The sequence below is a fragment of the Agelaius phoeniceus genome, chromosome 26 (assembly GCF_051311805.1).
Source record: "Agelaius phoeniceus isolate bAgePho1 chromosome 26, bAgePho1.hap1, whole genome shotgun sequence".
In the NCBI taxonomy this organism is placed as follows: domain Eukaryota; kingdom Metazoa; phylum Chordata; class Aves; order Passeriformes; family Icteridae; genus Agelaius; species Agelaius phoeniceus.
In genome coordinates, this window is record NC_135290.1 from 2840646 (window position 1) to 2973948 (window position 133303).

Consider the following 133303-nt stretch of genomic DNA (forward strand, 5'->3'; position numbering starts at 1 on the left):
TAACGAGCCCAGGTACCTCCGAGTGCTGATTGCCAGGGCCAGCTCTGCCTTTGCCATGCCTCTTCCAAGTCCTTTTATTTCCCTTTCAGTTCTCATGCTAATTCTGCGTGCAACTCGTATCAATTCTTCCCTTCCATCCCTCCTCTTGCTGCTGCTTTGCATTTAGCTGGGGGTCATTCTCCTGCCTCGGGAGGAATCTGCTCCTCAGGCATCTCAAATAAGACAAGATGTGGTTGTTCCTGCCCCAGCAGCGCTGCCAGGGGGCAGAAACTGAGCTGTGGTGATCCAGGGTGGGGAAGGTTGCTGGATAGTGCTGGGAGCAGTGGTGTGGAATTATGCATATTGCTCTAGCTGAGGTTCTGAGGTTTTCTCAGTAGTCCATGGGGTTTATGACATGAGCAATTACCTTTCTGACCCTTTGGAAGCCTATTTAAGATTTCCAGTGGTGTTTGTTGTCTGTGCATGTGTCCAAGTGCATGTTTCCTCCACTGCCTCAAGTGAGCTCAGCTGAGGTGAAGTGGCTGGAGTTGTGTGCTCCAGTGTCTCCTTCCTCCCCGTGGGAGGCTGTGGTGTGGGAATTGTGGAGAGTTCAAGGCAATAAAAGTGCCCTGTGGGGGCAGAGGTTTGTGTGGGGCTCTGAGTTGCTCAGGGCACTGTGGTGCCACTGAACCACAGCCAGGCAGGAAGGTCAAAGCACAGGGAATGGGGTCAGTAACCCCGTGCTGTGAAACCAAAAATGCTGTGAAACCAAAACCAGGTTCTGGGCCTCCATGCCTGTGTCAGAGGAGAGGGGATTATCAGGAGGATGGCATAGAAACTGTGCAGCCAGGGCTGCAGGTGGGAGTGCTTGGATCTGCTGCTGGTGTAGGTTGGGTGTATTGGGAGGAAAATGGAGTCTGAGGAGGGGAGGAAATTAATCTAGTCCCACCTCTACTGCTTGGACCCAAGGGGAGAGCCTGAAGCATGTTCTTCATGAGGTTTCCAGGCCTGGCTGCAGCCCCGTGCACTGCAGGGGATGTGCCCAGGCCAGCACAGATGTTCAGGGCCCTTCTGAAACACCTGCAGTGTGCAGAGCCCCCTGTGCAGCAGCTGCCACCCTCTCCCTCCCCCTGGCACCCCTGAAATGCAGGGAAAGAGCCTCTTACACTGCAGATTCCTCTGATGCTGCCCACTGAGTCCCACAAGGGCTGGAAGGAGATGTTCCCATGGTCTCAGAGAAGAAACATCCTGGCTTGTGCTCCGAGGAGCTCGTTAGTGTCTGTTCCTGTAACTCATCTCAAACATTCTTAGGATTTGCTAATTTAGCCTATTTTTAGACAGACACCCTGCTCTAAAGACTCTGTTGTCCCTGAGCCCCCCCATGTCAACTGCTCACCCACAAAGAGGGGAGGGGAAACTTCTCCTGCTGTGCTGGGACCTCTCTTGGAAAGGAAGACCAGGCTCTGTGCTGCTCTTGTACCCGGAGAAGCTCTTGCCAGAGGGGAAAGAGCTGTCCCAGGAGAGGAAAAGGCTGTAAGGCAGTGGGAGGGGGAGCTGCTGGAGCAGCGATTTCAACATTCCTGACAGCCCGCCTCCTCCAAAAGCCTGGAGACCCTTCCAGAAGTCTGAAGTGTTGCTAAACAAGCAGCATCTTGGGAGGGGGGAGGCAGGGGGGTCACTGGAGGTGGGTGGCTCCTGCTGGGGATGCTCTCGGCTTGCACTGGAGGGTTTCTCACTGCCCCACCAAATTCCTGCTCTGGCACTGCTCATGTGGATGCTGCCCCACGGTGCAGCTCCAGGGGCTGGGGAAGATACCGAGATGGTGGCTGGGATTTCACAGACGCTCCTTTTCCTTGCTGCTGAGGCTCCTAATCGCTCGTGTCTGAGAGAGGGAGGAGGCTTTGACAAACTCCCCCTCGGGCAGCCCCTCCTCGGGGCACCAGGTGCTGGAACCCCCCGGAGCTGGGCTATATTAATATCTGCCATGTGATACCGTGGCTCTCCCTGCTCTGCAGGGAAAACACAGCACAACCATGGGAACTTTCTTCCTCAGCCCCCTCAGCACGCCCCTCTAATCCAGGCAAGTCGCCCGCAGCCCTCGCAGCGATTAAACCGCGTGTAATGAGCTCTGGAAATCCTGGGTGTCCCAGCAGTTCCCTCTGCCCTTCCTGGCCAGGGGATGTGTTACAGCCTTGTCATCGGGAGGCTCCCAGGGCTCACGTTGCAAGGAAAAACAACCAGCCTTGGCAGCTGGCTGAGCTGTTTTGGGGTCTGCACAGACAGGGAGCGAGGCCGTGTCCCGGCTCGGATGTCTGAGCTCCAAATAACCGCGCTGGGACACCCAGCCCGCAGCTGCCGGCGATGCTGCGGGGCAGCGCTGCCAGCTCTGCCCTCTCCCCGGTGCCCAGAGCGGGGCTGGGGGGTTCCTGCAGAGGAAAGAGGAGGGACTTTGCTCTGTGAGCATCCCCGCGCTCGGCCCGTGGCGGGGCTGAGCCGTGCCCGGCGGCTTTGGGAAGGGCGGGCGGTGATCGGGGTGTGCCCGCACAGCCCTGGCCCCGGGGCACCCGATCCTGGCAGCCGCGCCCAGCAGTGCCCTGCAGCCCCCCCAAATACAGCATCGCACCTCCTGCAGCCCCCCCAAACCCAGCACCCCACCCCCTGCCCCACCTGGGTGCTCCAGTCCCAGTCTGACACCCCCAGCCCAGCTCATTTTCCTACCTCAGGGGTGCCTGCCAAGAACTGGGGTTACTGGGCTGAGCTGCAGCTCCAGGTCCCTCACTGAGGACATTTCTAAGAGTGTCCATCTGCCTGTGAAATCTGTGACTTGTCACCTTCGGCTTAGATGGAGTTCTGTTCCACAGTCTGCTTCCAGTAGCAGAAGTTCTGCCATTTCCAGTCTGGTTGTGTTTGTGCCATATTTCCATCTCTTTCTGTGCTAGCCTTGAGACAACAGAGCTCCTTCCCTGGAATTTCCATGCAGCCAGTGGATCTCCCAGGCCTGGCTGAACCAGCCAGTCTGGGTATGGCTGCACTGCTGGGGTTCCCTCTGATTCTGCCCCAGAATCAGGGCATGGCTCATGGCATGGTGTGGTACAGGCTCCTACCTGTGCCCGTGCCTGGCCTCTCTTCCCTGCCCAGCCCTTGCCATTCCCTGTGGCTCTGGGGAGGTCCTGATCTCTGTGGGCAGCACTTGCCCACAGCTGGTGGCCAGCAGCCACCCTGTGATTCCTCCTTCACCTCAGCCCTTCCCCTTTGCTTCTCCAAGCACAAAACCCCACAGCCAAGGCTCAAAATTCCTCTGAGGAGCTTGGGAGACCTCTCACTTCAACCGGGAGAAGGGAAGGGAGGAGAAATGAGGTTTGGAGGCTAATTCTGGCAGCATCACACTTGAGAAAGATCAAAAACTCAGGGCAGGAGTACAAGAAAGGAGGGAAGCTGTTGCGTGCATGCTCCTGGAGGCCCCGACAGCCCTGGTTCATGCATCCTGCACGTTATTTCTGTACCTACTTAAATTAAAACCAGCCTTGTCTTGTGGATGCTGACTGGAGCCAGGCAGTTCTGCTCCCCAGGGGAGAATCCAATTTTCACTCCATCTCGCTTGTGTTTTTGACCTGGAATGACTCTGCTTTTTATATTTAACAAACGCTCCCTCCGAGCCTGGTACCACGCTGCGCTTCTCACGCAGAGCTGGCACTGCTGTGGCACACGGTGCCCCATGCCAGGAGACCTTGGGTGGTTACCCAAGGTGGGCATCTGCTTACCTGGGCTCTGACCTGCACCCCCTGGCAGAGCTGTGCTGTCACTCCTGAGGTGGCAAAAACTTTGCGGGCAGAGCCCTGGCATGGCCAGCTAGGAAAGGGGGAAAGGGGGCTGGGTGCCAGCCTGCTCCTGCACCCACTGTGCCCTGGGGCTGGGCTCTGGGAATGCCAAGGAAGAGCCAGGGGCTGGTGCTGGGCTCTGGGAATGCCAAGGAGGAACCAGGGGCTGGTGCTGGGCTCTGGGAATGCCAAGGAGGAGCCAGGGGCTGGTGCTGGGCTCTGGGAATGCCAAGAAGGAGCCAGGGGCTGGTGCTGGGCTCTGGGAATGCCAAGGAAGAGCCAGGGGCTGGCGCTGGCCATGGCACAGGCAGCAGGGAGAGCACCGTGGGCTGTCCCCAGAGGAGGGACCCCGCTACCTGCAGCCCCCACCCAGCTGCCCCCCAGGTTCTGGCAGATCCCTTCCCAGCTGGTTCTCCACAGGGATAACCAACTCCAGACTCAGTCCATCCCCTCTGGGAACTGTGGCAGACCTGGCTGCAACAGCACAGCCCCAAATTCCCAGAGGTTCCCACCTCTAGGAATAATTAGCAACAATTCAGAGCTGTCTAATTCAGGCTCCAGAGGTGCTTCCCTTCCTGCAGCACGGCCCTGCTCCCACTCCTGGGACTGGAAGCTCTCAGAGGCTCAGGAGACACGGCGGGGGCCGGGCTGACAGCGAGGTGAATGGGGTTGAGGTATTTATTCACTCCTGCAGCTCTCGGAAGCCCTGGAGAGGCTTTACCTGCCCCGACTCGCCCGGGGCCGGGTGCTGACAGCAGCAGCGGCGATGTTTTGCTTCGAATTCCCTACATTTGATGAGCGCGGGTGTCTCTCTAGCAAGATATGGGGCTTCTCCGGGGTTATATAACTCAGCCAGGGCAGAGCTGCCCTGTTTGGAGCCGTCCCCCGTTCCGGCTCTCGACACCTGGCAGGGTAATTAGTCACTGATTACGGGCGGTGACGCAGGGCACCAGCCCAGCTCCTGCCCGCGCCCACGGGGCTGAGGGATTGCCTGGGAGCAATGTGTCTGCTTCCTAATCCTGTGACTCCATCGTTAATCAGCCCGGGATAAGAGAGTAAATAAGTCTGTCATTGGAGGCTGGTGCAGGGCAGGACAAATATTTTACTAAGTGTAAAATGACCGTGCTCACAGGGGTCTGAGGATGAGGGAAGAGATGAGGATCTGACTCCACGTTCCAGAAGGCTTGTTTTATTATTTTATGATATAGATTATATTAAAACTATACTAAAAGAATAGAAGGAAGGATTTCATCAGAAGGCTGGCTAAGAATAGAATAGGAAGGAATGATAACAAAGGCAGGTCACTTTGATTGGCCATTAATTAGAAACAACTAACATGGGCTAATCAAAGACCCACCTGTTGCATTCCACAGCAGCAGATAATCATTGCTTACATTTTGTTCTTGAGACCTCTCAGCTTTTCAGTAAGAAAAATCCTAAGGAAGGGATTTTTCATAAAAGATGTCTGTGACAGTGTACCCCTCTGTTTGTGAGTGTCACACACCAGATCTGCACAGGATGTGGAGAGGGAGCCCTGAGCTGGGGCATCAACTCCTGCCAGCAAAGCTTTGGCTCTGGAATTCTGCATCCCCCATGGTCCCTAGCAGGGCTGCCCTCCCCAGGGGCCAGAGAGGATGGTGTGGTGCTGACACAGGGACTGTGCTGGGCCTGGATGTCCCCAGCACAGAGATCTGGGCTGGCACAGTGGGCACAGAGGGGTGCAGGGTTATTGTCCTCATCCCAAGGCAGAGGGACAGCTCCTGCCCAGCAGCAGGGGAGCAGCAGATGGGGGAACCCCACTTGATTGCTGATGCAGCAAGACAACTTCCCCACCTCTAAACAGCATCCTAAGACCCTTTTTCCCAGACCTCTGAGGGAAGCCAACCTCATTCCATAAGGGTTTATAATGGGGAATAAAAAACCACTTTCTGCTTAAAGCAAAGTATTCAAAGCCTATCTGCAGTGAGAGTCCTCAAGCAGCACCACCACTGAGGCAGCAGCCACGTCCACAGGCCTCCAGACTTGTGTTGTACCAGGAAAATGAAATCCTGGATTAGCTGTACACCCTCTTGCAGGACACTGCCCTGGCAGGCAGCTCCAGCTCTCTGCCCCACAGGGCTCCAGCCTTGCTGGCTCCTGGGGGTCAGGCTCCCATGAGAAGGCTGCTAGAGCCTTCATTTCATTCTTAATCCAGAAAAATAAGCAAATAAAAGCAGGATTCCATTTTAGGCCTCTGTATCCTGAAAAGCTGCTGCCAACGAGCCTCTCATGTGCTTGCCCGGCTGCACTGTGGCGCTGGGAGCAGAGGCTGGAGGGGCTGGAAAAGCAGCACAGGGGGACTTGATTTCATATGAGCTGAATTCCAGCTTTCACTCCAGTGGAAAAGTCCATAAAAACGGGGATTTGGAGTCTGCTCCTGCCCGGGGCATGCCTGTGTAACCACTCCTCTCTGCATTCCTCAGATTCCTATTCCGCTGGAGACTGGATTGGAGACGGGGTCTGAGGTCCCTGCTGGAGGGAGCAGAAGGAGAAGGAGGAGGTTTCCCTTGGCCTCTGAGCTGTGAAAGCGGAAAACCAAAGCATGTCACAGGTCATAGAATCCCACGTGCTGCGTGTTGGGCAGACTGTGTGCATTTCCTCACCAGAGGAAAGCAAGAGCCTGCACCCAGCTGGGTACCCCAGGCTGCCGGGCAAGTACGTCTACTACTCCACAGAGAGCTGGACTAAGCCCCCCTCCATGGTGCACCCCAAGGCTCACCTGCTCCCCAGGTGTGGAGCCCAGCCCCTGCCAGAGCATGTGGCTGCCCGCACGCAGGGGAAGGACGAGCAGAATTCCTCCTTGGAGAGACCCCCTGCACCGAGCCAGCCTAAGGAGGAAGAGAACAACAGCACGGACCCTGAGGACCAGCCAATGTCTCCCTCTCTGGATATAACCATAGAGACTCTCAACAAGATGATCCTAGAGATTGATCCCACCTTCCAGCCACTGCCGTGCAGGCCAGTGAGGGCTGCAGGCCAGCCTGCTGCTCAGGGTGACGCTGCAGCCACCAAGAAGCAGGAGCAGGAGGCAATAGGTGAGGCAAAGGCAGCACTCGGGTCACCAAAGCTCCCATCTGGTGAAAATCAGAGCCTGGTTGGGCACACATCTGTCCCCTGGACCCACACAAGGTCCTGTGCTCCTGGGGAGGCTGGAAATGGGCACCAGGGACATTCCCTGCTGTCCCCCAGAGGATCAGTGTCCTGACATCAGGGCTCCATATTAAGGAGCAGCAGTTGTGTATCCAAGCTCTGCCTGACCCCGGTGCTTCCACAGCCCTTCTCTGATCACTGTTGATGTATCTCATGTCCAGGCAGCTCAAAGGGGTCCAGAAAGGAACAGGGAAAACAGCTTTTGGTTCTACCTGATGTTCATTTCCCTGTGTTTGAAGAAAACAATTCTCATTACAAATGGGACTTGCAGCTGTTGGAAAACTTCTAATCCCAGCTGTCACCACCAGTGACGGGCTCTGGGTGCCCAGTGAGGACCCTGCTCCCCTCAAGGGCAGCAGAACCTTTCCCAGGGTCACACTTGACCTGTGGGAGCACATGGGTTTGCAGCCAGATTTCCAGAGCCCTGGGCTAAGGTATCGGGTGTTGCACAACCATCCCATTTAAGTGTTCCCAACCCTTGTGCCAGGGCTTGTGCACTCCCTGGGCAGCATACCTGGCATAGGCAAGGCACCAGCAGCACATACCAGCCCTGTCTCTGCTCACAGTGCCTTATGTGACCCCTTGTGCAACTCTTCCCTGTCATCCCTGCAGCCCAAACTCTCATTTTTTATTCCTGCCTGGGCTCTCCTGCTCATTTTGGGTGTTCAACACCCTGTGCATGGGGCAGCCCCAGCACATGGGGAGCTGACACTGCTGACAGGACAGGTTCAGGATGGTTCAGGTGCCTCAAGCCTCACTGCTTCCCAAAAGCTTTACTGCCCATCCTTGCCTTTACACACGGAAATACCTCAGCAATCAGTCCCCAAGCTTCTTTCCACAGCAAAGTCAAATGTGAGGATGTTAAAGACAGAAAAAAAAAAAATTCTCCCTGAGCCCTCATGCAAACATAAGGAGAAGGATGAGGTGGGTGTGAGGGTGCTGGCGCTGCAGCAAGGCAGCAGCACTGCAGGAGCCAGGCAGTTCCAGAGCAGACAGTGTCTGCTTCCTGCTGGGATGGACAGGGTGGCCTTGCAGATAAAATACTGTGCCAAAGTGCAGATCCAGCTCTGGCTGCTCACTGCCTGACCCATTCCACTGCTCAGGGGCTGGAGCCCCAAGCAGCTCCAGAGGTAACGTGCGAATGGTCTGGAGAATCTAGAACTGAACATCTGGAAAGCTGGCCACGAGTTCAGTGGGGAAAGCCTCACTCCAGCTTTCATTTTCTCTTAACAGCTCTTGGTTTTTTTACACAAACTTCCTCCCATAGTGCAGTGTTCACTCACCTGCTCCTGCTCCAGCCCTGCAACCTGTGCCCTGGTGTGAGGGTGGCAGGGACTGAGGGTGCCCAAGAGAGGTGAGAGGGGCCTGTTCTTGTCTTTTTTAGTGGAGAACATGAGGAAGCTTTAGACATGGCACTCAGTCTTGATGGGCCCCTTCCAGCTCAGCACAATCTATGAAATGCTGCAGCAACAGGAGGCACTTTCATGAGAGGCTCTGTTCCCTCTGGATCCTCCTAGATCCTAGAGGAGAAAGGAGATCTCAGACCTCGGCTTGCGTGACATCTGGGCTCCGTGTTTGTGGCACTTTTGCCACTCCTTGATGCTGGAAAACTTGCCAAGGTCTTGAGCAAATATTTGAGGTTTAACCACAGGTGATAAGAGGAGCAAAGGCAGAGAAGTAGGAGGTAAAAGGCCTCCTGAGCCTGGTGTGCAGACTCTTGTCAGTTCTTTAAAGAACAATTAAAATCCCCATTTCTTTCTCATTTTGGGGAGATATTGACAAACATAATCTGGCCAGCTCACTGCAAGGGTTTGAGCACTGGTGCCAGGGCACATGGACACAGAGCTGCCCCCAGGCTGGGCACTGGAGGAGCTGCTGCTGGCAACAGGGCTGTGAAGGGGCAAGGCTCTGGCTCTGGCTCTGTTCTGCCCTGATCCAGCTGTGTCCCCACTGGGGACCAGCCCTCCTGGCACACCCAGTGCCTCCTTGGCTGTGTTTATCCAATTTTCTGCTTGGATTGGCACAAAGGAGCTCAGGGAATCACTTCTGTACAGCCCTGTGCTTTTCCTGCTCATCCAGCTCCCTGCCCCAGAGTTCAGGTTGATGCTGTGAGCTGCTAACACAGCAGGTCCATCAGGACCTGTCACACCACGGGCAGGGAGCTCAGGGCTGTCAGAGCAGTTTGTCTTTGCTGCAGCAAAAAGGATTTTCCCTCTCTGAGAAACACCTTTGAGAAGGGGAACTTTGCTGAACTCCATGGCAGGGCAAGAAGCAGGAGCTGAAAGCGAAGCTGGGCACGTCCAGGCTGGAAGGGAGGTGCACACCTCTGGCTCTGGAGTGATTAAGTGATTAACCACAGGAGCAGCTCCCCTGGGATGGGATGAATCTGCCATCGCTGCAAGCACTCAAATCAAGTCTGAGTTGCTAAAAGGGCTCTTCCAGCTCAGCCAGAAATGCTGGCTTTATCCAAGGAAGCCTGGATTTGATGTGCACCAGGCGCTCCTGGTGCTGGCTGTGAGGTTCCACTGATGCTGTTGGACAGGAGATGCTGTCAGGTGCGTTCCTGTGTCACTAATGGCAAGTGGAGGGGCTGGCTCTGAGCAGAAAGAATCCCAGAGCAGGACACAGGCACAGAGACTGCTCCAGAGACATCTGTGCAGGGTGGGAGAAAGGAGGAGGGAGCAGCCAGCCCCTGCCAGGTCTGTGCTTGCTGCCAGCAGGGCTGGTGCTGTACACCAGGATGTTGTATCTGCCCCTGTGCCACATGGATTTGTCACTGCCTCACTGGCCCAGCTGTACCTGGGGCCAGGTGACATCCCCTCTGCCCAGGGTGTGCAGGGCCACCCTCTGAACCTGACGTCACCCCGGGGGGAGCAGCCAGGTGTTTTTCTCTTGAGTCAGGTACAAACAGAGCAGCTGCTGGAGGGAACACCCTCCTCTGGCTGCAGGTCTCAGCAGGCCCTGGCTGGGTAATGCTGGCGAGGGGGGTCTGAGCAGCCAGACGTGACCGCTCCCCTTCCCTGGGAGCCTGCCAGCACTGAAGGCATCGCTTCACCTTGGGCTCTGTGAGGAATCAGCCCCCACAGGGTCTCAACACGCTGCTGGACCCCCAGCCCTGCAGAGGGGGAGCCAAAATTCCCAGCAGGAAGAACAGACACATGTTCCTCACAGAGCTTTGCACACACCAGACCCTTCATGAGCTCCTCTCTCTCTCTCTCTCTGCAGACATCAAGTACATAGAGCTGACACCAGGCAGAGCCACGGGGCCTGACCTGCCACAGGGCTCCCCCAGCCCTTCAGGCACCCCCTTCTCCAGGTCCCCTCAGACCAACAGCTTCCTGCCCCAAAAAGGGCCACTGGGAGGCAAATACAGCTCCGGTGACAGCGTGGTTTTCTCCAGCCCACCCGGACCCCCGAGTCCCCAGCCAGCCACGCTGAGCTGCAGCAAAGCATCCGAGAGCAGCAGCGCTCCCTGGCAGTGCCTGGCAGGACACACGGACACAGCCTCCTGCAGCCCCGGGGCCCTCAGCAGCTCCCCAGGTGTTGAGAACCTGCTGAAGCCCGTGCAGGTGCTGAGGGCCCGGCAGAGGGGCAGCTGGGTGTCCCAGCTCTCCACCAGCCCTGGCTCTGACACCAGCTACATCCTGGGCAGGTAAATGCCACCTGTGCCCGCTGGAAGGGCCACAGGGCAGTCCCTCATTCCTTGGGCTGGCAGATGATGCCCTGCAGGGTTGGTGCAGTGGCTGGCAGGGTTTCTGTGTGTGAACAACCCCCTGATCTGTGCTCTGTCTCCCTCCTGCAGCAGCACCCACTCGCTCCACAACGACGACTCCGATGCTTCGGCCGCTGCCTCCCTGTCCCCCTCCAGCTCCCTGGGCAGCCCCTGCTCCCCTTCCTCAGGCATCGTGGCTCACCCCAGGGAGGCTTTTGGCCAGAGCTCCCCCCAGCCCCGGGCAGGGAGCTCCCCCAGCACCTCCTTGGCCCAGAAGGGCCAGGCCAGCAGCTGCCCCCCCTCCATCCTCACCTCGGCCGCCGACATCCCAGTGCTGCTGGTGAACGGGTGCCTGGAACAAGGAGATGGACCCCCCCAGCTGGCCAGAGCCCCCCCAAGTTCTGCCAAACAGCCCCCCCTGGCCAGCTGCAGCCCGGCCTCGAGGCTCGGGGGCCTGAACAACGCGCAGTCAGCACCCACCCTCAGCTGCCTCTCAGACAGTGAGTCACGGGCAGGGTGGGGAGCAGTGCACAGCCCAAAACTGCTGGGAAATGGGGGGCAAACCCCATTTTCCTTCTGCTTTAGCTGCTTATATTCCCTCTGCTTATAGACACAAAGGATGAGAGGTGCTTGCTGTGTTTCCCCGTGGTCCGGGTGGTCTCCAGGCTGAGGGTGGTGACCCAGGATTAGGCACAGCTTTCTGCCCACCGGTGTCCTGGGACGTGGGCTCAGCAGCCAGGAATGCTCTGCTCCCTCCAGGAGATGCAGATGCACCTATTTATAGCACCTGAGAATGAGAAACATCATTCTGTGCTGTGCTGTCCTGTTTGCAGACCCAGAGCGGGTTGGGAGGAGGGGCTGGGGTTCCCGTTGGCTCTGAGGACACCAAAAGGTACCAGGGTTCACAAGGTCCCTCATTCAAGGGCAGACACTGGGGCTATTGTTCTCTGGAGGAGATGAGCAGAGGCAGCTCTCAGGGCAGAGGGTTTTAATTGGAATCTTTATGGGAATAGCAAGAGGGTCAGATCCTGGTGTAAATCCCATGGTCCAGGGGATTGTGCAGGGCTGGGCAGGCTGGCACTGCCAGGGGATTCCATGTGACCCTCTCTGCACTACATCACAGCCTGCCAAGAGAGATAATTACATGGAGAACGAGCTATTCTGAGGAGTGGGGAGGAAAGGATTCAAAAGGATTGAAAAGCCTTCAGCCCTGGCCACCCTGAGAGGGAAATGTCTTTACTGGGCTCTGCCACCTGGGGAAGTCCTTCAGGTTCCTGCTGGCCTTGACACCCTGTGGTCTCTTGCAGGTCCCCTGAAGGCTGGGCAGCCCACCATGAAGTTTGTGATGGACACATCCAAATTCTGGTTCAAGCCAAGCATCAGCAGGGACCGAGGTGAGGCAGGAAAGGCTCTGTGGGTGTGACCCCACCTCGGGCTCTGGCCTGTCCCCAGAGCTCCCCAGTGTCCCTGTGGGGACTCAGTGGGGGCAAATCGAATCCTGCTGGGGGCTGATGGGTGTGGAGGGACCCTCTCAAGGGTTGTGTCATGGCCCCTCTGTGTCCTCCAAGCCCAGCAAAGCTTCTCCTGCCTGTCACACAGCATGGCCTGGGCAGGGTCTGAGTGTCCTGGGGACTGCAGGGACCCGTGGGACCCAGCCAGGGCCCTGCAGGGACGCTGCAGTTGGTGGCACACCAGGGATGTGCGTGTCCTTGGCACATGCTCCAGAGCTTTTCCTGCTGCTGCCAAGGAGGGACTCCCTGCAGAGCAGCAGGGCACAGGGCAGGGAGTTCCCACCTGTTGTGTTTGGCTGAGCCCCTGCCTGTGCTCTGACAGCAATCCAGCTGCTGAGGAACAAGGAGCCGGGCACGTTCCTGGTGAGGGACAGCACCTCCTTCCGGGGCTCCTTCGGGCTGGCCATGAAGGTTCCTGGCTCTCCCTCGGGCAGCCAGACAGGTAAGGGGGTGCATGGGGGGGGCTGCTTCAAGGGTTTAAACTGAAATTACTCAGAATAAACCCACAGAGAAGCCAACCACTCTGGTTTGTGGCAGAGAGCCTCTGTGTGTCCGCTTCTCACAGGGGCTGGCACCATGATGGTGGCACAAAGCAGCTCCAGTGATGCCCTGGGACAGGACTCTGGGGTGGCCAGGGGTGACACAGTGGCACTGGGGCCGCTGCTGATGCTGATTGCGGTTCCTCTTGCAGGTGAGGAGAGCAGTGACCTCGTCCGGCACTTCCTCATCGAGTCCTCCACCAAAGGGGTTCACCTGAAGGGCGCCAGCGAGGAGCTGTACTTTGGTAAGGATGGTGCTGTGCCCACAGCAGCCCTGGCAGCCCCAGGAGCTGTTCCCAAAGCCCCTGGAAGCACCAGCCAGGACCAGGTGAATGTGCTGCACACCTGCCAGCACAGGAACCCCCCAGCCCCAGGTCCTGCCTGCCCTTTCCGTGCCTCCAAAGCAGGAACGTGATCTCCCTACGGGGACGCTGTTTCAGGCCTGTGGGTGGGGGGCTCCAGGCAGCAGCCCCCCCAAACTCACAATTCTGATTGCAGGGAGCCTCTCTGCCTTTGTGTACCAGCACTCCATCACCCCTCTGGCCCTGCCCTGCAAGCTCAGCATCCCCACCCGAGGTAGGAGATGCAGCAGGAGGGAGGCTCTGGGCGGCCCCTCCCGCTGCTCCGGGGAGGTGGGCGAGGTCCTGGCGTGGGGAGGGGTCTGAGCCCCGCTCCGGGTGCCTGCGAGGGGCCGCTCCCCTGGCTGCAGGTGGAGCAGGGACCTGCAGAGCTGACCTGGGGACGGGAGGGCGGTGGCTCCTTCCCGCTGGGGGCAAGGGAAGTGGGAGTGGGAGATCAGAGGTGAATGGAGAGGGAAATGAAGCACAATTAAGTTAATTACTGCTCTAAACCCTTGCAATTAGAGTGGTCCTGTGCCTTTGAGCCTCTTGCGAGATAAGGAAAGGCCAAAGAGGTGACGAGCTCAGCCTGGCTGTGGCATCACTCCTGCTTGTCCTTTGTGCAGATCTCGCTGATGGAGAGGACAGCCCTGACTGTGCTCCTGAACCTGCCCTGTCCCTGGCCAGGAAAACTGCAGGTGAGGACAGGAGCCAGCTGCTGGCCCTGGGGACAGCCTTGGGCACGCTGTGACAGCAGCAGGAGTGAGCACTGGTGGGACATCCCCCTCCAGCTTCCCATGGGGCTGGAGATAGCTGCAGTAAAATGAATTTTACTGAATTTTTACTGCAGGATTTCTGCAGATTTTTCCCTGGGTTGCAAGGAAACCTGATATTTTTAAGGAAGGGAAACTTTGAGTCCTCAAGTTGCTTGAAAACACAGCTCTTGAGGTCATGAGGCTGATAAAAGACCCCCGGGTTCCACGGTTTTAAAGAGTTCCTGATTTTTGAGCCTCTCTCCTGATGGGCTTCAATGGGGGTGGAACAGCTGGAGCTTTAGGAGAGGGATGGGCAGCCAGGGGCTGGTGAAATTCCCTTACAGGGCACGTGTGGGAAAGACAGAGCAGGATGGGGAAGGGTCTGTGCACCTCAGCCTGGGTGAGCTCCAGGTGAAAGCAAAGAATGAAGGGCAGGAGACCACACGGACGGGTCACAACGCAGGCTGGGGAGCTGGAGACTGCTTTGTTTTGCTGGAAATTCTGAAAAATCAGTTGGCAGGCTGGAAAGTTTAGTTTGACCCAGAACAGCCCTTTAAACAGCTCAATCAGCCTGAAATGTCATGTTTTAGGTTGGCTGTCAGCCCTTCGTTAGCTTGGGGTATTTCTGCTTTTCATTAAAGGAAATATGTAATAAACAGAAAAAAAAAAACCCAGCAAATGTGACATTTAGAAACGGGAAATTAAATACTTTGACTTTTACAACAATTAGTGCAAAGAATTAAAGCAAACCAAACTAAATTAGTGAAGAATTTCTGAGTCACCAAATCTTTTAATTTTCATCAAAACAAACCTGACCCGGGTCCATGTGAGGGATCTGCAGGATGACCCCTGGGACCCAGCCCTGCCTCTGGCCCGGGTCACATCCGTGCTGAGCTGTGCTGTCCTTGCAGTGTGCAACGTCCTGTACCTCAACTCAGTGAACGTGGAGACGCTGACAGGAGCCCCAGCCATCCTGAAGGGCATCTCCTGCACCTTGGAGCTGGAGACACTGCCCACCCCAACCCTGGTGCACTTCAGGGTGGCGGAGCAGGGCGTCACGCTGACCGACGTCCAGAGGAAGTAAGAGCTTGGATGGGCCAAAGGAGGGGGGTTCATGGAGAGGCAGCTCCCTCCTCACTGCCCAGCCTCAGGAAAACCTGTCCTGGTTGGACAAATCCATGTCACCACCCAGGGATGGGTGTGGCCCTTTAGCAAGGGATGCTGTGTTTGGTGGCATGGCAGGGAACCAGCTGCACTCAGGGTTGGGGTTTTGGGATGCCTTGAGAGCCTCAGTCTTCCACAAGCACAACAGGATTTGAAAATTCGTGTCCTTTCCCAGGCCCTTCCCTTTCCTAACGATCCCCTCTCCTCTTCCAGGGTGTTTTTCAGACGACACTACCCCTTGGCTGCCATCAGGTTCTGTGGGATGGACCCTGAGAACAGAAAGTGAGTTTTGGGCAGCCATGCCTGTCAGAACCACCCACCACTGCTGTGCTCCCTTCCCTGTGGTTCCCAGTGCCTCTGCACCACTTCAGATCCCAAATCCCATAAAACTGCCCTGGGCACACCGTGCTGGGGTGGATCTAAACACAACCCTTGGCTTTGCAGCTGATGGAATGAGTTAAACATCAGCCTCTGAGCAACTCCCATTCTGTTCTTCCCCCAGGTGGCAGAAGTACTGCAAGTCCTCCAGGTAAGAGCAGGGACTGCTCTTCTCAATGCTGCTGCTTTGGGAAGTGGCTGCATTGCAGAGCAGAAAAGAACGAGCTCAAAAATGAGGAGGGGATGTGATAGAAGTTACCATGGTGGCAGGATGAGGCGTGGGACTGATGGGTGAAGCTTTTAGGGGGGGTTGCTCTGTAGGTTTGGATGAGAGGTTTGGCTGAGCCCAGTTTTCCACATCCCCTCATGCAGAACCCCTCATCCAAATCCCACAGCCTTCCCAGGGACTTGTGCTGGGTTCAGGAAGTGAGTTTATATCTGGCTCTACCTTGTGCTCAAGAATCTTTTCACAGCTGGGGAAGCCTTGCCAAAAATGCTCCTCCCGGCTGCTTGGCTTCCAAGGAAACGTGATTGGGGAGCGGGCCAAGGTGGAATTGCTGGAACTGGGATTTGGCTTTGTGGCTGGGCTGGTTTCAGCCTATTCCTTCAGATTCCTGGATGCAAACTGAATAAGCCTCTTTTCTTTCACAAAGAATCTTTGGGTTCGTGGCCAAAAGCCAGACAGACTCGGAGAACCTCTGTCACCTGTTTGCAGAGTACGACACCGTGCAGCCAGTGTCCCCTGTCATCGACCTGCTCCGCCAGCTCCTGCCCAGCCCGTAGGGACACAGCCCTGGGACACTCAGGGCCAGCAGCTGCCCACACACTGCTGAGCTTCTCCTGCTCCCCTTCTCCTGCTTCTGGGTTGCATTTTGGCAACAGCACGTATTTTGAAATTTTTTGTTATGCACCACCGCATCAGGAGCCTCAGCTAAAGACTTTCAGCTCTGGTGGGATGAGATGCCCCTCCAAGCCTCTCCATGGGGCACTGGCTGCCCTGGGAGAGGGATGGGAGCTGTGCTCTCAATGGAACCACTGCCCCTCAACTGGACTATCTGCTTTGAAGGACCACAATGCTCTGGCTGGGGTTTCCACCAGCCATGATATTCCCTGTTCTTGAGGTGTCTGGGCTGGGGGAGGTCTTGGAGCTGAACTGAGCTGGGGACTCAGCCCTGACACCCCAGTGCTGCAGGGAGGGAAAATCTGGGGGAGGAATCGCCCCCTGAGCAGCACAAAGAGGCAGCTTTGCAAATCAAAGTGTATAAAATGACTAAGTCCTGCTGGAAACCTGCTTCCCTCGAGGAGCAAGCAGCATCCACAGGCAGGAATTGACAGAGCAGCGCATTTTTCCTGGTGCTGGGAAATTCTCCTGCCCTTTTACGCAGTGCAGGGTTGCGGGCGGGGCTCGACCTCCCAGCATTGGAGAGAGCTGGGAAATAAATGGTGACATTTCCATGACAGTGAAACATCATCGGGTTTTTGGAAATGACTTGCCTGAATTTGGGCCGGATTCTCAGATGACGTAAATTGGCAGGGCCTCGAGGAAGACGGTGCTGCCATGATCTGCAGCAGCTGAAGGGTCAGCTCGTGCTGTAGCTCAGAGCAGAAAGCAGCTCTGAGGCCACCACGCTCCTCTCTACCTTATTTCTCATTTGGTGCCTCTGCTTTGGTTTAATTTTGGCCCCCATGTTAACAAACCCTCGCAGGGGTGTTTTCAACAAAGCCATAGAATATTTTTCAACAACACCACGAGGATGGCAGCAATGGAGACACTTGCTCTGCTCCAGAGCAGCTGAACAGATGCACACAGGGCAGAGTCCCTGTGCTCCAGTCAGGCTGTAGAAGGGGTCCAGCTATGGCCTCTCTTGGCAATGACCAGAACAGATATTGGGGTCACTGCAGGGGGAGCACATGGGGCACCAGAAGGAGACAGCAGCAGCTTTGTCCCCCCAGCCCCTCTGCCCTGAGCTCTGCTCAGCCTCAACCCAGCACTGCAGGGTGGGCCTGGGAGCTGGTGCCCAAGGGATCCAGATGCCTCTGCTCTCCCCATCATGCTGCAGGAACCAAGGGGCTGCAGCTCCCCAAGGTCACAGGCAGTTTGGGCTGTGGGTCCTGAGCCCTGAGACCCTGGGGCAGTCCCAGGACCCCCAGAGCAGGACTCTGTTGTTATCATTTTGCTGGTCAGGACCAGCAACTGGGAATGGGGACGGGCAAAGGCTTTGGCTCCTCATGGTGCTTTGGGGGGTTGTGGTGCCCCACCGAGCCCAGCCAGCCCTGGTAGCCACCAGCACAGGGCCAGGGCATGGGACTGGGCTCCAGGAGGCCCATCTGCCGTGCCAGCAGATTTCTGGGCTGTCTGTATTGGCTGCAGCCCATCCCGGTGCTGTTTGCACAACGCCAGCACCGCCCGCAGCCCGGCTCCGGTAACCAGAGCACCCAGCTGGCCACCCCAGCCACCCCAGGAGCCACCAAACACGGACTCAGCGACCTCCTGAGCCATGACCCTGGGCAGAACTGGCGGCAGACACTGGGGCAGAGCCGAGCCGTGACCGGGAAGTGCGCGGCTGTCGCAATTCCTGTGCCTGGGCATCTCCCGCCTGCATCCTGACACCTTCCCCAAACACCGAGCGGGGCTGGAGGTGCCCGGTGCGCCCTGGCACCAGCAGGAACCTGCTCATGGTGCCTCGGGCTGCAGCACTGCCTGGCCACGAGCCCATGTCCCTGGAGCAGCCGGTGCCTGTCCCTGTGTGCCCCTGAACTTTGAAGCCGGTCCAGGGTCCCCTCCCCAGGCTGGCGCCGTTGCCGCTGCTCGGTGGCGCTGCGTGGGGCGACAGTGACAATCCTCGCAGTGGCACCGGTGGAGACACTGAGCCGGGAGTCATGAGGAAGCAAGAAATTATTTGTTTCTCACCCCATCCCTGCTCAGGGAAGTTCTTCCTGAGGCTCGTGGGCTCCTGGGTTTGCAGGGCTGCTGAACCCCAAACCCAGAGCAGGTCCCTGGGCAGAGGTGGTGACCAGAGCCTGTCCCCACACCAGTGGGACCCCACAGCCCCCTCGTTCCTGCTCTGCCTCCCTCCCCTCCCATAATTTAAAACCATAAAAGATAAAACACACTGGACAGAAACACATCAAATAACGGGAAATTAAATACAGTAATTACCTTTTTTGAGGATACAAAGGTTCAAGTGTACTGCAAAAGGTCGGTGCTACACGGGAATCTGATGGGACGGGCTTGGCCTGGGAGGGACGGACAGGGACCCCTTGGGCTCCAGGGGACACGCTGGGGGTGAGGGACACTGGTACATGGTGGTGTGTAAATACAGCCCTAAACTACAGGAGAGACGCTACGAGACGCTGGAGCCCTCGGAGCGGGACACAGAATGTGCCCTGGGGCATTGCCAGGAGCCCCCAGACCAGGAAAGGCCCTGCTGGACCCGCCCTGGTGCAGACGGGGAGTGGCCGAGGCCACCAGGCTGACACTGTCACTGCACTGTGTCCTGCTGTGGTGCTGCCACAGGGGACTGGCACTGGGACTGGCACTGGGACTGGCACTGGGACTGGCCCCGGGAGTCCCTTCCTTGGTGCGGGGGCTCTGAGGGGTGGCAGGGACAGGGACCCCCCTCCCACCAAGGACCATCCTGGTAAATGGACTCAGTTTAGAAGCTGTGTGTGAGCAGGGCCACGGGCAGCCAGGGCAGGCAGGGATCTGGCAGGCACAGGGCAGGCAGGGATCAGGAGGGCAGAGGGTGTTTCACTAAAACTGAAACGCTTCGTTCCCATCGGGGGGCCTCGGACAGGACAAATCCACATGGAAAACCAAAACCGACCACTGAGGCCATGATGGAGCCAGAGGGTGGGTCAGGAGGGGATTGGGGAAGTCCCCTCTGTCTTTAGCACACTTTCCATGGCATTTTTATGTGAAAAATTTCCATCCCAGAAGAAAAACCAGGTACAAAACCAGTGACAATTTCTCAGCTGAGAACATTGTGCTGGTGAAATCAGATCCCATCACGGAGACATTCCAGAATCCATCCCAGTTTTGTCACATTGGCCAAGAAGAGAAGACAGGAGCCATCACTGCAGTGCCCCAGTCCCTGGGGATGGAGAATTCCAGCCTTGGGGCCACACAGTCACTTATCAAATCCCACCAACAACATTTTTTAAATACTAAAAAATTTGGGGAAGAAAGAAAAAACTCAAACCAAAAGAAGCTCTTCCCCCTGGGATGTGTTTCCTGGGCATCCCTCACCCCTCCACCTTCCCTTCAATGCTGCTTGCCTGGGGATCCCGACCCCCTCACCCCAGGAGGGAGGAGGGGGAGACAGGATGGATGAGAGGCTTTGTCCCTGCACAGGGAGTGGGATGGGGCTGGGCCATGGGGAGGAGGACCTGGGCTGGGGGGCTGGGGGGCTGCAGCAGGGTGGGGGAAGGTCTCTTATTGCTCTGAGTGGCCACACTGCCCTTCACACACACACACACTCGGGGTGGGATGCAGGCAGGGGGGTCTCTCCAGGCCCCCCAGTCCTTGCCTGGGCAGCCTCTCGCCACCAGGGAGGGCAAGATGAGGCACTTCTGCTGCTGCCCCTGCAGAGGTGTGGCATGGAGGGCACTGAGCCGCAAATGCGCTGCTGCCACCGCGCCCCCCGAGCTGCCAGGTGTCCGAGGTTACCTGCGGGGCCAGGCTGAACACCGGGGGCACCACGGGGCAGCAGCAGCAGCAGCAGCATCAGGGGTGCCCCCCACCCACTCCACCCAGGCAGCCCGGGCAGCATCATCCAAGCCGTGTCCGTGCGGGATGGAGGCGCGGCCGGCGCTCGCCGGGGTGGATCCCTGGCGGTGGCTGTAGTGGTCATGGCGGTGCCGCGGGCGCGGAGCGCGGCGCCATCCCAGGCGCATCCCGGGCTCCCCCGGCACTGCTCAGCAGTCACGTCCCCTCTCCTTCTCTCTCCTGGGCAGCCCCGGCGGGGGTCCTGGCCCTGCACGGCGCGGGGCCACCGCGGTCACGCTCACATGCTGTCGGCCAGCTGGTGACAGTCCAAGTCCCCCTTCAGCTCCAGGAAGCCCGGCAGCTTCACCCCCGTCTTGCGGTCCACGCACCAGCACTTGCCCCGCTGCCCGTCCAGCGCCGGGTGACACTGTGGGGATGGCTTTGGTCATAAACTGTGGGGATGGCTTCGGTCAAGGACACCCAGCCTGGACCCCACGGGCTGCCTGGCAACCCAACCAGGAGCTCTCTTTGGGGCTTTACCACCCCCATCCCACCTGGGGTTTTTGGAAAGGGCCCCCAGCACCCAAAGGGTGATTCCCACCAAAGCCAGGAGCCAGGCAGGCTCTGCCATGCCTTGTCACTGTCCCCTCCATCCACGCCCCCCTCCCAGTCTCACCTTGGCTCTACAACATGCCCCTCCCAGCCCCCTGTGACGGGTCAGAGCCCATCCTACCTGCTTGGGGTGGAAGTTGCCGTTGCGGTCGCAGTTGGGGATGGGGATGACGTAGAGATCCTCGTGCGTGCGGGTCTGCGAGGCCGCCAGCCGCTCCAGCGCCCGGTGCAGCTCACTCTGGCACGAGCCCTGTGCCTGGGCAAAGGGAAGGCTGAGCTGGCTGCAGGGCTGGCACATGCTCCAGGCCCTGAGCCACAGGACCCTGACCCTGGAGCACCCTCCCTGCCCTCCCCAGCCCTCCTGGGGCTCACCATGACCCGCGTGTCCTCGCGGTGGTGAGGGCTCCCGCTGCTGCGCATCTTGTTGCCGTTGTTGACCCTCTTGGCCTGCTGCTTCTGCAGGCACTTGCGGTCGTGGATGCTGCAGGGGCTGAAGCTGTTGTTGGGGTGGTCGATCTCCTCCTTCTCTGCAGAGACACAGACCAAGGGGGCTCAGTGCCACAGAGCCCCCACGGTGTCCCAGTGTCCACAGTGCCACTTGCACCCTGAGGAACAACATGCAGTGGCTTCTGGCAGGTGCCACATCACTGTCTCTGGTCCCTACAAGTGTCACTCACAGCCCTGGGTCCATCCTGCCCCTTCCACTGCACTGGGCTGGGCTCCTTGCAGCACTGGGAAAGACTCCTGGGAGTTTTTCCTACTCATTAGCCACAGCTAACAACTTCTTGCCGTGTGTCTGTTATTGTAGGGTCACAAATGCCCGCTGCAAGTGCTGGGCAGTGGCTCCAGTGTGCTGGGTCTGGCTGTGCCCTTGCCAGCCACACCCCACCAGGTGCTCACCCACAGCTCTGGAGCTACAGGCTTGGAAGCTGAGACACGAACAGTGAGCTCCAGGACACCTCAGCGCCTCCCAAAATCTGCCTGTAGGAGCTGCAGTGGCAGTGGAGGCACCGGGGTGGAGCTGAGCCCCCGCCAGGCCCGGGGCGGCACCGGGCGCCACGGCCGGGAGTGGAGCCGTGCTCTGCTGCGGGGAACGGCCCTCGCCAAGACATGAAAGAAGAAATTCCTGGAATAAGAAAGTTAATCTCCCGCGGGGCCGATCCCAAAAGGCGGCACTTGGCATCCCCGCCTGCGCCAGGAGCGCAGCCAAGCTGCCGGCCCAGATGTTGGCAGCTGGACAGAGCGTCATGAGACGAGTGCTCAGCGTGACTTTAGCTTTTTAAAAAGCTGCCGGTTCCTCTGGTTTGGGGCCCGTGAAGACTCTGTGGAGGGGGAACACCCCAAGAACCAGGGTTCTTCCTGTGCTCAGAGCTGCGTCAGGCACAGCCCAGGGAGTGTTTTGCCCCCCAGTCCACCTGGGCTGTACAGGGAAGTGGCTGAGGTTATCATGGGGTTGGGCTTAAACAAATCAATATTGCAGCTGGCAGCAGGGAACACCTTCCAAACAGGCAGGGGGTGGTCACTGTCAAGGGTCACACCCAGGGGCTCACAGTGCCAGCACAGGGGCTGTTGGGTGACACCCGGCGCTGGCCCTTCCCACAGGCAGGCAGAGGGCTTAGAGCCACAGCTTCCTGCCCACTGTATCCCCACGGCATCCCGGTCCTGATCTCCCACCAGCACCTCTTGCCTCGGTCCCTGCAGTGCAGGGCTCCTGGCCCAGTTCCTGGGGGCCCGGTTAAAGTCCAGAGCGAAGCCCCAATCAAAGCCCCCTCCCTCGTGGGTGTTATTTGCTTTTTGCTTAATCTGTCCATTTTTTTTTTCCAGGAAATAGCTCATGCCCTTGAAATTTGAAACACGAACCCAAAGCCTCCAGGACCCTGCACAGAGCAGTGCCAGCGCCAGCCCCCGGCGGCACCAACCACGAGGCTGTGGCGCAATGGGGGCGCTGGTGGCAGAGCCCCGCCGGGAGCTCGGTGACTCTGGCAAGGATGCTCCTCCCCTGTATCCCTGTGGGGATACACACAGCAAGAGCTGGGCAGATTTGGCACCCGTGGGGGACCACCGTGCCGAAGTTCCTGCACCTCCATGCGCTGCTCCCACGCCGTGGAAAGGCAGCACCGGGAGGCAGCGGCGCTGCCCCCGCAGGGGAAGCCCTCACCGGTGGCCGGCACAGCCAAACCCCCTTCTTCCCCCCGCCAGCCGCCTCCAGAGCATCAAATCTCCCGGCTTAAATAAAACCAGATGCCAATAACATTTTCATAAGGTCACATGAAACGCCGGTGCCTCCGGGCAGCGAGGCGGCTCCTGACAGCGCTCGCTCGGGACCCGCGGTCCCCGGCTCTCACGGCAGCTTCAGCATCCCTCCCTCCCTGCCCTTGGGGTTACTGTCCCCCTGCTAAGTGACACACAGCAGCTCAGGGGACCTCTCGCCTCCCTGGAAATCCGAAAACTCACCCTCAGCACAAAGACTCGGGAAAAGCAACGCGTGTGGAGCCCAGAGCTGCCACACCCCACACTGCCCTGATGCCACCCAGTCTGCCGCTTCTGCATGGGCACCACCACCCTGGAGGCATGGAGGGTAGGGGGGTCCCGATTTGGCCAAGGAAAGCCTCTCTGGTCACTGCGGTGCCAAGAGGATGGGAGCGGGGGCTGACCTCGCTGGACACATAAACCAACCGCCTGTCCCGGGAGGAGGAGGAGGAGGATTCCTGCCGGCCTGTGGACAGGGCACACAAACGAGTCATTCAGCATCGCCTTCAATTAACGGGAGCTGCAAATGAGGTTGGTCACGTGCCGAGTCTGTGATTCACAGCGCTGAGCCCGAGGGAGCGGGAAGGGCTCCGGCTCCACCGCGCGGATCCCGTGGGAGCAGAGCCTGGGGCAGCCAGCAAAGCCCTGCGACCTCGCGTGTGTGTCCTTGGGGACAGACAAGTGTCACTGACCCCCACAGCTCCAGCCCCGCTCCCCCCTGTGCCACCAGCCCCAGCACCAAGGACCTCATATGCCTCAAAGGGCACAAGGGACATCCACATGTGTGTGGCCAGTGTGGCACAAGCCACAGTGAGCCCCAGCACCCTCCATGTCCCTTTCCAGCGCCCCCAGTGTCACCTGTGGGTGGTCCTGGCAGGACTGTGGCAGTGCTGGCTCTTGGCTTCCTGGGCTCTGGACTTGGCAGGCGCCAGCACTGGGAGGGCCGTGCTCTTTGTGCCAAGTGCTGGTTCTGGCAGAACGTGGGGAGCCAGGGATGGGGGTGGCAGAGGTGCAGACACAGGCACCTACTGCCCATTGGCCTGGGATGCCAGCTGGGAGCTTGGCCCGTCCCCATGCCGTGCTCAAACACGGCTGAGCACCTCCCACCTCAGTGCCCAATGTGGGACCGAGGGAGGGGAGGTCAGGATGCAGCAGAGGGAGTGAGGAATGCAGGTGCAGGTGATTCCCCAGAGGGACCAGAACCTTGCCAGGAGCAGCACCCAGCCTGGAGAAACCCAAGTGTTGGTGAGCCCCCAGCCCAGGGGACAGCTGGGACATGGCTGAGCCTTGCCTGGCAGAACCCAGCCTGTCCTCCCTGCCTGTGCACTGTCCAGCCATGGCTCAGCCACCACCATTCCTCCCTGTGAGTGCACACAGAAAGGAAACAGGATCTGTCCCAGCTTACAGAGACCACACGGGATGAACGCAGCTCCCATGGGTCAGGTTTTCCCAGACATAATCATTTACCCAACACTAAATCACTCATCGTGTGTGCTGGGGAATATGTCCTCACCTCCTCCTGGCTGCCACACATGGGCTCAGCCACCACCACCCGCCAGCTGTGACAGAAACACGGGGCTGGCACCTTCTGGAGCCGGCCCTGCACAGGGTTCTGGCTGAGGAGTGGGATCCCAAAGCCAGCCATGAGCTGGCAGGGCCAGGGTCCAGCACGAGGTGCCCAGACCTGCTCGAGTAAGGTGAGCAGCCACTGCTCCCTCACCTCCTGAGAGTCACATCCTGTGGGTGCCACAGGTCCCGGCTGAGCAGAGAGGCTCTTCCTGGCTGTGGAGCCGGGAGCCATGTCCGACTGCTCACAAAGCCCAGCCCCCTGATCCCAGCCTCTTCCCTGGAATGCGGAGCCCCCCGGCCAGAGCCCCCAGACAAAATGTTTACTGTACGAGTTAACCGCTTCCCAGCCGCCGGCACCGCTCAGCCCCGCGGGCACAGCCGGGGGCACCTGCTCCGTACAGCCCTGCCCCTCAACGGGCACTTAATTCCCTTCTGCTGGTCCCCAGGGGCATCAGAGACACCAGCCATGCCAGGGTGCCCTCGCTGTGCCAGGCAGGGCTGTGTGGGAGCCTGCAGCCCCCAGCCCCACGCTCCCACCATGCCTGGGATGTACCACTGGGACAGCATCGATTTCTGTGGGTGTCCTGCCCACATCCTGTCCGGGACACAGGGGCTCCTGCTGCCCTCTGGCCCATCCTGCTGCCTGTGAGGCTGCTGGCTAGCACGGTGCCCGGCGGGCGACCCGGCTGCCATAGCCACCCACCCATCCCCAGCCAAGCCAAAACACCGCGGGAAGGAAGGGAAAAAATGCAAGGCTGTTTCCTAAAGGCTCTGGGAAAAAATGTTGCATTACACGGGGCACGGCCAAAACCAACAGGGCTTGGCAGCACGGCGCAGCCCCGGGCCAGGGAGCCCAGACAGCTCCTGCAGGATGTGGGATGAGGACAGACAGGCAGGACAGGGGGGCTCTGAGCACTCCCAGCCAGCTCCTGTCCCAGCAGGGGTGGCCAGAGGGGCCTATCCATGAATGGCACTCATCACAACGGAGCTGCCATGGATCAGACATGCAAGGAGGGAGTGGAAGTGGGATCCAGCCCCCTGGATGGGCAGGGACAAACATTGCTCCAGTCCCTTCTGCCCCTCAAGGAGCTCTAAGTGACCCCACGTGGGGACCCAGGGTCAGGCCAGATGTGGATTGTTCTGGGCTGATACTCCCCAGCTTCAGGGGACATGGTCCTGGTCACAGCCTGCAGGATGGGAAAGGGGAACCACCAATGGACCAGGTCCCCACTCTGATTCCCTGGAAGCAGCTTTATTGCCATGGTGTGACCTGCACAGCTCTGGGGTGGCTTCCCACTGCTGGCTTCCCTCTCAGATCCCAAATCCTGCCCAAGCACCAGGGGTCACCACCACCACCTGCAAGGCAGACAGAGCACACGGGCAGCAGCTCCTCCAGCCTAGCAGGGCAGACACAGCTCACACACAGCTCCCAGCTGGCCCTGCCTGGAGGGAAGCAGGTGCCCCCTGCCCTCTTTCCTGTTTCCCCCCAGGAAAACAGGGGGGAAACAGATCTGGTGCAGCCAGACCTGCCAGCAGCATCCCAGAGGTCACAGAGCAACAGGAGCTTCCCTGGCAGCTGGGATGTGTCCCCAAGGGCTGCAGGTGCTTGCAGGACACTGTCCCACTGTCCCATGGTCCAGGGCCACATTGCAGCCAGGGCACAGCAGGTGAAGGTTCACCTCTCCAGCACATGTGGTGCCAGTGGCTGTGACACTGCTGTGCCCTCGGTGGGTAAGGATGGCACAAATGTGAGCCACTTGTGCCAGGTCTCCTGCAGCCTGCCTCTGCTCCTTCCCTGGAACATGCTCCCTGCATTCCCATCCTGTGCTGTCCCATCCCATCCTGCCTCTCAGAGTCATGGAATTGTTTGGGCTGGAAGGGACCTTAAAGACCACCCAGTTCTACCCTCCTGCCGTGGGCAGGGACACTTTCAACCAGATGAGGTTGATCCAAACCTCATCCCACCTGGCCTTGAACACTTCCAGGAATGGGGCACCCAGAAATATTCTGGGCAACCTGTGCCAGAGCCTCACCACCCTCACAGGGAGGAATCTCCTCCTAACATCTAATCTAAATCTTCCCTTTTTAGTTTAAAATCCTTCCCCTTGCCCTGTCACAATCTATCCGTGTAAAAGTCACTCCTCATCATTTTTCTCAGCTCCCTCTAAGTATGGGAAGGTCCCTGATGAGTCCACAGCTCTTGCCGAGTGAGCAGGGAGTGGGTTGGTGCCAACAGGGGTCATGCCACTGCCCCTGCGAGGGACAAGGACCCCCAGGCACCCACCCAGGGTACCCACCCTGGGCACCCACCCTCTGCCGCCCCTCCGCCGCCTCACCTGGGGGCTGGAGGCTCTCCTGGATGGCCTCGACGTCGGCCAGGTCTGTGCAGATGCCCTGGCCGTGCATGAGGGTGCGGAGGGGCCGGGGCTCGCCGCGGGGGGGGTAGCAGCGCAGCCCCGCTCCGCAGCGCGCGGTGTAGACGCCGCAGGCGGTGCCGCGGGGCAGCGCGCAGGTCGCGCAGCACCCGCAGCCCGGCTCCCGCACCAGCTCCGCGCAGCCCTGCGGAGCCTTGCACCGCGCCAGCCGCTCCTCCGAGCACGGCGGGCACTGGATCGCCTCCTCGCCGCTGCCCGGCCGCGCCGCCGCCGCCAGCAGCGCCAGCACCACCGGCAGCACCGGCAGCCCCAGCGGCAGCCCCGGCCCCGGGCGCATGGCGGCCCCGCTCCGGCCCCGCTCCGCGGCGCTCGGCTGGCGGCGGGCGCGGGGCGGCGGCGGCGGCTTTATGCGGCTTTATGCGGCCCCTGGCCACACCTCCCGCCGCCGCCACCGGGGCCACCGGCGGGGCCGCCCCCGTCGCCACCGGGAACCCACCGGGCAGCGACGCTCCCCCCGGCGGCGGCCACACCGGCACCGGCACCGCCGGTGGCTTCAGCGGCCAGGCCACCGGCGGGGCAGCCCCGAGCAGCGCCGAGAGCCGGCCCGGAGCCCTCGGCCCCGCGGCGCCCACCCGAACCACCCGCCTCCTCCACCCCGCTCAGTCCCGAGAGCAACCGGGATGAACGGGGGTCACACCGTGCGGGGCTGCAGCGCGGGGAACGCGGCCAAGACCCCCGGGGTGGGCTCCGGGCTCCGGGTGTGGGGGGTCCCGGAGGGAGGAGAAGTGCTGCTGATAACGGAGCATCTCGCACGGCTCGGCCTCGGAGTGTCCGGGACGGCCCAGGGCGGCCCCGCCGGGCCCCCGAGCCCACCTGGCCCCGGTCCCGCAGCCCCCCGCGCCCCCCGCCCCGCACAGCCCGGGATAGGTTGAAGGCTGCCGGCACCTAGTGGCTACTCGGGAAAAGCGGGAGCGGGCGGAAGCCCCGGCTGCCTCCTGGGACCCCGGCCCCGCCAGTCCCCGCTGCACCGGGCGAGGGCGGGAACCCAGAGACGCGGGGAGCAGCCCCTGTGCCCGCGGGACAGTGCCCGAGCATCACCCGGGGCTGGTGACCCCCGAGCTGCGCCCTGGGGCATCGCAGTCAAAATCGGGTTTGGGACAACTGGGGGGACCTGTCTGGATGTGGGGAGGGGGGCGTGGGCACAGCACGGGGGTCTTGGATGTGGCAGGGGGGCCCTGGTGTGGGGGTCAGTGCAGTGGGTGGGACCAGAGGAGCAGAGCTGCCTGTCATACAGGCTGAGAAGCCCAAACTCACCTCATGGGTGAGTACATCCAGTGCTCAAAGTGGCATTTTGAGGCTTGAGTGACAGCACTGGTGGCATTGCCACCAGGGCTCTCAAGACCAGCTTCTCTCTCCCGTGCAGGTGAGTTGGGCATCAGCAAGTGCAGGCAAAGACAGGGGCAAGCAGGGTCTGTGTCCCCCACACCCTCCAGCCCCAGGCCCCACAAAGTATCCTCACACAGCACCACTCTGAGCCCCTGCCCTGCCTGGCACTGCTGCACAGTGGCCCTGACTCGGGGCAGAGGCACCAGCCTTGACTCAGTGTCCCAGCAGAGACCAAACCCAAACAGGTGCCCAGTCCTGCTCAGGCTGTGGCACCTTATCAGGCCCTGGCAGCACTGAGTGCCCGCCAGGGAGACTGTTGTGTCTGCAGGCAGTGGGGGCACGCAGGGGAGGACAGTGTTCCCTCACCTCTGCCCAGACACTGCTCCTCCAAGTCCCTGTCCCAGCACCATCCCAGCACCATCCTGTAAAACTGAGTGGGGCTGGGCTGGTGCCCCCCACACTTGTGCTGCCCCCACCCAACACAGCTCTGAGTCCATGCAGGGGCTCAGTGCTGGTGTTTGATGCTCAGGTCCTTGCCTGGGACAGCCCCATGCCCCCAGTCCTTGATGGGGGCTCTTTGGGACTCCTGAGGCTGTGGGGGCCCAAACTGGCTGCAGCTCCTCAGCCACACACCCAGCAGGGTCTGGAGCTGCCACAGCCCTGGGGAGAGGCTGCAGACCAGCAAAAGGCAGGAGCAGGAGAGGGCTGAGGGTCAGAAAGGGCTGTAGGTCCCACCTGAGGGTGGCTCTGATGAAACCAGTGAGATCCCAGGCCCTTTGAATGTATTTTGGGACATGGTGCCTGCACAGCTGCTGCAGGACTCCAATACCAGCAGCAGGACAGACCTCAGGGAGGACCCGCAGCCAATGCCCCCTGCTCTCAGCCCGCCCCCTCCTCCACTGCATTTACTCCCCATTTCCAGGCAGCTTCTCCTCCCCAGCCCTCCCTCGCATCCATTCTGGCATCTCCTCCCTTCCTGCGGCTCCCACTGCCCCCTCTCCCCGGGCTGGCAGCACAGACGGTGTCCCGGCTCCGTGGGTGCTCAGCACCCGCCGGATGCGGTCCGTGGGTGCGGGTGCGGGGCGGGCCGGGGGCGTGGCGGGGCCGCCGATAACAGCGGGCGCCGAGCCGGGGCCGCGGGACCAGACGGCGCAGGGAGTGGGACGAGCCAAGGACCCCCCGATCCTGGGCAGCCGGGGCAGCGGAATGGGGTCCAGCCACCTCCTGAGACTCCTCTGCATGGTCTCGGTGCTGGCCAGGTGCCTGCACCCTGCCACGGCCCAGTGGTTTTCCCTGGGCTCAGAGGACACCACCCCGGATCCAGGCACCAGCCCCGTGCCCCCCAGCCTGGATGGGGAGGAAGGTAGGCATGGTGGGATGGGGACGTGGCTCTCCCAGCACCCCAAATTCCTGCTTCTCAGCATGGAGGGGGCATGTGGAGGGTGGCGTGTGGGTCTAGGGCTGCTGGTGGCACCTCTGTGGCCATGGGAGTGTTATGGCACCCTGGTCCCCCTCCAGCCCTGCCACCTCCATCCCAGCGCTCCTTTGCTCCTGCAGACACAGACGCCAGCGTGGAGCCCGTGGGGAAGGTGCTGCTGAGCAAACCTCCCCTGGTAACAGCCCCTAAACGCCGGGACCATCTCTCCAGGGGGGCAGCAAAGGGGTCAGGCCGTGCCCAGCCACGCACTCGAGGCCAGGTGGGTGCTTTTTCCTGGGCAGCAGCGCCCCTCCGGCTCCTCCAGCCCTCCCGAAATTCCCCAGCTGCTGCCACACTCCTTGCTATGTCTTTCCCCTTATCCATGCCCTGCTCGCACCACGTCCTGCCCCAACCCCAGCTCAGCTCTCTGTGCCCCCTTGGAAAGCAGTCGGGGCAGCTCCCAGTGTTCCCTCACTGCAGCTCTGGGTTGGGCTCCCACGCCGGGCTGAGGGCAGCCCCGGCTGGGGGAGGGTCCCACCGGCCCCCCAGAACCCCCCCAAGCCCTGCCCTGAGTCGTCCCTGTCTGTCCCAAGCAGCACCGACCCACGGCCGCCCCGGAGATCTTGGAGGGCAGCGCAGTGGAGGAGGAGTTCCTGCAGATCCAGGTGATGGAGGGGTCCCGGTCCCCGGGGAGGTCCCCTGGGATGGACAGCGGGACAAGGGGCTCTGGAAAACACGGGCGGGACGGGATGGGGACGGTGGGAGTGGGGAATGGGGACGGTGGGAGTGGGGAATGGGGATGGTGCTCAGGGATCTTGCTCTCAGCCCCTCTCCCTCGCACAGACCACGGCCAAGGGGCTGCCCCGGCGGCTCCCGGACACGGACCCTGCCCTCCAGGTGAGAGGTGGGCGCGGGGCACCTGCGTCGGACCCGTCCATCGGGGCTCCCGCCCCGCTGCTCACGGCTGCTCTCTCCCTCTGCAGGTGCACAACACCTCCGGCTGTGTCTGCCCCGTGCGCCCCGGCCCTCCCGGCCCTCCCGGCCCAAAGGTGCGCTGCTCCTCCCGCAGGGACCCAGAGGGACTCACCGTGATGGTCTTTGAGCTAAACCCTTTTTGCTCGTGATTTGGACTCTAACTTTGGGGTCTGGGTGGAGAAGCGACTCAGGTGGCCCCAGGGGGGGAAGTCAGCGGGTGCCCATGGTGGGCTCCAGTGGAGAAAAGTGCCAGAAGGTGGAGCCAGGCTCTGAATTTCCCCGACAGGGAGAGAGAGGTGACCGAGGGTTCCCCGGAGAGAGAGGCCAGCCCGGATTCTTAGGGGAGAGAGGGAAGTCCGGCAGCCCAGGACAGCCAGGTCACCAGGGTCCCCGGGGCCCTCCGGGTCCTCCGGGACCACCGGGGCCCCCGGGACCCCCGGGCGCCTGGGGAGCCCGGGGCTCACCCGCGCCTGCTGCACTTCCTGAGAGATCAGAGAACGAGGTGAGCACAGGAACAAGGGCCGGTGATGCCGGTGCTGGCCGCAGGGTCCGCCCCCGGCGGGACTGGCGGGGTGGGGAGGGCAAGGACATGCGGCTGGGCAGGGGGACCAGGGGATGCCACACGGCAGCTCATTGACTCTGCTCCCTCTCCCTCCAACCTGACAAGCAGCTGGCAGTCTCCAGCCCTGCAGGAAACCCAGGACCCCCAGGTCCCCCCGGGCCGCCCGGCATGCCCGGACCCCCCGGGTACCCAGGCCACGACGGCCCCCAGGGGGCCCCTGGGCGGGAGGGAAAGCCAGGACCCCCAGGCCCTCCAGGAGCCGTGGGGCCACCCGGTTTCCCTGGGGCTGAAGGACTTCCAGGGTCTCCAGGCTCAGCTGGGCCAGATGGACCCCCAGGGGCACCCGGACTCCCAGGGCCTCAGGGTCCCCCCGGGGTGCCTGGGCACGAAGGACCCCCTGGTCCTCCGGGATCTGCATCACACCCTGGCAAACCAGGGCTGCGAGGGGAGCCAGGATTCCCAGGACCAAAGGTAAGGGGGTCCCAGCACTGTCCATGGCCCTGGGGTGGGATGGGGTACCCAGGCTCACCAGCTCCTCTCACTGCCCTGGGGGAGCAAGGGCATTACCAAGCCCTCAGAGCACTCCAGGGCTGCCCCAGTCCTGCCACAGTGGGGCCTGGGGGAGCCCAGGGGCTGAACTCCACACTCACCACCCTGTGCCATCTGCCCTCAGGGTGAGAAGGGCGAGTATGGGCTGCCAGGCATGCCAGGGAGCCCTGGCCGGACAGGAGAACCAGGGTCCCCGGGCATGCCCGGTCCCATGGGGCCACCAGGACCACCAGGGGACTACAGGGTGAGTAGGGGGTCCCAAGCTGTGGGTCCTGGGTGGGAGGAACCCCAGTGTCACCCCACACACCCTCTCTTTGCAGTGTGACTCACGCCACGCTGGACACCGTGGGTTGGCCGGGCCGCAGGGCCCCAAGGTGAGCTGGGCACCATGGGCAGGGGTCCTGGCACCCTGACCAACCATCACCATGGCGGGTGGTACCCTGGTTGTGAGGCACAGCACTGCCTGGGGGGGGCCTGGGGACCCCCAGAGCTGGGAACTGACAGCATCTCTCACTTCCCTTCCAGGGAGAAAAGGGCGACCCTGGAGAGCCGGTTTGTAGCCACCAGCAGCAGTGTGGGGGGAGAGCAGCAGGCTGGGGGGTCCCATCCCCACCTCTGAGCCCTCCATGCTGCCTTTGCTCCCCCAAACCCTTCACCTCCCCTCGGGGCACAGGGTGGGGGTCAGGGACACCATGGCACACGCATGCACACACGTGTGCTCACCTGTGCCACCCCTAAACATGCCCAGCACACCCCAGAGGCACCCCCAGCCTCAGCACAGCCTCTAACCCTGCCTCTCTCTGTGGCTCACCCAGGGGTGCTGCTATGGGGAGCACGGGTGCAAACCAGGGCACCTCCCCTTCGCCAGCACTGGCAGCCAGCCTGGCTCGTGGGGGTCCATCAACAGGTACCAGACGGTGAGTGGCCAGGGGAAGGGGTGCCCAGGGACCCCAGCCCAGCCTTGGGGACATGGTTCACCCCACTGGCAACCCCACAGGACCCAGATGGGGTGGAGGAAGGAGAAGGGGAGAAGGGAAAATTGAGAGAGGGAAGATGGAGATCAGTCTCAGTCTTCTCCCTCTCCTTTTGCAGGATGGCAAAGAGGAAGCAGAGATTTATGGAGCGATCATCCCCCATGTGAGAGTCCCTTCCTGGCCTGTGTCTGTGCTGCCCCAGCCAGGGACACTCAGCCCTGGGAGGGGACAGGAATGGGAACATGGGGGGCATCAATTGGGTGTCACAGCACCAAACCAGCCCAGTCCAACCTCCACACTGCTCCACTGCAGGGTCTTCGAGGTCCCCCCGGGAACCCCGGCCCCCCTGGGCCCCCCGGCCCCCCTGGCCCACCAGGTCTCCTCTACCTCAACGTAAGGCCCAGCACTGGTGTGCACACGCCTGTGCCAGAGCACACACACACGTGTGAGCGTGCACAGCACCAGGGCCCCCCCAAACCTGCCTGTCTTTGGTTGCAGAGGGTGCACCCCATGCATGCCCAGCCGCCCTGCAAGCAGCCGGTAAGCCACAGCCTCGCTGTCCCCAAGAGTGTCCTCGTCCCCTCCCTGTGCCCAGCAGCAGACACAGGCTCTGTTTGCCCTCACAGGCATCCACAGACCGCAGCTGGCCATCAGGTGAGGGCGTTTCCCAGGTGTTTTGGGGGTCCAGCCTCCTTGGAGACACCTTTCCTGAAGTCTTCCCCCCTTCCTTGGGTGCTGGGACCGTGCCAGCACGGCTCCCTGGCACCACTGCTGGCTCTCCCACCCACTCCCACCACATCCCTGTGGGGCCAGCTCCCATGGGAGCATCCAGGCCCTATTCTGGGACACCTTGTGACCCCCCGCTATCTCTGGGCTCTCCAGATGCTGGTGTCCTTCAGGCAGAGCCATCGGACTCCCACACTGATCTCCGGGTGCGTCCAGGCTGCGCCCCCAGGCAAACCCCCCCAGCTGCCCCAGGCAGACCCCCCCAGCAGGACCCTCACCCTCTGCCTCCCCCCAGCGCCAGACGTGGGTTTTCAAGTCCAAGGAGCTGATGGTGAAGGCGAGCAGTGCTGTGCCTGAGGGGAGCCTGGTCTATGTGAGGGAAGGGAGCAACGCCTTCCTGCGGACCCCCGCTGGCTGGAGCCGCCTCCTGGTACCGTGTGGGGTCCCTGGCAGGGCTGGGGGAGCAGGATCCAGGGCTGGGTTTGGCACTAGGGCAGCAGATCCCCAGGAAGGGGAGGATTCCTCCTAACCTGTCCCTCTGTTTGTGTCATTGAGCAGCTGGAGGATCCCAAGTCGTTCCTGGCTGGTGATGACCCCTCTGCCTCCACCCCACAGTACCAGGTGAGGAGTGCAGCAGCTGCAGGGCCCACTCAAGTCCCTGTAAGGGGACAGAGCCCTCCTCTCCATGATGGAGTGGACAGACCTCACAGGGCTGTTCTCTCCTTCTTCTTCCACCTCTCCATCCAGGAGGTGAAGAGGATGCAGCCAAGAGGTCCCAACACGCTGTCACCCATGCAGTCTCCAACAGACTCACAGGTGAGCCCTGCTGAGGGTCTGGCCATGCTGGGAGGGCACACAGATGGGTGTCCCCAGACTGACCTGAGCTGTGTTTTTGCAGATCCAGAAGGAGGAGGAACAAGGGCTGCCCCAGATTCTGCCCACCACCACGGCCCCACGGATCCCATCTGTAAGGAATGCCTGGCCCCAGGGTGGGGATGAGCAGCCAGACATGGGGAGAGGTGCCCAGGGGACCCCCAGTCCTGGCCAGCACTGCCAGGGGCTCACACCCGCTGGAATGGGGGGAGCAGAGACCTCAATTCCTCCCTGCCACCCCCAGCTCCGCCTGGCTGCCCTCAACGTGCCCCTGTGGGGTGACATGAGCGGGATCCGGGGCGCTGACCTGCAGTGCTACCGGCAGTCCCAGGAGGCCGGGCTCTACGGAACCTTCCGGGCCTTCCTGTCAGCCCCCAGCCAGCAGCTGCTGTCCATCGTCAAGAGGACAGACAGGACCCTCCCCATCACCAATCTGAAGGCAGGTACCCCCTCCCCAGGCAGAGCCTCACAGCCCCCATGAGCTGCAGTGGGTGGGGGACCCCCACCCAGCCCTGAGGCTGTGCTCAGGGATTTGGGGAGCTGCCAGAACCCAAAGGATGGGGATTAGGGCTGGGGATTAGGGCATCCCCTGGCTCAGCAGAGTGGCTCGTGCCCACAGGGGCAGCTGCTGGCCAAGTCCTGGAGCTCCCTCTTTGGGGGTGCTGCCCTGCGGGGTCCCATCTACTCCTTCAACGGGCGCAACGTCCTGGCAGATCCCCTCTGGTGAGTGTGGACAGGGTCCTGGAAGGATGGCCCTGTGTGGCTCCCTCCTTGCAGAAATGCAGGAGCAAAGAGCAGGGATGCCCCTCTCACGCCATCCCCACCCACAGGCCCCGCCGGCTAGCCTGGCACGGCTCCACGCCACGGGGTGGCCATGCCCGCCAGTGGGACTGCCAGGGCTGGCGCAGCTCTGGCACAGCCCAGGGCATGGCCAGTGCCCTGGGGGAGGGCAGGCTGCTGGCTGGGCAGAGGCACAACTGCTCCACACCGCTGGCCGTGCTCTGCATCGAGGTGGCTTTTCCTTACCGGCACATGTGGTGACAAGGGTGACACCCAAGCAGGAGCTCCAGGCATTCCTGTGTGGCTGGGGAATGTCCCTGGGAGCACCACGAGCTGTGCCAGAGCTCAGCTGAGGGGACACCAGGTCCACAGCCAGCCTGTGCCATGCCCAGCCCCAGCTGTGCCATCCCACAGATTCCTGTGCCATGGGGCAATGCTGGGCTGTGCCTGCAGCCTCCTACCTCCACTGGAGCCATCACCACCCAGAAATAAAGATATAAAAATGTTGTTTTTTATGACACTATGCTTTGTTTTTGGGGGACGTGGCCAGCTGCAGCAAGGAGCTGAGGGAACACACCCAGGAATGGGAGCAGGGACTGGGAACGGGTTCCAGTCCCCTTGGGGTTGGCAGTAACTGGGAGGGGACACCCTGGCACAGATCTCCATGTCAGTGAGGTCTGTGTTTTGGTCCCAGAACACAGTGTGGCCAGTATATCCCAGTGCCAGGTCTTGCTCAGTGTATTCCTGTGGGTTCCTGAGTGTATCCCAGTGGGTGTCCAATGTCTGTCCAGTGTACCCCAGTGCGTGTCCAAGCTCCGTCCAGTGTCCCAGTCCAACGGGTCCCAGTGAATCCCTGGGGCTTGCACAGTGTATAGCAGTACTTCAGTGGGTTCACAGGGTCTGTCCAGTGTATCCCAGTATGTCCCAGTGTGTCCCAGTGTTTCCCACTATGTCCCATCGCCAACGGCAAACGGGCAGCCTCGGCGCCCTCCCTTTCGCTCCTCTATTGGTCAATTCCGCTGCCAATCTCACCGCTCGCCCTCCCGACTGGCCGGTTTGAACGCGCGGTGCGGCCTCTGATTGGTCGGAGGGCGGGCAGAGCGCTAGCCGTGTGCCCGCCCTCGCGCTGCGATTGGCAGAGTGCAGGGAGCCGCGGGCGCGGATTGGCTGCGCGTTTCGGCGGGACGAGCGGAGGTTTGAAGGGAACGTTGGCACCGCCATCACCGCCTCAGCCGCTATCGCCGCTGCCACCGCCGCTGCCACCGCCACTACCACCGCCATGGAGCTCTCGCAGCCCCAGTCGCCCCTCCGCGTACGTCCTGCGACCGCTGCCCGCGACCCTGCGGGACTTCGTGGTCCCCCGCCACGCCGTCCCCTCAGGGTCTCGGGCACCCGCAAGTTCTCCCGGGTCCCCCTCAGCATCTCCCCGGGTCCTTCACAGCCCCCCTTGGGTCTCCTCAGGGTCTCACCGGGCTCCTCTCTCTGCCCTTTCCCCAGCCCTCACTCTCCTCAGATTCTCCGCCCCTCTGCGATTGCTGTTCTCTTCCATTCCCCGGCCTGGCCCCCTCTTGTTCCCCCGGTGCTCCCCCTCACCGCCGCTGCCTTTCCCCCCACAGCCCGCCAACGAGAACATCGTGGTGGGCAAGCCCGATGGCCCCAAGAAGCTCTCGGTGGAGCACATCTACCAGAAGAAGACGCAGCTGGAGCACATCCTGCTCCGGCCAGACACCTACATCGGCTCCGTGGAGCTCGTCACCCAGGTAGGAGCAGGGGGCAGCGGGGCTGAGCCCCCCGAGCACCTCGGGGCAGGCGGGGAGTCTTTAGCAGCTGTTTACAAAGCACAAAACATCTGCTTATCAATCACAAATGGCACAGAGGAGGGGCTGTACCTGGGCATTTACAAATTCCTTTTTTTTTCAGCAAATGTGGGTTTATGATGAAGGCATTGGCCTCAACTGCAGAGATGTGACCTTTGTGCCTGGCTTGTACAAAATCTTTGATGAGATTCTGGGTAAGCTGACAGATCCATTGAGTCCGTGAGTGACGGGTTATTAACGGGGGTTGAATGGAAGAAACTGGAGCTAAACATAAATTATCAGGAACTTATTGGCAGTGCTTAATAGCAAGCCATTCATGGGAAACAAATGAAAAGAAAAAATTCTAAAATCTAATTACAAACCTGATTTCGTTCTGCCCAAAATTCTCCCTTTTATGTCAATGGTTGCACTGGAGAAATTCAGAGGTCATTTCCAACCTTCCTAATTCCATGATAACTTGTACTCCTCTTTGTAATTTGCAAAATGTTTTCATGCTGAGGTGATTATTAGTAACACTGTAGTGAGTTTTCGTGTTCATTCTACTGGAACACTTCAGAGTTCATAGTTTTCCCTTGATTGAGACTGTAATAAAAAACCAATATTCTCTTTCCTTTACAGTCAATGCCGCAGACAACAAGCAGAGGGATAAAAACATGTCGTGCATTAAAGTCACAATTGATGTGTAAGTTTGGTTTCATTGTTTTTGGTTGCCTCCAGCTGTTCTGCAAAGCTGAGGTGGCACTGCAGGGCTGTGGGGCTGATCCAAGATAGACCAAATTTCATTCACCAGTTGTGAAAGCCTTTCTCTCTGCTTAGTGCCCTGGTCTCTTACAGAGGGCTGACTGGGGAAACAGCTCTTTTGTTGCTGTGGTTTTCCACCTCTTCCTCTCCCTGTTTATCTTGATTGAGCACAGACAAGGTTTTGGTGTGTGGGTCCATTTCAGAGCCAGCATGTGCAGATCTGGGCATTTCTGTGTTGCCTGTCCCCCCTCTGCTGGCAGCTGCTGCACTTGCTGAGCACAGATTTGTTCCTGGTGAAATGGTGCCTTTCCCCAGAGCCTTTTGGTGACTTCTTTCTTATCTCAGCCATTTGCGGCCTTAAAAACAGACTTTTCTTTCCTTCCCCAGAGAGAATAACACAATCAGTGTGTGGAACAATGGGAAAGGCATCCCAGTTGTTGAACACAAAGTGGAGAAGGTTTATGTGCCTGCTCTGATCTTTGGACAGCTGCTGACATCCAGCAACTACGATGACAATGAGAAGAAAGTCACAGGTGAGGAAGGCTCAGATGTGCACTAATTTCTCTTGAGCAGCTCCAAGTGTGTGACCTGAACTAGAAAGGGCAGGAAGGGGATCCTTGATACAGCATGAAAACTGAAAGAGGGGAAATTTAGGTGAGATATATGGAAAAAATTCCTCTCTGTGAGTGTGATGAGGCCCCCCTGGCACAGGTTGCCCAGAGAAGCTGTGGCTGCCTCATCCCTGCAATTGTCTAAAGCCAGGTTGGACAGGGCTTGAAGCAATCTGGGCTTTAAGGTCCCTTCCAACACTAACCATTCTGTGATTCTATGAAAATGACATTCTGAATCTATCAGAGAAGTCTCTGTGCTCTGTTTAATCATAACAACAGTGCAAACATGGGAACAGGGAAAATTGTCTTTAAATATTCTCTTAAACCCTAATTAAATCAAAGTTTGTAGTTGCATACTGAGCTTGTTGAATATTGTTGCTTGTTGACAGTTGTCTTTGGATTGGGTGGACATTGACAAACTCCAGTCAGTCTTGGATCCTTTTAGATGGTTTTGGACAAAGAGAATAACACAAGTCTGTGTTCCTTCTAATTCCAGGGGGGAGAAATGGTTATGGAGCCAAACTGTGCAACATATTCAGCACAAAATTTACTGTGGAAACTGGATGTCGTGAATACAAAAAGTTATTCAAGCAGGTAGGAGCACTTTTCTTTCCAGGGAGTTTATACCTGAGGTTTTCAAATGAGACCCTCAGGTTTTGCTTCAAAATTCTAGTTCAGTGTGATTAGAGTAAATTTGACCCACAAAATGTAATTCAAAGGAATAATGAAATTAGCAGACAGCATGAGAATCTGGTTTTTAACCAGAGTTTTTGTTTAATTAAAGATATCTAAAACACATAAACCATCTTACTGTTTTTAAAAACTAAGGTAGTTATGTGTGTGTGTTTGACTTGCAACTCACCAAAGCTCCTTTCCTCAGACCTGGACAGACAACATGGGAAAGGCTGGAGAAATGAAGCTGAAATACTTTGATGGAGATGATTACACCTGTGTCACTTTCCAACCTGATCTGTCCAAATTCAAAATGACTGTTCTGGATAAGGACATTGTAGCACTGATGTCTAGAAGAGCTTATGATATTGCTGGATCCACAAAGGATGTCAAAGTTTTCCTGAATGGACAGAGGCTTCCTGTAAGTGAGCATTGAAAAGAAACACAAATATCTGCTTTTTTTTTTTTTTCCATACCATTTAACCAGTGAGATTCTTTTGAGGCCATTCCTCTCATCACACAGAGCAAAGGAACACATGCAGGAGGGATTTTTTTTTGCAGGAGGATGTGAATTAAGTATTTATAGGAGCTATTATCAACCAGTTGTCTGCTCTCATCTGCGTGCAGGTGAAAGGATTCCGCAGCTATGTGGATCTCTATCTGAAGGACAAGGTCGATGAAACTGGGAATGCACTTAAAGTTATCCATGAGGAAGTCAATTCCCGATGGGAAGTGTGCTTGACTTTGAGTGAAAAGGGCTTCCAGCAAGTCAGCTTTGTTAACAGCATTGCCACCACAAAGGTAACCCCTTAGTATGTTTGATCAAACTTGAATATTCTTGGTTATTTGTAAGTGTACACATGTTAGTGAAAAATAACGTTGCAAAGGATGTGCTTAAAGTTTTAAATAGATATTTCTATTTTTGTGGGTTTAGTGGCCTCGGTCTCAGATCCTTGTCCCATTCTCCTCAGGGTGGCAGGCATGTTGATTATGTGGCTGACCAGCTCGTGACGAAAATCATTGATGTTGTGAAAAAGAAGAACAAAAACGGAGTTGGAGTGAAGCCCTTCCAGGTACAATGTCAGAATTTTCCAAGTGGGAAGCACAACTTGAGCATTACTGCAAATTGTAACTTCAGCTTAATGCATAGGTGCATTAATTAATAACACATTTTCATTGTGCAGACATTTCATTGTGCAAATTGTAACTTCAGCTTAATGCATAGCTGCATTAATTAATAACACATTTTCGTTGTGCAGACAATATGTAGAAGATTGCTAATTATAGAAGTCTCATATTGTCCAATTTAAGCCAATTAACTTCCCTTTGCAAGTCAGTGTAGATGCACTAAACCTCACTATCTGTTAGATTACACCTATTGAGGTGCAGAGATGCCAATCCTTGACATTCCAAATCATCTAACATTTCATGAATGTTCATTAGCTGTTCAAAATTAACAAAATATCTGTGAAAATTCCAAACTTTACAGTGCTGAGTGTTCCCTCACTGTACAGTGTGTGATCCTTGTTGTATTTAACTACAGGTGAAGAACCACATGTGGATTTTTGTGAATGCCTTAATTGAAAATCCAACCTTTGACTCTCAGACTAAGGAGAACATGACTCTGCAGGCAAAGAACTTCGGCTCTACCTGTAAACTGAGTGAAAAATTCATTAAGGGTGTAAGTCCTGATGTGCATGGGCAGTCAAGATGGCTGTAAAAAACACGTAACAAAAGTTTCTGTCACTGCTGAGGCTTTTCCCACAACTTTGGATTGGGTTTTGTGTTGCAGGCAGTTGGCTGTGGCATTGTTGAAAGTATCCTAAATTGGGTAAAATTTAAAGCTCAGAACCAGCTGAATAAGAAATGTTCAGCTGTGAAACACTCCAAGATTAAGGGTGTTCCAAAACTGGATGATGCCAACGATGCTGGTAAGTGTTTGACATCCTTTGTAACCAGTTCATTGAAAAACAGTTAAAACTTGTTCCTTGAACAAAAGCTTTGTCTCCTAAGGAGAAGTGAGAAGAGAAAACCTGTCATTATAGTTTTACTCCCATTTTGCAGTCCCATTTACTATGATTATCCCCACTTACTGTGTGCAGTGCCAAAAAAACTGCCTTAAAAGATTATTTATACTTGTTCAGTCGTGAATGTGCAGCCTAGGATTTCATTTTATAAGTAGAGAACTGACTCAATTTTCTTCTTTTTTAGGCAGCAAGAATTCTTTAGATTGTACACTGATCCTGACTGAGGGAGACTCAGCCAAAACTCTGGCTGTCTCTGGTCTGGGAGTGGTTGGTAGAGACAAATATGGAGTATTTCCTCTCCGTGGGAAAATCCTCAATGTCAGGGAAGCTTCTCACAAGCAGGTTGGTTGGAAAATGGTTACAGTTAGGTGGTGGAAGGTGTGGTGTGATTTGTGCAATGGGTCGGTGCAGCTGCACCTGAAGCACTGGAACTCCAAGGAGCAGTGTCTGAAACACTTCCCTCAGCTTGAGCCTGCCTCACTGGTTAAGTGGGAATATTGATTAAGTCCTGTTCAGTGATTTGCCTGAGGGGATAATATTCATGTTGTGCATTGGGAAATGTTTTGAATTATCTAGAGTAATTTAACTATTAGAAATTATACATTTCTAAACAGCAAAAAAAAAACCCAGCAGGACAGAACTCAGCCAATGATTCACTTATGGATAACTTTATACTTTCTTGAGCTACATTTTGAGTCTGAAAGACAAGTTTTTATTCTGTGTGATCTCTTTCAGATTATGGAAAATGCTGAAATCAACAACATCATCAAGATTGTGGGTTTGCAGTATAAAAAGAACTATGAAGATCAAGAATCTTTAAAAAGTCTTCGCTATGGAAAGATTATGATCATGACAGATCAGGTTAGGTTCATTAAAATTGAAAGTTGGGAGAGGATAACAATTAGTACTTAAATAAAGAGATAGGAAGAAAACATTTCTCTAACTGCTGCTATTGTTGTACCTAATTCTCTGGGTTTCTTTTTCCTATTTTACATTTTTGTGGGTGAAAATGTCTTTTCAGCCATAAAAAAAGTAAAATGCTGAGTTACATCAATCAGCCAAACACTGTCTCTCCATTCTGCTGATTCAAAGTCTTTGACCAGTCCTTGACACCTTTTTTCACCTTTTCTGTTTCTCTTCATTTTCAGCAATTAACACATGGCCACCTTTTTAGAGGTGAAAGTTAATAGGGTCAGCTGGAATTACAGAGTCAGTTACTATTAAGCCAACAATTGTAATTTCCATCATTCTATTATAAAATATGGTTTGGTTTTTTTTATTTTAAAATTCAGGATCAGGATGGATCACACATCAAAGGTTTGCTGATTAACTTCATCCATCACAATTGGCCATCTCTTCTAAGACACAATTTTTTGGAGGAATTCATTACTCCCATCATAAAGGTGAGGGCTGGGGGAGGATGAGGTGAATGACTGAGGATCTGTTACCCAAAAATGCCTTTCATTTCACAGTTAAAATGTTTGTCCATTGTAGGCCTTTAAAAATAAAGAAGAAATTGCATTCTACAGCATTCCTGAGTTTGAAGAATGGAAAGCCAATACACAGAACTACAACTCATGGAAAATCAAGTACTACAAAGGTTTGTAAAACTTAATATGGGGAAACTGATCCAAGTGAGAGCATTTATGATTTGCTGCAGTCAATCCTGCTTTGCAGAAAGGATTTGGACTGGGTGTCCTCCAAGTCTCTTCCCTCCTATGATATTCCAATTAGATTTCAGATATCTACAGGAATTACAGACAAAATCCAAAACTACTACATGCCACTGCTCACTTAGTTGTAATTCTTATGGCTTTTGTGATACATCTCGTTTTGAAATAACTTAAGTTTTCAGCAAGTCATCTTCACACTGTATGTTCATATGATGCATCACAAAAACTGGGCACAGTAAAATATTTCTTTGAATTGGAACTTAATTTAGGCAAAAAAGTCATTAGGATTACTTCTCCTGTCCCTGCAGGTTTGGGTACCAGCACTTCAAAGGAGGCCAAAGAATACTTTGCAGATATGGCAAAACACCGAATTGGCTTCAAATATTCTGGGCCTGAAGATGATGCTGCGATCACCCTGGTAACAAACACTTGATTTAATTGCTGACTTACTACCTTTGGTATTTCACCTTGTAGAGTGCTCGGTATTTTCTCTTAAAATGCTCTTGGAAGCCTTTGGGCTGGAGACAATGTCTGTGTTACCAAGGCTACAGCTTTAGTTGAACCAGGAGCGGCGAATCTGCCCCTCAACCTCAGGGCAAAAGTACCCTTTTAGTGATGGGCTTTAAATATAGCTTGGAACAAACTGATCACTACAAACCAATTGACATTTTCAGACACAATAGTAAATATTCCTTCAACATTTTTCTGTGTATTCTGCTGCTGTTTTTTTCCAAGTTAGATCTTCCCCCAGTGCAAAGCAGTGAGTTAAATTAGTCCTTGTTTCTGTGAACCTCACCTTAGCTGGTCTTGATTCTTAAATATTCAGAGTTGTTAGGCAATGTCAAAAAATCAAGTTTTTCCCCAAAATATTAATTTCCCCTCAAATCTGCTTTAGTCTTTTGTTATTGTATTAAAAATCTGTAAATTTAAACCTAACTACTCTGTCTTCTACAGAGTGGTGGAAATTATGCTCTTAATATGTTTAGCTCCAGAAAGCTTTTATTGCATTTCTTGGGCTCTTAAATCAGCCTGTTTAGCATGTTGTTCTCCTGGGTAAGCTCTTCCTTTTTCTCAAGTGATCCAATAGTGCACAACCACAGAATGTTCTGGAATTGAGTTACTTTTCATTTTGTAACATGCAGGCCTTTAGCAAGAAGAAGATAGAAGAGCGAAAGGAGTGGCTGACTAATTTCATGGAGGATAGAAGACAACGGAAGCTGCACGGTCTACCAGAGGTAAAAGGTTTATGTTTATAAGGCAACTGGTTTCCAGTCTCTGCCTGGGGCTGTTCTCAGCTTCATCCCAGCACACCAGAGCTGCACACAGCTCAGTCAGTGAGTCAGGTCCGGATTAAAGGACGTTGAAAATGTGTCAGGATTTTGCAGAGCAGCTTCTTCTCTCATCTTATCAGTGTAGCCTCATTGTCAATTATCCAACTGTCAGCTTCATTTTTAACTCTCATCTTTCAAGTTGCTGTATCAATAGGAAAATGATAACTCAAGCAGAGGAAAATAAAGTCTTTATTTCCACCAAAATGGTGGAAATAATGCATCCTGGGAAGTGTTTCCCTTTGCCATGCAAAGAGTGTCATCACTTGAACTGTATTTAGCTGGTCTTACAAGGGGTTCCCATTTCAGTGAAACCAGCCAAGAAACTGATTAGGCCCTGTTAAAATTAAGGCAATCTTCTCTCTGCTTTTTTTTGTCAGGAATACCTGTATGGGAAAAACACTGATTACCTGACATACAATGACTTCATCAACAAGGAGTTAGTGCTGTTCTCAAACTCAGATAATGAAAGATCAATCCCATCACTGGTTGATGGTAAGTGATTTATAAGTTGTGATTCTGCATGGTGTATCCCCAGAACTGAGGAAATGGGTGTTTGATGTCCCATCAGAGCCAGGAAACCTGCTGAGGTGTCAGGGTCAGCATCCTGAAGTCTGTTTTCTGCTTAAGAGTTCTTTCATCATTGGATGAAATGTCTTGTCTATTTTGTAGTATATTAATGCCAGTACCTTACTCAGCTGGTACAGAATCTTTAAGTAGTTCTTGCATCTCTAGAGAGCCAAATGCATCACATCACATGTTCTAACCACGAGGTCTTTTCTATTTTCACACAGGTTTGAAGCCAGGCCAGAGGAAGGTTTTGTTCACCTGTTTCAAACGGAACGATAAGCGGGAGGTGAAGGTTGCTCAGCTGGCTGGTTCTGTAGCTGAGATGTCCTCATACCATCATGGTGAGGTAAGAACCTGCCTGGGTGTGCAAAACACTCTAAAGGAAAGGCAAAAAGCCCTTCTGTTGATGTGAGTTACAATGCCTCTAAAGCAGAATTAGGTGTTTGAGTGTGCACACCAAAGGGAAGTTGCTGTTCAGCTGTTTCCACAATTAATTCTTCAGTATTAATTTAATCTGATGTTTGTCACTCTGCCTGTCCTGTCTGGACATCATGGGAGCATAGTTCATTCAAAAAGTGGAACAAGAAAACTCTACTTAATTTGTGATGGACTTAGGCAAATGTTAATAACCTTTCTGCTTGGGTCAGGAAAAGTTAAGCACTACCACAAGGTTCTCTGTGGAGACTGACAGAATCTTTCACTGGAGGTTTCAGAGCAGGTAGACAGCAATAGATAGAGACATGGGTCACTAGAACATTTCAGATGGTCTTGGGATGCATTTTCCTTGAATTTCCTCCAGTATTTCATCAATGGAGTTTATCCTCTGTATCAGTTAAATTCTTGGTGTGAATGTTGCCTTACTCTGTCCGTCCCCTGAACCATTCTGCATTGCACAGCTTTGCACCTCCTTTATTGCAGGCTGCACTGATGATGACCATCATTAACTTGGCTCAAAACTTTGTGGGCAGCAACAACCTCAACTTGCTCCAGCCCATTGGTCAGTTTGGCACAAGGCTGCACGGGGGCAAAGACTCTGCCAGCCCTCGATACATCTTCACCATGCTCAGGTCAGCATTCTAAAGTTCTTACTGTACTAAAGGACTCCATTTTACAGCAATTAAAATGGAAAAGAAATTGGATTTTTCCCTTTAAAACTTTGGGCTATACTTGCATGCTCAGAGTAGCAACAATTGAAATGAGATTCAGGTGCTAGGTTTCATTATAGAAACGTGGCTATCAGCACAGAGAATATGGAAATGGAAGCAGAACCAAAGGGAGACATTTGGGTGGGATAATAAAAATTAAGGAGGTTTCTTTTTGCATGGCAGTCATGTTCTGTAACAAGAATTTGGGCTTAAATTCCCTTCTCTGTTCCAGTCCCCTGGCACGCCTGGTGTTCCCACCAATGGATGACAACATCCTGAGGTTCCTCTATGATGACAACCAGCGTGTGGAGCCAGAGTGGTACATGCCCATCATTCCAATGGTGCTGGTCAATGGAGCTGAAGGGATTGGCACTGGCTGGGCCTGTAAAATCCCCAACTTTGATATCAGGGAAGTTGTTAACAATATCCGTCGGCTGATGGATGGAGAAGAGCCACTGCCAATGGTAAATAATATCATTAAAAAACAAATGTCTTGCTTGTTAGTTTATTGAACTCATATTGAGTATTTTATGGGCATTCTTAAAAAAAGAGGCATCCACAAAAAGCTGAATCCAGTGTTTTTGCTCCTCAGCTTCCCAGTTACAAGAATTTCAAAGGCACCATAGATGAGCTGGGGCCTAATCAGTATGTGATAAGTGGTGAAGTGTCCATCCTTGATTCTACAACCATCGAGATCACTGAGCTGCCTGTCAGAACATGGACACAGGTAATAAACAGGGAATCTGCTCTGGAATATAGACTTTGCTCTTTAAAGCAAAAAGTGAGTAGTGGGTTTATATCTGACTTTGTTTCTTTCCTCAGACATATAAAGAGCAGGTTCTGGAGCCGATGTTGAATGGCACTGAGAAGACCCCCCCTCTAATCACAGACTACAAAGAATATCACACAGACACCACGGTGAGGTTTGTGGTGAAGATGACTGAAGATAAACTAGCAGAAGCCGAAGCTGTGGGGCTGCATAAGGTCTTCAAACTCCAAACAAGTTTAACGTGCAACTCCATGGTACGTGACAGATTTTGCTGAAGGAATTTCTTGGTTTAACTCAGACTCTGTGGACGGCTGCAGTTGTTGCGTGAAACAAAAATCCTCTTTGGCAGTAACCTATTCACTTCGATTTTTCTGCTGTTACTGGTTTTAAATCAGCTTTCAAAGGTCAAGAGCCTGGCTTAGGAGTCAGTCCAGAGTGGATGCTTTGCCTGAAGGAGGCAAAATGATCTGAAGTCACAGTTTGCAGAGCTCTGTGAGCCAGCAGCAGGGGCACTGAACGTCTGGTTCCTGACAAAGTGTGAAGCTTTGATGCGAGATGTTTGTCCTGCACAGAGCTCTAAGATTGAAGTAACCTTAACTCTACTGCTTGTATTCAAGAACACTGAAATTCTAAAATTGTCTCTGCTGCTGTGCTCACAAACTGAAGTAGTTTCTAGAACAACACTGAGATTTGATAATTTGTTGGTTAATAATTCGGTGGTACCATCACACCTGTGTTACAGGTGACTTTCAGTGGGTTTGGAATCAGTTTTATCATCATAACACCCGTGTTCTTTCATTTTCCTCCAGGTTCTTTTTGACCATGTCGGCTTTCTCAAGAAATACGACTCTCCCCAGGATATTCTTAAGGAGTTCTTTGAACTCCGGCTCCGATATTACAACCTGAGGAAGGAATGGCTCATTGGGATGCTGGGTGCTGAGTCTGCAAAGCTGAGCAACCAGGCTCGCTTCATCCTGGAGAAAATAGATGGCAAAATTGTGATTGGTATGTTGTTCTTGGTGACTGGGATTGGAACTGGGAGAACTGGGTGATCTCTAGAGCTCTGTCAGCACCCCCTCAGCCCCAGGCTGGTTTTTACAAACCACACCAGGGCTTATCTCTGTTCTTGTGACATCTAAGAGGAAAATGCTTCACAGAGTATCCTTGGTCTGTGTATTACACACATAATAATGACAATGGGATACTTATGTAGCTTTCCTGCTCTGTGTTTGAGAATTTTTGAGAGAATTTTTAAATAGTTTAGCAATCATTCCCATTTATTTCTGACTTGGGAGGAGTAAGAGTTAATTATTTGTGGGTTTAGAAAGGGGCAGTGTTTGCTGTTAAATGCATTCTTAAGAATCTGTATCTCTCTCCATTATCTTTGTGAACCTCTGCAAAAATCCTCCAAATCATGTTCTCAGTGGACTGGGGGTTTCAAACTTAGATGATACTCAAGCAGCAGCATCTGAGGATCATGAGCTGGAAAAAGAAGCAGATCTTTGTTCCCAACATTCACATTTTTCAATCAACTTTTCCCCCTCGGTGTAAAAGCCGGGCTGTGTTCCGCTGCCTTCACGGCCAGACAACGTGTCATAAGATGCTTTGTGGTTTGTGTCTGAAGGCAGCCCAGTAATCCCAGCAGCTCTAGTCTGTCTGACTGAACTCAGGAAGAGAAATAATTCCCTTGAAATGCATTTTCTTGGGTTTTTTTGTAATAAGTAGTTCCAAGGCTGCCAGAGCTGGTTTCATTTGTATTTGTGTCTCATGGTTGATGGTTTCTGATACCTTAAAAAGGAGCAAATTCCAGCTGAAGCATTTCCAGTGGTTGAGCACTTAGAGCATAAATTTCCTGGGTGATGTCTAATGAGGTGCAAGCTATACCAAGCTATCAAGGATTTCTTTCTCCACCTGATGTTTATACCATCATACCTTTTTTCCCCAAGTTCAAAAACTACTTAAAACAGGGGAAATGCATGTATGGAAACAAAGACAAATATTAAAACTGTTTTGGCTGGTACAGGAGCAATGCTTCCCTGACAAATCTCCTGCTAAACAGGAGTTTTTCAGGTGTTGTTCAGGCTCTTCCACATGTCCCAGCTGTGATGTGGAAAGGCTGGTTTGGAGCTCTGTAGGATGCTGAGCAGCTTCAGCCACAGCATCCAAACTGTAAAGCTCATCTGCCACTCCTAACAGCCACTGGTAGTGGGCATTGAGTGACAATCCTGAAATGTCTGTTTGCAGAGAACAAACCCAAGAAAGAGCTGATTCAAGTTCTCATCCAAAGAGGGTACGAGTCTGATCCAGTGAAGGCTTGGAAGGAGGCTCAGAACAAGGTAATGCCTCAGTCATCCTCTGAATATGCCCAAACTGGCCCTGAGCTCTGAGGCTCTGTAATCCTCAGAGAGGCCCAAGTTGCTTTTCAATTAGCAGGATTCCAAGAGCTTCCGTGTTTGATCAGTAGCCCTACCCATATGTGTCAGGGTTTTTGTTGACTGTGTTTGTTTCAAATCCACTTTTAGGATGAAGAGGAGGAAGAGGAGGAAGAGAGTGACAAAGAATCAGCTGCAGCCTCTGGCCCTGACTTCAACTACCTGCTGAACATGCCCATGTGGTATCTGACCAAGGAGAAGAAAGATGAGCTCTGCAAGCAGAGGGATAACAAAGTATGTGCCTTCCTTTCCTTATAAAAGCATTATATTTACAATATATTATGTGTTATGCAGGTTATTTTTGGCTGGTGGATTGCAATGTGTTATTGATGATTATCTGGGATTCCCTTTAGGAAAAGGAGCTGGAAAACCTGAAGAGGAAGAGTCCTTCTGACCTGTGGAAGGAAGACCTTGCTGCCTTCATTGAAGAACTCGATGTATGTCAATGCTCAGTGCAGAAAATCAACTCCCTCATCTTATCCAGCAGCCCTTTATTGACTTTTGTATTTCTTTGTGTTATTTTATGCTCCCCTCTGCAGGTAGTGGAGGCCAAGCAAGCACAGGATGAGAGTGCAGGGATTGTTGGCAAACCTCTGAAGGTGAAAGGAGGGAAAGCAAAGGTGAAGAAGGCCCAGCTGGCAGAAGTGATGCCATCCCCTCATGGCATCAGGGTTGTTCCTCGGATCACTGCTGAGATGAAGGCAGAGGCAGAGAAGAAAACTAAGAAGAAAGTAAAGGTAAAAAGGAATATCCCAAATGCTCCATCTTCTTTTACACCCTCTTCAATACAGTCCTAAAAATGTGAGTCCTTGTTAGCTGGACTTGTCCTGTTGAAGCAGTTATTCAAGGAGAGGGACAGGACCCAGTCCTGAGGATTTGGGAACCACTGGGAATAGGGGTATCTCAGTCTGAAGGAGAACAGACTCACATATCAGGAGGTGGCTTAGAGGGAAATTTTTGGCACATTGCACTGCCAGGGATGAGCTGGTAGCTCAGAAAGGGGGGTGGATGTAAGTAAGGTTGTTCCAGGTGTCTTGGGAATTTGATAAACCCTCTAGCAGGCAGGAAGCACAGCCAGAACATTCCCTTCTCCAGAACAGCCTTTACATATCCTGCAATGCTTTCACCCACTTAATGCCATCATTGTTCTCTCTATCAAGGAGATAAAAAAGATTGAACTCTTTTTATAGGACTAGTTGAAATTGTGTCATTCAGCCATTTCCAACAGAGAGATATAACCCATCCCTTCACCTGTTTGACCCTGGAAGCCACACAGGTCTCTCTTTTCCTCCACATGATTCCACCCAACAGTTTTTCCGAATAATTCTTGCTTTTGTTTTGATCCCACCCTGTCCTGTCCTGCATCCCCATCCCCCCCAGAGCCAGCACACAGCAGCAGGACCAGAGTGCTCAGGATTGGGGCCAGAGTTCCTGTTTTTGTTCATGTTGGATTTTGCCTTTCAAGTCACCTGATTTGGGGGCAGACCCTGTCCAATTTACAGATCTGTCTGTAATCAATTCTACACATAGTTTATTTTACAGACTTGGATTTCTTGTACCACTACTTTACATTGCTAAAATAAGCAGCTCCTTCCTCCATTACCCCATGTGCCTCTTCTCTGTGAGCTGACTCACTGTTTGGTATCTGCTTGCATCTGCAGAGTGAAAAAACTGAATTTGATGAGAATCAGGATGAAAACACATCCGGAGAGAAGGAGACTGCAGGCCTGAAGAAGAGATTAGCACAGAAGCTGAAGACTGAGCAAGGTAAATGCTTTGATTTTATTCCCTCCAAGGAAAAGAGGGAAAGGGTTGTCAGTTTGGTTATCTGACCTCTTCCTGAAGGTGGTGAGCAACACCTAGGATCAGTAATTTTGGAAAAACTGGGTGAGAAAGTGATCCTGGATAACAGTCAAGCAGGATAGATTCCTATTTCTCTTTGTTTAAGCCAGAATCCTCTGAATTCAGTGTATTTCTAAGCTGAGCTTGAACTGCTGAGCCTGAACTAGATCTACATGGAAGTTTGCTGGTTCATCCTGCACTGCCTCCCAATCTTTTTCAGGAGCTAAGAGACAGGCCACTCTGCCTTTCAAGCCATTAAAGAAAACCAAGAAACGAAACCCTTGGTCTGACTCAGGGTCTGATTCAGAGTCTGACTTTGAAGCACCTCCTCAAAGAGAGCGAGTGGTTCGCCAGGCAGCAGGTGAGTGAGGACATGGATGCAGGAGAAGGATGGTCCTCCTTGTGGAGACTAGATAGGGACCTCCCAGAGCCTCAGATCACATTGAGAAATCATCTTTAAAAGGCTTCTTTATTTTACTGTCTGAAACCATTAAATATTTCTACCGTTTGTGCACATTTTCAAGGAAAAGCAGAAATGGGCAACTAGAGAAATATGGCTATTTGGTTTAATTACACAACTGTCTTGGCACATAAAATGTGTTGTGGGTGAGGTTGGAAGACTCCAAATGACAGAACACATTTGTCATTTGGAGTCTTCTCCCTGGCAGACTCAGCATCTGCTTGTTTTTATTCAGATCTTTATTTTTTAATAACTGTAGCTAAAATATTGAAAAATAAACAGAGCTGCATATTGCCAAATGTGTAAAATAACACATCTGTGTTCTTCCATCAGCCAAAGTCAAGCCCATGGTCATTTCAGACTCGAATCACTCCAGCTCAGATGAGGGCTCTGAATTCCACGGTGACAGTGAAGGCAACTCTGAATCGGACACAAACTCTAAGAAAAAGGCTCCTCCCAAGCCTAAACCTGCTCCCAAGTGAGTATTTTTCCATAATCACTGGAAATTGTGCTTAATGCTACACAGAAGTTAAAAGCTATTTTTTTTTTATTCCCCTATTTAGTGCTTCATAAACTGAATTAAAATCTTGGGGTTTTGTTTTCCAGGGAAACCACTGAAAAAGCAGCAAAAGCTCCCAAGCAAAAGGCAGTGCCAAGTGCTGTTCCTGGTGAGTGTGAGACCTCTTAAACCACGTGGATTGCTCTATAATCCCTCAGCAGTGCACAGGGAAGAGCAGAGGGGATAATTTGGCTGTTTCAGGCTGACTTTCTGCTTTCCTTATCCCGTTCCAGTCCAAGATGTCCCTGAGGACAAGGTGAGCCAGGCTCCTGCAGCTCCATCCGTCCCAGTGCCGAGCACCAAGGCTGTGCCCAAAAAAACTGTAGCAGCCAAGAAGGCTGGAGCCACCAAGGGTAAGGGCAGCTCAGCAACATCAGTTTTTGAGAACAATTATAATTCCTGTGGGAAACAGTCCCGGTGATTTCGCTTGGCGTTCCAGGGCCTGGGCAACCGGAGTTTGCATTTCAGCAAAGATCTGAGGTTTGTGGCAGAGGTTCTCTGGTTGTCATGTTTGAGGTCTGTTTCCAAACATATCGTGTTCTAGTTCATGTTGGACATGCTAGGAGGGAGGGAATTTTAGTTTGGGAACAGGAAAAGTGAATGCTTCCTACAGTGCTATGTAATACTTGGCAGGGATAATCCGAGTGGAATTTGTGTCTTGCAGTCAATGTCCTACTTCGTGTCTTTTTGGGAAGAAAGCAGGCAAGCTTTTGGGGGTAGTTTGATCTATTCAATGCTGGATCCATCTCATCCATCTCCAGCATTTGACTCAGGGATTTTTAAACCCCAGGCTTTGACACGATTTTGTATATTCCAAATGGAATCAACTCGGTGTTGATCCCAGCAGGAAAATAGTGTTACTTCCATTCCTAAACTGAGAAAGCATGTTATCACTCAGAAATGGCCTGAAATGAGCTGAACTGGAAGCTATGCTTCAAGTTGCTCTTTTAAAAAGTGAAAATATAGGTAAGAAGGAATGAGTTGAGTGTTTGGGAAATTCCTTCCTTGCTGTGCAGGATTTTGAAGGTCTGAGATGGGTTATGGAGCCTTGAGAGATCAGGACTTTTCAATCTGAAATAGTCTGTGAATTGCTTTGGGCACTCTTTGATCCTCTAAATGTAGCGGAACTGAGCAGATAAACAACCTCATTCCTCACCATCTGTGGAAGAAAGATCTTTCTAGAAAACCCAGCTTCAAACGGAGCCGACCTGCGCGCTGACCCCGCGGCAGCACGGAGCCTGTTGCTGTTGGAAGTAATTCCCAAAGTGGGAATGAGAGAGCAGTGAAACAGGGGTTTAACAGCGTGTTCTGTTCCAGACAACCAGCCCTCCATCATGGATATCCTGGCCAAGAAAAAGGCGGCACCCAAAGCCAAGCCAGCAGCCAAGGAGGGAGCCCTGCACGCCGGGGGTGACAACGCCAAGGGGAGGAAGGCTGTGAAGAGGCAGCCAAGCTCTTTGGATTCGGATTCCGATTCAGATTTTGGCTCAAAGCCTGCCAAATCTGTTGTATCAAAGGTTTGTGCAATGAGGGAACCTCAGAGTGTGGGGTGGGTTCTCCTGTCAGGAAAAGCTGGTGGAGGTTGAGCCTCTGCCTGGGAGTGGGGAATGGGGTAGAGGAGGGTCGTAGAATCATGGAATATTCTGAGCTGGAAGTGACCCACAAGGATCATTGAGTCCAACTCCCAGCCCTGCACAGGAGACCCCAGCAATCCCACCCTGTGCCTGAGAGCATTTTCCAAACACTCCTGGAGCTGTGTCAGCCTTGGGGCTGTGACCATTCCCTGGGGAGCCTGGGCAGTGCCTGAGCACCCTCTGGGATAAGAACCTTTCCCCCATAAGGGTCAGACACCCCAGATCCTTGGCCTGCTCCCACTGTCCCCATGGCACAGCAGGCGTGTGGTACTCATCATGTTCCCTGTGGGTGCTCAGATCCATGATTCCTTTCCTGCTTTCCCTCCAGAAATCCAAGGTACAGGAAGACACCTTCACCATTGACTCTGGTGATGAAAGCCCTGCACCTCAGCCCCGTGCCAGGCCTGGCCGTGCCAAAAAACCCGTCCAGTACCTGGAGGAGTCCTCTGAGGACGACCTGTTTTGAGTTCTTAGGAAAATTTTAAACTCCAGATCCACAACAAGCCTTCAGCAGCGCTCCAGAGCTCCCACCAAAGACCATCTCAGCCTAGGAAATCTTCTCCAAATGTGAGCCACTCCAAAACTGTTCATTACTGGTGAACACAGCTGGTTTTTTCTTTGGTTTTAGATAAGTTAGATTTGTTTAAACAGGAACATCCCCTTTTTGGTGAACACTGGAGCCACGTGCCCAGCAAGTGCTGCCACACTTCCCTCTTCCCCATTATTTGACACTTTGTGGTCATTTTAGTGTTAAAGTTGACTTTAGAACATGCAAAATCCTTTAAAATTTATACATCCCTCTTGAAATATCTTATAGTACTAAAATACATTAATTTTTAATTCTACTACCCAACTCAGGTGAGCTGGAGTCATTTTTCCAGCACTATTCCTTCACTATGTAAATATTTCTGTGTTCGTTCTTGTCCCGAGTTTGTTTGTTTAAGTATTTGTCTAATAAAAGTGTTTGTACTTATTTTCTTCACTTCACCGTGGGTTTTTTGGGAAATAACAACTTCAGAGCTTGTGCTAAGCCCTCCCTCTGTCAGAGCAAAGGGCTTGGCACGAGCTCTGGGGGGTGCTGGGCTGGTTGGCCACTTCCCCACTGGCTGTGGCCACTGTGGCTCCACAGCTGAATTCTTGTGAACACCCCTGTGGTCCCCAGCACGGAGGGAGCTGCTTGCCCAGAGCAGCTGTGGTTGCCCCATCCCTGGAAGTGTCCAATGCCAGGTTGGAACAGCCTGGTCCAGTGGAAGGTGTCCCTGCCTATGGAAGGGGATGGGACTGGATGAGCTCTAAGCTCCCTTCCCATCCAAACCATTCCATGATTCCATGAAAGCCCAGGGCCCCCCGTGCTATCGGTGCTTTGCTGGAACCCAGTCAAGTGTGGAAAGCTCTGTCAGATTTTCCACTGGCTCTGGAGAGCGTCTCCAGCACGTCCCCTCCACAGGCCGGGCTATTTACAGCTCCTCTTGCTGCACAACACCCATGACAGAGCCATGGGTGGGCTGTGGGGCTGCTCCCTGAGCTCTGGCATCACCCTCATGTGCATGGAGAGCTCTGGGAACACAGAGTGGAGCACAGAGTCCATACCAGGAGTTTCCCATCCCAAATCTTTGCATGGGATGCTGGGGATGTTGTTGGATGGGAGCTGGGCTCTGGGGCATCAGGCACTTACCCACCCTGGCATTGCATGAGGGGGGTCTGAGGGTGACCTGTGCTGTCCTGAGCTCTGCTCCCTTTACTGGAAAGGGGATTTGAGGGCTCACCAAATGCTGCCAGCACTGGGCAAGGGCTGGCAGGAGCCCTGGCTGTGCCACACAGGATTTTGTAGGAATTACTCTACACGTGCCAGAGCTGGGGACAACCTGGGAAGATCCATGGGGCCCCCAACAACCCTGGCACAGCGTCCTGGGGCAGAGAGGGCTGGTGCCAGCTGTGAGCATCCCCCAGGCACTGCAGGGCACGGGTGTACCCAGGCTCTGATGCATCAGGGGGTCATGGGGGGTTTTTTGGGGGCCGAGTGCTGTAGCCTGGGGACCCTGAGGCCCTGTGGATTTGGGAAGGACAAAGTTTGGGGGCATTTTGCTCTGAGGGGGGCCACCACCTCTCTCTCAACCTGGGCAGGGCAGCTTTTGTCCTTGAGCCCCACCGGCAGCGCTGAGCCCTTCCCTCCCTCCAGGCGCCCCTGCGGGCTCTCTGTCCCTTTAAAAGGACTCCAGGCGTGGCTGTGGGACCATTATCCCATCCCAGCTGGACAAAGAGACCGGACAGTCCTGGACGGCCCTGGACAGCCGCTGCCAGCAGCGCTGGCACACCGTGGACCGCAGCCCACGCAGGTATGGGGCTCTTGTGGGGGGCCACAGCTCAGCCAGGCCGAGCTGGGCAGGGGGCCGGGGATGGGGAACCTGCTGGTCCTGCCCTGCTGGACCCATCCCTGGGGCAGCGAGTCCCGGGCACAGCGGGTGCTGGGGACACTCCTGGCAGTGCCTGGGCACCCTCCCGGGAGCGGGCACGCCGTGGTGCCTTTGGGAATGGTGGGATGATGCAGAGCTGGAGGGGCCGCGCTGCCACCAGGGTCCGACCCGGCGGTCACTGCGTCCCCCCAGCGCTGACCCCGCTCCCGCAGCGCGGCCATGGGCGAGTGGGGCTTCCTGAGCTCGCTGCTGGACGCCGTGCAGGAGCACTCGCCCATGGTGGGCCGCTTCTGGCTGGTGGTGATGCTCCTGTTCCGCATCCTGGTCCTCGCCACCGTGGGCAGCGACGTCTTCGAGGACGAGCAGGAGGAGTTCGTGTGTAACACGCAGCAGCCGGGCTGCAAACCCGTGTGCTACGACGCCGCCTTCCCCATCTCCCACTATCGCTTCCTCGTCTTCCACGTCGTCGTGCTCTCGGCGCCCGCCGCTCTCTTCGTCATCTTCGCCGTGCACCAGGCGGCCAAGCCGGGGCGCGGGGGGGCTCCGGGTCAGCGCGCCCGCCGCCTCCAGCCCTTCTACGTGGGCAGCGTGGTGGCTCGGATCGCCGCCGAGCTGGGCTTCCTGCTGGGCCAGGCGCTGCTCTACGGCTTCAGGGTGCAGCCGCTCTTCGTGTGCCGCCGCCGGCCCTGCCCGCACCGCGTCGACTGCTTCGTCTCCCGCCCCACCGAGAAAACCGTCTTCATCCACTTCTACTTCGTGGTGGGACTGGTCTCGGCGCTGCTCAGCCTGGCCGAGCTCGCCCATCTCCTGCGCAAGGGGCCCCCGGCCCGGCCCGGCTGCTGCCACCGCCCGCAGGAGCGGGGCCCGGCTCCCGGGGGGGCTGCGGAGGGACCCCACCCGCGCGGGGACCTCACTGTGTGAGCTGGGATGAGCGGGGGCCGGGGTCAGCCCGGCGGTGCCAGCGCATCTCCCGGCCCCAAAGGGGTCTCGGCCCTCGCCGGGCCGGGCTGGGCCGTGCCCCGGTGCCCCCGGTGCCCCCCGGTTCCTGTTGTGGGCGGCGGACACAGGGCTCCCCCGGCAGCTGCTGGAAAAAAAAAAAAAAACGGACAAAAAGAAAATAAACAGGTCCCATCCCTGCGCAGTGGCAGGAACACCCCTGACCCCCCAGCCCGGCATGGGAGGGCCAGGGCTGCCCCCAAACCCTGTGCTGGGAGTGTCACAAATGCATCAGGGCTGGCCCCTGGCATAGAGGGACATGACTGCGGCCTCAGGGGTGGGAAGATCAGAGCTTTAGGGTACTGGGGGGGACCCCAAAGGGTTCTGTCCCAGTCTTTGGGGATGAGGAGAAAGGGAGAGCAATATGGGGGGCCCTGGGCTGCCCTCCTGCAGCACAGAACACCCCCCCTCAAACAGGGCTCGGGGTGCCACAGCCTGATCATCTCCTCGCCACCCCGGCTCCCCCTCCTCCCCTGGTACCCCCACAAGAATAACGAGCCAGGCACTAGAATAAATAAACTTTATTCTGGAGCCAGCCCCCCACCCCGTCCCCCCTCCCCGTCCTCCCCGTGCCGGCAGGGCCGGGCCCCCCATCCCCGCGAGGCCGGGACTGGCACCACCCTGTGCCCCCCACAGTCCCCTCCCCGCCTGGGGGGCCGGGGCAGGGCCCGCCCGGTGCCCCCCGACTCTAAATCCACTAAAATCTCAACAACAACAACAAAAAAAAAAGGAATTTAATAATAATAAACCGTGTGCCCCCCCCCCTCCCCACCCTCCCCCGGCAGCGCCCGCCGTGCCCCCTCCACCTGCACAGGCCTAAAAACCCCTCCAAACTTTTACAAAGGTTTTAAAACGTATTTATAGATATTTATAGATATTTATATATATATACTTTGCTTTCTTTTCTCTTTTAAATGACTCTGCTTCCTCGGCGTGCGGGGCTGGCCGGGCCCCCCCCCCCGCAGACGGCCGGGGCGGGGCGGGGGGGGGGGGGTGGCTCGGTGGTCGCGATCCCGTGGGTGCTGGTGCTGGTGGGGCCGGGGCGTCCCCGAGGTCCCCGCGCCCCTGAAATGTGACACAACCAACGCGCTGGGCCCGGGGCTGCTGCGGGGGGGATCCGCTCCGGCGGGGGCTGCCGAGGAGTCCGCCCCGGGGGGGGGGGGGGGGGCTGCAGCCGGGCCGGGCCGGGCCGGGCGCGGGGGCTCCCCCCGGTGCCGGCGGCTCTGTCCTGGTGCGCGCCGGGCGCGGGTCACGGCGAGTGCGTGGCCGGGCTGCTGCGGTTGGAGCTGGGGGAAAGGCTGGGGCTGCAGCTGCCCGGGGGAGGGCCCAGGCTGCCCCCGCGGGGGCCGCCCGCCTGCCCCCCCAGCGTGTCCATGCCCTCCGAGTTCTCCAGCATCTCCTGGATGAGCGGCGGCATCGAGCCCGGGATCTCCATCTTCAGCGTGATCACCCGCTCGGCGCCTGCGGGAGGGTCAGGGTCAGCAGGGGGCTGCCACAAAGTGGCACTCACAGAACTGGCAAACTGAAAGTGGCACCCCCAAATGGAAGCCAAAAAAACCCCAAAATGGCACACGAAAACTGGCACTCCCCCCAAATGAGCGCCCAAAAGCTGGCACCCAAAAAATGGCACGCCCAAAACAGCACCCTGAATGTGGCACCCTCAAATGGTACCCAATAAAACCCCAAAACGACACCACCAAAATGGCACACTAAAAAATGGCACAATAAAACTGGCATCCCTCCAAATGGGTGCCCAAAAACTGGCAGCCAAAAAATGGTACCCAAAAAAACAGCACCCTGAAAGTGGCACCCCCAAATGGTACACAAAAAAACCTCAAAATGGCACCACCAAAATGGCATCCTGAAACTGGCACCCCCCAAATGGTACCCAAAAAAGTCTCAAAATGGCACCACCAAAATGGCATCCTGAAACTGGCACCCCCCAAATGGTACCCAAAAAAGTCTCAAAATGGCACCACCAAAATGGCACACTAAAACTGGCACCCCTCCAAATGGGCACCCAAAAACTGGCACCCTGAAAATGGCATGCCCAAAACCGCACCCTGAAAGTCGCCCCAAAAAACCCAAAATTGCACCACAAAAAGGCAGCCAAAAAAACCCCAAATTGCACCATCAAAATGGCATCCAAAAAGTGACACTGCCAGAACAGCAGCCTGAAAGCACCACCCTCAAACTGACACCCTCAGCTTTGCTTCTCCCTGGGCACTGAGGACAAGGGACATGGTCACATCTCCAGCATCCCTGGAAGATGCAGTGCTGGGTGTGTCCTTCATCCCCTCTGGAGGATGCTGAGTGACCTGGACCCCCCATTGTCCCCTGGATGCTCCCTCAGGACCCAAAGCCACAGGAGCCTCACCCTTGGCGCTGATGCTGCGCAGGTCTGTGATCTTCATGAGCATCTTGGGGAACATGTGGGGCTTGTTGGGCCTCCTCTTCCGCACGTAGATCTTCAGTGCCTCCAGCAGTGGCTCCTGCAGCTTGTCCACCTTGTCAGGCTGCTCCAGGTCCTGGCGGTCTGGGGAGGGGGCACACAGTGGTTGAGGGAACAGCACATCCTGTGGATTCCCAGCTCCCACCGCTTGGGCTTCATTTGGGCTCTCCTTGCTCAGCCATTGCGGGGAGCACAACCAGGCTGAACCAGGGGCCCGCGGGCACTGGGCAGGCGCCCACCCCTGCACGCACCTCCGCAGATGAGGCAGATGGCACTGAGCAGCCCCGTCTCGGCGTCGTCCATCTCCAGCGGCAGCAGTTGGTTGGCGAAGGCGAACACCAGGTCGGTGAGGGGCCCGAACCCCGCGTTGTGCATCTGCGTGCGGTTCAGCGTCAGCCCGTCCGAGAAGGTCATGGTGTCCTGCTCCGGCGTGTAGCGCGTGCAGATCCGCAGGATCTGGTGTGCACAGAGGGCGGGGAGCTCAGCCTGGTGTCCCCTCCTCATCCCTGTCCCCATCCCTGTCCCTGTGTGTATCAGAACTCAGTGCATCCCTCCGGGTGTCCAGAGTTGCCAAGGACCCTGCCAGGGGGCTCGGAGACCCTGGTATGCAGCCCAGAACACCTGGGGATTTGATTTTGACCCCTGGAGCAAGTTGCCAGCTTTGTATGAGGACCTGAAAGTCACAGAGGTTTGAATAGTATAATAATAAAATTATCACAGGGTGAAGATGTAGATTTTGGGATTTTTGGTATGGGGGTTATGGGGACAAGATGGAGAAACTTGGGCGTGTCCAGCCTTTCTTCTTCTTGCTCTCCATTTTCTGCAGTGATGTTGGCACTTTGGGACTGGTTGAGAGTAGAAGTGCACTGTCTGGCATGGGTGATAGGTATTGGGAATTAAGTGTAGATATGTTGTACATGGTTTGTGGTGTAGAGGGACGGCACCGCCTCAGGGGCGGTCAGAGTGCCTGTGGCTGCCCTGCTGAGCAGATCTCAGCTGGGCAGAAAGAAAATTTTATAGATAAGAATTGATAAACAACCTCAAGACAGAAAAGTGAAGAGTCCAGACTCGTTCTTGAGCTGAAGCAGAGACACCCTGCACATCCCGGGGCAGCAATTCACAACCAACAACCCGAGACCCGTGCTCACCAGGATGTCGAGGCAGGCGGCTTTGAGGAGGGTGATCTGGTCAGCGATGGTGAGCGTGGTGAAGCCGGGGAGCTGCTTGGCAAACTCCACCGTCTTGATGATGCACTTGGTGGACAACTCGCTGAACTTGTCCCACAGGTCGATGTCCAGGGACACGCGCTGCTCCGAGCTGTTGTTCTGTGGCGGGAGGTGGGGGATGAGGGCACGAGGGGGGTGCCACCCTCCCCAGCCCCCCAGGACCCCCCAGACCCCGTGCCACTCACCGTAGTGTATTTGCCAAGCTGGCAGAGTGCGGGGAAGGTCTCCTGGTGGGCTTTGCGCACCTTCTCGATGAGCTCCTCCACCTCAGGTGTGATGATGTAGCTCTCCGAGCACTCCGGCTTGGGCACGTCCTTCTTCTTCTTGTTGCGGTCATTGCGGACGGCTGCAGGAATGGCAGGGTCAGTGTCACCTGGCCCCGGTGCCACCCAGCCCCTGCCCCACCCCGCTCTGCCTCTCAGGGCAGGATGGGGACCTGCCACTGCAATGGGCTCAGCTGTAGTGACAACTCCATCAGCCCCACAGACTCCTTTAAACAACCCCCCAAGTCCTTAGGGGTACAGTTAGACCCTGCACCCTTGGGGGGCCCACACTCCTTGCCAAGAGGACGGTGCTCTGCAAAGCAACACATCAGAGAGGGACCCTGGGGACAGAGAATGGCAGCTGAGCCACCACGCTTGGTGAAGGGCACGGGAGGGACCCTGGGGGTGGCAGCTGGGAAGGGGGAAACAGCTGGGAGGAGCCCCAGCCCTGCAGGGATCAGCCTCTGTAGGCTGAGAGAACCAGGACCCCTCTCAGGTGCAGGGTGAGCCCTTGGGATGCTGAACCCCTCTGGCAGCTCCTGGCCCCCCAGGCTCTGCCAGCTCCTCCCAGGGGTCCCGGTCCCCCAGGGGTTGGCAGATGGGGCAGGACTCAGCTGTGCCTCAGCAGCCCTATCCCCCCAGGCACCCACCGTGGGGGCACAGCCGGGCACCATGACAACTGCCAGCAGAGCCGGGAGGCCTCCTCAGCGTCATTTATCTCTGACATTATCAATCACGTGTTGCCCGGGCAACTGCCAGGCTGTGACACAATCCCAGGGGGTCCCCATCCCCCTTGAGCCTTGCTGGGCACACAGTGAGGGCTGCTGGGATGGCCCAGCACACCCAGAACCCCCTGATGAGGACACCAAGCACGGTGTCCCCTTCATCCCTGCTCTTCATCCCTTCCCCATCCCCATCCCCATCCCCACTCACACTCCTTGGACATTCCGACTTCGAAGCACTTCTGGAGCCGGCAGTACTGGCACCGGTTGCGTGTCACCTTGTTGATGATGCAGTTCTTGTCCCGGTGGCACGTGTACACCATGTTCTTCTGGATGCTGCGGCGGAAGAAGCCCTGGGGACCCCGCACGGCCCCGTCAGCGCCCGCCACGGGGACCCCGAGCGCCCCGAGGAGCCCGGGGAGCCCTGGTGGCGTTCAGGGCTGGTGGCAGCGCTCACCTTGCAGCCCTCACAGGCGCTGACCCCATAGTGGTACCCCGAGGACTTGTCCTGGCACACAAAGCAGGGCTTGTAGATGCGGGGCAGGGGTGGGGGCGAGGGGGGGCTGGGCACGATCTCCTCCGAGCTGGTGCTCTGCGTCTCCACGGCTGTGGGGAAGGGGAAACACTCAAAACACGGAGCCCCCCGGGCAGGGAGCCCCCCCATCCTGCACCCCAGCTCCAGGGGTCCCGGCAGCCCCAGCCCAGCACTGCCCAGCCCGGCCCTAGCGCCAGGTCGAGCGGGGCCAGCGGGGAGAGGACGCGTGCTGGGAAGATGCAACGTGACATTTCCAGGTCACAGAGACGATGTGGAATTCAGGCAGACAAAAAAAAAAAAAAAAAAAAAAAAGGGGAAAAAAAAAAAAAAAAAAAAAACAAAGAAAAGAAAAGAAAAGGGCCAGGATCCCAGGAGCCCCCAGCCCAAGCAGCACTGCCAGTGGATGAGGGGATGGAGGGTGCAGCGCCAGCCTGGCGCTGGTGCCACATACTCAGTCACACGTGTGGGCACACGTACAGTGTGACACTGCACATACAGGGTGACCCCCACAGCCCCAGGGTCACCCACCACCCCCAGCCAAAGCATGGCCCCCCAGGAGAGGACAGGCATGATGGCACCCAGCTGGCACCCCGAGGTCCCCCATTGGAGGACATCCCCAAGGGCAGTGCCACCTTTGTCCTGTAACAAGCACAGGGGACAGGCCCTGACAGCACAGGGGACACAGCCAGTACACCCCTGCACCCCAAAACCTCATGGAATATCCCACTCATGGAATATGCCTGTTCCCCTCCTGCACCCCAAAACCTGGAGGGATGTGCCTCTTGCACCCCAGAAGCACCCCCATCCCCTGCAGGATGTGCCCAAGTCCCCCAGGTCAAGCCTTGGCCCTGTTTGGGCAGGGAGGGGTTCAGTGCACTTGGGGTTCACCCCTGGAGCTGGGGGCACTCAGAACAGTTGGGGTGCACCCCTGGCATGGAGGGGGGGCTCAGCACGGTCAGGGTGCACCCCTGGAGCTGGGGAGAGGCTCAGCACAGTTGGGGTGCAGCCCCAGCGCGGGGCACAGCCAGGCAGGGGTTAAACGCTCCCCGGCTGCTCCGGGATGTTTGCGAATGTTTTTCTGCAGCAGAGCCAAGCGAACCAGTCAAACAGGATATTAAAGGCCAGGCCCGGCGGGGGAGCCTGGGCCCCCCCCTGCCCCGCCGGCCCCTGCACCCCAAAAAGGGCCCCAGGGCCGCCGGAGCCCCCCCCGGGGCCGGGGAGCTGCGGGGAGCCCCGGCCGAGGACACCCGGACCCGAGAAGGGGCCCCAAAGGAGTGGGGGGGTTTGGGGGTGAGGGGTGGGGGTCCCCAGACCGGCAGTGCCACGGGACCCTCGCCAAAGGGCACGGGATGGGGCCAGGCAGGGGACAACAGGACAAAGCCAGCCCTGACGCTTGTCCCCAGGCGCCAACGGGGACAGGGAAAGTGCGGGGTGTGACAGGAGCGTGTGGGGCAGGGTGGGGAGTACCTGGGGTGGGATAGGAGCGTGTGGGGTGGGATAGGAGCGTGTGGGGTGGGATATGGGTGTGTGGGGTGGGATATGAGTGTGTAGGGTGGGATATGAGTGTGTGGGGTGGGATATGAATGTGTAGGGTGGGATATGAGTGTGTGGGGTGGGATATGAGTGTGTGGGGTGGGATATGAGTGTGTGGGGCACCGGGGGAATGTGTGAGGTGGGATCTGAGGGCACGGAGGTGATGGTGCAGGGTGGGATATGAGAGTGTGGGGTAGGATATGAGTGTGTAGGGTGGGATATGAGCATGTAGGGTGGGATATGAGTGTGTGGGGTGGATACAAGTGTGTGGGGTGGATATGAGTGTGTGGGGCACTGGGGGAATGTGTGAGGTGGGATCTGAGGGCACGGAGGTGATGGTGCAGGGTGGGATATGAGAGTGTAGAGCAGTGGGGGAGTGTGCAAGGAAGGAAACGAGCGTGCAAGGCGGGACACAAGCGTGTGTGGGGGGCTGGGAGGGTGCAGGGTGAGACTCAGGGCTGCGAGGTGGGATGTGGGTGTGCGGGGTGGGACACCAGGGTGCGGGTGGGACACGGGCGCGGGGGCGAGCGCCGGGCAGAGCTCCCGGGCTGAATAAATCACCGCTGCCACTCGAGGGAGCGGAGCCATTAAAGTGACTGAGAGAACGTCGTCTATAATTTATCGCCTCTTTTATATAATTTAAGAACTTCCTCGTGGAGAGCTGCACTCACAAAACGCGGATTTGACAAGATTTTGATGTGCTGGATGCGGAGGGGGGGAGGGGACCCGGCTCCCTCCGCGTCCCTGCGCTGGCAGAGCTGCACCAGCACCCCGGGAATCCCCTGCCACCGCCGTCACCAGCGCGGTGCCACCACGGAGGGAACACGGACACAGCCGCCAGCCCGGCCAGCTCCCCAGGAGCCCCCCCATGGCAGCATCGGGCCTGGGTGGGCACAGAGCAGCACCCAAAGGCGCTGAGCGGGGCAGGATGGGTGCCAGCCTGGGTGCCGGGGTGCAGCCGGGGACACGGCGGACCCCAATGCCCAGGCTCAGCCCGCAGCAGGGAGGACCCCGCTGTCCCCCCCGGCCGAGGCAGCGCAGCCCGGCTCCAGCTGCAGACCAGATGCTGCGGCTCCGCCAGATCCCGGGTGAACGCCGAACGCGCCGCCCCCGCCCGCGGCCCCGCCGGCTGCTTCCTGCCCGCGCCGGGGGACCCCGGGGCACCCCGACACCCGCACCCCCGCCCTGGCGTGGGAAAGCGCCTGCGGGGACACCCCGTGTGCCAGGGCCCGAGGGGACACCGGCCCCCGCGCCGCCGCCACCCCGCCGTGGCTCCGGGACACAGCCCGGCCGGCGGAGCGGAGCGGGGAGGATGAGGATGGGGGGATCAGAGGGGGAAACCCAGGCGGGGGTCACCGGGGGTCCCCGCAGGGCGGGGCGGTGGCAGGGCCGTGCAAGGGGTCACAGCCCCCCACACAGGAGGGTGGAGGCCCACCCAGGGCTTCCCTGCGGATGAGAATCCCACGTGCCCCGAATTCCTGCGCCTCTGCAGGAGAAGGGGGAGGGAGAGGGGGAGGGAAGAGGGTGCCGGGAACCCAGAGCCGTGGGGTGCCCGGAGCGGCCAGGGGAACCGCCTGGTCCCCACGGGCATCCTGCCCAGGACCCCGTGTCTGCCCCCTGCCAGCACCAAGGGTCCGGCGTCCCCAAAACCCCGACACACCCACAGCTTTCACAAGGCCATGTGAGGCCACCCTGTGCCCGGCAGGGGGGTGCCATGCACAATCCAGCCCCACGTACCCCTCTCACACGCCCAGAGCACTCCAAAAACCCCCAACGGCTCACGGCTCCACAGGGGCAGGGGGCTCCCACTGTCTCGGTGGGCTCCTACAACATTTCCCACCACCCTCAGGAGCTGCCTCGTGCCTCTGCTTCCCCATGGTGGCAGCCCCACTCCTCTCCGGGGGCGTGGGTGGGCTCCCCGCGCCCCCCGAGCAGCTCTGGCTCCTATGCCAACACAACACACCCCGCCGGGCAGGGCAGTGCCACGCTGGGCCAGCTGCCAGCACCACGGGGCCAGCGGGCACAGCCGCAGCTGGCTCTGAGGAAACTGAGGCACGGCACGGCACGGCTGAGCCCTGCCCGGGCTGGCACCCCCGGCCTGGGGAGACACGGGCACCTCGAGTGACGTCGGGAGCGGGGCACGGAGCCAGGGAATGCCGCCAGCGCCCGCCGCCCACACGCTCGCCAGGTCATGGTCACCGTGACCAGAGCCCCGAGGTGCCCCAGCCAGGGCAGGGGACGCACGGCCAGCAGCGCTGCGACCCACAGGGAGCCCCCGCAGGACTGGGGGGCACAGAGAAGGGACAATATCCCCCAGCGACCCTGCTCAGAGACAGAGCCGGGGGGGGCAGCGCTGAGGGTGGCACTGGAGCTGGGGACCCCCGTGCCCACCCTGCCCCAGAGAGGCCTCGGGGGGCAGCCCCCACCCGTCGCAGAGGCAGCGGGAGCCCCCGCATGTCCCCAGCGCAGACAAAGGCCCCGCGGCCGCGCTCGGTGCCAGCGCAAAGGTCGAGCGGCCCCGAGACAATGAGGGGAGCGACACCGGGGGTCCGCGGCCGCGCAGCCTTTGCACAGCGGGCACCCCGCATGGGCCTCCACCAGGGACCCCCGCCCTTAGCGGGGTGAAAGTCCCGCGGAACCCGGCAGGACCTTCCCCGGGCCGTGGTGGTGCCCCTGGGTGCCAGGACAGCACAGCTGGGACAGGAGACTCCTCCAGCCCCCCCCCCCCCCCCCAAACCTCCCTCGCCCCCACACCGTGGGCACAAACCGCAGCACGGCTCCACATCCCCGAGGGGAAACAGCTCCCAGGCCGGCCGGCACTCGGACCGCGCTGCCCGTGCCCCCCGCTGCCCATCCCGGTGTCCTCCGTGCCCCCCCTGCACAGGGCACCGGGCCGTGACCCCTCCAGGAACACGGGGCAGGGTCCCGCCAGCGGGAACAGGACTGGCCCGGCCCCACATCCACCCCCTGCCCAGGGGGACCCCCCGATCTGCGGCAGGGTGGGGGCCCAGGCTGGGGCTCCCCCGCGCCTGGGCAGCAGCGGCGGCTCCGTCTGTAGTTAATTGGATTTTCCCGGAGCCTTTATCAGGAGAGAGCGAAATTCCCGGCGGAGCCGGCGCTGCCCGGACCCCGCTGCGGGAAGCGGGGGGCGAGAGGCGACCCCCCCTGCCCCCCTTCACCGAGCTCGGCCCCGACTGCCCCCGAAATAGGGCAGGGGGTGTTTAAAGAGCCGGTGCCTTCTGCGCATGGAGCGGGTGGGGAGGAGGCTGAGGGGGCTGAGCCCCGCACTCTTCCAGGACCTGCACTCAGCTCAGCCCCCCGCCCACGGCCCCCGCACCCCGCACCATCCCCGCAGCCCCCCCCACCCCCGCCCGTGTTTCGGGGCCGCTCTGCCCGGCCCGATGCGACGGACGGGCGGCCCCGTCCGCCCCCGGTGCGCAGGTACCTACAGCGGCCGGAGCTGCTCCACGGCGGGGGGCGGCGGGGGGGGCAGCCCCGGGGGCCCGGCCCGTAGAAATCCATGCGGAGGAAGGGGCCGGGGGGCAGCCCCGCCACCGCCGCGCCCTCGTACATGGCCCCGGGGCGGCGGGGGCGGCTCCCCCGGCCGGGGCGGCCCCGGGCGGTCAGTGCCCCCCCCCGCGCCCCCGGGGCGCCCCGCGCCGCGCTGCCATCGCCCCGCGGAGCGGCCCCGCCGCTCGCTCCGCGCCCGAGCGGCGGGAGGAGGAGGAGAAGGAGGAGGAGGAAGAGGAGGAGGAGGAGGAGGAGGCGGGGGGAGGGGAGGAAGGCGCAGCCCCGCCGGCTCTGCGGCTTCGCCAGCCCCGGTCCCTCCCGGCACCCGCCGCCTCCCCGCGCTTAACCCGCTCCGCGCCGCGGGGCCGCACCGGCACCCGCAGGAGAGGGGGCACGGACACCGGGCACGGACACCGGGAACGGACACCGGGAACGGACACAGGGAACGGACACCGGGCACGGACACGCGGGGGGCGCACGGACATGCCGGGGACGGGCACGGACACGCAGGAGAGAAATGGACACGCTGGGGGGGGGGGGCACGGACACAGGACACGAACATGCGGGAGGGGGGGCACACACACCGAGAGGGACACAGACATGCAGGGGGTAACAGACATGGTGGTGACACGGACACGCAGGAGGACACGGCGGAGAGAAATGGGCACACGGGGACACGCAGGGGAACACGGACATGCAGAGGGACGCGGACACGCGGGGGCAGTGCCAGGCAGGAGCGAAATGGGGAGGGGCTCAAGGCGGGGCTGGGGGGCCCGGGGGTTGCCCGGCGGAGATGACGGGGCCCTGGGGGTCCCGGGGGGGTCCCGGGGGCTGCCCGGCGGCCGCAGCTCATTTGCCTAATGGGATGCGGGTGAACTGCGGGTGAACCCGCGGGAAGGGCTCACCTCGGCCTGACCCTCCGGCCCCCCCCGGGGGGGTGGGTGGGTCTGTGTACATGCATGTTCACGTGTGTTCATGCATGTTCCCAGTGTGTCACGCGTGTCTGCATCCCTGCTGCAGCGGGGCCATGTGTGCTCCTGCTGCACAGACACCTGGGGAGGTGTGTGTGCCTGACAGGGCAGCCTGTGTGTGCACACGTGTGTGCATTTGTCCTGCACACGCACACACACACACACACACACATGTGTGACACCGCATCCCACCAAGCACGGGAGCAGCTGAGAACATGAACACACAAGTGTGTGTGCACAGCTCACTGTATTCATCTGTGTGTGCATGCACACGTGTGTGTGCTGGCGTGTCACCCCTGCAGGGCACAGAACCCTGTGCCACCACTCCCCTTCACACAAGGCCCTGCTGAAGCTGACACCACAAACCCGGGGAGCCTGAGCGGTGACAGCGGGGACGGTCACACGCCAAGGACAGGCCCTGGGGGTGCCACTTCCCTCTGCAGCGGTGATCTCTGCTGCACAGCGGGCACACCCACGCTGCCCCGGCCCCAGCTGCCCAGCCCAGGCTGCCCTGGAGGGAGAGGAGCCCCACTGAGCCCCCAGCTGGGCCCTGCCATGGGCAGGAGGAGCACAGGCGTGTGCATGGCTGGGAGGGTGCGGGCACTGCCGCACACATCTGTGTGTCTGTGTGTGTCTGTGTGTGTGTGCATGTGACTGTCCTGTGTGCATGTGTGGCTGTGCATATGTGTGGCTGTGTGTGTGTGGCTTTCTCTGTGTGTGTGGCTGTGCACGTGTATGGCTGTACATGTGTGGCTATCTCTGCGTGTGTGGCTGCACATGTGTGGCTGAACATGTGTGGCTGTACATGAGTGTGTGGTTGTGCACATTGTGGCTGTACATGTGTGCCTGTACATGTCTGGCTGTGCACACGTGTGGCTGTCCCCATGTGTGTGGCTGTACACGTGTATGGCTGTACATGTGTGGCTGTCCCCATGTGTGTGACTGTCCCTGTGTGTGTGGCTGTACAGGTGTGGCTGTTCCATGTGTGTGTGGCTGTCCATGTGTGTGTGACTGTCCCTCTGTGTGTGGCTGTCCATGTGTGTGTGGCTCTACATGCGTGGCTGTTCCATGTGTGTGGCTGTGCACACATGTGACTGTCCCTGTGTATGTGGCTGTACATGTGTGACTGTCCCCATGTGTGTGACTGTCCCCGTGTGTGTGGCTGTACATGTATGGCTGTTCCATGTGTGTGGCTGTGCACACATGTGACTGTCCCTGTGTATGTGGCTGTCCATGTGTGTGTGACTGTCCCTCTGTGTGTGGCTGTACATGTGTAGCTGTTCCATGTGTGTGTGGCTGTGCACGCGTGTCCGTGTGTCCGTGTGTTCGTGCGGGGCTGCGCAGCGCGGCAGCAGCGCCTGTTTAAATAATAATGGCAAGTCGGGGCTTTGCTTAGCCAGCAGGTTTCGAACAAAAGCCCAGCGCTGCTCCAACTTCCTGCAGCGAACATGACAAATGTCTGCTCTGACTCATTTACCAGCGCTGGAAAGAATGTGGCTGCGATGGAGGGGACGGAGGGGACGGCGCAGGGGACGCGGGCGGTGGCACCGCGCGGCCGGGCCGGGCCGGAGGCCGCCCCGACGGGCAGCGCTTCCCATCCCGCATCGCTTCCTGCACCGCTTCCCGCATCCCTTCCCGTCCCGCATCCCCTCCCGTCCCGCGTCGGCGGCAACAGGAAGAAACAGAGATTATTAAAAAAAAAAAAAAAAAACCCAAACCAAAAACACAAAGCCTTAATTCCAGAGCCAAGAGGAACTGGGCGAGGGGACACCCCGCACGTAAATCCCGCAGTGTGAGGGGGACAGGCACACCCCGCCCTGAGCCACATCCCACCAGCAGCCTGGGGACACGAAAACGGGGCCCTTCCCTCAACATCCCCAGCCCCGCATCCTCCTGGCCGATGCTCGGGGGGACAGAGCCGCCTCCCAAAGGCTGATGCAAACCCAACCCACCCTAGAGCCGCCCATGGGGACCCCACGGAGGACCCCCCTGTGCCGGAGGGGACGGCTTTGGGATGGCAGGGTCACAGTCCCCACGGACAGGGATGCACGGGGCCCCCACACGAACCCCCCATCCCCTCCTCCACCGCCGACGCCGGCACCTCGGGGCCCCGCAGCCCCCCCCGGGCCCCGCAGCCCCCCTCTCGCCCGCCCACTTCAAAAGACCCCATTTATCCCCTTCAGCCGCTTTTGAGCCCGGCGAATTCCCGGCTGGAGCAGGCGGCTCCCCCCCGGCCCCTGACAGTGATAGAGAACCTCCGCCTAATGGGCTTTCCCAGGCCGGGGGCCCAGCGCCTCATCAATCTTCCCCGGGCAGGGATGGGGGGGCCGGGGGGTCCCCAGCACCACCGCACCCCGCGGGGCTCCCCCGGCCACTGCCCTGAGCGGGGCCTCCCGGCCCCCCCCCCGCCGCCCCCGGCCTGCAGGGAGCACGTTTTGCTCATTAATTTTTAAAAATTAATTAATTACGGGGCGCTGCGGGGGAGCGGCTGCGGCGCGAGGAAACCGGAGCCAGCGGGTTGGGTGACAGGCCAGCCCGGAGCGGGGCCCCCTGTCCCGGCAGCGGGGCCAGGGGGGCTGGGCTGGGGTCCGCAGCCAGGCCTGGGAATCAGGGCGAGGGAGCCCCTCGGGGACCCCCCAGACACGGCACGGGCCAGGGGAGGGGACCTCAGGGACAGGCAGGCGCCACAGAGCCCCCAGGGATGGGGAGGAGGGCACGGGCGTGACCCGGCAGTGCCACACGTGCCAACATGGGGGTACACACCTGGCACAGGACACGGGGCATGCTGCTCTGTGTGTATCAGCAACACAGAGGCACTGAGGGCCATGTGACACACGTGTGCATGCACACACAAGGACAGAGGGCACTGACACACACACACACACATGACACATGTGACACACGTGTGCACACCCTGCACAGCCCCAAGTGTGCACAGACAGGCACAGAGGGCACTGACACACACACACACACGTGTGACACACATATGCACACCCTGTGCAGCCCCAGCTGTGCACACATAGGCACAGAGAGCACTGGTACACACACGTGTGTGCACACATAGGCACAGAGAGCACTGGTATGCACACACACACGTGTGACACACATATGCACACCCTGTGCAGCCCCAGCTGTGCACACATAGGCACAGAGAGCACTGGTACACACACGTGTGTGCACACATAGGCACAGAGAGCACTGGTACGCACACACACACGTGTGACACACGTGTGCACACCCTGCACAGCCCCAGCTGTGCACACACAGGCACAGAGGGCACTGACACACACAGACACACCTGTGACACACATGTATGTGCACACACAGCCCCAGGCGTGCACACACGGGCACAGAGGGCACTGGCACACACACGTGTGTGCACACACGGGCACAGAGGGCACTGGCACACACACACACAGCTCCACGCTGCCCGCAGAGGGCACACAGAGGGCGTGTGTCCCACACGTGCCCACACGCCGCTCCCAGCCCACCCCATCCCCATCCCGGCCCCCACGGACCCGCTGGGCTGCCCAGTCCAGCCCCGAATCCCGGGAGGGGCAGCTGCACCCCCAGGAGGGCCCAGCCCGGGGCCGCGCAGCTGCAGCACATCTGGAGAGGGCGGGACACATGGAGAGGAGGGGGCGGTGGCACCGGCCCCCCGCAGGCGGGACACAGACACGGGCACCTCCCTGCGCCAGCAGTGGCACCACAGGACTCCCCAAAACTGCAGCACCGACCCCAACAGGGCACCCACCAGCTGCGAGGGGGGAAGGGGGGCAACACATGGTGCCCCCACCCCCTGCATTGCCCGAGCAGCCAGCAGGGAAGGCCAAGGGGAAACTGAGGCACGATTCCCCAGCTGCCTCAGGACACCCTCCAGCCGTGCCCGCGGCCCTGTCCTCAGTGTCAGGGAAGGGGGGGACACAGGCGGCCCCCCCAGCCTGTTCCCACACGCCCGGAATGGCCCCAGAGCCAGCGCGGGGGAGTGGCCCCACCCGCCGACACCCAGTCGCTGAACTGGTCCCACTGGGTCCCACCGCCGCCGGGGCGGCTCCGGCGGGGGACAGCACCCAGGGCCGGCCCTGCCCGGACCTGCACCGGCCCCCGGGGCCAAGGACGGGCCGGGGGGGGCCCCGCCACACCCCGAGCCACGGGGTTCTCCCCGGCAGCGGGCGCCGCAGGGCACTCATGCTGCAGGGAGCAGGCACCGGGTGAGAAGAGGTCCGGCAGCCACCCCACGGCGTCCAGGGAAACTGAGGCACGCTGAGGGGTGCTGGTTTGGGGGGATCCCGGGTGGGAGCCCACCTCCAGCGGCTCCCAGCTGCCGTCATGGCAGGCAGTGATTACCGGGGCCGTGATGGACGAGCCTGTCACGGGAAATGGAATCGGGAGCAGCAGTGATGATGATTGTCTTCATCACCTTCATCACCTCCCCCATGGCAGCCCCGCCACTGGTGAACAAAGAGCCACCGTGGGGACACAGCACCCACAGGGTGGTCACAGTGAGGGACAGGAACGCCCTGGCCAGGGTCTGCAGGCCATTAATAACCAGCCTCTAACGAAGGTGGCTGCAATTAATGGCACAACCCCACCAGGACCATGGTCTACTCCCTGCCTCAATTTCCCCAGCAGCAGCACTCACAGGGAAACACAGAGAAAAGCACCATGGAGCCCTCAAAATCAGCTCCCCACAGGTGTGGCTGGGAGCAGGGAGACCCTCCCTCACCAGTGCCACTGCCCCAGGGACACATTATGGACCCCACACCCCATACTGGGGACAGAACCCGGCCCAGAAGGGTCCCCACAAACCCCCCCAGCACTGGGTGTGCCCCCAGCCCCCCCAGGGCTCTGTACTCACTGGCAGGTGATGGGGTGCTGTATCCACTGACGGGAAGCTGGTGCTGGATGCCAGCCAGGGTGCTGGGTGGCGAGAGCCCCCCGAGCATGTGTGGGAAGAAGAAGGCGTAGGGGGGCACGGGGTAGCCATTGAGGTGCCCCCCACCCGGCGTGGGGCAGGAGCTGCTGTTGCTGGCCATGGTGGGCTCTCTGCTGCGGGGGGCTCTCAGGTGTGGGGTCCTGGGGGCCAGCAGAGCATGGGGCCCGTGGCTGCCCTGCTGCCGGGCTCTCCTCACAGCTGGCGCTGCTCCTGTGGTGCTGCAGGGGAACAGAGAGGGGCATTAGCACAGGGGCTGCGACCACTGACCCCCCACACCCACCCACCAGCACCGCCGTGCCTCAGTTTCCCCAGCCACACATCCCCTCCCGGCCCCAGGAGGGCGCAGCCAGCCGGGCCCGGGGCTCCGTGCGGGATTAACGCCGATCCCCCGATTAACGACACCGGGACGGCGGCACCGGCAGGCGCAGCTCACTAATCCCAGCTTAGCTGGCTGGGGGGGGACAGGGGGACGGCGTGGGGACGGCCTGGGGACACTGCGGCCCCACAGGGCACCCCCTCCAGCCAAAGGCCACACCATGATCCCAAACCTGCTCTGCCATGCCAGGCACGGGACACGGGGCACGCAGCAGAGCCTGGGGGCAGCAGCCCCTGCCCCAGCCTGGGGGGCTGCAGGGCAGCTGGGGACAGGGAGGGGGGGCACACGGGCACACTGGGGTCCCCTGAGGACAGCGGCTCTGCTCCGGGCTGGCTCTGCCGTCACGGCCACGCTCCCGTTCCGGCTGCGCTCCCCCATCCCTGCGCAGATCCCGAGGGGGCTCAGGGACGCGGCCTCATGGGGAGGGGGCTCAGCCCCCCAGGACCAGCACCGGGGGGCTCTGCCGGCCTCAGGGCTGGGCTGTGCCCGTCGTGACACAGCCCCGTGCCATGTGCCATGAGCCATGAGCCATGCTGTGTCCCCACCGGCACGGACCCCTGTCCCGGCCGGCCGGGGGGCGGTGGGAAGGGGGGCGCGGGGCTTTCACAATCCCGGGCTGGCTGTTTATTTAAGTGCTGGCGCGGGGCCCGGCGGGGGCTGTTTATTTGCCGAGAGTGCTGGCTCCCGGCCCCGCGGAGGCGGAAAAGGTTCCAGAGGAACAAGGCTGGGCCGCCCGGCAAGGCGCTGGGGAGGGGCCGGGATGGGCATGGCCCTGCCCGCCCCCCCAGAACACAGCTGGGTGCACCCACTACAGGCAGGACCCCCTGTTCTTCTAACTCACACCAGCACCCACTGACCCAGTGGGAAGCACCCATGGGGACACCGATGGTGCTGTCACCCTGGGGTGGGCACCCATCAGTGGCTGGGTGAGGGTCACAGCCCCCCCAGCACCCCAGTGAGTGTGGGATTCCCACAGGCATTGCCAGGGCACGGTGCCGGGCGCCAGCTCAGCATCGTCCCGAGGACAGCCCTTGCCTGGGCTCCACACATGGCACTGCAGGGAGCCTGGCCTGCACTGTGGGGCACTGCCCACGGCCCCCCCCGGCCAGGCCATGGCCCCCGAGCTGTGCTGGCCGGGGGGAGCCAGGGGAGGGAGGCGCGGGAAGAACTGTTTATGTTTGCCGGTGCCAAGTGCTCGCCGGGCACCGCGCCAGCCGTGCCGGGGCCCAATTACTCAACCCGCTCAGGCCCCCCCACACTCTGCTGGCCAGCCAGGGACCGAGCCAGGCCAACGCTGCTGGCCTGGTCACCCCAGCGACCCCCCTTCCCAGGGCTCCACACCATCAAAAGTGGCCAGGAGGGTCCAGGGATCATGGCCAGCCTTGGTGCCATGGGTGCTGGTGGGCAGGAAGAGCTGCTGCCCAGAGGAGCTCCCCTGGGACCATGTTCTGCCACAGCTGCTCCCCAACTGGGGGATCGTGGGCATCCCAAATGGGGGTCCTGGCTGTCCCAAATGGGGATCCTGGCTGTTCTGACCAAGCTGCATTCTCAGAGCCCCCCCGGGTGAGCAGCGTGGGGCCAGGGGCTGTGCAGCCCCCTCGGCAGGGCCCATGCTCACCCGCCCCAACGCCTTTTCCTCCAGTCCCCGCAGGAGCTGGACGAGGCCCGGAGCTTCCTGGAATCCAGTGCCTCATTCCAGCCCCGTGGAAAACGTTGCTGCGGGGCCCGGGCCAAATGCAGCCACGAGGAACCTCCCACCCAGGCCGGGGGTGGCCCCCGGGAGCGGATGGACAGACGTACAGACACAGATCAGACCATTCCAAGGGCCAGCAGCAGTGGGGCTGGTGGGGGACATAACTTGGGGGGCCATGGCTGGGGCTGGGGGGACACAGCTGGGGTGGGACATGGCTGCTCAAGCCACCATCCCGCTGTGACCCCAAAGAGAGCACAAAGCCCTCTGCAAAAACGTGTGCACACCCAGACACGCCAGGCAGCACTGGCACAGTCCCACAAGAGACCCCTTGCAAAAAGGCAGCCCCCCATTGTGACCCCCCAAGGTGGGTTCAGCACCCACAGCCACGTCCAGCACCAACCACAGAGCAACCAGGGTCCCACACCACGACATCCCCTCCCCAGTGCCCACCCCAGCCAGCCACACCTCCAGCCCACCCTGACACGCCCCAAAACCCCCGGAGCAGGCAGCACCCAAAACACCCCCAAACCCAGCTGTGCTTCCTGTCGGGGCACACAGTGATGGCAGCAGCAGCGCCCGGATGTGACACGCCGTGAGCGGGGGCACCGCCCTGGCACCCCCGGCAGCGGGGGGCAGCGGGCACAGGGGTGTTTGGGGGTGCCTGGGCAGAGGGCAGCGACCCAGCCCTTCCTGTCACGCCGGCGGGCACCGTGCTCCCGGCCGCAGCTTCCCCTTGCCACTCTCGATTCCCAGGCGGACAGGTTTCAGTTCAGTCCCGGCCCAGTCGTCACAGCCCATCGCCCCAGACTCTCTCACCCTGCTCCCCTGCCACCCCAGAGTCTGTCACCCCACCGACGCATCACCCCACTGCCTACCGACCCCACTGAGCTGCCACCCCAGCCCCTTGTCCCCGCTGCCATGGCAGGGTTCACCACCGCAGCATCCCGCGCTCCCCAAACCTGGCAGCGGCCGCCGTGTGCGTCCCCCACCCTGACCAGCACGGGCACTGGGGACCCTCCCTGTGCCAGGCTGTCCCCGTGGTGTGTGGGCACACAGCGGGGTTGCCGTGCTGAGGCACGGGGGCACAGGATGGCAGCCTCCGGGCAGGGCAGGAAGCGCCTGCGGAGCCACTGCGGTTGCAGCTTGCGGTTTCCTCGCTGGCAGCAGAGCCGGCCCGGGGTGGCCTCGCACGCGAGGCCAAGGACCTGGCTGCCCCCGTTGCCCCCCGCCACCACCGGCCCCTCCCCGGGCAAGCCAGCAGGGTTTGGAGGTTGTGCAGGCGTGGTGAGGTGCCCCCCTGACAGGGCTGCTGAGAGAGACCCTCTCCCGTATCCCCAAAGCTCTCCACGGTGAGTCACCGTCACGTTTCTCACGTCCCCGGGCAGGCGTGAATCATGCCCAGCCTGCGGCACGGCCGGAGCCAAAGGCACACACTCGGCCAGCCAGCGTGTGCCGGGGTTGAGGCTGCTGGGAACAGCAATCTGAGGATGCTGAGAGTAGTGCAGACCCCAGGACCTACATTCTACTCCTCAGGGCCAGCAGCCAACCCAGGGGCTTGCTCAGCCCCATGCAAGTCCCTGGGCAGCACTGGATTTCCAGCATCCCAACAGCAACTGCAAGATACACCGAGCCACCACGGCTCCCCCAGCACAGACACAGGGCCAGGGACACCACACTGGCCCATGGGGACACTGTCCACGCTGGCCTCCCCAACCCACGGAGGCACATGGGCACCCTAGGGAGTCGCCACTGGCCCTGCAGTGTGGGTCCTCACCCCAGCACCCCACATCTCGCTGCTGCCAGGAGCCACAAACTGAAATTCCACCTGTTGCGGCCGGGCCGACTCCGGTTACGCCGGGAACGCGCCGCTCCGGTTACACCTCCCGCACCCACCACCAGACACGCCATTCTTCTGTGGGAACAGGTGCCCCAGCCCCCGCCACGGCCCCTGGCATGGCCACAGCTGTGCCACAGCACCACCGGCACCGCTCCGGCCTGGCTGCACCGTGGGTGCCTTGAGAGGAGCAGGCCAGTCCCAAAGGTGCAGTGGTGTCCCAGCCAGCATGACCCACCAGCCCCTCACACCGCGGGGACAGCACCCTGGGGACACACACACCCACTCACCCCGGCCTGCCCATGAAGGGGACATCCCCAGGTACAGCCCAATCCCCACCCTGCATCCCAATCCCAGGATGAAAGCAGGAACCCACAGGCCCAGGGTTCACAGCCCTGGACTGTCACATCCCTGGGGTCCTGGAGTGCCCCATCCCTGGGGCCCCAGAGTGTCCCATCCCAGGGGTCCTGGAGTGCCCCATCCCTGGGCTCCCAGAGTGTCCCATCCCAGGGGGTTCTGGAGTGCCCCATCCCTGGGGCGTCCTGGAGCGCCCCATCCCCGAGCTCCCCATCCCAGGGCTCCCCGAGCACCCCATCCCAGGGGGGTCCTCGAGTGCCCCATCCCAGGGCTCCCTGAGCGCCCCATCCCCGTTCCCCAGGGGCTCCCGGGAAGCAGGGGGATGGTGCCCCAGCAGCCACTCGCGGCAGTCCCGGTTGTTTTTAGCCGAGGCTGCGGCGGCAGCCGGCGCCCTGGGAATGGCGTGCCGGGAACAGCGCGGCCCCAGACAGCCCTCGCTGGCTCGGCGACAGCCGGCAGACAAGTGCAGCTGGCACGGGGCCGCTCGGGACACGGCGCGGGGGGACCCGGCGGGCAGGCGGCTGTGCGACACCCCCGGACACCGGGATTTGGTGGCACCGTGCCCCCAGCCTGGGCAGGCTCCCGGGAGCGGAGCCCTGATGTACCTGGGGGGGACAAACCGCTCCGCCGTGACCCACCGCGTCGTGCCCGCGCTGGCTGCGGGCGGGCAGGCGGCCGTGCGCCGCTGCCACGTCCCCTTGCCATGTCCCTTGTCGCTGCCCGGCTCAGCGGGGACAGCGGAGGGGACAGCGGAGGCCACGGCGGGCGCACGAGGCCCCTCGCCGGGCCCTGCCACGAGCCACCCCCCGCTAAGCCGCCTCCAGCCGCAGGGAGATTAACCCATTTTCCGTAATCAGCACATGTGTCACCGCAGATATGATCGCACACCCCCCCTCCACACTCGCTGTGCCCCCCCCACCCGGGGCTGGCGCTGCCAGGGGTGCCCCACGGCACGGGGCACCTTGAGGCTCCAGGCACGCACTGCAGGGCACTCGCGGCTCCTCCAACCTTGAGGTGCTGCAGCAGCGCCCCAAAAAGGGCTGGGGAACCCCAGAGCTCAGGCACCCTCTTTGTGGCAGCACCGCCATCGGCGCTGGATGGTGCCAGGACAGTGGCTCAGGGCACGGCGGCTCAGGGCACGCGCGGCCAAATGTGGCACGTTGTCACACCAGAACCTCCTGGATATAAATAGATGCAGAGCGGCGGGATGGTGAATCCCAGCGCCGCAGGGCAGGCGGTGGCGGTGGCACAGCCGTCCCCAGGCTCTGTGGCCGCGACGCTGTTCCTGCCACAGGGAGCGAGCGCGGGGACACGGAGGATGTATGAGGGACAGCTGAGCGAAGCCAGGTGTCCCTGTGGGATGGAGCAGCCGCAGGCACCGCCAGGCAGCTCCGGATGAGGTGCAGGGCAGTGCCCTGCTCCTGTCATCCCGCTGTCGGTGTCACCGTGTCACCTGGGAGGGCTGCGAGCAATGGGCAAAGGGGCCTGACACCCACCAGGGCACCCACGGGCATCCCTGGTGTGAGCACACGCGGGAGCAGGCGCATCCTCGAGCCGCAGCAAGGTCACCCCCAAGGGCAGGGTGGGGGCCCACGGGTGACATATGGCCCGGGAGCAGTGGCCGCGGGGCCCCTAAGCCACCGAGCCGTCACCCGCTAATCCCGGCGCGGGGACGCGGCGGGTGCTGCACCCGCAGCCAGCAGCCGGTGCCGCCCGGCTCCCCGGAGCGGGGGGACCGCCTTGGGGAACCCCCGTGTCCCCCCAGCACCCGCCGCGCTGCGGGGCGGCCCCTGCCACCAACGAGGTCAAAGGTCAGAGGCACAGATTTGGGGGACAGACGCACAGATTTGAGGGACAGACGCACAGATTTGTCCCCGCACCGGCCCGCCCCAACCTGGGGCGCTGCTCCCCGTCCCCGGGGGGGTCCCCCCTCTATGGGGATCGAACACCCGGGGGACTGCACCCCCCAAGCCCCCACCCCGCCCAGAGCTCCGCCGCCCCCAGCCCGGCCCCGGGCAGCTGCTGCGGGAGGGAGGCAGCGGCTGACGGTCCCTTCCCCGGCCCCGCCGCCCCCCGCCCGGCTCCCCCGGGCCCCCCCGCCCGCCGCCGCCCTGTCAGCCGCGCAGAGCGATGGCTTCCTCCGCCCGCCGGCCAGGAAACGGCGCAGACGCCGCTCCCGCCCCCCGGCCCCCGGCGCCCCCCGCGCTCCCGGCCCCGCTCCCCCGCCGGGCCCCGGCCCCGCCGCACCCCGAAAAGGGGAAGCGGCCCCGGCCCCCCCCGCCCCGGGAAGGTGGGGGCAATGTGGCTGCGCGCACCGGCGGCCCAGGGGAGCCCGGTAATACCGGGCTGGTGTCCCCAGCACCGCGCTCTGTGGCGGTCGGCCGGTCGCCGGTGGGGTGGAGAGGCTGGCGGAGCGTCCCCGGAGCCCGCCCCGGGGTGGGGGGGGCAGCGCTGCCGCCCGGGAGCGCCCGGGCAGTCGGTACCGGGAGAGGGAACTCCGGCACCCCCAAGCCCAGTGTAGGAGGCAGAGGTCGAAGCCGCGATCCCGAAGCCGCTGCGGCCCCGGTGCTCCCGGCAGCCGCAGCCCGGCGGAGTCCCTCCCCCGCTGCGGGAACCTCGGGATCACCCGTTACCGGAGGGGGATCCCCAGAGGCGGTACCGGAGCCGCACCAAGACCCTCCTTCCCAACCCCGCTCCCACGGGCAGATCCAGAGCCCCCTCATTACCTGCTCACGGAGACTCCAACACCGAAATCCTTAAACCCGGGGAGTTCCCGGTGGTGGCTGCATGGCGGCGGCACCGGGAAGGAGCGGGGGGGAAGGGGCGGGGGGGGGGGTTCGCCCCGGCTTAGAGGGGTGAGGGAGGGGTGGGGTGGGGGTTCCCGGGGGGGTTCACCGAGCGGCGGCCGCGGCCATTGCGAGTCATGTGCTCGCGGGGAAACTTTACCCGGGGCTGGGCCGGGCGGGGCAGCGGCGGCGGCGGCGGCGGCGGCGGCGGAGGGCGGGGGGGGGAGCGGGAGGAGGACACGCCCCTCCCTGTGACCACGCCCCCGCCCCGCCCAACCGGCCAATGGGACGCGGGCGGGGGCGGGGCGGGGGCGGGGCCAGCTGGGCTTTGTAACTCTTTGAAGTCTCCAGAAAGCGGAAGGGGAGAAAGTGGGTGCGCGCGCCGCGCCGGGGGGGGGGGAGTTCTTAAAGGGGCCGCACACCACAATTTGAATGCCCCCCCCTTACCCTTCTCCCCCCCACACTCACAGGAGGAGGTGCTTCAACCCCCAGCCCGCTTCCCTCTTTTCTGACTCTGGATACCTACCCCCACCCCCCCTCGGGTGGAGGATTGGGGCACCCACATGAGGGAAAACAGGGGGTGGGTGCTCCAGGGGTGCAGGGGAGAAATGGGAACACACTGGGGGCAAGAGGGAAGAGGGATGGGGAGTCACTGAGCTGGCCCCCAGGCTCAGGGGAAAAGGGCTGGGGGCACCTGTGGCACCCCGGGTGTACAGAGTGCCTGTAGCCAGAGGAATTCCCCGCTCTGTGTCCCTGGAGAGATGCTGATCCTAGGAAGGGGATGGCGATGGAGACACGGACATGGACACAGGCTGCCCAGCCACATTCTGGAAGCCCAGAAAGGGCTGCACCCACCAGCACAGCCCAGACTGTGTGGCACAAGGGCTGGGAGGGCAGTGGGGCAGGAGCTCCCCTGGGAAGACACAGATGTGAGGAGTGTAGGCACCCTCAGCACATGCCCCGGGGGGAGTCACACCGACCCCCTGCTACCCAGGACCCTTGGGTGCCTGTCAAGATCCCACTGTGCCCACACAGCAGGGTGATGCCCACCAGGCCACTCAGCACATTTCCGTGCCTCAGTTTCCCCCATGTGCTCACCAGACCGAGGTTGGACACCGTGGCCGGGCCAGCCTCTGGCCCCCTCTCCGCACACCGAGGCCCAGGCGCCGGCATGTGCTCAGCCCAGTGGAATGTGCCAAATCACTCCCAGATGTGCACGCCGGCCAGCCCGACCCCCCTGCGCTCCCACCGGGGCACAGCCGGACACCGGGGACACCCCGAGCCCAGCCCGGCCCCGCCGCACCGAGCCCATCCCCGGCCGCATCCCGCCCGGTGCCGCTCCCGCGGCGTCGCCGCACCGAGGGCGGGCAGGAGGTGCCACCAGTAGCACCGTGTCCCCCGTGCCACCGAGGCCTCGGCCGGCGCGGGGTCGTGCGGGGTCCCGCCCCGCAGCCGCGGCCCCGGTGCCAGGCGGGAGCAGCCGGGCGGAACGGGGCTGTCAGATGGAATCTGGGTGCCGGCGGTGACGGCGCGGCGGGAGGCGGCCGTGCCCGCCACGTGGCCGCTTATGTAAGGAGAGTGCAAGGGAGGACAGCGGGGCACCGGGGACACCGGCGAGGGGACACCGAGCCCCCGCCGCGCCGAGCGCTCGGGCACGGCCCGGCCCGGCCCGGCCCCGTGGGCACGGCACGTGTGTGCGGGGACAGGCGACACGGCTGCCGGAGCCCGGCGGTGCCTCGGGCTCCGCACATCGCTGCCGGTGTCGCGGGTGTCCCCTCGCCACGCTGCTGCCACCGCGGTGACGAACGGCTCCGGCACCCACGCTCCCGCATCCAGCTGCGCCATCGATTTTTCATCCACTGCGGCAGAGCGGGGCTGAGGCTGGCACTGGCATGGCCGGGGGGGGCTGTCCCTGCCGCTGTCCCGCTGTCCCCATCGCCAGGACACCCCAGGGACACTGCCGGGACTGGCAACAGCCCGGGGTGCCACCGGTGTGGCCCAGATGTGGAGGTGTCCCCTGTGCCACCATCACCACGGGGGGACATGGGAGGACAGAGGAACCGGGGGGACAGGGGGAGAAGGATGCCTGCCAGCATCACCCCCGCGTCACCGCACGCTGCCAGGCGCTTCCTTCCTGGCACTGCCACCGTGTGCCATGTCACCGTGTCCCTGGGGCAGGACGTGGCGAGCTGGGGACCCCCGGGCAGCCCACGGGCAGGATGATGCTGGTACCCGCTCAGCCCCAGAGCCTGGTGACAGCGGCTGGGTCACGGTGCAGAGAGGGACAGGGACAGGCTCCTGACGTGCTGAGGGCACCGGGACACACAGCCCGGAGCGGGCACAGCCCGGGCTGACCCCGGAGCCCGCCCGTGCCGCCGCACACGTCCCACACATGGCAGGGCCGGCTATAAATAGCGCCGGCAGCCCGGGCTGAGCCTGCTCGGGGCCCGCGGGGCTCCCACATTCCCCCCCGTGCTCCTCCTGCCTCGGTTTCCCCGCCGCTCCCCACGGCCAGCAGGGACACACGTGTCCCCAGGGTGTCCCCTGGTGCTGCACCCTGTTTGTGGTGGCACCCAGGGACCTCAGTGGGCTCCCCTTTGTGTCCTTGTCCTGGGCAGCCGGTGGAAATGTCCCCGTGTCCTGTGAGCTGCAGGGATGCCGCAGGGGCAGAGCTGGAACAGAGCAGGGCCACCCCCTGGGGCCACAGGGTGGGAAACTGAGGCACACGGGGGGGCTCCAGTACCACGTCCTCCCCCACCACCAGCACCCCATGCCTGGCCAGGAGCTGTGAGGGGCAGCCAGGGGGGTGCTGGGACGGGACAGGGTGGGAGGGCAGAGGTGGGGTGGGATGGAGGCACGTGGGGCACAAGCACGGCCTCATCCCCTCCCACTCCCCCCACCCCCATCTGGAGCCCCCCCCGCGATGAGGAAGCTGCAAAATTAGGTCAAAGCGTCCATTATTTAACAGAAAGGAAGGAGCTGGGGCCAGGAGCTGAGGCTGGGGCTGGAGCCCAGGAGAGGGGATGGGGAGGACAGGGCTGGGTCCCCACAGCTGTGGGGCAGGCAGGGATTGGGGGAACAGGGGTGAAACACGGAGGACAGGAGACAAAGCTGAACCAAAATGACTTTATTTCATGGCAGAAGATAAAAGGATGCACCCTGTCCTCTCCCCCCACAGAGGTCCCTGCCCCTCCTGTGCCACTGCCAGCACTGGGACCCAGAGCACTGGGGAGATTCTCCCTGCAGCCAGAGTGGTCAAGAAGGTTCCAGAGAGCCCCAGAAGGCTCTGAAAGAGTTGGGAGCAAATATGGTCCAGGATTCATGGCAGCAACAACACCAAAGCTCAGGATGACACACCAGGGTGACAAGGGGGACCACCCCACTCCCTACTCAAAGGCTGGGGGCCACAGAGGGGCTGAGGGGTGTCCCAGCCTCCCACCTAAGCTCCCATCGTGCAGCAATTACAATAAAACATTAATAATATTATTACATTAAAATATTAATAAAAAGACCCCAGACTGACAGCCCCCAGGGCAGAACTTGACAAATGTCCAAAACCTTGGGAGCCACTTGTCTGCTCTTGCCAACAGCAGCAAAACCCCCCTTGGGACCAGAGGGAGGGCGTTAGTGCAGCCCCTGGGTGAGGATGCTGCCCACCAGCGCCGTGTCCTGCAGCCTGTGCTCCAGAGCTGCCTCCTCCAGCATCAGAGAAACCTGGGAGGGAAAACAAGGGTGCTCAGCACCAAGATCCTGCCCTGCCCCACCACTGCATCCTGTCCCAGTGCTGTCACCAGACCCTGGGAGGGGGAACAGGGGTGCTCAGCATCGAGCCGACAGATCCTGCCCCACTCCCACCACTGAATCATGTCCCAGCACTGTCACCAGACCCTGGGAGGGAAATCTGGGAGGGAGATCAGGGGTGCTCAGCACCGAGCTGCCAGATCCTGCCCCTGCCCCACCACTGCATCGTGTCCCAGCGCTGTTCCTGCCCCAGCACCCCACGGTACCTTGGCCAGCCGGGCCTCCTTGGCCCTCTTGAGCTCGAGGACGCCGCGGGACTCCAGGAGGGTGACAAGGGACAGACACTCGGCCTGGTCGACGGCGGGGAGCTGCTGCCGCCGGCACACCTGGCTGTAGGTGTCGTGGAGCTGGGGAGGGCAGGGAGGGGTTACACCACAGCAAACCCTCCAAGGGACACCCCAGGGACACCCACCCACTGCCCAGGTGCAGCCCTGAGAGGGTCCCACGTGCACTCACCTTCCCCAGGGTCACCTCACGGGCGTGGGAGCGCCGGGCAAGCAGGAGCAGGGAGCAGAGCAGCACCTTCTGCTGCAGGGGGAAGGTGTCCTGGGCCCCCCGGGACCCCCCTGCCAGGCGGTCCCCAAACACCTCTGAGAGCACCTGGGAGATGTGCAGGAGCCCCACGCGCTTGGGGACAGGGGACACCGGGGAGTCACCTGTGGGACAGACAGAGGATCCCAGGGAGGTGAGAACAGGGAGAGAGGTGTCCCACAAGGGGAGCCCAGACTCCCACTGAGGTGACCCCAGAGCAGGGTTTTGGCTCTGGCAGCAGGGACTCACCCCTGGGCAGTGGCTTCAGCAGGGCCTGGCCTCGCACCTCCAGCTCCACCACCTCCACGGCACGCCTGGGGAGGGACAGCCCTGAGTGCCAGGCAGAGTGGGCACCCCTGGCACGGGCACCGTGGTGCAGGGGAGCCATGCAGACTCCCAGGGACCAACCTGGCTGGGTTTTGGGGCACACACTGACCTACAGACATCCAGGGCCTTGCGAGCATCACCAGAGACTGCAGAGACCTTGCGGGCACAGAACTGGAGTGCAGCAGAGTCCAGGACGGGGTCACCTGCCACCTGTGGGGCACCAGGGCCGTCAGTGCTGCCACCTGTGTGGGCAGAGGACCCCATGGTCCCCCAGTCTGTCCTCCCCATGTCCCCACCTGTCCCAGCCTCTCCTGCAGGATGAGGGTGAGCTGCTCCTTGGTGTAGGGTGGGAAGTGCAGCAGCCGGGGCTTGCCAGCCAGGTGGGCTCCCAGCCTGGCCAGGCTCCTGTCTGTCAGGTCCAGGGCATTGGCCAACCCTGCAGGGCGAGAGGAAGAGGAGGATGAGGGCTGTTCTCCAAGGAGAGAGCAGGAGGGGGATGCAAAGAGAAGTCTCCATCAACCCCCACTAAAGAGGGAGGGTGCCCAGGAGAGCAGTGCACCCTCCTACACACCCTGCACACTCACCCACGAGGACGAGCCTGGAGCTGGGCAGCTGGGGCCACTCAAAGAGGGTGTAGAGCACGTCCTGGCCTTTGCTCTCCAGCTGGTCCAGCTCATCCAGCACCAGGAGGCTGTGGGAGAGCCCAGATCAACCCCTGCTCTGTCACCTCACAGCACTCCAAGCAGGGTGAGCAGAGCTGCTGCATCCAGGGGAATCCCACTCCACCCAGCAGAGACAGGGAACTCACACCATGGGCCCCTGGGCCGTCAGATGCTTCTCCAGGCTCCTGATACGCTCCCGGCCAGTGGCCATGGGCAGCCCCAGCTGCTGTGCCAGGGCAGGGAAGACGCTGTGGGGGCTGCCCAGTGCCATGCAGTTCAGCACCACAGTCCTGCTGCCAGCCAGCTTGTCCTGCCAGGAATGGGAATGTTAGAGCAGCCCCATCCCACTGCCCCCAGAGCAGCCCCACAGCCTGGCCATGGCACACACCTTGCAGTCGAGCAGAACACGGCTCAGACAGGCTGTTTTGCCAGTCCCAGGGGCTCCGGACACGTAGAGGCTGCCGGGCCGGCGCCCCAGGACGTGTTCCAGCAGGAACTGCCGCAGCAGCCCCGTCTCCTTCTCCCTGCCCTGCAGCCGCTCGGGCACGGCCGCGTGCAGCACCTGCTTGGCCTGCTGGTAACAGGTACCTGCACGGGGAGCAAGAGGGCTCAGGGAGGGAGGTGGCACTGCTGGGACCCCATCCCAGCTGATCATCATCCCCATCCTCATCCCTGCCTTCAAATCTATCCCTAGCTCCATATACCCCATCCTCATATCCCCAACCCCATCCTTTGCTCCACACCCTCAGCTCGACCCCTATCACCATCCCTTACCCATATTCCCAATCCCATCCCCATCCCTGCATCCCCATCCACAACCCCATACCCAGCCCTGCCCACACTCACAAGCCCATCCATAACCCCATACCCACCTTCCTTCATCCCCATCCCATCCATAACCCCATACCCACCTTCCTCCATCCCCATCCCATCCATAACCCCATACCCAGCCCTGCCCACATCCATCACCCCATACCCACCTTCCTGCCTGAAGAGCCGGGTGCGTGGCTGCTGCCCGTTGAGCCCTGAGCTCCGGGGGGTCTCTGGCCTCCCACTCCGTGGGGATGGCCCCAAGCCCTTGGGCTGCTCGGGGGAGGCCGAGGGGTCCCCAAAGAGCAGGCGACGCCCCTGGTTCTCCTTGCTGCGTTTGGCCGGGGAGCAAGATAAGGCATGGGGGACATTGCACAGGTTGTCATCACCTGCGGGGACAACAGGGTGGTGGTGACACAGGGCCGCTCTCCCTGGGGGAGTTTATGCTTCAGCCACCCCTAAAGCCCCGCGGGAGCAGCTCTTCCTCCCAAAATGGGGGTGAAGCCGCAAACGCAGCTGGACCAGAGCCGGACGGGGCTGGGTCTGTCTGTCTGTCCCAGCCCCCCCGGGATGAGAAGGGGGATGTGCCCCCCACCGTTCCCGGGGGGTCCCGGTGGAGGGACTCACCCAGGCGTTTTCGGGGGCTCAGGGGCTGCGCTTTGGGGCTCAGGGTCTGCGCTGTGGCCCGGCTTGAGCGTGTGTCCGGGCTGGCCTGGCCGGAGGAGCCCGAGGCCTTGGAACGCGGCGAGGGGCGCAGAGCAGGGGCGTCGGGGTCGCTCTTGGCCGAGGGGGCAGCGAGGCGTCGGGCGCTCCTCGTGCGGGGGAAGCCGATGGTGGGCTGGCTCTGCGGGCTGCTGCTGGCCATGGCGGGGGCTACGGCTGGAGGAGAACAGCGCCCAGGTGAGAATGGACCGCCCGCCCCGCGGATCCCGGCCACCCCTTGCCCCTCGAGTCCCGGTCCCCACCGCGCTGCCCCCCATTTCTGACCCCCATGTACCCCCCCAACCCCCTCGGGTCCCCCCAAACCCCCGCGGGTCCGCCCCGCTGCCGCCCCGACCTTCTCGCGCCAAATCAGCCCCGGCTCCGCACTTCCCGCCACCAGGCCGAGCTGGCCCCGCCCCCTTCTCCCCATTGGCTGCGCCGCTGCCGCCGCCGCTAATCGCCGCGGCCAGAGGAAGGGCCGCAACAGACCGGCCAATCAGCGAGCGCAGCCGAGGCAGGGCGGAAGGAGCCGAGCGCGGCGCGCGGGGCATGCTGGGAGCTGTAGTCCGCCTGCGGGTACTCCGCCCTCCCAGTTCCCCCAGTGCTCCCACGGCCCGCACCCCCCAACCCAGTCTTCCCCGTACTCCCAGTGCCACCAGTTCCTCCTACATTGCTTTTCTACTGCCGCCCAGTCTTGTCTCTCCACGCTCCCATACTCCCCACCCTTCCTCCCAGTATTCCCCACGGCGCTTCTCCCCCTGCTCCCAGTACCCACAATCCTCCTTCCCAGTGGTCCCAGTGACACCAGTAACCCCCTTCCTGCCTTCCTACTGCGCTCCCAGTACCCTCCACCCTGACCGCCCAAGTGCCCTGCACCCAGCCCTTGGGGCATCACCTCCAAAAAAGAAAAGGGATTCCTGGCAACCTCCCCCTTAGACAGCGTCCTTGACATCATTAATCACTTTATTACTTTTATTTAAATGTAATTTCCAGCTCCTCCAAATTCCTCTGTTCCCTTTTAAAAGGGCCCCTCGCTCCTGGAGGGGCAGAACCGTATTGAACCTTTATTTAACCCAAAGGGCAGCACTGGGGAGGGGGCTCATTCTCCAGAGAAACCCCACACTCACCCCTCACCCACCTCTCTCCAGCCTCAACAGGGGAAGGTCCATCATCATAGAAAAAAAAAAAAAAATCCCCTGAATGAGCCCCAAACCCGCCTGCAGGGGTGGCCCCCCTGCACCCCATGCCCTTCCTGCTATGGTACAAAGAGATCAGTAACTACGTTAGTGTGACCCCCCCGTCGGACAGGGAGTGTAAGGCAAAACATCCCCGGCCCCCAGGGCCCCCCCCACGTGCCCCCTGGTGTGCCAGACCCAGCACAAACGGCCCCCTCCCCATGTAATTAGTGTTTTCTCGTTAAAATGCTCAAGTTTGGGGGGAGTCAGCAGTGAGAGCCAGGGGAATCCCAGGGGGAAGTGCCAGGGGAGCAGTGGTTTTGAGGGGGGCACATGGGGGTGCCCCCCTGTAGGGTCAGAGAAAGGGGGTCCCCACCAGCTGTTGGGGTGTCCCTGCATGGTCCCACTCATGTCCCCCCCTGCCTCCACTGGCTCCTGTGCAAAAAAGCAATGGGCTGTGCCGGGATAACAAGGTTCCACCAGGATCACGAGGCTCTGCCGGCCAGTCCCTGCTCCCCCTCGCTCTGGGGGGGTCTCACAGCGTGTCCATTCCATGCCTGACCCCAGCCACCCCTCCACGAGCCCCCCTGGTCCCAACAGCCAGCACACAGCTCGGCCTTAAGTCCCGTGCCTGGCTCCCAGGCAGATCCCGACGCAGGATCCATGAGGAGCAATGAGGGATGGACCCATCCAGGCTTGCCACGAGGTCACTGATTCCTGGGGGGTGCATAGATGAGGCAGAGCTGGCAGAGCACGCTGCACTGGGGGGATCTGGTGTCCTGGGAGAGGCTGGGAGTGTGTCATGCAGGATCCGGGGCGCTGGGAGCTGGGGGGGTTCTGGCTGAGGAAGGGGAAGGAGCTCCACGTCTCTGCTCTGGAACAATCCACCCGCACAGCCCGCTTTCACCTGGGGATGGGGGGCAGAGGGGGAGCCCCACGAGTAGCTGCAAGACAAGGAAGCCTGTTGGAGCTGTGCAGAGCCGGATCCAGCACGGCTGCTCTCCCTCCCTCCCTCCCTCCTTTCTCCACACCCCCGCGCCAGCTGCTGGCTCCCCCCCCCACCCCGACCTCCCCGCGGAGATCTGGAGCCTGGGATTTGTGCCTGGCAGCAGCCGCTGCAGCCACACCGAGCTCGGGGCTTTTCAAACCCGCATTAAACATTCATGGCTCTAAAAATAAACGAGCATCCCATTCTCCCCGGAGTCTCCGCCGGGATCCGCAGCGCTGACGTGCAGCACCAAGGGCACTTTGAGCTCTGCTGGGTCCGAGTGCCAGTGCTTGGGCTTTATCCTGAGGGTCTGCATCCCCCCAGCTCCTGCCCAGCCCTGCCCTGGCTGTGGGGTCCTTTGAGATCCCCTCTGGTGCCAAAGGTGCTAAGCAAAGGCAGGAATGAGCTCTGCAGGCAAACCAGGAGCAGGTGGGATAGGGCATCCGCACGGCCCATATTTCTGCCCTGCCCCACAGCACAGAGAGCTGCCCTCAGGGACCTCTGGGAATGGGGCTCAGCAGCCCCAGAACACCAGCAGGGCCCAGGGCATGGCTACTGAACCACCCATCACCCACCCTTCAGGGCTTGGGACCCCCTGGGAATGGGGCTCAGGACCCCTGGGAATGGGGATCAGCACCCTCAGGACCCCAGCAGGGCCCAGGGCATGGCCACTACATCACCCATCACCCACCCTTCAGGGCTGGGACCCCTGGGAATGGGGCTCAGCACCCCCAGAACACCAGCAGGGCCCAGGGCACGGCCACTGCACCACCCACCCTGTGCAGGGACAAACAGGACAGTGCCAGCCATGAGGGCACAAGAGGGCAAAGGGAATTTGGGACATCCCCTCCTCCTCCTCCTCACCTCTGTTTGTTTTGCTGGGGTAGATTCTCTGGAAGTATTTATATTCCTCTGGGGCTGGGAAATCTTCAACGGGATGAAAGGAGTATTTGGATTCAAAGTCATCTGTGAAGGAACAGCAAAAAGGGCAGGTGAGGGAGGGGGGCTCTGGGAGAGCCTGGCCAAAGCCACAGGGCTCGGCTCTGAGGGGGATCCGTGCGGGGTCGCACTCACCCAGGAATGCTCTGACGGTGGAGATGGAGTCCCGGTGCCCGTTGCGCACGGGCGGCGGCGGCGGCGGGGGCCCGGCCGGGGTCCGGGTAGGTGGCGGTGGGGGCTTCCCCCGGCTGGGGGGCTCGGCGGGGCCGTGCAGTCTGTAGGGGGGTGGGGGCGGGGGGGCGTCGCGCCCTCCGTTCCGCAGCATCGGCGGCGGGGGCGGCGGAGCTGCGGGGACAGCGGGGTCAGCGCCGAGCGCGGCATTCCCGGGGCAAACCCAGGGACGTCCCCCGGAGCGTTCCAGGCCAGCTGCCGCGCCAGACCGCGGCCCAGGGTTGCTCCTACGCGTGCCTGGAGATTTCCTGCTCGCTCCTGACATCTGCATTCCTCATCCCTCCACCAGCTGCAGCGCAAAGACCAGCCAGCCCTGCTGCCCCACGGCTCACCGTCCACCCCGGGGGCTGCTCCAGCCCCACAGTGAGCACAGGTCCCTCTGCACCAGAGGAGATCTCAGGAGCAGCTACAATCCAGAGAGCCCAAGGGCAGCAGCTCCATATGGAGCCAAGATGCTGCCTGCCAGGACTGGAAGCCACATCCGCAGTGTCACCGAGGCAGTGACAGGACCCACAGCCCCTCTGACCCACCTCTCACTCCTGCCCAGCCTCCCGCAGAGGCTCCGTGGCAGTTCGTGCTCCTCATTAGCCTAATTACACTCGGGCTGACAGCGCAGATCCCCAGCTGTAGCTCTGAGGAGGGATTCTGGCAGGGCCAGAAGGACGGAGCGGCTTGGCAGGGGCCCAGGCAGGAGCTGCGGTCTGGACGGGGAGCCCAGGAGTGCACGGGGGGGCACTGGGGCACAGCCAACAGCAGTCCCAGCCACGGGGACACACTCCCAAGGGCTGCCCACCCAGGGAAAGGCTTCTCCCTGCTCTGCCATAGCTTTTTGCACCCTCCCAGTGACATTCAGGAAGCTGAGGGGAGCTATGCTCTCCCGCATTCTCATCTCCCACCCCAGGAGAGCATGGGCAGGAGTTGCCCAGTCACAACCCACTGCCAGCACCAGGCTTGGAAGGAGCTGGATTATCACGGGACATGACCAAGGACATGTGTTAAACATGGCACTACAGCTCCTGCCCCAGACCAGCCCCATCACCACATGCAGAACACTCACTGTGCCCAGAAGCCAACTCTTGCCACCCTGATCACCCCAGCTGCCCCCAGGCACCGTGGAGCCAGTGGCTCTTACCCGCTCCACGGCTCGGGGGGTCTCTCACCTGCTCCACGGCTCGGGGGGTCCCTGGCCGGCGGCGGGGGGCGGCTGCTCTGCAGGTTCGGGGAGGCAGCAGCGGGCGGCGGCGGCGCCAGGCCCCGCAGGGGGCCCGGTGCCTTCCTGTGCAAGGAGTTGTGTCTCTGCGGCAGCTCCGGGGCCGACTCGCTGCTGGGGCTGGAGGGGCCGTTGGGGACACCGGGGGGCTGCCGGTAAGGGGGCGGCGGGGGGGCAAGGGACTGGCCCTGAGCGCCCGAGCGGAGGCTGACAGGGGAAGGGGGGGGTTTGATGGGCGGCGGGGCGGGGGGCCCGTCCCTGCTGCCGGGCGGGCGCTGTCCCGGGGTGGGCGGCAGCGGCTTCTCCCGGTTGTAGGGCGAGGCCTTGGCGTGCGCTGGAGGGGGGGCCGGGGGGGCGGCGGCGCGGCGTCCCGGCGGCGGGGGCGGCGGGGCCGAGGAGCTGTGCTTCATGCCGGTGCCACCGGCGGCGCCGGGCCGGGACAGGTCAGGCAGGGAGGGTCTCTGCGTGCGCGGCAGTTCCGGCGGGGAGCCCCGGCTGCTGTCGGCATCGTCCTGAGGGCGGCTGTTGTTGGCCGGCACGGGGGGCCTGGGAGCAGCTGCTCGGGAGCCAGGGACTTGTAGTGTTTGTTTAGTGGAGCTGTCTGCGGGGAAGGAGAGCACAGTGAGGGATTGGGGATGGCATGGGAGCAGTGCCCTGTCCCTGCACAGAGCCACGGCCAAGGAGGGCCAGGCCAAGGGATGGCCAGGGACGGCTTTTTGGCACACGCGGGGAGCTGGCACTGAGCACAGCCACACACGGCTCCTCTCTCACCACTCTACTCTGTGGCCACCACAGAGAACACACAGAGTTCAGCAATACACGAAACTCCTGCGGCCTCCAAGAAGTCTGTGTGTGGGGCTGAGGCTCAGGGAGGGTACAGTTGGCCTGTGCCATGCATGGGATGTGATTTGGGGTCCTGCCTCTTAGCAGCTAAAATCCCCAGGGATACACAGTGAGATCCTCAACCCCTTCCTGCTCAGGGCCCTCCCCAGGGACCCCCACGCAGACCACGGGCCAGTGGCCATTACCTGAGCTGTCCTTGGCTCCCACAGGTCTGAGCTTGGGAACGCCGCCTTGGAAGAGGCCGCCCTTGGGCTGGATGGCAGCTGAGCTGGAGCCGTAGCTGCTGCCGCCGCTGCCCTTGGGCTCTGAAAGGAGGGAGGAAAGAGGTTAAGCCTGGAATTATCCGCTCCTCCAATGAGGAGCCGCTGGGAACCAGATGGGCAAGCGCCCTGCAGGGTACGGCGGCACCCAGCGTGGGGCTGGGAGCCTGCTGGGGACTCACTTTCCAAGATGGGTGCACTCCGGTCATTGATTTGGGTCACTTTCCTGAGCTTGGTCCCTTTACAGATGTCCTGCAGGAGGGCCCCGCGGCCCCGCTGCTCCTCTCGGCTCAGCTTCGGCGGTTCCGTGTTCGCCTGGAGAGGAGCAGCAGCTCAGCACTTCCCCAGGACCCCAGAGCACAGGAACAGCCCAGCTCTGCATCCCCCCCACCTCCCAGAGCACCCCAGCCCTGCCTCAGCCAGCCTCCTCCAGTGGCCCCTGTGGGGACAGCCCAGCTCCCAGCCCAGCGAGGTGCCCCCTACCTGACTGAGGGTGGGGGGCGGCGGGGGGCCGGGGGGCGGCGGCGGGGGAGGAGGGATCGGCATCCTGGCGGCTCCGGGCTCTCAGTGCTGGGGGCAGGCCTGGGCACTCATGCCTGCAGGAAGGGAGGAAGCAGTCAGGGAACGTGGGGAAAGCTGGAGGTGAAACACAGCCTCCAGGGAATTGTGCTGGTGCCCTGTGCCCGTGCAGAGCAGCAGCTGGAGCTGCTCTCCCAGGCTGTGCCAACACCCTGGAGCAGCAGGTGCCAGGGGTGGGAGCCAGCACATCCCCCCCACAAATCCCCAGGGCTCCCTGCAGTCAAAACCCAGGACAGGTCTCACACAACCACCTCACCCGGCAGACAAAACCTGGCCGAGCTGATCCTGCACCATCCATCCAGCTCCTCCAGCTGCAGCTGGGGGCTGCTCACTTGGGAGGGTGACAGTAGCCCCCCAGCACTGGCATGTGGCCCCATGGCCTCTCCAGCAATGGCCAGGGCAAATCTGCCAGATGGCTCCAGCTGCAGAGCAGCAGGAAGCAGCACAGGACTGTCCTGTGGCTGCCTCCCATCCCTGAATTTCCCGACCTCTTGTCTCCTACATCAATAACCCACCCTCCAGCACTGAAGGCTCTCTGCACCCCACAACTCCAAAGCCCCCTCGAAGCTGTCCAAGCAGTCAGGGAAACCAGCTTTCCCAGCACAGATCTGGCCATGCTCCAACTCCTCAGAAGCCCAGAATAAACCTGTCTGGCACCATGGCTCACCTGGAACAGCTCCCGGGGCTCCGCGGGGCCCGGCAGCTCCGGTAGGCACTGGAGACGGAACACAGAGGGACTGGGGACAGGAAGGGGAGCCTGAATCACTGGGAAGTCACAGGCCCTCGTGCCACTGACAGCAGTGCTCAGGTAGGGCCTCCCATAGCACCGGCTCAGGGAATAGGAATGTGATGACTGGAGGCCTTGCTCACCACATGGAGAGTCCCAGCAGCACAGGGCAGACCCTGAGGCAGGGGACAAATGTCCCTCTCTGGGCCACAGATGTCCTTCCCACAGGAAAACCTATTCCACAGTCACTAACGGGAAGCACACCACCAACAGGAGGAAAGGACAGGGCAGTTTCACACCTGAAACTTCCCATTTCCGAGCCCTGACCTCCAGGGCAGGTGACAGAGGGCACGGGAACAGCCCCCACCGCAGGGAAAGTTCCTTTATGACTCAGGTTTGTACCAGGTATTAACAACCAGATCCCTTCTCCCACTCATCTCCTGCTAGATAAACTACAACTTCTTAATCCCACAGGACACGGGTCCATCCTCTGTCAGACATTCCCAGGGTGTGAGAACGGGAAGCAGGGAGCAGCAGCATGGCTGCCACAGCAGCAGCTCCCCTGCCCTCGGGCAAACCACTGGCTCTGGGGTTCAGGGAAATAAATAAATACCTAATAAACTGCTTTTTAATTAAAATCAGCTCTTCTGCCCTGCGAGAAGTCCTCAGCTACAGCTTCATCAGGAAGACATTCCTCCCTCTATCTTATGGCATTTTCCAAGTCCCTGAGAGTCCCAGCTCCCCAGTGCCCTCTGTAACAAATGTGCTGCTCCTTCTCCCCAGCCTGAGCTCGAGGCTTCCCACCCAAGACCCAACATCCATCAATCCCTCTGGACACTCCAGTCAGGAACAACACCCAGCAAACCCATCCAGCCTTAGCCTTTCCCACTGGAGCAGGATCACAGACGGCTCTGAACGTGCTCGTCTGGGACGTGTTGGAACAGGAGCACTTTTCCCTGTGCTCCTTCCCACCCGCAGTGGGATCACAGGGCCAGGGTGGCACGAGTGGCTCCGGGCAGAGCCCCAGCCCTGCTGGATCAGCTGCTGGAGGGAATTAGCAGGGATCCAGCTGAGGAACACGCCAGGTAAGGAGACTCCTGACTGGGGCTCGTGTGTCACAGCCCTGAGCCAGCACAGGAGCGATGCCAGGGCCAGCACCTTCCGACCCACGGGAACGTCACGTGTTGTGTCCCCGCTCTGCTGCTGTGCCAGCTGGTTACTGCCAGGGTGACACCTCCCTCTGTGGCCCCTGTGACAGCAACTCATCTCACAGACAGACAAACAGGGATTTGTCAGCTGGCACAAACCAGCCAGTGCCACCCGTGCCAGGCCAGCACTGCTGGGGTCTCTCAGTGTGACCTGCTGACACCCTGTGACAGCAGTCCACAGGGACAATCCACAGGGACAATCCACAGGGACCTGCAGGACAAGGGGGGTATTTCTACAAACAGATCACGAGTCACTATCTCCCCTCTAAGGTGTCCTTAAAGCAAAACCTGCGCTCGGATCCAGGCTCTGACCTAGAAGAGCGAGAGGAAAGGAGAGAAGAGTTTAAGCTAAAGCAGCTTGAGGATAAACTGGAGCTGAATTCCCAAGAAACAGGTCATTCCATTTCGGTGCACGGCCCCGTTCGGGCTGGGGATTAACAGCAAAGGTCACATTGAAAAACCAAAATCGAGAGGCCCCGAACTCAGCACACACGGCTGGGAAAAGCTGAGAGCTCCGGCTGGGAACGGTGCCTTTGAAATACAGCCTGGATCTTTCATGTGCAAGAAGACAGACCCAGCTGATACAGATTAGGGAGACAGGAGCTAAATCCTCCAGGAAAAGAAAAAAGGGGGGAGTTTTCCTCCCAGCACCCCTTCATGCCTGGTAGAAGTTATCCCTGTGAACAACGCTCCGACTTCTCTGCACTCTTTCTTTGTTCTTCCCTATCAGGACCCTTCCACCAAGACACATCAGAGCCTCTGAGAGCTCCATAAGCTGTGTGGCAGCTCCCTGTGCTCACAGGGAAAGTGGCTGGGAAGACCTGAATCCAAAGACACCAGCGGATAAAAGCTGGGCTGAGGCAGGAGGGGCAGGTTTACACAGTGCCTTTGCTTTTCCAATCCAAACCAAACCTCAGGAAAGCTCTGAGCAAAGCAGGAGGAAAACAAGGTGTGAAAAGCTGTCCCTTGGGAGGAGGGAGAGATCAGCAGATCGAGGTCACCCTGTGGAAAGCTGCTTCAGAGCTGCTGTTCCACACGCTGGAGCCCACCATGGCCACAGACGCCTCGGCAGTGATTTGGATCAGCACTGCCCTGCCAACCCTGCGATCAAAACATTACTAAATCCCAAGAACTTGACATTCAGCTGCCCCTTGTCCCCTAAAAGCAGCAGGATTGGGCAGATTCGGCCCAGCCTGGGAGGCAGGCCACGTTTTCCAGGCATTTTTCAAGTCCCTGTTTGCTGTGGAGGGAATTGAAAGGCCCTCCCCAGCAGCAGCCCCCATCCCGCTCATCCCGGGGGGATTGCTGCTGGAGCAGGACAGGCAGCAGCAGTGACCTTCAGCCGCCTATTTCCTCGCTTTTCAGGGGGATTTGGGCTCCGGGCGGATTTGTATTTCACATTTGCAAGCCCGAAGTGCAGCGCCTCATCCTCAGGGAGGCTTTGAACTGCAGATCAAGAGGAATTTCCACCCTCTGATGTCGGTGCAGAAATGCGGCCGCACCGGTTTGGGAACGACTTCCAAGGCTGGACCTCTCCAACACCCGCCCCCGCGCCTTTATCTTCCCTCTCTTCCCATCCAAACCCGCAGTTCCTCGTTACCCCCTCCCAAATTCCAACCCTGTCCTCCCTCCGCAGCCTGACATTCCTGCCCGCTCCCGAGGAGCTGAGGATGCTACATAAATAATTTATCCTGAGCGACAGCCATCGCAGGATTTAAGGTCATTCAAGCTTTTAAAATCCTATCAGCATGCTTCCCGAGCCGAGCTGCCAGCTCCATTTGGAGCATCCCGCGGAGCCGGCGCATCCCTGCGTGCAGACAGACAGACACGCTCCGGCCCCGCGGGATCCAGACGCTCCCTGTGAATTATTAACGACCCGCGGGCTCTGACGAGGCTTTTTTAACAAAAACCCCGATCTGCGGAGTTTCTAATTCCTCAGGGATGAGCTCCACAGCCTCAGTTTCCCCACTCACCCGCAGCTTCCACAACTTCACTTTCCCCATCCACCCACAGCTTCCACAACTTCGGTTTTCCCTATCCATCCACAACTTCCACATCCTCCGTTTTCCTCTCCACAGTTTCCTTGGCCTCAGTTTCCCCATTCCCAGTTCCCACAGCCTCAGTTTCCCCAGCTCAGAACCCACAGCTCCAGTCTGTGCCTTGCTCCCATCTCAGGTCACTCAGCAGAGGAAACCTTTAATCAGGAGCAAGGCACCCTGTCCCGAAATTCCGCTGCAGCAAAAGGAAAAGCAGGAAAAGCCCGTCCTGCCAGCCTCCCCTGCCGCTCCCCCTTCGCCGAAGAGGCAAAAGGAAGCCGGGAAGGGAGAGGTGGCACACGAGGGGCTGGGCAGGAACCGAGGGGCTGGGCAGGAAGCGCTCAATTATTCCAGCGGGAGGAAGCGGCAGGAGACGCGGGGACTTCCCGGTTCCTTCGAGCCGGAGCTGGGAATTCCGGGTGCAGAGTGGGATCCCCCCCGGAGCGCTCCCGGTGCACCGGCCCTCCCTCCCATCCGCAGCACCGGGAGCAGAGAGCCCTGGATGTGTCTCCCTGGGCAACTGAGCTCCAGCGTTGCCCAGAAAAAGCTGTGGCCGCTCCATCCCTGGAAGTGTTCCAGCCTGGATGGGGCTTGGAACAGCCCCTTCCAGTGGAAGATGGGATTTAAGGTCCTTAACTCGAGTCATCCCAGGATTCCATGGAACTCTGGGTCCATGGTCATCCCTAAGCCACCACAGGCTCCAAAAGGTCCATCTGTCCTTCTGTAGCCCAAACAGGGGTCCCCCCCTGTCACTGGGTGTCCTCCAGTGCACCCCCAGCCCTTTCTGGTTCTGGGCACCCACAGGGTGGGGGTCCAGGGGATCAGTGTGAGGGTCCCAGGGGTCATAGAGGGGGTTCAGGGGGGTCCTGGGAAGGGTGGAGGGGTCCCAAGGGTCATGGGAAGGGTCCCAGGTAGACACAGGGGTCACACTGGGGGTCCCTGGTCCTGTTCTGGACAGCTCCAAGGGGGTCATGGGGAGGGGACCCTGAGGTGACCCAGGGGTCAATGGGGTCATGGTGGGGGTCTCAGAGGCCATAGGGGGAGCCCACAGGACACTCTGGGGTCAAAGTCTCCATACTGGGGGTCCAGGAGGGTCCTGGGAGGGGTGGAAGGGTCCAGGGCTTCAATATGGGGGTCTCAGAGGGGTGCCAGGAGTCAGAGTGGGGTCCCAGGCCCCCAGCCCTGCCAGCTCTGGAAAGCCTCAGGTTGGGGGGTCCTGGGGAAGGGTCCCTGAAATAACCCAGGGGTCAAGGTGAAAGAGTCCAGGGGTCAGTGCAGGGATCTTAGGACAGTCCCAGAGGGGTCAGGGTGGAGGTCCTAGACCTCTGGCCCTGCTGGTTCCAGCCAACCCAAAGACAGCAGTCCAAGGAGGGGTAGAGAAGTCCAGGAGGTCAGCGTGGGGATCCCAGGGGTCACAAGGGGTTCCATGCCACTGGTCCCGCCAGTTCCAGGCACACCCAGGGTGGGGGCACAAGGAAGGTCCTGGGGAGGGACCCCACACCTAATTCAGGAGTCAGGGTGGTGGGGCCAAGGACAGTACGAGGGTCTCAGTGGAGATCCATGGGGGTCTTGGGGATGGCTCTCAGAGGAGACCTTGAGCTCAGAGTGGGGGTCCCCATGGTGGTGGGCTCACACACCCAAGCTGGGGGTCCAGGGCAGTGCTGGGGAAGGGTCCCTGACGTGACCCAGGGCTCAGGGAAGTGGGAGATCTCACAGGCGGCCCGGGGGTCAGGGTGGGAGGGTCCAGGGGGTCCATGTGAGAACTCCAGCCCCCCGGTTCATGTCACTCCATAGCCGGCCCCGAGGACCCTCAGCCGGACCCGGGCACCCCCCTGATCCGCGCAGGCCTCAGCGCGCCCCCAGCCCCGCCGGTCCCGGGCCCCGCACAGGCCCCACGCGCCCACCCCCAGCCACCACACCCCACACAGGCGTCCCGGGGCCGCAGTCCCGGCCCCCCGAGCCCCGCGAGCCCCGGCCCGGCCCCGCCGATCCCCCCCGGCCCTCCCCCGCTCACCCGCGGCTCCTCCCGCCGCTCCCGGCCCCGGCCCCAGCCCCGCCGAACGAAATGGCGGTCCGGGGCCCTCTGCGCCTGCGCAGCACAACCGGATGTAGGCGGGGCACGGCGGGGCAGGGGCGCCATGATGAGGAGGTCGGGCGGCCATGAGGGAAGCGCCCGTCACCGCCGTATTGCGAAGGTCATGGCGGCTCCGTGAGCACCCAGCGCCGCCGTGTCCCGGTGACCGAAGGCTGAGCGGCACCACCGGGAAGAAATTCCCCGCTCTGCGCAGAAACGCTGCTGAAGGCCGCGACACAGCACGGGTATGGAGCCTATCGTCCCGCCCCTTCCGCCATATTGAGAAGGTCAGCTGACCCCGGCAGTCGCCATATTGGGAGGTGTGACGGAAACCTTGGTGGCCGCCATGTTTGGAAGGTCAGAGATTGGCTCCGCGCTGCCGCCATCTTGGAAAGGTCAGCTCCACCCTTCCAATGACGTCATCGACATCGGGCTATGACGTCACTCCCACCGTGACTTCAATCCCTACCATGACATCACAGACAGGTGCCGGGACAGACTTTTATTGGGGCTTCCCGCCCCACCCCCAGCTTGATTTTTTTTTTTTTTGGCCTTTTTTTCCTCCTTTTTCTTAAAAAATAAATGTACAATTCCGGACAGCGGCGGTACAAAATATACACGTCTGGGGGGAGGGGAGGGGGGGCAGGCCACACATACAAAAATAGAGGGGATGGGGGGGAGGAACATGGGCCTCCCCCCGCCCCCAGGGACCCCTGTGCCCCAGCCAGGGGAGGGGGCGGGGGGAGAGGGGGATGCGCCAGGGGGGTCCCCAAACCCACCCCCCCACCCCCCCCCAAGGGTGGGGGCAGCATCCAAGGGCCGGGGCTGGGCAAAGTGCGTCAGTGCTGGGGGGCTCCGGGCCCCCCGGGGGGGTGCCGGGGTTTGGGGGTCCCGGGTGGGCCCCCCCTCACTGGCTGCCAGGCTCCAGCTTGTAGGAGAGCTCGAAGAGCAGGTTCTGGTTGTCGATGACGCGCAGCTGCCGCACGTAGGCCTTGGTCTGCAGCTGGGCCGGGGACGCCTCCAGCTCCAGGCCTGGGAACGGCCCCGGAACGGGGAACAGGGATGGAGGGATGGGGATGGGAGATGGGAGTGTGGGAATGGGGATGGAGGGATGGGAGATGGGAGATGGGAGTGTGGGAATGGGGATGGAGGGATGGGAGATGGCAATGTGGGAATGGAGAGGATGGGGATGGAGGGGAGGCAGAGATGGAGGGATGGGAGATGGCAGCATGGGAATGGAGGGGAGGCAGGGATGGAGGGAGTGAAGATGAAGGTGTGGGAATGGGCGTATGGGAATGGCGATGGAGGGATGGAGGGAGAAGGATGGGAGTAGGCAGGCATGGCAAGGCAGTGGTGAGGATGTGGGGATGGAGGGGATGTGGGGATGGAGGGATGGAGGGATGGGGATGGGAAAGTGCAGTTTGGGAATGGGAATGTGGGAATGGTGATAGAGGGATGGAAGTAGGCAGGCATGGCAAGGCAATGGTGGGAATGCAGGGATGTGAGGATGGAGGGGATGTGGGGATGCAGGGGATGGAGGGGATGCAGGAAGGAAATGGGGATGGCAACGTGAAAGTGGGGGTTGAAGATGGAAAAGATGCAGGGAGTGCAGGTGAAGGGATGGGGATGGAATGCCCATGTGGGAATGGGGATGTGGGGACGGGGATGAAGGGATGGGGATTCAGGGATGCAGAGTGAAGAGATAAGGGGTGAGGATGCAGGGATTTAGGGATTTAGGGATGCAGAGACATGGACAAAGAGTTGTGAGGGTGCTCTGGACACTTCCCCATCCCTCAGGGCCAGCACGACAGGTTCAGGGCCATGTGGGCCTCCCCTGAAGTGCCCCCCTCACCACAGCAGGGCCCCCCCAGCCCTGGCAGTGACCCCCAGCCCCAGCAGGGCCCCCCCAGCCCCAGGAGGGCCCCCCAGCCCCGTCCCCCCACTCACAGAGGGGGCGGCTCCGGTACTTCCTCACGGTTCTCACTTTCTCAGCGATGCAGTGCTGGGACACAGAGAGACCCCAGAGTCAGCCCCAGCCCCCCAAGACCCCACCCCAGGCCCCCAGGGACCACTGACCCCTTCTGCAGAGCCCCCCAGCCTCAGGGACACCCCTGGATCCTGTTCTGCACCCAGGACACCCTGAATCCTCCCAGGCCCCAGAGAGGGGAACCCCAAACCCTCGGGGAATGGGGATCCCTCCAGCCCCTCAGGGGGGTCCCTCCAGCCCCTCGGGGGGTCCCCTCCCCCCTGCCCTCATCCTGGGGGTCTCTCTGCCCCATTCCCCCCTGGAACCCACCAGTTTCTCCACGTTGACCAGCCCGTCCAGGAGGGTTTTGCTGCCTTCATGCAGGAAGGTCAGATCTGGGGGAGAGAGGGGGTGATGGGGAGGGGGGGGGGGGTCCCATGGGGTGTCAGAGGGACCCCAACCCACCCAGGGGAAGCCCCTGAGACCGCCCCTCACCTTTGAGGATGAGAGGCACGAAGGGGATGAGCGGGGGCTTCATCTTGGCCAGCACCTCCCGGTAGGTTTTGTGGTTCCTGCAGGGGTCCTGGGGGACAATGGGGGGGGTCAGGCTTGGGGGGGAGGGGGTCCCCAGGGGTGCCCTGGATCCCCCCCAATGTTGGTGGCCATGGATATGGGGTTGGTGGCCTGGGGGAGAGGGGCAAGGACACCCCAGGACACCCTAGGACACCTTGGGAATGAGCCCTGCTCAGCAGCACCCCAAAAACCCCCAGGGGAGGCCTGGGGACCCCCCCAAACAGCCACAGCAGCCCCCACACCTCTCACCCACCGTCAGGTTCTCAAACTTCCGAAACAGATTCTTGAATTTCCCTGGGAGCTTCTGGAAGACAAAAAAAAGGGGGAGAGGGTGGGCAGCATCCAGCAGGGCCAGGGAGCACTAAGAGAGGGGCAGGAGCATCCAGGAGGTTCTGGGAGAGCCCAGGAAAGGGTCAGGGAGCATCTGAGGGTGTCCAGAAAGGTCTGGAAGCATCCAGGGGTGATCTGGGAGCACCCAGAGGAGTCCTGGCAGCACTGAGATGGGGGTGAGAGGTCCTGAAGGGTTCCAGAGCACTCAAAACGGGGTCTGGAAGAACCCAGGAGAGGTCTGGGAGCAACCAGGGGTGGGCATGAGCATTCCAAGGGTCCTGGGAGCACCTGGGCAGTGTCAGGGAGCACCCAGGGGTGGTCTGGGAGCATCCAGAAAATCCTGGGAGCATCCGGGGGCAGTCCAGGAGCACCCAGAGAAGTTCCAGGAGTACTGAGGGGGAAGGGAGCTCCTGGGGGTGGTTCTGAGAACACACAGGGAAGGTCTGAAAGAACCCAGGAGGGGTCTGGGAGCAGCCAGGTGTGGGCATGGGCACTTCAAGGGTCCTGGGAGCACCCAGGGATGGTTTAGGATCACCCAGGGATGGTCTGGGAGCACCCAGGAAAGGGTCAGGGCACGAGGGGGGCACAAAGTTGGATGTGAAGGTGCAACCAGGAGGGCACCAGGGCGGGCTGCTCCTGATCCCTTCAACCCCTGGGCACCCCCAAGGGCCACAATTCCTTGTCCTTCTTGGGAACTCCCTGACCCACAGGGACCCCCAGGGACCTCCTGACCCAGAGGGAACCTCAGGATGAAGCAAACCTTGTCCCACAGAGACCCCCGACCCTACAGGAGTCCCTGCCCTCCCTGAGAACCCCTGGGTGGGTGGGTGACCCCTGGTGCCCCCAGGGAAGGCTCAGGGAGCCCCTGGGGGTGTCCAGAAGGGCGCAGGAGGGTGTGGGAGCACGGTGGAAGTGGGGGCACCCCCTTGCTCACCTCCCAGGTGAGGCGCAGGCGGCTGATGGCGGCGTTGTTGAGGCCGATGACGATGGCGTAGAAGGAGAGCATGTCCTGGTTCTGCTTGCAGCTGGGGGGGGACAGCGTGAGGGACACCCCAGGGACCCCCTGGCAGCCCCCCCGTGCCCCCCCATTGGAACCCAGGACATTGCTCTGGCTGCCCTGGAGGGCTTGTGCCAAGAGACCTTGGCACGGAGGCAAAGACACCTTTTGTACCTTCAATTTTAACCCCTGGAAAAAAACTCCCAGCTCTGTGTGAGGAGTTACAAGCCACAAGAGTTTGAGTAGAGTGATAGTTAATTTGCCACAGGGTGAAAAAGTAGAATTTTGGGGGTTTTAGAATGGGGGTTCAGGAGGAATCTGGGCGTGTCCTGTCTTTCTCCTTCCTGTCCTCCATCTTCTGCTGTGACAGTGACACTTCTGGATTGGTTTAGAATGGAGACAGACTGTCTAACATAGGTGATAGGCATTGGAAAATTATTGGAAATAAAGTACACGTAGTTCTTAGTATACAGGACATTGCTCTGGCTGCCCTGGATGGCTCGAGACCCTGGCAGGGGGCTCAGAGACCTTGGCACAGAGTCAAAACCACCTTTTGTCCTTTCCATTTTAACCCCTGGAAACAATTACCAACTTTGTGTGAGGATTTACAAGCCACAAGAGTTTGAGTAGAGTGATCATTCATTTGTCACAGGGTGAAAAAGCAGAATTTTGGGGGTTTTAGAATGGGGCTTCAAGAGGCAAGATGGAGGAATCTGGGTGTGTCCAATCTTCCTCTTTCCTGTCCTCCATCTTCTGCTGGGATGGTGGCACTTCTGGGTTGGTTTAGAGTGGAGACAGAATGTCTCACATAGGTGATAGGTATTGGAAAATTATTGGAAATAAAGTACACGTAGTTCTTAGTACACTAAGAATTACATATACTTTGTTTTTTTTTTATTTTATACTAAATTTTTATACTAATTTTATAATAAATTTTTATACTTTTTTTTTTAGTATTAAAAAATTAGTATAAGAATTTTAATTTTAGTATAAAAAAATTTAAGTTTTTAGTATACTAAGAACTTCGTCTACTTTATTCTTTAAATTTTATACTAAATTTTTCTTATACTAATTTTTAACACTAAATCTTTATACTAATTTTTTAGTATTAAAAATTAGTATAAAAAATTTAGTTTCAGTATAAAAAAATTTTAAGTTTTTAGTATACTAAGAACTACGTCTACTTTATTTTTTAAATTTTATACTAAATTTTTCTTATACTAATTTCTTATACTAAATTTTTAATACTACATTTTTAATACTAAATTTTTAATACTATTTTTTAGTATAAAAATTAGTATAAAAAATTTAATTTTAGTATAAAAAATTTTAAGTTTTTAGTATACTAAGAACTACATCTACTTTATTTTTTTAATTTTATACTAAATTTTTTAATACTAATTTTTAATACTAAATTTTTTAATACTAAATTTTTTAATATTTTATACTTTTTATTTTATACTAAATGTCATAGATAAGAGAAAACAAACAACCTTGAGAACCAGAACAGAAGAGTCTTGGCTTCTTCTTCACTCTCGGGACTGGGAGAAAAGGACTTTCTAACACCTTGGGGTCAGCTCAGAGCCCCCATGCCCCCCTGACTCACATGGCAGCGATCTTGATGAGCTTCTTGAGCAGGTGGGCGCGCTTGCCCAGCGCCTCGCAGAGCAGCAGCTCCGTGCCCACCCAGTGCTGCACCTCGCTGCAGCGCTGCAGCAGCAGCTCCAGGTTCGCCGTCTCCCGCCGGCCCCGCTCCCCGTGGAACACGTAATCCACAAATTCCACCTGCCAGGGACACATATGGTAGCAAACTAATTGTTTTAATTTTTTTTTTTTAATTTTTAAAAAATTCTTTATAAATTTTTTTTAAATCTATTTTTTTAAATCTTTTTTTAATCTAAATTTTAATTTTTTTTTTAATTATTCTCTGATGGTGAGTAATTGGTATTGACGCTGTGGTTGCAGAAGTTTGAGCAAATGTTTTATTAAGCTATACTATACTACACTAATACTAATACTATTAAAAATTATACTAAAGAAAAAAAACTATATAAAAATAAATAAATATATAAATAAAACCGATAATATATATATAAATATACTAAAGAAAATTATAAAACTATATATAAATAGATATATATAAAAACTATAATATATATAAAACTATAATATATATAAAACTGCACTAAAGAAAAATGTATATAATTATATATATAAATAATGATTATATACAAAACTGTACTAAAGAAAATTATAAAACTATATATAAATAAATATATATAAAAACTATAATATATATAAAAATATACTAAAGAAAAATACATATGTAATACTGCATATAAATAAACATAAAAATACAATATATAAAACTATACTAAAGAAAAAATATATAAAACTATATAAAAATAAATAAATAAATATAAAACTTTTATATATATATATAAATCTATACTAAAGAAAATATAACATCTTTGCCCAATACACACATGGCTCCAATTGGTCAAATGAAATAAAAACACTCTCACTAGAATCTAATCAAGAAATCCCTTTTAGCAAACAATCTCCATAACACATTCCACACGTGCTGGACAACAAGCGCAGAAATGGAGATAAGAACTGTTTTTCATCTTTCTGTGAGCTTTCTCACAGCGTTTCACAGCTTCCCAGGAAAATCCTGGGGGGAGAATCATTATTATTATTATTATTATTATTATTATTATTATTATTATTATTATTATTATTATTATTCTCAGTCTGTTCAGAGGGTATGTGAACCGCACACCCGCATCCCCATGGGCCCCCCGCACCTCGTGGATGCAGCGGAAGAGCTCCCAGTGGAAGGCTGTCAGGTGGTTGGCCACATCCTCGGGCTCGGCTCGGTGGATCTCGGTGTCTCCTGGCACCACCTGGATCTCCTCGGGCAGCGGCACCTGCCAGGGGACGCCAGACGGGGCGCTCAGGGCTGGGAGGGTGCCCCTGGGTCCCCCCGCTCTGCACAGGGTGTGGTGGCGATGGCGTTGGGCTGTCCCCACTCACCAGGGAGTCGAAAGTGTCCCTGGTGCAGGCAAAGAGGTGGCTGTTGATGCCCAGGGTGGTGAACACGCACTCCTCGCTGGGCTGCAGCACCGCTTTCTCTGCCGTGGGGCACAGAGGGGGGGTCAGCACCGGGAGGGACCCCCCAGCCCTGCCCGCAGCCCCCCCAGCCCCGCGGGCACCTCCGGACGAGGCCATGGTGACGAGGATGAGGGCGTCCCCGCGGGCGCTCTGCTCCTCCGAGTACTGCAGCTTCTCGGTGACCGAGGCCAGGATGTCCTGCACCGAGGCCGACAGGCGGCTGCGGATGGTGACGTACGAGTGGTCGGGCATGTACACACGGCAGAAAACTGGGGAGAGGGTGAGGGGTCAGCGCCGGGCACCCCCACAGCGCCCCAGCACTGTCCGCCAGGGAAACTGAGGCACGGAGCGGGCACGGAGCAGAGCCAGTCCCGTGGTGGGTCATGGAGGGGACCCCGGTCCCCCTCAGGTCCCCCCAAAGTCACTCACTCTCGTCAGAACCCCGGAATGCCACCCGGGTCTGCAGGCAGGAGTCGATGCGGCGGAAATGCCGGAACAGCGGCTTCACCTGCTTGTTTGGGGGGGGGGTCTCGTCGGCCACCCTGGGGGGCACAGACAGGGCTCAGACAGGGCCCCGGACCCCGGGGCTGCACCCCGAGACCCGAGGGTGGGTACAGGAGGAGGGTGGGCACAGGAGGGTGCAGTGGGGAGGGGTCCAAGGTTGCGCATGCTGAGGGCATGGGGCGGGCACAAAGTTGGATGTGAATCTGCGACCAAGAGGGCACCAGGGTGGGTGACCCCTCCAGCCCCTGGGCACCCCCCAAGGGCCACAACTCCTTGTCCTTCTTGGGGACTCCCTGACCCACAGGGACTCCCAGGACCCTCTGCGCTCTCCAGGGACCTCCTGACCCAAAGGGAACCTCAGGACCGAGGGAACCTTGTCCTACAGAGACCCCAGACCCCATAGGACTCCCTGCCCTCCCTGGGAACCCCTGACCAAGGGTGACCCCTGGTTGCCCCAGGGACCCCCGACCCCAGGCACCCCCAGGACCCCCTGACCCTCTTCTCACTTGAGCTCCACAGTCTCCACGAGCTGGTGCAGCTTGATGATCTCGTCCTCCAGCTCGTGGTACAGGGACGTGTCCTTCATGATGAGCAGGTAAAGCTCCTGTGGGACGAGAGGGGTCAGGGCCGGGACTCCTGACACTGAGGGGGGGGACACGGGAAGGGGACCCCCACCTTGATGACCTTCCCGGCGCTCTCCTCCTCCTGCAGCAGCCCCTTGTAGGTCTCGAGGAAGTGCAGCAGCACGGCCAGCACCGCCCGCTTGCGCCGCAGCCCCGAGCCCTCCTCCCAGCGCGCCGGGGGGCTGCCCGCCGCCAGCACAAAGGTGCCGCTGTCAAGGAGGTGCCACGCCAAGGAGGGACCCTCGGCCACCCCCCAGCACCCGCTGCACCCTGAGGGTCGCTGTGCCCTCCCTGGTAGCACCACACTGCCCAGCTCGCCCCCAAACCCGTAGCCCACCCTCGTGGGCACCCCAATGCCCTTCTTGGTGCTCCTGTGAACCCCCCCATAGCACCCTGCTGCCCTCCCCACATCCCCCTTCTCCCTGCAACCCCCATGCCCACCGTTTTGCCACCCTGGTGCCCGTGCTGGTGCCCTGCTAGTTGCACCTTGATGCCAACTCTTGTGCCACCACCGTGTCCCCTTCATGGCCCACCCTCCTGATGCCCAGCCCCGGACCCCTCCTCACCCACCCCCGAAGCCCCCCAGGATATTGCTGGTGCAGCTGCTGCAGGAAGCGCTCGGTGGGCAGGAACAGCGAGTGGGTGAGCACGATGTCATCCAGCAGCGACTCTGGGGGGACAGGGGGGGACACATGTGGGCACACCCCCCTCCCCTAAGCCCCAAAGAGCCCTCCCGACACCCCCCATGCCCGGCGGGGTGGATGGGTGAGGAGAGCCCTGGTAATTCGCAGGGTGACACCGGGAGAGGCCGAGCCCCACGCGAACCCCCCCGCGCCGGCGCTGACTCAGGGCCCGCTCCCAGCCCCGGGGCAACCGGGCCCGGCCGAGCCGGTGTGGGGGCAGAGGCGCCGGCAGGGCGGCACCGGGGCCGCGACGCCCCGGCACACCCGGGAGAGAGCTCCGTGAGAGCCCGGCCGTGGGGCACAGCAGGACACGGCAAAGGGAAACTGAGGCAGGCAGCTTGGGGCACGCCGGGAGGGTGCCACAGCCGGGCTCTCGGGGGCAGCGCGGGTGGCACCGCCCTGGGAAGGTGTTTTGGGTGAGCCGAGGGCCCGGTACCGGCGTCTGTGCCCCTCAGAGATGGCATCAGTCACTGCCAGGACCTTTGGACGAGGTCCCTGGCACCAGCACAGCCTCGGTGCCCCGGGGATCCTGTGGTGGGACCCCGGAGCCCTTCCAAGGCCCAAGGAGCTGACCCACGGAGGGGCCGTGCAGAGCATCCACCCAGCCACTCCCCAGAGCGTTAACCCGGTCACGGAGCTGTGCCGAGCCAGGGCAGAGCATCCCCTGACGCTCCCGAGCCGGGCACAGCACCCAGGGGGCATCAGCTGCTGCCGAAAGCGGGACACGCAGTCTGGGGCACAGGGACAGGGGCACTGCCAGCACGGGGGGTGCAGCTGCACGGCCCCCAGCCCTCCCAGCCCCCTGCCCCGAGTGCAGCCCCCTCCCAGGTTCTGCCTGAGGGGCAGGAGTCAAACACTCCCCCCATCCTTGCCTCAGTTTCCCCATCCCTCTGCAGCACTCACGCTGTACCCCAGATTCACACGGATGTTTTCCCCGTGTCGGGACCCCCATGCTGGCTCCTGCCCCCCTGCTCCCTGCCAGCCCGGGCACCACCAGGCCTGGCAGCGTGCTTGTGCAGGCAGGACCTGGCGCTGCCAGTCCCGGCTCGCCCCTACCCGAGGGCTCCTCTTGGTGGTTGCACCCAATCCCGGCCCTGGCATCGCTGGAGCAGGGGGCTGGCAGTGCCCTGGGGTCCCTGACAGCCTCGGTTCCCGGCAGCCGAGGGAGATTGGCCGGGACAGGGATCCCCGCGGTGTGGGAAGGCTCCCACCCACCTGCAGCCAGCCTGGCTCCCGCCCAGCCCTGACACCGAAACCACCCCGACACCTGGGCACGGGCAGCCGCGGTGGGACAGCACCGGGAGGCCTGTGCCAGAGGAAAGGGGCATCCAACCGGCCCCCCCTCCACTGCAGCTCCCGTCGGGGCTAATTTTAGCACCAGGAGGATGTTAAGGACCATCCAACCGGGAGGTGGATGCTGCAGTGACTGCCGGTGCTCGGCCACCCCCGGTCCCCACCGAGCTGGCACTGCCACATCCCCTTCCAGCCCCTCTGCCGTGCTGTCTTGCTCACCCCACAGATTCCTGCCCACCGCTCTGCCACCGACGCCCTGCCCCGACACAGCTTTGACCTTGTCACCCCAACCGGGCACCGCTGTGTGCCCTGTGCAGGGCCACCCGCCTCACCGGGCACGAGTGTCCCCCCACCCACCCCGCTGTCCCCCACCCCAGCATCCACCGGCGCATCCCCCCCTCAATCAGCGGCCGCCCCCGGGCTCTCCCGGCTCCGCCGCATCGCCCGCGATCCACGCGCTCCCCACGCCGGGCACCCCCGCAGCCGTTCCCGGCGGTCCCGCAGCCCCGTACCAGCCCCGTACCTGCCCCGCACCAGCCCCGTACCTGCCCCGCAGCCCCTCCCGTGTGCAGCCGCCGGCAGTCGGTCGAGGAGCGCGGCCAGGAGCCGCTCGGGGGGCGCGGGCGCGGCGGGGGCGCAGCCGCAGCCGCAGCAGCACCGGGCGGCGGGCGGCGGCTCCGGGCTCGGCGGCTCCCGCTCCCGCTCCCGGTCCCGATCGCGGTCGCAGCCCGGTGACGGATCCTCAGGGGAGCGGAGCGGAGCATCGGGCGGCCGTAGCTCCAGCCAGCGGCCCTCGCCCCCCGGTACCGGCCCCGCGGGCCCCGCCGGCTCCTCGGGGGAGGCGGGCGGGCGCGACAGGCTCTGCCGCCGCGGCGCCGGCACCGACCCCGGCCCCGGTACCTGCCCCGGGGGGGCGGCGGGGCGGACGGGCAGGTGCGAGCCCGGCTTCTTCAGCAACTTCTCCAGCGGCTTCATGGCCGCCCGGGCGCGGCGGCGGCGGCGGCTCAGGGGCCCATCGGCGGCGGTGGCGGCTCCGTTCGGCTCCGCTCGGGCTCGGGCCGCGGCACCGCTCCCCGCCCGCCCCGCACCGGCTGCGCGCTGCGCCCGCCCCACACCGGCCCCGCCGCCAGCACCGCCCCGCCCCGTTACGGCCCCGCCGCCGCCGACCCCGGCACCTGCCCGCCCCTTTCCCCGCACCACCGCCGCCCCCGGGCCCGCCAACGGCAGCTGCCCGCCCCCTCCCCGCAGCACCGCACTCGGTACCGAAGCCGCCCCGGGGCTGCGGTGACACCGGCTCGCAGCAGCACACGGTGCCCGCCCCCCGCTTCCCCGCAGCCCCGCACAGGTGATGCAGTACGCGCCCCCGCTCCCATCTCCCCGCATTGCCCTGCCGCATCCCCGGGGTACCACCACGCTCCCCCCACCCCACACACACACCGTACAGCCTGGGGGGCACAGCCCGGAGCGTGTCACCCCCCACTGTCACACACCGCGACCGGGGGACACAGCCCCACAGCCCCCCGCTGCCTCACACCCCCGTGGTGCCCGGCTCCCCCCCGCACACCCCACAGTTCCCCCATGCCAGCCCAGGGGCACATGGCACTGCCCCTCCCCAGTGTCCCCTGCACAGAGGGCGCATCCCCAGCTGTGGGTGAGCCACCCCCGGACCCCCAGCCCAGCTCTCTGCACCCGCCGCAGCGTGGGAAAAGGCCGGGGGTGGGTGCGAGATCCCCCAGCCTGGCACCCCCCTCGGGCTGGGTTGCCCCGCGGGCAGGGTGGGCAGGTCGGGGTGGCTGCCAGACCCCCCCATTTCCGCCGCCTGCCAGGCTGGAACGGGCCCCGGCGTGCCGGGGCAGGTTCCGGGGCAGGTTCTGGGGCAGGGCAGGGCCAGATGTGGCGCTTGCCTGGGGCTGATCCTCCTGCCCCGCTCCTGCGGGGTGCTGAGCACCCATCCTGCCCATGCCCACTGCCCTCAGCCCCGCCTTGCACCCTCTGGACAGGCCAGCAGGTGCCAGTCCCCTTCTCCCGGGTCCGTCCCCCTGCAAAACCACGGCCCTGCGGCAACTCCGGGCTGGGATGGTGGCAGCGACTTGGGGGGACACAGCAAGTCACCCCACGGCCTTTGCTGGGCCCCACTGCCCAGGGGTTTCGGGTGGAGATGGAGGAACGAGGGTCCCGGCAGTTCCCGCTTTGTTCCCGCTTCGCCTCCACCCGGCAGTTGCCTGGCAACTCCATCCATGCGGCTGCCGGAGAGCAGCAAAACACGGCCCCACATCCCCATCCCCATCCCCGGCTGGATGAGGTGCTGTCGGGATGGCACAGCACGGCATGGCCCGGCACGTCCCTCCTCTGCTCCTCCAGCGCTCAGATCCCCCACAGCCCATCCAACACCCCCAAAAAATCCCACTCTGCTGAGTTCCTCCATCCCCTTTCCCCACTGCATTTGGACAAGGGCTCTTGGTTGTGGGTGTAAATGGTGCTGGTGGTCAGGTTCAGTCACCTGAAGCAGAGAGGGGCTTCTCCTGACAGCAGGAGGGGAAACTGAGGCACAGAGAGACCTTGAGACACTGGTGGCAATGGGGATGCACTGGCCCACACGAGCAGGAGGGACCTGGAGCACTGTGCCATGCTGAGGGCAACACTCCCCCTGGGAAAGGTGCTCCAGATCCAGCCTGTCCCATCCCCTCTCCCTGTGTCGGCAGGGATGGGGGCACTGCTGGCACAGAGTGAACTATTGGCTTAATTAATTTGCTGTTATTTCTCCTAACGAGCTGGGATCTGGAGCGGGCGCTTCCCTGGGTTGGCAGCCAGCGCATTCCCCCGCCCCGGCAGCGAGCCGGGGGTGCGAAGCCTCCAGGCACTGCTCAAAACAGACCGTGTGTAGGAGGGAAAAATTACACCCCGGGAAAAATCCCTCCCCAAGCCAGCGCTTTAACCCACTTCCCAGCTGCAGTGCTGGGAGAAGGCACTCAGGCATTTGGGGAAGGGGAGAAGCACCATGAGATTGGGGCAGCTCCTCCATCAGGTCCCTGTGAAGGGCTGAGCCAAATCCTGGATTATGCTCAGATCTGATCCTGCTGCCAGGGAGGGAAACTGAGGCAGTGGCGCTGGGGAGGGATGGGGTAGTACAGCAATGTGGGCAGGAAGGTGATGCCTCCTGCTGCTGTTGGAACTGTTCTGGGATCCCCACCCTACTGCCAGAAGTGAGGGCAGAAATTGGGGAGACCTGAAGGGAAGGGGGGAAAAGGGGGTGGGATGCAAAGGGGGGAGCTGGGGTCCCCCCTGCCCTTCCACCATGGCACAGGCAGGGCCCACCAGCATCCCTGGCTGCAGGAGGGCAGAGCTCACCGTGATGCTCCATCCACAGGATCGGGGTGTGACAGGAGTGGGGTGTGTGCCCCCAGCTCTGCTTGGCGTGGGCAGGGGGCTGGCAGGCGGCTGCGGAGGCAGCGCGGCACAAACGCGCAGGCGGCAGCTCCTGCACCACCAACACAACAGTTGGTGCTTCCCCGTGAGCCAGGGAGGCTGGGGGAGAGGAGGGGGCTCACATCAGCCCCCAGACAGACAAGGGGCTCCCTCCAGCCCCGCTAGTGGGGCAGAGCTGGGCTGGGGATGGGTGGCAGCTGCTTTCAGAGATGTGGGAGTGAGGGCGGCTGGTGCCAGGCACAGCAGAGCTGCAATTTCAGTCCCACTGTGAGCTCCTGAGAAGGGCAGAGCTGTACCTAGGAAGAGCAGAGTGGCTCCTGGGAAGGGAGAATGGCCCCTGGGGAGGGAGCAGCTCATGGGAGACAGCAGAGGTGGCAACTGGTCCTGCCAGGGAAGCTCAGGTGGACGCTGTCCCTGTGGGTCTCAGCCCCAGGAAGGACACACAAGAGCTGTCTGCTAACAAAGCTGTTAAATGTGCATCCCACACGACTGGAATCCAAGTAACACCAAAACCTCGGGATGGAGGTATAAGGTCCAGGATTTCAGTTGTGTAACCAATGTGTCAATGACATCTAAAAGATGAGGGGATTCTGCTTTGGTGGCTGAAACAAGACACAAAAGGTCACGGAGTCACAAACATCATACAGAGAAGGAATTTCTGCTGGAGAGCCAGGCATGGATGAGGGATCCACACAGAGAATGAGCAGGTGGGTTCTGGTCCCTCATCCTGGCCACAGATGGGGACGGGGTGGCCGAGCCACCTCTTGCTCGGTGCCGTCCCCCTCAGCCAGCAACTGGCGCGTCCCCACGGCGTCCCGGCACGTGCTCAGGAGAGCAGCAGGAACCGGCAGGAATGGGCAGGAATCAGCAGCCGGCCCTGCCAAGTTTCCTAATGCAATTTGCAAATGGCTGCGAGGACGTGGCCAAGCCGGAGCGGGAGCGGGGCCGGAGGGATGCGGGATGAGGAGCGGCAGCACTGCCGCACACCAGAGCCAGCCAGGACAGAGTGGCACAGCTGCGGTGACAGTGACCCCGTGGGGTCAGGAGTCCCAAAGGGGACACAAGGCTGCTGTGGGGAAGTGAGGCAGGAGCTGGAGCAGGGCTGAGGTGCTTTCCTTGTGAGGCCGGAGCCCAGCCCGGTGCGTTGGGGCGGGTTCCAACACCCTCCACAGCCCCAGCAGCAACACCCAAGTGCTGGGAGCAAACCTGGCCCTGCCGAGCTGGTTTGGGTGCTGGCTGGGCTGCTCGGGCAGCGTCGGGGTGCTGGGTGCCCACAAACCTCCCCCTTTTTCTGTGGATTTGGCAAAGGGAGGGTGGAAACATCCCCTTGTGCTGCTGGGGGTGGCAGGGATGGGGGTCACCCTGTGGATTCCCACCTGAGAGCTCACACACACACCAGTTACCAAGTTTTGTTGGGAAAAGAATCAGGAGGAGCTCCTAAGTTAAGTGGTTCCTGCCCAGGCAGTGCATTCCTGACAGCTTCCCACGGCTCCATTGCCCTTCCCCTGCTCCAAAAGTGGCAGAAACCAACTTGCTAATTGAAAAGAGAATTGAGAAGAAGAATGAACTGGGGTGGGGGGAATGTCACTGCTGCTTACCCAAACAAATAAAAACAAAATACCCAAAAGAAACAAATCAGCTTTACTGAAGGAGCTGCTTCATTCCTTAAATAAAAACAGAGACCACGATCAAGCCAGCAGAGTTTGACATCCCAGGAGGGAGCGAGGAACGTTTAGTAACGGGGAGAAGTTGGGAGAACTTGTGGCCAAGGACCGACTCAGGGATTGGTTCTTTGGCGGCCCCAGCACGGGGGAGAAGGGGAGTGGGCAGCAGCAAGATGGATTTTGGGAAGGCACTGCTCAGGCCATGGGGGAAGTGCCTGGTCCTGAGCACAGTGCAGGTGGCTCATCCTGCTGCCTCACCTCCACGCAGGGAAGGAGCCATTCCAAGGAGCAGCCTTCCTCCTTGCCGAGGGGCTGAGTCTGGTGCTGGGATTCCTGTGGCTGTGTCCCTACGTGTTGCTCCTCTCCTTTGATTTTTCACCTTTGCTGTCCTGGGAGGGGGGAAAGAGGGAAGAGCAGCAGAGGTTTAGGGCCCCCCAAACCCCTACATGGGGGGAACAGTGCTATGGCTGGGTCTTGCCAGCAATCACCCCACCCACCTCTCTGGGCACAACCAGCCCCCCTGTGCCAACTTCTCCTCATGGTTCCAGATTTTTCCATCACGAGGCCTTTCCAGGGCCCCTCCATCAGACAATTTGCTTCTCAGCCCTCCCCATGTACAGGAACCCACCAGCACATGTCTGCCCGGGTCTGGGCTTGCTTGGCTGCCATACATGAAGAAGATATGGAAAGGGAAACCAAAAACACACATGGCATTCCAGCACGCTCACACATGCACAGCTCACAGCACTGGAGCAAGGAGATCACTCCCAGCACAGGGAAGCACTCACATCCTGAAAAACCTTTAACTCTACTGCCTGAATTATCTGCTGAGTTCTCAATGTTTATCCTTCCAGAGAACTCCCTGCCTCCTAGCTCCTCCAGCCAGGGCTGGATTTTTCCCTCTCAAAATCGTCCTGTTTTCTACCCTGAACAAATAAAATAAAAAAGAGTCAACTTTAGACTTACTTTTTACGTGGTTTTAGTTTTAAAGATTTAAGTAACTCAAATTAACTGGAGCCCTGCTTACCACCTGCAACGAGAAGCTGAGGTTTGGGATAGGTCAGAGATGAGACAGTTTAAGATTTCCCCTTACAAAAGAACAATGTTATTTTTTTGGGGATGGGAGAGGAAACTGCAGCCTCACACACACAAACCAGTGAGATCACACACACACACACACAAGGAGCAAAGGTGAGGGGATGGTACCTCTGGAGGGGGTGGCTTGATGGTCACAGGCTGGGACGTCCGGCGGGGCGGGGAGGGCTTGGGCTGCACCTGCTGCTGGACAGTGTTGTAGTAGGTGACCCCCCCATACACCTGGGACTGCGCCTGCAGGAGCAGCAGGATCAGAGCTCTGGGCTGGGGGGCCCTGTGAGCCCCTCCTGGCACCCAGCAGCCCCCAGCCAGAGCCAAGAGGGGCTGTGCCCCCCAGAGATCAGCCTCCAAAGCTCCTTGTGTGTCCCCACCCCTCATCAATGTCCCCCAGCTCCAGCAGGGACAGGACACAGCCTGTGCAGGTGGGATTCCTTCACCCTGCAGTCCATGGAATGCCTGAACTTCCCAACAGCAGCTTTTCTGTCTGGACACAGCTCCCCTGCACATCCAGCCCTGCAGCCTCGGGGGAAACTGCCCTCAGAGCAGGGTGAGGTCCTGCCAGGATGAGCTGGAGCAGTGGGAAGGGCAGGGATGGCTGGGAGCTCAGAGAACATGCAGCTCTCCAGCCTTCCACGGCGTGTCAGCCCTGCTCCAGTCACAGCCTGTCAGCCCTGCTCCAGCCACCACGGCACCAGGATCTGGTCTGCTCTGGTCTCATCTGCCTTTTCAAGGATCTGGTCTCATCTGTCTCCTCAGGGATTAGGTCTATCTGCCTCCTCACAGGGTCTGATCCTCAGAGATATCCAATCCAATCTGTCTTCTCAGGGATCTGATCTGATCTGCCTCCTCAGAGGAATCTGACCCATGTCCCTGCAGGATCTGGTCTGATTTGCCTCCTCAGGGATGTGAACTGATCTGCCTCCTCAGGGATCTGGTCTGATCTGCCTCCTCAGAGGAATCTGACCCATGTCCCTGCAGGATCTGGTCTGATCTGCCTCCTCAGGGACCCAATCCAATCTGCCTCCTCACAGCCTAGCAGTGACCTTAGATACCAAGCTGGGCTATGGAGCATGAAAATCCATGCCCATGCTGCTCACACCAGCCAGTTCCCAGCCTCTATCTCAAACAGAACTGACTTCCAAAGCCATTCCCAAGGTATCCTTGGCTCAGCAGGGCCCTGGAGGGGCTGTCTCCCTGTTCCATAAAGGAACACCTCAATTCCACACCCCCCAGGACAGGATTCCACCCAGTGCCTGCCACACTCAGGGAGCTGCACAGCAGCCATGAGAACAATCCTTTCTGGGATTCCAGCAGCCTTTCCCCATGGAGCTGTTGCACATCCTCTCCCAGGAACACCTCACACCCCACATCCCACACCCCACACCATCCCACCTGCTCCTGCCTGGGGAGGAGCCACGGCGCACCCGGCTTACCTGCGTGTTGGAATAGAGATGAGGAGGGGGCGGAGGGGGCAGAGCTCCAGGGGGGTAGGGGTAGCCAGGATTCCCAAAATTCATCACTCCAGGGGCCGAGAAGTAAGTCGGAGTGAGCAGCTGCTGCGGCGGGGGCTGCCCCGGGGGCATGGACACTGCTGGGGGGTACAGGCCGGGGTTTGCCATGGCAGGGGGCGTCTGGTGGGGGTGTAAACCTGGAGGTGACCCAAAAAAGAGCGTCCCTGGGTAGCAGCAGGAAGGAGCATGCTCTGCTCCCTGCTGGGGAGGGACACAGAGCAGCAGAACACAGCCCCCTCCCCAGGTCCGGATTCAGCGGAACCAGATGTGGCCCCACGGCAACTCCACTGCAGGAAACAATTTGTGTGGGCAAGCAGAGAACGTGTTAGACAGCTCCCAGTTCTGCTTTTTCCTGAGCTACAGGGCCAGGGAGTGAGGAACCAGCCCAGTGCCCACGGAAGGGAGCGGCCCAGCCTGCTGAGGCCCCACAGGGACCTGCAAACATCCAGCTGGGAGCTGCCAAAGGTTCAGCTCCCCTTGTCCTGCACTGGCTGGAAGCTCCAGAAACATCTATTTTTTCTTTTATTAAAACTGATACCGGTTCAGCCTCACTGCAGGAGGGAGCAGGTCTCTTCCATGTTGTAGAAATTAGGGAAAATGGATTCCTCTCTGTGATAGAGGCTGTGGGAGAGCAGAGTTCTCTGTTCCCCGAGTCCAGGGGTGTCCCACTGGCTCCTCACCTGGATGAGGGAGGTGCATCTCCGGCTGCACAATCATCCCTTGGGGCGGCAGCGGGGCTGGGTTCTCACCGTGGGCGTAGATTGGTCCCTGGAATTGTACTGCAACAACACATGACAGGCTGTGAGGAAAAGCTCCATGGAATTTCAGTCCCCTGCAGCTGGGCACACACAGCCCAGCCTGCCCTGAGGGCTCCCACAGCACACAGAGGCTCCAGGGCTCACAGATGGGACATGCTCCCTAAAGAAAAGCCTCCTACTCCCTTTAGAAAGCAGGAAAATACGCAGGGAATTTCTTCTCTAACACTTTAAATGCTGGAGGGAATTCCTAATCCATCCCCAGTTCTGTTCTCCCCATGCTCAAACGTCAAAGACCTGATTTAAAATTCAATTTTAATCCCAATTCTCAGGAAGAATTGGGGTGTCCTAAGAGCCCTGGCACAGAGAGGGGATAACTCTGAGGATAATTCCACAGGTTTGAACACAACCAGGCAGGCTCCCAGCTGCCTTTGAGACACTGTATAAGAGGACACAACAAACACAAGAGAAGACACAGTTCCAGCCCCGAAAGAAATGGGGAGATCCTTGCTCCCCAGTTGCTCACATGGAGCAGGGATCACATGGAGCCACAGGAGCAGGAAGGAAACACTCACGTGGGTCATAGTAGTGCCCTTCCACGATGCTGATGTGCATGGGGGGCGCGGGCTCTGGCACGGGGGGTCTCTGCCGCTGCGATGAGTAGCGCTTCACACGCCCCCCCGGCACTGCCTGTGAGAGTCCAGGGGTCAGGGGGGGCTGTGGGGCACCCACCCCACACCCCTGACCCCCAAACCTCCCCTGGGTCACCCCCAAACACCCCCCCAAGGGAAAGGCTGAGGCATCAAGAGCCTGTAATTAGCACAAGGCCGAGGGAATGAGAGCCCGTGTGCGAGTCACGCGTTACCATCTCCTCCATCCGGTTAAACTGCGGTGCTGGCCCAGTTCCCACGTGCACATGGTTGGGAATACCTGAGGAAGGAACAGACTGGTTATTACTGTGATTTGTGCTGGTTCCCAGGCTGGAGCTGCCTCACCCGGGGGCATGGCTGCAGCTCAGCTCCCGCTCCCATGACGTGGAACCTTTGGACTTCATGGCCTCGGTGATTTTAAATATTTTGGGATAAATTAGAGGCTGCTTTGTCGCTGTACATTTATTCAAGGTGCTCAGTAATGCCTAAATCCTGTTTCAAAACTAAATCCACAGCTTGAAACTCAGGTCTTGCTCTGAGCTCTGTGTCTGCTGAGACTCAGATCTCTTCCAGATGGATCAAGGATCCATGTGGGACCTGTAGCTGCAGGGTGTAAACACTTTTATCACAGGCTCCTTTGGATTCCAACAGCAAACTGAATCCATGTGAATTCATAGCAAAGGGAATTTTAAACCATGGCTTAAAATTACAATGCCAAGGTGACCACAGGTGATTCCAAGGGAGTGAAAATGGGTCAAACAAACCCCGGAAGTGCTCATGGATCACTGACAGAGGGATACAGAATGGACGGATGGGAGCCAAATGCTTCCCAGAATAATTCATCCCTCCTCTGCTAGGGACAAAAAAGGGACAGCAGAGTCATCATCCTTCTCACAGCAGAACATGACTGTGTACCTGCAGCCAAGAGCTGGCCTGTGGGAAACTGGGGAAGATGCTTCATTTTTGTGCATTAAAAAAAAACCCTAAACCAGACAATCCCATCACTTTTGAATTCTCATCCCACTGTGATGTTTCCAGCCTGTCCAGGGGTCTGTTCTCACAGACTTCACAGTGCCACCAGTACCAAATGACTTCTGGGTCCATGACCTCAACCTCACAGACACTTATGAAAGCAGCCAAGTCGCTTCCTTCTCCTTGCTCCAGTTTTACTCCCCTCGGGAAGCATTCTGACACTTCCCAGCACAGACTCTAATTCTGCAAAGGGATAATTATACCTGGATGACCTCTCTGTGGATGTGCAATGGAACTGTCCTCAGCTGGCACCAGAGTTACTCTGTCCCATGTCCCTCCCTCCTCCCAGGCACAAAGGGATTTGCCAATCCCTGCCAGGCCTTGGCTATTGATAACCAAATCCCAGTGCCAGGAAATGAGCTGATAAACAGGAAGAAGTTCCTTTCAGCTCTGAGCAGGACATCACAGAGCCAATTATTGATCCTTATCTCGTGCTCTCCTGCAGCAGGGGTCAGTCTTGCTGTGATTCACACCACAGGGAAAGGATCCCTTCTATCCTTCCCAGCCCTAATTCCATTCACCTACACAAAAATGTTTAATTTCCCTTTTTCTCTGTTGTATCCATACTGCAGCACTTTCCCAGCAGAAACTGCCACTGTGCACCCACCCTGGGACAGGGCTTGGACAGAGACAGCTCAGCTCTGACCAGCTGCACAGATCAGGAGGCACTGGGCTGCTGGAAAACCAGGAGGCTGCTCCCACTTACCCCTCAGCTCCCGGGGCGGGATGAACTGGGACTGCCCCGGGCTCCAGTTCTGCTCTGTCAGGTTCATCTGGGTCATCTCCTGCTCAAGTCCATCCACGCTGGATTCCACTGGTGACTCCCAATTGCTCTTGGCTGGTGTGGGGGAGGTCTCAGCTGGCGTGGCTTTTGGAATCACAGGAGCCAGCCCCTCAGAAGCAGGCACCTCCTCTGCCAGCTTCCCTGCCTCCCCAGCCTTGACTCTGGTCCTTCTTGCCCGGGAATAAGATTTCTTCTCCACTGGTCTGTCCGGTGGTGGCTGCACAGCATCAGCACCCGTGGCTTGGTTTTCCAGAGCCCCCTCCTCCTTCCCAGGGCTGCCATGGACATGTCCCACCTCCAACTCAGGGGACGTGTCCCTGGATGGGCTCTGCTCTGCGTGCTTCCCACGGTAGCCACCCTCCTGCTTGGCTTGTTCCCCGTTCCTGTGCAGGACAGTGGCCTCTGAAGCTCGGTAGCCTGGACGGGTGTCCTTGTAGCCCCCCATCCTGGGGTAGTTCCTGGCAGGGGGCATCCTGCCAGCGCTGCCAGAGCTGCGGCTGTTGTAGGGCCGTGGGGGAGCCGAGGGGCTCTTGGCACCCTGGTGCCTTGGGGGCTTGGGGGGCCTCTCGTTGGACCAGTTGGGGTCTCGCTGAGGGGGACTGCCAAAGCTGAGGGAGAAAAATAGAGAAAAATAGAATAATTCAATAGAAAGAAACCCCTGGGTGGGAAGAATCACTTGTGTCAGGGAACACCTTCCCAGTATGCACATCTAGAAACCCCAGGAACATGGTCCCACGTGACTGAGCTTTCCCTCTTTGCATCTCCAGTCCTGGTCCCTCTCCCCAGGACAATCCAGGCCCCGGTGGGACTCTGGGGCTCACCGTGGCTTGCGCATCCTGCGGGGTTTGATGTCGTCGGGGTTGTGGGCTGAGCGGATGTCGTACCCATACAGAGCAATCAGCTCCTGCCTGGTCTTGGGGGCCTGCTCATCCTCACGGAACTTGTCATGTTCCCAGCGCCCCTCGTCCTTCCACAGCTTCCGCTGACGACCCTTTGGCCTGGAAAAGGGACACAGGGAGGAGCAAGGGGCTGTAAGGTCAAGATGTGGCAGTTTCGAGCAGTTCCATACAGAGCCTGAGCATTCCTGGGGCAGGGAAGGCACAGGAGGCAGCATCCCTCCTTCCTCCTGCTCCTCCTGCCCAGCAGCTGCTGGTGACCCTCTGCTATTTGGGAAAAGCAGCTGGAAGAGTCACTGGTGCCTGGCACAAGCGGGTTTTGTGCATCTCTCCTTCAAAACAAAGAGCTGAAGTGTCCTGGCAGGTAATGGAAGCACAGACTTCCCAGTGCATCCCACTGAAGCAAGGAGCCCTGCTGCCAGAGGCTGACCTGGAAGCTGGCCTGTCCCTCCTAGAGCCCCAGGGGGACACTCACATACCTGACCTCCTCCTCCTGCGTCTGCCCTCGGAGGTCGTGCTCAAAGAAGAGCCCCTTGCGTGGGATGTACGCCGGGTTCTTGCGATCCTCATCGTCATCCAGGTGCTTGGGAACCTTCTTCCCAACTTTCTTCTCCACAGGCTCGGTGCTCTCCTGTCAGAAGCAGGGAGCTCTCACCACTGCAGCAGTCCTGCTGCCAGCCCCCAGCCCGGAGCCGTGGGACACCCACCTGCCCATCCCCGCTCTGCCGCTCGCCCGTCACCGCTCCCTTGGCATCCACCTTCTCACTGCCCTTCTCCCCTCTGGCCGCCGACTCGCAGGAATCGTTGCTGTCCTGCTTCAGCTCCACCTTGGAGCTTTCTTCCTCGCTGTAATCCTCTTCCTCTGCCTGGGAGACACCCAGTGACTCAAATGTGCTCCGTTACCAAGAGATCTGCCAGGAATCTCCCTAAATCTGGAGTCAGATCCAGCAACAGACTGCCCAGAAATTCCCTCAGTTCTGGAGTCAGATCCCTGCTCCAGCTGTTAGACATGAGTCTTCCAGAGCAGATGATTAGCTCCTAAAATTCTTCCTATCCCCATGCTTTTAGAGGAAAAGCAAAGGTTAAACACAACTTCTCCAAAGAGAGAGAGGATCCAACAGGTTTTCTGGAATGGAGCTGGGATCAGCTGCCCCACAAAGATGTGACATCCCACCACTCCAAAAAGGCTCCTGCAGACTGGGAAGACTGGTGATCTCAGGCCCTTCCTTCCACACTGAGGGCCTGGATCCAGCCAGGGCCACGTTTCCAAATTCCCTGGAGTTCCTCAGCTGACTCACTCTGCTCAGGAGCATGACCTGGTTTCACCCCCAGGAGCCTCCGGAGGCTGGAGCCGAACTAAAAATAGCTCGGGGTGATTAACCAAACCCTGCTCCATTTTCCTCTTTCAACACAGCCCTTGCACATCGGCTGCTCCCGGTGTTTACGCTGGGGAAGCCCAAGCTGGGCATTATTTTTAGGTACAGGAACAGAGTCATCCTGGCAAGGCAGTGATGCAACAACCCCGCTGCCACTGGGAGCCTCCACGCGGGATTCCAGGCTGGAAGAGCTCTGGAAGCTGCCCCAGCACCTCTGCAGCCTGCAGAGCTCCTTCCTTGTTAATGCCATAGATTAATTCCTAAACTGAGATTAATTCCCAAAAAAACAGCTTGGATTTCCTCTGCCTGGTGGTTTGGATAGTCTCTAGCCACTGTTTCCCTCAAGATTCCCAAAACACAGATGGATTTTCCTTAGAAAGCCTTCACTATAATTCTTAAGACACTAGAACTTCTCGAAACTCCTTGTAAATCTCAAACTTTAGAGTTCTGAACTAAAAATCCAGGGGAACCTGCAGCCCCCCAGGCACGGGTGGGATGGGATTCCTTTAGCACCCCCTAATTCCCAAAGTGCATTCCTCTTCCAGCTGCTCCCTCAGAACAGAGGGAAGCCCCTGGGATGCTCCCAACCACCACTTTGCTTTTGAATTCCAACTAATTAAAACCCAACAAGCATCCCACACTCCTCCCACGCCCTTCTTGGCCATGGCAAATCCAGTTCCCAGTGTGAGGAGCCAGGAGGGTTTTTCCCTTGCACATACTGGCCCTGCACCCTCCCCAGCAGCACAGTGACACTGGTCCCAGTGCCAGGGGCTGGGAGTGGGGGAGGCCATTTCCTCAGGAGACAGAGGGAAGGGATCCAAGGACACAAACTGGGTTTGTGCTGAAATTCCACGGGAATCAGGGGCTCAGCAGGACAGGGGTCACCCTTACCTCCGAGTCCTCGGCGCTTTCGTAGTCAGAGAGCACAGCTGTGGGGAGGGAGAGGAGTGGGGTCAGGGCAGGGCTGGGCATGGCTCCTCTGCCATGGCACCAAACCCTTCCCAAAGGGAATTTGGATGCCAGCAGCACCCTGGATCAATGCCACAGCCAGCTATGGGGAGCAGGGAAGAGTTTGGGACACTGTCCACTGTCCCACATTTGCCTGCTGTTACAAATGGATATTTGGCATGGCAACAACCACAGGGTTGTTGGAAAAGCTGTTTTGTCTGGTTTTTACTTTTTTGCACACAAACAACCCTGCCCAAGAGCCATCACTCACCATCTCCTTCGATGCCATCCTCACTTTCCTGCAGAGAGAGAAAAGTGAGGGCTGTTAGAGCAGGGGAGGGCAGCAGCCAGGTCCTAGCAACATGGAATCATGGATTCATAAAAACACAGAATAATGGAATTGTTGAGATTGGAAAAGGTCTTTAAGATCAAGTCCAACCTTCAACAAACACCAGCCCCAAGTTACCACTAAACCACGTCCCCAAAAGCCACATCCACAGTTTTTGTACACTTCAGGGAATTGGGCAGCCTGGGCCAGTGCCTGACCACCCCTTCCATGAAGAAAAATTCCCTCAGAATGTATTTTCTTAGTATCTACTACCCTAATACCTTTTCCTAACAGCTGTTCTTTTGTCCTAATGTCCATTTCTCCTAATACCCAGCATCCCATACATGATAACAGCAAGGTCTGGCCCTGAGCCTATTGCATCCACCCTTGGAAGTTCAGCTCCAGTGACCAAGAAGAAACAAACTGGAGCCTTTCTAAGGCTCCAAGAACCTTCTAGAGCAGCGACAGCAGGGGAAGATGGAGAGCATAGTACAGCCTGTTGGTGTTGGGGGTCTCCAGGGAATGGAGTGACAGTGACAGGGAAGCCAGGATCCCTGCCCTGGCAACGAAGAGCCAGGGAAAGGGCAAGAACAGGGAATAACAAACAGAGGCTCAGCTCAGGGAAGGGGCTGGAAGAAGCAAACAGCTCAGAGAAGGAAAAGTGCTCAGTAAAACTGCTGCCCAGAGAAGCTGTGGCTGCCCCATCCTTGGAAGTGTCCAAGGGCAGGTTGGACAGGGCTTAGATTAAACTGGGATAGTGGAAATTGCTCCCTGCCCAAAGTAGAAGGTGGAACTGGATGAGCTTTGAGGCTCCTTTCAAACCAAACCATTCCATGATTCCAGCACGAAGACAAAGATCAACCCAACTGTACAGAAAAACACAACCCCAGAGCACAAACAACCCGACCAAGGTGACAAGATAAACCCAAAACCACCAGAGAAAAACACCCAGGGAGTCAGGGGGAGCTGGAAATAACCAGCCCTGGAACCTAAAACAGGAAAGAGCTGGAAATAACCACCAGCAGAACCCAAACCAGGAGGGAATTGCACCTGGATGTGAAACTGCAAAGTAGAACTGCACAGTGGGGGGAGAGAGCAGCACCCACCCCACACCCGCCCTTGTTGCAGGGACCCCAGGAACAGGCACAGCACCCCAAGAACAGGGATGGGAACTCAGACTGGGGAGATCCAGCCACAGGGAGCCAGAGCAAAGCCTGCTCCTGGGGTTCTGCTCCAGCCCAGCTCTCCCACACACATTTTGGGGGGGTTCAGGCCATTCCCCCAATTCCCCAGACTGGTGTTCCTCCAGCTCTCCACCCCCCACTTTGTCCCCAGTGTCCCCACACCCTGCAGGTCCTAACAGCAGTCCCCCCAACAGCAGAGCCCCCCAGGTCTCTCACTCCTCCCCAAGGCCCTCCCTAGAAACCCGAACCCATCTTTCAGCCCTCCCTGGACACCAGAACCCTTCTCTTAGCCCCCCTCAAAGACCAGAACCCCTCTCTACGCTCTCCTTAGAGACCAGAACCCCTCTCTGCCCTTCCTAGAGAGCAGAACCCCTCTTTCTGCCCCCCTCAGACACCAGAACCCCTCTCTCAGCCCCTCTTAGAGACCAGAAGCTCTCTCAGCCCCCTCCCTGCCCTGGTTCCTCAGTGTCCCACCCCCTACCTTCCCCTCGGGACCCCCAGACACCGGAACATCTTTGGGCCCCCTCCCTCCTTTCCCCAGGATCCCAAACCTCCTCCTGATTCCCCCAGACACCAGAACCTTCCCCTCAGCCCCCTCCCTCCCCACGGTCCTCAGTGTCCCCAAGCTCCCCGGCATCCCCAGGCTCCTCGGTTTCCCCAAGCCCCCCGCCATCCCCACGGTCCTCAGTGTCCCCAAGCCCCCCGCCATCCCCAGAGTGCTCAGTGTCCCCGAGCCCCCCTCACCATCCCCCGGCCACACTCCAACCCCCGAGCCCCCCATCCCCGAGGCGCCCCCAACCCCTCACTCACACACTCCGACTCGGCCGCGCTCTTCCCCCCGGCCCCACCGGCGCTCTCAGCCCCTCGGCCCCGCGGCCCAGCTCCGAGGGCCCCCGCGGCGCCGCGCGGCGGGCGGTGCGACAGCCGGGGCGAGCCGGACCGGGAACGGGAGCGAGATCCGGATCCCGAGCGGGAGCGGGCGGAGCGGGGGGAACCGGGAGCGGACCCGGCGCTGTCGGAGGCCGCCGAGCCCTCGCTGTCCTCGCTGTCCTGCGAGGCGCGCTGCCGCCGCCGGTCCGCCATCTTGGCCGCGGGGCACCACGGGAACGGCGCGCGCTCGGCCTCCGCCGCCCCCCTCCCAATGTCTTCCGGTACCGCGCCCGCCAGGGGGCGCGCGCCGCGCGCGCCGGTGACGTCACCGGCCCCGCGGAAGTGACGTCACACCCGAGGGCGGGTAAATCATCAGCACCCAGCGGCCTTTTCCTTGTTTATTGTAAAAAAAAAAAAAAAAAAAAAAACCAACGAAAAAAAAATATATAACCAACAACGAAAAGCAATAAAAAATAATAAAATAAAACCAGCGAGCGGGCGTGTCCGCGAATGACCCCACCCCCTCCCCGTAACGTTTGTTTAGAACTCGGCGGTTTTAGAACTTTATCGATTTTTTTTAACAATTTCCGGGTTTTTAAGTTGTTTTTTGTTTTTTTTTTAAGTTTGTTTTTCTTAAAGTTTTTTTTTTTGCTAATTTTTTTTTTTTGTAAACGAGTTTTTCGGCGTTCAATAAGCTCGGGGTTAATTATAGAGAGGGGGGCAGTGGGGGGTAAGACTGGGGGGGCACAAGGCTCAGTGTAGGGAGGGAAAAAAATGGGGAAAAAATGTGGAAAAAGGGGGGGAAGGTGAGGAAAAAGGAAAAGATAGGAGGAAAAAGGGAGATAGGGAGAAAAAAGAGGAAAAGGGACACATGGAGCCCCCACCCATGGAGCCCCCTCCCCACCCATCCAGCACCAAGAGGGTCCAGCAGCACCCAGGGGCTCGGACAGGCAATAATCGCCCCCCCTCACAGCAAACCCCTTGCCCGCCTCAAAACATTTAAATTACATTTTAAAAAAACCATTAAAACCCCCCAAATTGTGCGCACAGGGTTTCTATTTCACAAAAAAAAAAAAAAAAAAAGGAAATTTTTGCTTTTTAACTCTCCCTTCTGCCCCCGCCAACCCCACTCCAGAGAGGAAAACCACCAAAGAGGGGGGAAAACCTCCCCAAAAGAGAATCCCAGGCGCTTCCCAGTTCCCAGCTGGCTCCAACAAACACAATCCGCTGTTTATCCTGCTCTCTAACTAAACACAACATGAAGGCAGCAGCGGGTGAGTCCCGGGGGATGTGGCACCCCCAGACACGGGATCTGGTGCTGGTCATCCCCGTGCTCCCACCGGACACGGGAGAGCCCCAGATCCCAAGGCCACGGGCTGTGGAGTGCAGGGGTGGCACACAGGGGACTCAAGGATGGGGCTGGGATCCACCCACTGCCCCCAGGAGTGGAGCTGCAGGCTGGTGGCACTGGGAAGGCGGTGCCAGTGCGGGGGATGAGTCCGGGAAACGTTCCAAAACCCAAACGAACAAAACTTGGGATCGCAGAAGAACGAAACCATCCGTCAGCACGGAGCAGGCAGCAGCTGGTGGTGACCCGCTGATGGCAGAGCTTCTGCTGCCTTAGAGGTGTTCAGAGCTCCTGAGGACGGAGCTCCTGGAGGTGGTTGGAGCTCCTGGAGGTGTTTGGAGCTCTCAGGATCTCCCTTATTTCCGACAGGTCCGGTGTGGTGTCTGCTTCTTCTGCACCTCCAGCCGGCAGCGGCTGCGCTCGTCCAGCCAGGGCAGCTCGAAGTTCCTGTGGGCACAGCTGGTGTCACTGCAGCACCATCCTGACCCAAAATGGCACCATCGAGACCCAAAATGGGCAGGGTGCCTTGTTGGGAGTGACACTGGCACTCCCCAGCCCCATCCCCTCCCGCCCCCAGTACTCACTGTGGGGTCAGTTTGGGCAAGGGCCGGCCAAAGGCGACAACGGGCAGGTAAGGGGTGATGAGCAAACTTTCCACTGTGGAGAGACACCAGAGAGTGTGAGACCCCCAACCTGTACCCCCACCCCTGACACCCCCTTCCCAAGCCTCACCATCATCTGGCTCAGGGAAAAATGAGGTAACTTCAGGTTCCGACTCCTGAATCCCTTTCCTTTTGTACATTCGGAGCTGCAGCCGCTGTAGGATTCTCTGTTCCCTGATCCGCTGGATGTCCCACCTGGAAAAGAGGATGGCTGGGAAAGTGAGGAGCTGTGGGGCAGTGCCACACTCCCCCAGAGACCAGAACCCCTCCCTCAGCAGAGAGAGAGTGATCACAGGGCTGCACTGGCTGCCAGTGATGTGAGAGCATCCCTCCTCCTGCAACATTCCTGGTGCCCATCCCAGCTGCACCCTGCCCTGCCCCCTGCTCCAGGTGACACCCCAGGACCCTCCCCTGTAAGACTGGGACTCCAGACCCCCTTTGCTCCAACCTTTTCCTTCGTTTCTCATCCAGCTCCAGCTTTGCATGCCGTTTGGAGAAGACGCTGTCGTCCAGGTTCTGCAATGACACCAGACAGGGATCAGTGCATCATCCCAGGGCCAGATCCCCCCAGCTCAGCCTCCCAGCCACAGATGGGCTTTGTGCTGGATGAGGGGATGAGATGCCACCAGCTCTGGGAGTGGGGCACAGCCTGGAAAGCCCCATGTGGCACCACTGATGGCTCACATACCTCCAGGAGGTCCGAGGGGTTGGGGTCTCTCAGGGGCTCCACGACATGGTCCCTCCAAGACGGAACTGCAGGACAAGGAGAAGGGAGTTAGCCCACACCAGAATCCCCACAGCCACCCTCTGCACCATCCCACCACCTCCACACTCCCTTCCTGCCCATCCTTCTCCTTGGAGCACGGCTTGGGATGCCCCAAACCCCCATCCTGAGCCAGCAGTGGACATCTGGCTGACAACCATGTGACAACCCCCCATCCCCAGCCAGCCACAGGGCAGCAGAGCTGATCTCCACCCCCTTAGCCAAGCACACAAGCAAAGCTGAGGCACTCCCAGGCATGTGCCAGGCTCTGTCTGAGCCACAGTGCTGAGCCACCTGGCACAGCCCAGTTCCCAGCGCTGGCACCAACCTCGCTGGGCTTTGGGATTTGGGGACAGCAGGTGACCCCAGTGCTGTGTCACCGTGGCATGAGCCATAGACACATTTCCCACCCACCTACAGGAAGCTGCTCCACCAGACACCAGCCAGGAGCCCTGCCCAGAGCGGGGTGAGCCCAAGAAGAGATTTGGGACAGCCCAGAGCCAGCACCCACCGCAGTGGAAGAAGCCAGCAGCATGGCACCTCTCCACCACCACAGGCACTCCCTTTGGGAATGTGGGAGCCCTTTCCCAGATTCAGAATGAGGGTGCTGAGCCCTGTTCCCAGGCTGGCCGAGCCCAGCAGCTTCTCCATCATTCTCTCCATCCTTACTTGCTACAGTCTCCTCCTTTTTGGGGGAAGGCTCCCGCAGTGGCAGCGGCGACGGGGGCGGCTGGTGCCAGCGGCACAGGTACATTTCTGTGGTGGACAGGTAGGGCAGGTCGTCGGCCTCACTGACAAAGCTTTTCTCCTTGGGGTGAGTGCCAGGACCCTTGGGTGGGGCTGATGCTCTCAGTGGGGTCTCCAGGAGCGAGCGGGTTTTTTCCGGAGTCTCTTGGCTCCGCAGTTCTCGTTTACAAACAGTTTCAGCCAAGGAGCCGCCCGATTCCTCCTTCCCCGGGGAGTGTTTTGGAGTTTTACTCTTCACTTTGGAGAATTCTGACACTAGTTTTTTCACAGGCGTCTTCCTCTCTGTGCTCCCAAATGTTGGCTTCCTGCAGGAGGAAGAAGAGCTGAGCCGGGCACATGGATCCTTGCCCTGCACCAGGGACGCTGTGGGGGGCTCCTGGCACCCCCAAACCAGGGTTGCTGCACCAGGGCCAGATTTAAGCAATTTACAGAGGGGTTTCCCCAGGATTTTGTGACCCTGCACTCCCCACACAGGCTTTCTTGAGGTTCTCCTTGACACAGGGATGTGTTCCTGGTACTGGGTGGCCTCTCCAAACACCTCAAAGGTGAAGCCATAGGGAGTGTCCCCCCTCCTCCCCACACAGCCCCCCCGTGCACTCTGTACCTTTTATGCCCCTTCCCGTTCCTGCCGTAGGGGAAGTGCTTGGGCTGCAGGGTCGGGGGAGGCTCCAGCAGCTCCTGGGGACACTCCAGAGGCAGCTTCTCACAGGCCTCTGCCTCAGGCTTCTCATCCACCTCAAAGCCCTGGAAGATGCGGTGCTTCTCCCGCTCGCTGTCCTTCTTCACCAGCTGCACCCGCCTTTCCATGCGCTCGATGCGCGCCAGGAGCTGCAAGGCAGAGGGGAGAGGGCTCACCTCGGGCTGGGGTCACCCCCTGGGCACCCCAGGGCAGCTGCCAATGGACGGCACAAAATGGCCACTCTCTGTCTGCTTCTCCTGCTACAAGGACATCTTCCACTATCCCAGCTGTTCCAAACCCTGTCCAACCCAGCCCGGAATACTTCCAGAGATGGGGCAGCAGCAAGCAGAGATTTTGGGGGTCCCACCCTCTATGTGTCCTCCTTGAGGATGCAGGATGGAGAAAGGGGGTTGCAATTAGCTGTGGGTTTAAAGAGCACCTGGTTTCCCCTGCCCATGGTCACCTGCCCCCAGCCATCCCCAGCACTGGTTTTGGACAGCACCTCCCAAAGGTGTGGCTGTGGGGGGCCCAGCGTTGGGGAGCAGAGCCCAGTGCACACAGGGTGTGGCAGTCCTATGTCCCCAGCAGTGTCACCCAGGGAGGCTCTGCCCCTCAAGTCCCATGACGGACTTGCCACAGTGCGGCTCCTCCATGTTGGGGGACGCGGCATTGCCTGCGGTGACACCACGTGGGGTGTCCCTGTCCTTCCTGCCACAAACGGGGCCACCACTGCTGACACCGCCACTGCAGCTGGGCATGGCCACCACTGCTGCTGGTGGCACACAGCCACAGGGCTGTGGGGCTGGCGGGGGGGGTGACCCGTGGCTGTGGGGGGGACACTCAGCATCTGTGGGGTGACACAGCACCCATGGGGGGACAACGCAGGTGGGGGCACACATGGCATTTCTGGGGTGACACAGGACACACGTGGTGGGGGGGTAGGGGGGGAAGGAGGAGCACAGCTGTGGGGACCCCACAGTGTCCCCCCCCAAGGCTGGCAGCCTCTCATGGCTGTGATGGACCCCAAATCCCCGAGGTGGCCCCAGCAGCGAGAGGCGACATCCCTTGTGGCCGTGTCCCGCCCGGTGACGCGGTCCCTTTAAGGTTCCCCCCCTCACCCCCCGCACGGTCGCCACGGTAACGGGCGGCGGCCCGTTAACCCCCGCCCCGCCCCCGCCCTTTGTGCCCCCGCCGCTTTGTCTGGGGGGGGGCTGCGACCCCCGGGGGCACCCGCGACCCCGAAGGGGGGAGCCCAGCCCTGCGGTCGGCAGAGACCCCCAGGGTGGGATGGGGGTGCAGAATTGTGTTTAACCCTTTGGGGAGGGGGGCATTAACCCCCCCCAGGGGGATTCTGTAACCCCCCCCCCGAGTACCAGATGCCCCCAGTGAGGGAATTCTCAAAGAGGGGGGGATTAACCCCTGGAGTGCCACGGGGGGAGAACAGTAACACCCAAGGGGGGGGGGGGGGCCATTAACCCCTGGGATGCCAGCGGGGGTGGTGAACCCCCAAAGGGAGGCACGGTAACCCCCGAGGGGCCTCCCCCACGAGGGGAGAACATGTGGGGCATTAACAGCCAAGAGGGGGGGAATTAACCCCTGGGGTGCCACGGGGAGGGGGGGAGCAGGTTAACTGCCATGAGGGGCACATTAACCCCCAAGGGGGTTGGACGTTTACCCTTATGGGGGGACATTAACCCCCCAAAAAGGGGGGGGCATTAACCCTCGAAGGGAGCAGAGTTAACCCTCAAATAGGGGGGCAGTAACTGCCATGGGGTGCAGAATTAACCCCCAAAGAGGGGTGGACATTAACCCTCAATGGGATGGAATTAACCCCCAAAGAGAGGTGGAAATAACCCCTAAAGAGAAAGGGGCATTCACCCCAAAGAATTAACCCTCAAAGGTGGGGCCATTAACTCCCATAGAGTGCAGAATTAACCCTTAATGAGGTGGTAGAATTAACCCCCAAAGAAGGGGGCCCATTAACCCCCAAAGAGGGCACCGAATTAACCCCCAAAAAAGAGGTGAAATCATCCCCCAAAAAGGGGGGGGATTGCCCCAATAAGGGGGGTATTAACCCCAACAAGGGGAGGGTGTAAATTAAGCATTGAGGGGACGGAATTAAAAAAAAGAGAAGTGAAATCAACCGCCAAACAGGGGGGTATTAACCTCCAGAGAGTGTGGTAGTAACCCCCAAAAAAGGGGGGTATGAACCCCCAAAAAGGGGGGCAGCATTAACCCTTTGGGTGTCACGGGGTGTGAGAACTTTACTGTTGGTGGGCAGAATTCTACCACAATCCCAGGGACCCCTGGGTGGTGTTGGGGAGCCATTAACCCTAAAGGGAGGTGGCATCACTCTACGGGGGGGGTGTTAAAGCTAGGGGGGGGTTAAATCTAGTGGGGATCGCCCCATAGGGGGAGTCACCCCATGGGAGGGCGTTAAACGTAGAGGGGGTTAACCCTAGGGTGGGGGTCACCCCATGGTGGGGAGGGTAAACCTGAGGGAGGTTAAACCTAAAGGGGAATTAACCCTGAGGGGGGGGGGGTCACCCCACAGGGCAGTGGGTTCAATCTGGGGGGGGGTGGGTTAAACCCAAGGAGGAGTTAACCTTGGCGGGAGTTAACCCCTTCCACGCCGCATTCCCGCCCACCTCCCCGTTCCCCCCGGTGCGCCCCCCCCCGCCCCGCTCCGTTCCCCCGCCGTACCGTGTCGCGCTCGGCCCGGAGCTCCTCGATCTGCCGCTCCTTGGCCTGCAGCTGCTGCTGCTGCTGCTCGATCAGGTCCAGCTGGAGCAGCAGGATCTGCCGCAGGCAGGCGGCCTGCCCGGGCGACCCTCCGCCGGCGCCCATCGCTGCGCGGGCCGCGGGCCGCCGCTTCCCCGGCTCCGCGGGCCCCGCTCCCGGCCCCGGCCCCGCTCCCGGCCCCGCCGCCGCCGCCTCCCCGGGCAGCCCGCCCGCATCCCCCGCCGCGGCCCTGCCCCCGCCGGCCGCCGGCCCCGCCGCGGCCCCGCTCCGCTCCCGCTCCGCCACCCCGCAGCCGCGGCCCGTGTGTGCCCCCAGCGGCGGCGGGGCCCGGGGCCGCCGGGCCGGCGGAGCGGGGCCTTCCTCCCCCTCCTCCCCCTCCTCCTCCTCCTCCTCCCCGCCCGCCCCCTCGGGCCGCCGCCGCCCGCCCCCCCGGAACGCCGTGGACCGCATGGCCGGGCCCCCGTTACCGCCCGCCGGCACCGCGGGGCGGCGGCGCGGGGGGCGCCGGGGGCATCGGCGCGGAGCGGCCCCTGGCCCGGGGATGACCCGCGCAGGGATGAGCCGCGCGGGGGGGCGGCGGGGCGGGGGTCGGTACCGGGCACGGGACCCCGGGTACCGGCGAACGGGGCTCGGC

The 133303-nt window shown here is 59.6% G+C and overlaps 11 protein-coding genes across 15 annotated transcripts in view; 4 read left to right on the forward strand and 7 right to left on the reverse strand.

The window, feature by feature from the left end:
* The first annotated feature begins 6378 nt into the window (after nt 1-6378).
* TNS4 (tensin 4) lies at nt 6379-16792 on the forward strand. The gene is made up of 12 exons (XM_054649840.2): nt 6379-6871; nt 10212-10638; nt 10789-11198; nt 12006-12092; nt 12532-12651; nt 12901-12993; nt 13247-13324; nt 13713-13784; nt 14753-14921; nt 15219-15287; nt 15508-15534; nt 16037-16792. Exons 1-12 carry the CDS (start codon nt 6379-6381, stop codon nt 16164-16166), a joined length of 2175 nt encoding a protein of 724 aa, XP_054505815.2. The 3' UTR covers nt 16167-16792.
* A 1724-nt stretch (nt 16793-18516) lies between these two features.
* On the reverse strand, nt 18517-27311 carry IGFBP4 (insulin like growth factor binding protein 4). Its single transcript, XM_054649871.2, has 4 exons — nt 26859-27311; nt 21076-21230; nt 20825-20959; nt 18517-20518 (listed from the first exon to the last, which is right to left on the reverse strand). The coding sequence occupies exons 1-4, from the start codon at nt 27232-27234 to the stop codon at nt 20390-20392; spliced, it is 795 nt and encodes a 264-aa protein (XP_054505846.1). The 5' UTR covers nt 27235-27311; the 3' UTR covers nt 18517-20389.
* A 2028-nt stretch (nt 27312-29339) lies between these two features.
* On the forward strand, nt 29340-35400 carry LOC143695730 (uncharacterized). Its single transcript, XM_077190729.1, has 22 exons — nt 29340-29646; nt 29841-29980; nt 30297-30365; nt 30544-30597; nt 30684-30749; nt 30962-31177; nt 31346-31708; nt 31911-32030; nt 32107-32160; nt 32312-32338; nt 32602-32703; nt 32879-32923; nt 33073-33153; nt 33259-33300; nt 33660-33692; nt 33782-33916; nt 34045-34107; nt 34234-34302; nt 34385-34453; nt 34604-34798; nt 34979-35082; nt 35190-35400. The coding sequence occupies exons 1-22, from the start codon at nt 29340-29342 to the stop codon at nt 35398-35400; spliced, it is 2565 nt and encodes an 854-aa protein (XP_077046844.1).
* Nucleotides 35401-36359: 959 nt separating this feature from the next.
* On the forward strand, nt 36360-54393 carry TOP2A (DNA topoisomerase II alpha). Its single transcript, XM_054649723.2, has 35 exons — nt 36360-36451; nt 36756-36899; nt 37060-37150; nt 37575-37638; nt 38085-38230; nt 38805-38902; nt 39189-39401; nt 39608-39781; nt 39952-40053; nt 40524-40661; nt 40773-40911; nt 41192-41349; nt 41743-41868; nt 42300-42410; nt 42502-42607; nt 42989-43098; nt 43823-43915; nt 44389-44503; nt 44803-44924; nt 45497-45645; nt 45956-46187; nt 46316-46450; nt 46546-46746; nt 47302-47497; nt 48737-48828; nt 49015-49158; nt 49278-49361; nt 49464-49661; nt 50586-50691; nt 50987-51127; nt 51560-51704; nt 51833-51894; nt 52019-52138; nt 53103-53302; nt 53748-54393. Exons 1-35 carry the CDS (start codon nt 36419-36421, stop codon nt 53883-53885), a joined length of 4626 nt encoding a protein of 1541 aa, XP_054505698.2. The 5' UTR covers nt 36360-36418; the 3' UTR covers nt 53886-54393.
* Nucleotides 54394-55628: 1235 nt separating this feature from the next.
* GJD3 (gap junction protein delta 3) lies at nt 55629-56754 on the forward strand. Its single transcript, XM_054649841.2, has 2 exons — nt 55629-55755; nt 56046-56754. The coding sequence occupies exon 2, from the start codon at nt 56053-56055 to the stop codon at nt 56752-56754; it is 702 nt and encodes a 233-aa protein (XP_054505816.1). The 5' UTR covers nt 55629-55755; nt 56046-56052.
* A 1033-nt stretch (nt 56755-57787) lies between these two features.
* Nucleotides 57788-80223, reverse strand: RARA (retinoic acid receptor alpha). 2 transcript variants are annotated; one of them, XM_054649507.2, is made up of 9 exons: nt 79964-80223; nt 72900-73195; nt 61950-62098; nt 61704-61845; nt 60693-60853; nt 60430-60606; nt 59533-59737; nt 59207-59365; nt 57788-58290 (listed from the first exon to the last, which is right to left on the reverse strand). In XM_054649507.2, the coding sequence occupies exons 2-9, from the start codon at nt 73075-73077 to the stop codon at nt 58079-58081; spliced, it is 1383 nt and encodes a 460-aa protein (XP_054505482.1). In that variant the 5' UTR covers nt 73078-73195; nt 79964-80223; the 3' UTR covers nt 57788-58078. The 2 variants fall into 2 exon arrangements, with proteins under 2 accessions (XP_054505482.1, XP_077046947.1); XM_077190832.1 differs by lacking the exons at nt 72900-73195; nt 79964-80223 and adding an exon at nt 67010-67397.
* Nucleotides 80224-83135: 2912 nt separating this feature from the next.
* Nucleotides 83136-87436, reverse strand: CDC6 (cell division cycle 6). The gene is made up of 12 exons (XM_054649684.2): nt 87212-87436; nt 86782-87033; nt 86325-86543; nt 85733-85932; nt 85491-85654; nt 85267-85373; nt 84979-85118; nt 84792-84892; nt 84605-84669; nt 84281-84480; nt 84031-84171; nt 83136-83737 (listed from the first exon to the last, which is right to left on the reverse strand). Exons 1-12 carry the CDS (start codon nt 87405-87407, stop codon nt 83648-83650), a joined length of 1875 nt encoding a protein of 624 aa, XP_054505659.2. The 5' UTR covers nt 87408-87436; the 3' UTR covers nt 83136-83647.
* A 378-nt stretch (nt 87437-87814) lies between these two features.
* Nucleotides 87815-99198, reverse strand: WIPF2 (WAS/WASL interacting protein family member 2). 2 transcript variants are annotated; one of them, XM_077190730.1, is made up of 9 exons: nt 99067-99117; nt 93749-93818; nt 92986-93098; nt 92685-92817; nt 92428-92547; nt 91350-92000; nt 90094-90303; nt 89884-89985; nt 87815-88975 (listed from the first exon to the last, which is right to left on the reverse strand). In XM_077190730.1, exons 3-9 carry the CDS (start codon nt 93046-93048, stop codon nt 88935-88937), a joined length of 1320 nt encoding a protein of 439 aa, XP_077046845.1. In that variant the 5' UTR covers nt 93049-93098; nt 93749-93818; nt 99067-99117; the 3' UTR covers nt 87815-88934. The 2 variants fall into 2 exon arrangements, with proteins under 2 accessions (XP_077046845.1, XP_054505669.2); XM_054649694.2 differs by lacking the exon at nt 93749-93818 and having other exon boundaries at nt 99067-99198.
* Nucleotides 99199-99613: 415 nt separating this feature from the next.
* RAPGEFL1 (Rap guanine nucleotide exchange factor like 1) lies at nt 99614-110353 on the reverse strand. Its single transcript, XM_054649765.2, has 15 exons — nt 109755-110353; nt 107825-107903; nt 107286-107436; nt 107117-107214; nt 106536-106648; nt 106208-106375; nt 106029-106126; nt 105800-105922; nt 104599-104777; nt 102930-103020; nt 101919-101969; nt 101588-101675; nt 101423-101487; nt 101074-101128; nt 99614-100158 (listed from the first exon to the last, which is right to left on the reverse strand). The coding sequence occupies exons 1-15, from the start codon at nt 110182-110184 to the stop codon at nt 100034-100036; spliced, it is 1914 nt and encodes a 637-aa protein (XP_054505740.1). The 5' UTR covers nt 110185-110353; the 3' UTR covers nt 99614-100033.
* Nucleotides 110354-114253: 3900 nt separating this feature from the next.
* On the reverse strand, nt 114254-125976 carry CASC3 (CASC3 exon junction complex subunit). Of its 3 annotated transcripts, none has more exons than XR_013185329.1 (14): nt 125669-125976; nt 123618-123645; nt 123290-123327; nt 121730-121888; nt 121502-121653; nt 120948-121124; nt 120049-120734; nt 118526-118590; nt 118236-118350; nt 117586-117684; nt 116828-117042; nt 115506-115628; nt 114797-115342; nt 114254-114688 (listed from the first exon to the last, which is right to left on the reverse strand). XR_013185329.1 is itself a non-coding variant. In XM_054649479.2 (14 exons), exons 1-13 carry the CDS (start codon nt 125939-125941, stop codon nt 115307-115309), a joined length of 2166 nt encoding a protein of 721 aa, XP_054505454.2. In that variant the 5' UTR covers nt 125942-125976; the 3' UTR covers nt 114254-114688; nt 115266-115306. The 3 variants fall into 3 exon arrangements, 2 of the variants coding, with proteins under 2 accessions (XP_054505454.2, XP_054505453.2); XM_054649479.2 differs by having other exon boundaries at nt 115266-115342; XM_054649478.2 differs by lacking the exon at nt 114797-115342.
* Nucleotides 125977-126134: 158 nt separating this feature from the next.
* The window catches only part of MSL1 (MSL complex subunit 1), a 7364-nt gene continuing 195 nt past the window's right edge, over nt 126135-133303 (reverse strand). Inside the window, exons 1-8 of the mRNA XM_054649742.2 lie at nt 132631-133303; nt 129853-130076; nt 129171-129553; nt 128427-128491; nt 128187-128254; nt 127809-127933; nt 127661-127733; nt 126135-127523 (exon numbers count right to left, since the gene is read on the reverse strand). The exon at nt 132631-133303 is cut by the window's right edge and continues 195 nt beyond it. Of these exons, the coding sequence (XP_054505717.2) occupies nt 127433-127523; nt 127661-127733; nt 127809-127933; nt 128187-128254; nt 128427-128491; nt 129171-129553; nt 129853-130076; nt 132631-133119 (1518 nt within the window). The 5' untranslated portion in view covers nt 133120-133303 and the 3' untranslated portion in view covers nt 126135-127432. The remainder of the gene's footprint in view (nt 127524-127660; nt 127734-127808; nt 127934-128186; nt 128255-128426; nt 128492-129170; nt 129554-129852; nt 130077-132630) is intronic.

Coding starts and splice junctions, on each gene's coding strand:
- TNS4 (XM_054649840.2), top strand. CDS start 6,379: ATGTCACAGGTCATAGAATCCCACGTGCTGCGTGTTGGGCAGACTGTG. Junction 12,093..12,531: donor AAGCATCAGCAGGGACCGAG/GTGAGGCAGGAA, acceptor GTGCTCTGACAG/CAATCCAGCTGCTGAGGAAC. Junction 15,535..16,036: donor AAGTACTGCAAGTCCTCCAG/GTAAGAGCAGGG, acceptor TCTTTCACAAAG/AATCTTTGGGTTCGTGGCCA.
- IGFBP4 (XM_054649871.2), bottom strand. CDS start 27,234: ATGCGCCCGGGGCCGGGGCTGCCGCTGGGGCTGCCGGTGCTGCCGGTG. Junction 20,960..21,075: donor GCGAGGACACGCGGGTCATG/GTGAGCCCCAGG, acceptor CCCTTTGCCCAG/GCACAGGGCTCGTGCCAGAG. Junction 20,519..20,824: donor GCAACTTCCACCCCAAGCAG/GTAGGATGGGCT, acceptor CCATCCCCACAG/TGTCACCCGGCGCTGGACGG.
- LOC143695730 (XM_077190729.1), top strand. CDS start 29,340: ATGCGGTCCGTGGGTGCGGGTGCGGGGCGGGCCGGGGGCGTGGCGGGG. Junction 29,647..29,840: donor CAGCCTGGATGGGGAGGAAG/GTAGGCATGGTG, acceptor TTGCTCCTGCAG/ACACAGACGCCAGCGTGGAG. Junction 34,454..34,603: donor CGGCCCCACGGATCCCATCT/GTAAGGAATGCC, acceptor TGCCACCCCCAG/CTCCGCCTGGCTGCCCTCAA.
- TOP2A (XM_054649723.2), top strand. CDS start 36,419: ATGGAGCTCTCGCAGCCCCAGTCGCCCCTCCGC. Junction 41,350..41,742: donor GGGAAGCTTCTCACAAGCAG/GTTGGTTGGAAA, acceptor GATCTCTTTCAG/ATTATGGAAAATGCTGAAAT. Junction 41,869..42,299: donor TTATGATCATGACAGATCAG/GTTAGGTTCATT, acceptor TTTAAAATTCAG/GATCAGGATGGATCACACAT.
- GJD3 (XM_054649841.2), top strand. CDS start 56,053: ATGGGCGAGTGGGGCTTCCTGAGCTCGCTGCTGGACGCCGTGCAGGAG.
- RARA (XM_054649507.2), bottom strand. CDS start 73,077: ATGGCCAGCAACAGCAGCTCCTGCCCCACGCCGGGTGGGGGGCACCTC. Junction 60,607..60,692: donor AGCTTGGCAAATACACTACG/GTGAGTGGCACG, acceptor CTCCCGCCACAG/AACAACAGCTCGGAGCAGCG. Junction 58,291..59,206: donor GCGCAGCATCAGCGCCAAGG/GTGAGGCTCCTG, acceptor ACCCTCCCGCAG/GCGCCGAGCGGGTGATCACG.
- CDC6 (XM_054649684.2), bottom strand. CDS start 87,407: ATGCCCCGCGCGCCGCGCTCGGCTCCTTCCGCCCTGCCTCGGCTGCGC. Junction 84,172..84,280: donor GTGAGGTGACCCTGGGGAAG/GTGAGTGCACGT, acceptor TGCCCTCCCCAG/CTCCACGACACCTACAGCCA. Junction 83,738..84,030: donor AGGAGGCCCGGCTGGCCAAG/GTACCGTGGGGT, acceptor TTTCCCTCCCAG/GTTTCTCTGATGCTGGAGGA.
- WIPF2 (XM_054649694.2), bottom strand. CDS start 93,048: ATGCCGATCCCTCCTCCCCCGCCGCCGCCCCCCGGCCCCCCGCCGCCC. Junction 92,548..92,684: donor GAGTGCACCCATCTTGGAAA/GTGAGTCCCCAG, acceptor CCCTCCTTTCAG/AGCCCAAGGGCAGCGGCGGC. Junction 92,001..92,427: donor GGGAGCCAAGGACAGCTCAG/GTAATGGCCACT, acceptor CCTTCCCCGCAG/ACAGCTCCACTAAACAAACA.
- RAPGEFL1 (XM_054649765.2), bottom strand. CDS start 110,184: ATGAAGCCGCTGGAGAAGTTGCTGAAGAAGCCGGGCTCGCACCTGCCC. Junction 105,923..106,028: donor GGGACACTTTCGACTCCCTG/GTGAGTGGGGAC, acceptor GTCCCCTGGCAG/GTGCCGCTGCCCGAGGAGAT. Junction 103,021..104,598: donor CTCATCAAGATCGCTGCCAT/GTGAGTCAGGGG, acceptor GTCCCCCCCCAG/CTGCAAGCAGAACCAGGACA.
- CASC3 (XM_054649478.2), bottom strand. CDS start 125,941: ATGGCGGACCGGCGGCGGCAGCGCGCCTCGCAGGACAGCGAGGACAGC. Junction 121,125..121,501: donor ACGCAGGAGGAGGAGGTCAG/GTATGTGAGTGT, acceptor TCCCTTTTCCAG/GCCAAAGGGTCGTCAGCGGA. Junction 118,351..118,525: donor TTAACCGGATGGAGGAGATG/GTAACGCGTGAC, acceptor GGACTCTCACAG/GCAGTGCCGGGGGGGCGTGT.